We start from the raw sequence: 126,692 nt of genomic DNA on the forward strand, positions 1-126,692 counted from the left end.
ATTATGATCTGCACACAGCTGTTGTCACGAACGTCGCACTCGCTTACGTCACTGTCATGAGACGTTCTCGGAAAAAATCACTGTTTTAGTAACGCAGTAACGCAGCGTTCCTACGTGAAAGTAACGGTAATCTAATTACCGTTTTTGCAATAGTAATCCCTTACATTACTCGTTACTTGAAAAAAGTAATCAGATTACAGTAACGCGTTACAAGTAACGCGTTACTGCCCATCTCTGAACACGAGGGAAGGTAGTCAGAACTGAGGGGATCGAACTACCAGAAGGCAACATTGCAGACACTGAGGACAGCTACAACTACTTGGGGATCCCACAGGCAAATGGGAACCATGAAGAGGCCGCTAGGAAAGCTGCAACCACCAAGTACCTGCAAGAGGGTCAGGCAAGTCCTGAAGAATCAGCTGAACAGTAAGAACAAGATCCGGACTATCAATATTTACAGTCTGCCTGTGATCAGATAGCCTGTTGTGATAATAAGTTGGCCAAAGGAGGAGATAGAAGCCACTGACATCAAGACAAGGAAGATCCTGACCATGCATGGAGGGTTTCACCCCAAGTCCAGCACCCTGAGGCTGTACTCTAAGTGGAAGGGAGGAGGCCAGGGACTGGTGAGTGTCAGCACCACAGTCCAGGATGAGGCAAAAAACATCCACGAATACATCCGGAAGATGGCCCCAACTGACAGCGTGCTCAGTGAATACCTCAGGCAGCAGAAACCCAAGAAAGAGGAGGAAGGCGAGGAACCATCATGGAAGGACAGACTCCTACACGGTATGTACCACCGACAGATAGCAGATAGCAGGTTGTGTAAAGATGCCCCTGAGACAATCCAGCAACTAACAGCAGGGTGCAAGATGCTATCAGGCAGGGCATACATGGAATACATATATTGCTTCTTTTCTGTACATTGCATACATAACCGAGTGACCGACATAGTATACAGAAACACCTGTGCTGAATATGCCCTGGAAGTCCCAATGTCAAATGGGAGACGACACAGAACCCTCCCAGGCCTCTGGTAGAGGCCTGGGAGACGACACAGAACCCTCCCAGGCCTCTGGTAGAGGACCCGAGCTTGAAGGGAATATATATATATATATATGTATATACATGCGACTAATATAAAACCATTATACTTATTACAGAAGACCGCGCTACGAATTATGCATAATGTTAAATATAGTAAACAAACTAATAGTTTGTTTATAAAATTGACCACACAAAGGCAATTGTGTCAAACACTTACTGGTATAAGAATGTGGAATTCTCTCCATGATCATCTTAAGGGTTGCACAAATGTTTTTCAATTTAAAATGTGCTATAAGAATAAAATGATAAACCAATATGAGGAAGATGAAAATAACAAGAGTTAACTGTAGAAAGAATTATCCCTTTAGTTTGATATTTAGTGTATTGCTAATTTTTTAGCATGTTGTGTTTTGCTGTGTGTAGAATAGTGTCAGAGTTTATTTTGGTTGTAAGCGCCTACTTGTACTATTATAGATCGGGGGCAGGTGTTAATAAGAATTCATTCTTCTTCCTGCTCAGATACAGTGTTATTTTAATTGAAAGGAAGGTTTGTGTATAGGAAATGAATTACTGCTGTACTATGTGTGGACTTTTATGTAAGGTCACATTAAAAAAGGTCTTTGAAGTAATCTATGATGTCCTATGAAGTTAAGCATTCAGAGATTTGCACCCTTGTTGATAAAGCGTATATGAACCTGAACCCTTCTTAGTTCTTATGCAATCCCCAGTATATCATGGGAAACTCCCAGCATAGGGAACTTCCCATGATGCACTGAGGGTTTTTTCTTCACTCAGCTCCTTTTATTCTATATGTGGTCGTACACGATTTTGTCTTTTATTCTGGATTCTACTAGTTGCGATGTGTCATGTGCAAATAGCCAATTCCCCACTTTAAAAAACAAAAAAACAAAACAAGGTTTTTTGTGTTGCCACAGTATTAAACTGTCTTCCCACATACATTGCACACAGCATCATTTCCATGCTGAAGGTAAACACAGTTATGAACTGTGAACAAAGTCAATATTGCGTGTTTTGTGGTCTAATGTTTTGTGTATCGGGTTTCTCATTGGCTCACACTCTCACGGAGCCGTAGCACGCACATGAATGAGGGGAAGGCGATTGTAATTTATCCTGCAACATGAACCCTTGTATTGTTGCTATTGATATTTCAGGATCGCTCCACACATCACTACCACTAAGTCAGTGAGTGAGACAGTAGGCCGTGGTGAGGAGGAGAGTGAGAGTGCAAAAACACATAAATATGACTGACACCCATGAATGAAGCAGTAGCTGGCTGCAGTTTAAAGAAGCAGCGGATACTAACTAAGAGGAGAAACCACATCAGCCCATCCAAGTTGAGGCATCTGATTTTTCTGAATGTAAACAAGCACTGAGACCGTAATGTTTAGCAACTGTGTTTGGTTCGGTTTCTGTTCTTTAGATTTGTTTGCAGTGTTTTGTTTTTCTGTTAAATTAGAAGGTTGAATGCCTGCTTTTGTAATAGAACAAACACACAAAATTAGGCAAATATAAGGCTTCTCATAAAAACACTAAATGCAAAAGGGTTTATCAACAAAGCAATCATATTTGCCAAGTAAGGCTAAAATATGAGGCTACACATGATAATAAATTAAGAGCCATTTGGGAGCCAAAAGAGCCAGCTGTTTGAAAAGAGCCAAACTTCCCATCACTATTTAGTAGAGATGAACGTCCGATACTGACCGGATACTTACTGGATCGGATATATTCGAGAAAAATAAAAAATGTAATCTGATCCATTAAATATCACAAAAGCACCTCACAAAACTAGCGACATGGCGTAACTCAGCTCATAACCGTAGCACGTCGGAGCATTATGCGTCACGTGATAGAGCAGCTATGGCGTGCGAGACCTGTCGGCGGTCTGGTTGAGCATTTGGAGCCTCGCTACCAAACCAGCACTTCATCTCTGAGAAAGTTATCCCAGAGAGAAGTAAAGCAAGTCTGTAAGTTCATCTCTGAATGTTTGTAAAGCGTTCCCACGTTAAGGTTAACAATCGATATATGGAGCGACTGCCTCTTCTCTCTCTTTTATTGATTAAAAAAATACACTGTATCGCATTCATATCAGTATCGGCAGATATCCAAATTTATGATATCGGTATCGGACATAAAAAAGTGGTATTGTGCCATCTCTACTATTTAGTAGCAGTTTGTTCCAGTGGTGGTTCTAGGGGTGGGGCCACAGGGTCACTAGCCCCCAGCTGAAATTTCATTGGCCCTTACAGATGAAGATTTGAACAATCCTGCAGGGAAAGTTACGTCATTTTGCAAAATGTTGGTAAACAAACACAACAGAGTCTCATCAGTGCAAAACCTCAGTTAATCAGACTCAGAATACTTTACTGATCCCTAGGGCAAATTATTTTGGTTACAGTGCTCCAATACAAACAGTAACAAGACAGACAATACACTAAGTATGAAATAGCACAATATATACAATAGATACACACACACACACACACACACACACACACATATTAGGGTTGCAACAATACATGTATCGATATTGAACTGTTCGATACAGTGCTTTCGGTTCGGTACGCATATGTATCGAACAATACAAAATTTTTAATTTATTTCATCAACTTTTCTTCTGACGATGCTGTCTGTGTTGAGAGGTCAGTGGATCTGCGTTCGACTACTCCGCCTGGGCTGCACTGTTGAGCGCAGATCCACTGAGTGCAGCGCAAGCTAGCGAGACAGAAGTTAAGCTCGTTGCAACATGGCAACTGCCTCAATGCTACCAGAAATTGAACCTCCCCCACCCTCATTCAGATCTGGCGTTTTCATGTGAAGTATGACAGTGATGGTAAGCGCGTCATGGACAAAAGTAAAACAGTATGTCGGATGTGCCATGCAATGCTCAATTACATTGGTGGGAACTAGTGTGTTAGCGCAGTTAGCTTGTTAACGGAGATTTGCCGCGTTGTGGCGTTAATGTCATTTTAACGAGATTAATGCTGACAGCACTAGTGGGAACACAACGAATATGACTGCACATTTACGTCGACATCATCCTAGTGCAAAGACAAGTGGAAGCAGACAAAAACAACAAGCACGCATGCTACAAACTTTACCCGAGTCATTTAGACAGCCGTTAGCACATGATTCATTGATAAATAGCTGAATAAGAAAGAAGAGCATGTATAGGTGTAGCTATTGCAGTATACAGTGTGTTAAGTGGATGAGTTGTAATCATCCACTTAACAAAGCATCACTCAAAAGCTGAGATCCCACAGATTCCAAAACTGCAAATTTCATCCCACTCCGACCAAAATTCACCGAACCAGCCATAAAAGTAAACCACAAATATGCATAGCGTTCGATGAAATATAACTTAAAATTGAACTTAGCGTGTCCGTATTTTTCAATGCACATCCATTTGGGAAGTTCAATCCTTTCTGCTGTTCAGTACCTTAAAAATATTTTAAATCTGACAGACGATGGCAAAATGTGGCAAACTGCAAAACACTTGTCTATCTATTTGTTAAAAGTGCTGTAAACTTTCACTGTTTTACTTCAGAAGGTAAGTCGTTTGCTTAGATCAGGGGTCGGCAACCCGCGGCTCTTTAGTCCTTATACTGCGGCTCCGCGTGGTTTGGGCAAATAAATTAGAAGTATTTAGCTGAAGTGTATTTTATTTATGTTAGTTCTTTTTAACTCGTAGCTCTAAATTGGAAGATTATTGTGATATTGAAATATAAAAATAAAATTATATTCTATTATTTTTTCATCGCTCAAAATAAGCGTCACACTCGCGGAAGCCGGTATACCCGCCGAAACGCCGTGCATTTATCGAGACTTTCAACCCCAGGTAGGCCAATTATGGATCTTCGGATCCACATTATGTCAGCAGCTGTTCTCCACCGTGAACTATGTTAAAGACAAACACCGTTCACGCCTGACAGATGACAGCTTACAGTCCTGCGTAAACTGACTTCTATAGCCCCGATTTGCGGACTCTGTGCGCCGAGGTTCAGGAGAAGAAGTCCCATTGTAAACAAATCACGGCAGACCCGACGATGTTTCCATGAGCATGCTTTTGAGAATCTCTTTATTGAGATTCTCATGGTTGCTGTACACATACAGCCGGCTGTAGCTTTTCAGCTCACAGCCCGACAACACAACAGCAGAGAGAGCACAGACTTTAAGGGGGCGAGGTGCGATTGCGGGTGCCGCTCAGTTGCGTCCGACTCCCCTGCAGCGGCGCTGCAAACCACGCCCCGCCGCACGCACTAACCAGGTAAAATACATATTTAGGCAGAATTTTGCAAAGATCTATTTTTCATCTTTTAGCAGCATAGTGCTTTTTTCCAATTATTTTTTGAGAGTCAGGTCAAGGCTCCAACAGCCCAAAGGCGATATAAGGGTGGCGGCTCACAACAGTTTTTGTTTGCTGGATCATTTTAGTTCAGCTGGGTGTCTTTCCTTTTGTTATATTTCTTTAAGAGTTCAAAATGTGTTGATTACATAAATATAATTTAATTTTCTCTGTAGCACTTCATGGATTTCATAAGCAGTACACCTTAGTTGTAGTAGTTCACACAAAGCATAAAGATAAAAAACAATATATACAGTGTTATCTTCATTTTAGATGTCAAAAAGTATTTGTGGCTCCCAGTGTTTTCTTTTGCGTGGAAACCGGGTCCAAATGGCTCTTTGGGTGTAAAAGGTTGCAGACCCCTGGTCTATACAGTGTGGGTTGTTCTTCCGCTGTTAATTGTGAATGACAAAAAAAGAAACAAAAAACAAGCGGTTGGTGTTTCTCTGTAACAAATAAAATGACCACAGAGCTTCTGAAAGTGGCTGAAAGTCTATATACTGACTGAACTTTTACATAAATGCTGTCATGTTCTCTCTGTTTGTTTTATTGTAACACATTGTGTACAATCTACACATCAGTGAGAAGAGACAGCATGAGTTTTAAACAATCAGACTAAACAGGCGCTTTATTCAAAGGAAATTAAGTCTACTTCTTACTTCTAAGTGAAAAGAGACATTATTAGTTATTAACAAACAGATGAGACAAGTCTTTTAATGTATTGTTATGATTCAGTGTTATGGATATTTTTTGTACTGTGTTTTTTTTGGTCTGCCACACCAGAGGGTGGCATAGTTTGTGTCCTGTGTTATTGCTGCTATGTGAGTTCCAGGTGGAGGCTGACCATTGGTGGAGGACTGGGAGAGGCCGGCTATAAATGAGGACCCTTCTCAACTGACACGCCCCCGCCTACTTCCTGTTCCCAACGAACTGTGCATGTGGCTGCGTGTGAATTTGTATTCTGGAAGCTTTTTCCGTGTTGTAAATAGTGTTGTATATAGATGTAAATAGTTGTCAATATTTAATTTTACTCGGTAGCTGTAGGGGTGAGAAGCCATTTTTCTTTGGGAACCTTTTCTCCTGTTTTTGGTTAGGGAGGCAGGTAAGACACCTGTAATTTTCTTTTGGGGTTTTCGGTGAAGGTAAGCCAGCTGCATTTCATTTCTAGAGTTTTTTTGGTTTGTTGTTTTGGCCATGCTCACCCTGATGCCTGCAACCTTTTGGGCCTTAATAAACTGACTGGCTGTTGTGAAATCCGTGGCAGTTGTTTTTTTGGTTCGTCTTCCTTGAGAGCAGGGAGTGTGGGGGCAGTTCTCCTTATTCTTATTTTCCTTATGTTGCACGCCGGGTTTCCCTGGGCTGGGGTGTAACATAATTGGGGGCTCGTCCGTCTTTTTTTTTTCGTCGGGTTGGCTTGGGGTGTGGGCTCTTTTGTACTTTGTTCTTTGTTCGTTGCTGTTGTCGCAGGTCGGTTGCCTGTGTTCTTGGTTAGCTCTACTTTTCTGGTTGGCAGTTTTTCTTGTGTGGGAGGGTGTGTGTTAGTATGGAATTTAAATTGGAGGATTTCACTTTAGGCCCAACTGAAGAAAAGTTGGACAGATGTAAAAAGGATGACCTCATTCTTATCGCCAATTTCTTTGATGTGACAGTGCCATTGAATGCAAAGAAAAAAGAGCTTAAAGAGCTCCTGTGTATTAAACTGCATGAAAGGGGGTTGTTTGGTGAGCCAGGTCCTGCAGAGGGCGTTGAGCTGGGTGCTGTTGCTGGTATTCCTGCCTCACTGAAAAATCTCCCTCCTCAACCTGGCCTTTCTGCGGAAGAGCTGCAGTTAACGCTGCGCATAAAGGAGGTGGAGTTAAAAAAGCAGCAGTTGGAGGTGGATGCCATGCACTTAAGGGTGAGGGCTCTGGAGATCGAGAGGGGAGCCTCTGTATCTGCCAGTCCTCCTACACCTCAGTCAGCTCCGCAGTCACCATCCCCGCAGTCACCATCCCCAAAGCAAGAAGACAGCTTTGATGTAAGTAGGCACATCAAATTAGTCCCCGCATTTAGAGAAACTGAGGTAGACTCTTATTTCACAGTGTTTGAGCGCATTGCAGGTGCACTACACTGGCCAAAGAATGTATGGTCTCTTTTACTTCAGTGCAAATTGGTGGGGAAAGCTCAAGAGGTATGCACAGCTCTTTCCCTTGAGGACAGTTTGGACTATGACATTGTGAAAGCTGCTGTCCTGCGTGCATACGAGCTTGTGCCAGAGGCTTATAGGCAAAGATTTAGGAACGTGAAAAAATCTGCCACCCAGACTTATGTGGAGTTTGCCAGAGAAAAGAAAACTCTGTTTGATAAATGGTGTCATGGTGTCATGGCTGACTTGGATGTCTATTTAGCACATCTGTCTGATCCCGCCAAATCTGATGTCCGTGAGCTCATTAAAAATTACCCAACTCTGTTTGGTGATATCCCCACTCAAACGCATGTACTAAGTCACGATATTGATGTGGGTGATCACAAGCCCATAAAGCAACATGCATACAGAGTAAATCCCACTAAGCGTGCCATAATGCAGCAAGAAGTCCAGTATCTTCTTGACCATGGTTTTGCTCTTCCCAGTAATAGCTCTTGGAGCTCACCATCACTTCTCGTCCCAAAACCCGATCAAACCTCCTGTTTCTGTAATGACTTCCGAAAAGTAAATGCTGTTACAAAACCAGACTCTTTCCCACTCCCACGCATGGATGACTTGGTCGACCGTGTCGGATCAGCAACCTTCGTGACCAAGCTTGACCTCCTAAAGGGATACTAGCAGGTTCCGTTGACTGACCGTGCATCCGAAATCAGTGCCTTTGTTACGCCTGACCATTTTTTGCAGTATACCGTCATGCCGTTCGGATTAAGAAATGCCCCAGCCACCTTCCAGCGACTGATGAACACTGTGTTACATGGAGTCAGAAATTGTGAAGTATATCTGGATGATATAGTGGCCTATTCATCCACTTGGACTGAACACCTCAAAACCCTTAGCGAAATATTTGACCGCCTGCGTGATGCCTCCCTGACACTAAACTTGGCTAAATGTGAGTTTGGAAAAGCTGTGGTAACCTACCTAGGCAAGCAAGTAGGACAGGGTCGAGTCCTCCCTGTTGCCGCAAAAGTGCAGGCAATAGTAGACTTCCCAGCTCCTCAAACGCGTCGCGAGCTGCGTCGTTTTTTAGGCATGGCCGGTTACTACCGCAGTTTCTGCAAAAACTTCTCTGAGGTAGTAGCCCCGTTAACCAGCCTTGCCAGTCCAAAGTCACCATTCGTGTGGTCAGAGACATGTCAGTTTGCCTTTGAAGCTGCCAAGGCTCTCCTCTGCAGTGCTCCTGTACTTGCCGCCCCGGACTTTACACGTCCCTTCAAGCTCGAGGTAGATGCCAGTGCTTTGGGGGCTGGTGCAGTGCTCCTGCAGGAGGATGAACATGGCCTTGACCATCCCGTCTGTTTCTTTTCAAAAAAATTCATAAAACACCAGCTACATTACAGCACGATTGAAAAGGAGGTTTTAGCCTTGCTGCTCGCCTTGCAGCATTTCGAAGTGTACCTTGGGTCCAATCCTCTTCCAACAATGGTATTTTCTGACCACAACCCCCTTGTGTTCTTATCTCGGATGCAGAACAGCAACCAACGCCTCATGCGCTGGTCTTTACTCCTCCAAGACTTTAACATTGAAATCCGTTACAAGAAGGGCTTAGATAATGTCATGGCTGACGCGCTGTGTAGATCATGAATCAAACTTTCTGTTCAGGATGGAAAGTTTGTTCTTGGTTTGGGGGGTATGTTATGATTCAGTGTTATGGATATTTTTTGTACTGTGTTTTTTTTGGTCTGCCACACCAGAGGGTGGCATAGTTTGTGTCCTGTGTTATTGCTGCTATGTGAGTTCCAGGTGGAGGCTGACCATTGGTGGAGGACTGGGAGAGGCCGGCTATAAATGAGGACCCTTCTCAACTGACACGCCCCCGCCTACTTCCTGTTCCCAACGAACTGTGCATGTGGCTGCGTGTGAATTTGTATTCTGGAAGCTTTTTCCGTGTTGTAAATAGTGTTGTATATAGATGTAAATAGTTGTCAATATTTAATTTTACTCGGTAGCTGTAGGGGTGAGAAGCCATTTTTCTTTGGGAACCTTTTCTCCTGTTTTTGGTTAGGGAGGCAGGTAAGACACCTGTAATTTTCTTTTGGGGTTTTCGGTGAAGGTAAGCCAGCTGCATTTCATTTCTAGAGTTTTTTTGGTTTGTTGTTTTGGCCATGCTCACCCTGATGCCCGCTACCTTTTGGGCCTTAATAAACTGACTGGCTGTTGTGAAATCCGTGGCAGTTGTTTTTTTGGTTCGTCTTCCTTGAGAGCAGGGAGTGTGGGGGCAGTTCTCCTTATTCTTATTTTCCTTATGTTGCACGCCGGGTTTCCCTGGGCTGGGGTGTAACAGTATTTTCAATAAGAAATCAATAGATGGTCAAATGATTTGTATATAACAAGAGAATAGAACTCTTTAATGACTCTTTCTCCATTAAATAGACAGTGTCAATGACGTTATTAAAAATCTTCATGAAAATCATTTAGTAAACTTTAAATGGATCACGTGCTTTTTCTGTGTGACACAGTGCTGATGATAGTGTGCATATAGTGTAACAAAGTGTGGGTCTATCTGGTACTTTGCAGTAAAATGTGTTTTCTTCTGGTGTTAATGATGAATCACCAGAAACAACAGGTGGGTGTTTGTCTGAGACAGATGAAGCAACCACAGGGCTTCTGAGACATGTTGGCAGTTTCTAAGAAATCTTTTCATGATCGTCTTCTTTTAACACACATCCTGAATACTGACAGCACTTTTATAAGCTTCACTCTGCACTGATGACCTCTGTATGTGTTTTATTGTGCAGGCTGTGATCCAGCTACGGTCTATTTATCAGTGAAAGCAGACAACATCAGTTGTCGACCAACAGACATCAGACCAAACAGGCCCAGAGGTACAGCTGCTCTTTACTTGGTAAAAAGAAATCAAGCATGTTCTCTTAAAAACAATAATGTGAACAAGAACGAATGTGTAGTCAGAAAAGTACTTGTGTCCTTTATTTAAGTGTAAATGGTTTTACACACAGGACATGTACAATTTGTGAAAATGTTGTTTGTGTTTAAAACAGGCTCACCTATTCTTGATGCAGCCATTCATACTCACCGCACAATTACACAGCATGAACCTGTAGTATTTAATTTTTCAGATCAGGTTTACTGTACTTGTAGCCTAAAACTTTCACCGGTTGTGAATTAGAGATGGACCGATCCGATATTACGTATCGGTATCGGTCCGATACTGACCTGAATTACTGGATCGGATATCGGAGAGAAATAAAAAATGTAATCCGATCCATTAAATATTAAAAAAAAACACCTCACAAAACTTGCGACATGGCGTAACTCGGCTCATAACCGTAGCACGTCGGAGCAGTGTGCGTCATGTGATAGAGCGGCTGTGTGTATTTGTAGCCTCGCTAGCAATCCGGCATTTCATCTCCGAGGAAGTTATCCCAGAGAGAAGTAAAGCAAGTGTGTAAGTTCATCTCTGAATGTTTGTAAAGCGTTCCCATGTTAAGGTTAACAATCGATATATGGACCGTCTGCCTCTTCTCTCTCTTTTATTGATTAAAAAAATACACTGTATCGCATTCATATCGGTATCGGCAGATATCCAAATTTATGATATCGGTATCGGTATCGAACATAAAAAAGTGGTATCGTGCCATCTCTATTGTGAATATGCAGCGATACGTAAATAGTAAAATAACAGTGTTTTCCCTCAGACACACAATTAGTATGTAAAGTTCTTTAAAGTCAACATCAGGTGAACAGTTTAGTTTGAAAGCAGTGAAATGATCTCTGACAATTTTTAAATATGCATACACACATCTCTGCCTCCATAGAAATACATGCATTAGAAGGCCCAGCTCCCCCTGAGCACTATGGAAGCTGCACCAAGGCTTCATTCTAGAAACAAGAAGTCTGTACATGTATTTATCTACATCCTCTTTCATTTAGGGGGCTTTTTTTGAACTCTGAACTCAACCTGAGAGGAACTATTTCCTCCCAGCAAAGTCTAGTTTAGTTTACCAAAGAAAATGAGGATAAAGTCTTTCAGCGAGCTGTAATCACTGAATGTTGAATATTTGTATAGAACAAGAAAACAGAACTATTTAAGACAACATCAGAGAAGTCTTCTAGTCTACTGAAAGCAATTTTATAAGCTTCGCTATCTGCACTGATGATCTCTGTATGTGTTTTATTGTGCAGAGTGCGATCCAGCTACAATCTACTCATCAGTGAGAAGAGACAAGATCACTCATGGACAAAGAGACATCAGACCAAACAGGCGCAGAGGTACAGCTGCTTTTATTCAAAGGAAATCAAGTCTACGTCCATCTTTCCTGTGTTATTTAGCCCAACTATTGCTCTGTGGCTAGCTACCACATTGCTTTACAGGTAAAGTAGATAGACGTACTTCACTGAACCTCCCATTGTTACTAATATTAAATTTATTTAGTTAAGTTAATGAAATACTTCATGTTTTAGTTTTTTCACAAATACTCCAGACAGGGCATCGTTTATAAGCAAACCTGTAACTCAGCTAAACCTCATAAATCATCTATGACATCGATTTCTGGATGTTAAACTTTATCGTAACATGTGGGTGAACAACCACGCTGATCGCTTTATTGATGCTGAAAGAATTTGGATGGTAACTCTAAAGCAGAGGTGGGGAACTCCAGGCCTCGAGGGCCGGTGTCCTGCAGGTTTTAGATCTCACCCTCGGTCATCAAACCTGAATCAAATGATTAGCCATTTAAATCAGCTGTGTTGGATCAAGAAAAGATCTAAAACCTGCAGGACACCGGCCTTTGAGGCCTGGAGTTCCCCACTCCTGCTATAAAGTGTTTTTTTGTTTTGGGAAGGAAAATCTGTACTTTATGGTTTTATCAAGAGTTTTTAAAATGAAATCCAACAAAATCAAACATAATTCATAGTTGGGAAAATAAATTGTTGCCTGAACTCCCGTCACACAGAAATGGTAAATAATGTTTATTATAAATGCTTCTTATTATCTAATAATGACCAAAAAGATGACTAAATGTCTCTCTGTGGGCTGTGGGTTCAAGTATCCAACTGAGAAGCCAAGACATTTGCACTCAAATCCAAATGTATTAGAGAGATGTACGCTACATATTATTTCAACAGTCTTTCTTTTCATTATTGTTCCATTTCATGTGTTAGAAATAAGTTTTTTTTGCTAAAGTTTATTTTTAACATCATCTGCAATGCATGGTCATGATAAAGTTGATACACTCCTCGTTAGAAGGAGGGTATAATACGCTACAAGGAAATAGAGACCTTAAATAGAAATTGAGAAATCACCATTTACTTTTAAGCCACTACTTCTGTAACAACGTTTATATTACTATGCTAGTGGTCACTTTTGGTACTGCAACAAAGACAATTGTCTGCAGCACTGACTGTTGACACTTTCAAACATAAACATTTTCAAGCATTTGTAAAAGGTTAAAAATGTGTGTTTAAGCCAGAAATATGAGTTAAACTAATAGTTAAAAAGTTAAGGGATAAGAAGCAGGAGGTCGCAGCAGATGGCCCCGCCCCTCCCTGAGCCTGGTTCTGCTGGAGGTTTCTTCCTGTTAAAAGGGAGTTTTTCCTTCCCACTGTCGCCAAAGTGCTTGCTCATAGGGGGTCATATGATGGTTGGGTTTTTCACCATATGTATTATTACAGGATATACTGTACAATATAAAGCGCCTTGAGGCGACTGTTGTTGTTACTTGGCGCTATATAAATAAAATTGAATTGAATTGAATAGAAGAGCATTCATAACTTATGGGGATTTAAGTTCAGTTCATGTCTTCAAAAAGGGACACCCAAGTTATATTGTTTGTGCTTATTATGTCTTTAATTGCTGAATCAGTGTTATCCACTACACTTTACATGTTCTATTGCATTACTTAAAGATACCACTAGATGGCGCATAATGCTCAGGAGGAGCATAAACCCCCTTTTGAGGCAAATCTGCAGAATAAATCCTGCAGTTGAAACTGTAAACAAGCTCATGATCTGTGCCTCTTTATTTTAATACACAGCTGCAGGATCTAGGATTGCACACCTCCCAGCCACCTGTCAGACCAGGGGGCACAACACAGTCAACTTATCAATTCTAAATCCACAGAAAATTTACAGTTTTAAGACTTTGTAAGTTTGTTTACCTGTGAGCCTGTAGTACATTGTATTTGTTACAATGCAGCTAAAGAGTCAACTGTCACAGCAAGCTAGCTTTCACTAGATTGTTCTTTAAAACATACAGATGTGGCTCTAATCCATTTGTTGTCAGTTTTTATGACAGGCACAGATTCATCGTCATTGTCTTTATGGAAAGAATGTACAAAAATGCAGTTAAGTTAAGGGGCGATTGTGGCTCAAGAGTTGGCAGTTCGTCTTGTAATTGGAAGGTTGCTGGTCCAAGCCCCGGCTCGGACAGTTTTGGTCATTGTGTCCTTGGGCAAGACACTTCACCCGTTGCCTACTGGTGGCGCCAGTATCCGGCAGCCTCGCCTCTGTCAGTGCGCCCCAGGGCAGCTGTGGCTACAATGTAGCTTGCCATCATGTGTGTGTGAATGGGTGGATGACTGAATGTAGTGTAAAGCGCTTTGGGTTCCTTAGGGACTAGAAAAGCGTTATACAAATACAGGCCATTTACCATTTAAACATTTGTCTAAAGAAGTTATATATATGATAAAAATCTAATTTATATCTATTAAATATATAAAGTATTACCCTGAACAATGAATTTGTTTTGTATTTATCCATGAAATTAAGTCAGTGAAAAAAACACTTTATATTTGAATTTATTAACTTTGCTGCTTCACATGAATTTTGTTAATAATGAGCATTACATTTGTTTTTTAATTTTCATTTAATTACACACAGCAACAGAATGACTCACAATTGTGCAACTTACAGGCAAATATCACAATCAAACACAGCACTTGCAACTGCATCAAAAGCAGGATCTGTTTGAACATTTATCCTCACAATATATGTAATATTTACTTCTTTTTCTTTGATCAAACTGACATAATAGCAATAAACTGAAGAGCCATGTAGGAGCAAAGCAATCAGCCATAGAAGTTTAAAAGAAAATCTATAAGTGTCCAAGAAACCCTGTGTCCACAGACACTGAAAAACACGCTAAGATGAATGTGTGCAGCTGCATAATTCAAAAGATATAATAATATGGAGGCATGCTTAGTTTGAAAAACAACTGAAGTTGATTCAAGGAAATTGAACGGATTCAATTTCCTTGAATTAAAATGTACAAATAGACACACGTACAGTTTGTTCTAAATATATTCTGTGCAGTGTCGACCTTCTGAATGATGTTCATGCTGTTTACAGTCTGGTTAGGTGAACAGAAGTCTGCACTGGTTTGCCACAACGCCTCAAATTTTTGATCAGAAATCTTTGTAAAACCCACAGAACCACACAGGAAGAACAAAAAAAATGAGACCAAAGGTATCTGATTCTGCAGAGAAACCAGATCATTGCTGTGGTGATAAAGACAATTATTATTATTGCTTTTTGTTTTAGTCTTTAGAGTTTACATTTTTAAAGGTTTTTTTTTTTTTTTTTTATAAAAAATCTTTCCGCTGTTGAATTGATTTTCTTGTCTCACAAAAGTTGAGTGACTCTAACTCCATGTAAAGAAAAGAAGATATCTACTAATCTGTTATACAAGTAATTCTCATCTGGGGTGTTGTGTGGACCGATTCGAGACCCTCAGCTGGATTGCAGTGGTTGGACTGGTGGACTAGGGGAGATGGCATCTGGCTCTGATGGAAACTCTGGAAAGACAAACATTATTATGTCAATTTAACAGGTTTACACACAGTTCTTGGTGTTTTCTTTTTTCCTGCTCCATTAATTAAAGAAAATGCATTTTGGACACTCTTTCAATGATGAGGATGTACACATGAAAGCTGGTTTGAGCAGGGAGTCAAGGAGACCATTTACGTGAAAAGGGCCTAAGGGTACATCTTTCGCTATCTTACAATGCTGTGCCATTGCAGCCATTCCCCAACTCTCTGTGAATGGTACTCTAGGCCATTGATCAGTGGGTTTTGATCAGTGGGATTTGATCAGTGGCCATGACAACTGGCATATTAATGATCAACAACCAACTTCACAGCCCATTTTTCATTCAGTGGTGCTAGTTTTAGTCATTACGCAAATGTTTATAAGGTTGTGGAAACCTACAGTCAGCTGAGACTGAAGAAGTCACTTGGATGAGTGACGAAATGTTTCTCCCACTGAAAACGCTACATCTAAATGAACAGAATCAAGTTTATGGAAGGAACAATCAGAAGGTTGGTGGTTTAATCCTTAGCTGAAAATGAAACCAGTCCATTTACAGTAACAGTGTCCTTTTGATACAGACTACAATATCAACATGCTGGAATCTTGTTCTGATTCGGAACAATGACAGAGACAAATGAGAGAAGCCGTACCTGTTGGCTTTGATTTGTTTCTCTTGTCTTTCACGATTTGTAAATAAGTGGTGTTTTTTTCCTCACTGTTGAGTAGAGTGCAGCCCGATTTATCCCTGCAGAACAAAACACACACAGAGGACATCAATGCAAGTTATACAGCCTGAAAGCTACCTCTGCGGCTGATTTGAATAAGATACAAAAATCATTCATGTCCTTTATCTATATCTATGTGTTTTTTTTTAGTATCAGTCAATTTACATCTGTATATAAAAAGCTGGAGAGGCTGAGGACGATGGACTAAATTCTGGAGGCTCATGTCTATTAATTTGAGTGATTTATTTATTCGATTCAGTAAAAGGACTAGATGTTGTAGTCCCTGTGTTCTGCCTTGAATTCAGTGCCCCCTACTGGGCCTTGTAAATTGTTGTTAATGTGACATGCACTTTGATCCAGAACAGGAAGTCAGCCATGTTAGTTGGGGTAAGCAGGTTCACATGTGCTGAAGTGTTCCTGTAGTTATCCGCTGCAATCCTCTTTCTTGTTTATGCCTTCGAAAGCATCGTCTGTAAGTACTTGTTGACTTAAGAGTATAGAGCCATATTTTAGTAACATTTTGGTAGTTTTGTGTTCTAAAGCCTAACTTTGTGTATAATTATATTGCCAAGCTAATCTCATGTCATGCATACATAGGAGGACCTATTACATGGATATTCCTTTGTCTTTTGTTGCTAGCCTTGACTTGCTGTAGAGTACATAAGGGAATTTGTAATATCAGTGTGTTAATCACCTTACTGTTGTATTCTTGTTTTGTTTTAGTTTCACTCTGATTCAATGGTGTATGGCGGTGCAATGTAAAATAAAGCACCTGGAGCTTGGACGCTATATCCTGACTCCCGTATTCTTTTGAATGAAGTTTGGCTGGCTGCTGAATTGTGTACCTACGCACGCATGCACACACGCAAGGAGAGCAGTACACCCTGATAATGCATTGCTTTAAATGGCGAGAATCTTGAGGGATGGCTGCTATGAGGAAAGGCAGCCCAGAGACATCGTTGTGTGCCTCAACTTTCGGTCTTTTATCCAGGCTAATCTGCCATTTTTAGGAGGATTAGAGATCAGATCTAGATATCATATTAAGATTTGGGACACATCGTCAGTAGTCGACCTTGGATTCATCGGGTGTTTTGGCCATTATCATTAGACACCCTCATCAAGGAGGCCCTGCCAGGGTTGATCAGACCCTGGAGTCACTGGTTTATGTTAAATTGTTATTTCTCTTCTTCTTTCTTCTGTTTAGTTTTCTACAGTTTATTTTCTATCTATTCACTGCAACTGAGAAATAATGCTTACCTCTTTAGCATTTATGAAGCCCTACTTCTTTAAAGGGATAGAATACTGATAGAGAGAAGTAAGACAAAAGGGACGAGATAGGAGAGAGCAGAGAGGAGAGCCGGAAGGGGGGCGCCTGATCTGGCTTCCCACACCTCCCCGCTGGATCGGGCTGTACGCTCTACCTCCCCACTGCCTCCCAGAAAAGGGAAGAAGAGCAGATATTCATATTTATTCATTTATTTGTTCATTAGTAGAAATAAAGAAAATGAACACCACCTCTGCTCTGTCCGATGTCATATAAGACGTTACTGATTGGGTTATCTTCTTTAGCTTCCTGTCGATTGGCTGAAGAAAACCAAAAGGAAAAGCAGTATGACGCTGTGCAAGTTTTGATGACACGTTTAAAGTCATTGATATACTTGTACATAATTCTGAAAAAACAAAACCTGGGTCAAATCCAGAGGTCCAAGTGTCACCTTCAGGTTTTCTAACAACACAAAGTTTAATCAACAGAACTATTAAAGTAAGTAGAGCTGCAACACAGACTGTTAAAATGAATGACAACACAGTGACAACAGGAGGGGAGGGTGATGGATGACAAGAGGTGCAACCAGGAGGAGGTGTGGATGTAGGTGGAGGTGTGGTGGTGTCTTCCCCTAAAATAAAGCAAACACAGTCATTAAGTTGTCGTCACATTGTGAATGTTGAAAGCTGCAGAAACACAGACAGGTGAGTGTGTCACCTGTGACAGTGATCCAGCTGGATGGAGACTCTCCATGACCGCTGATGTCACACTTGTAGAGGCCTTCATCAGACCTGGAAACATGCTGGATGGTCATGTGACCTGTAGGCTGCTTCCTGATGAGGGAGCCATCTTTATAGAAAGCAGCTGGGAGGTTGGAGGGAGTGGTCTTTGTTTTACAGAGCAGAGTGACGTCATCTCCCTCCATCACAGGGAGGACAGGACTCTGCAGGATCACTGATCCACCTCAACACAGAGACAAACTACAGCATTTCATCCATTTACACACAGCTTCATCAACACTAACTCCACACACTCAGCTTACCAGTGACTGTCAGGTTAACCATGTTACTGATGGGACCCTCTCTGGACTCACACCAGTAAACTCCACTGTCCCATGTAAAGAGATGGGTGATGTTACAGGAAGAACTATAATTTTTTCCCCACTCATCTCCACACTGAGTCCTGTTTTCCTTGCTTGTGTTTCTCCTCAGAGTCCATCCAGCAGAGCTGTCGTCCTCCTCACGACAGTGAGGTATGACTGAAACTAGCACCACTGACGAACAATGGACTGTGAAGTCAGTTCAGTGATCATTAATATGCAAATTGTCACGACCACTGATCAATCACAATATTGATCAAGTTCGTCCTCAAGATGTTCTTAAGATGAATTCAGTCTGACGTAAATATTTTGTACCTTCTCCATAATAACTCATCAACAGCAGATGGTTAAAGTACAGAAATGCAAACAGAGAGAATCTACTCACAGAGATAAAGCAGAAATGTTTCCTCCATTGTTGCTCTTAGTAATCTGCTGTTTCTCATCAGCAGTGACAACATATAGTGACCTGGTCCTTCCTCTTCATATATGTCTGTTTCCATATATAAAAGCATGTGTCATAGTCCCTGTTGGGTTATTTTAGGGCTCACAGTTCTGTCAGATTGTTGACACCTGTGGTCGTAATCAGGATGTTAAATCAACTGTTTGCTCGCTCTTCACCGTGCTTAGTTTTCTCTCTCTTTCTCCTTCCTTCTACCAAGCAAGAGCTCGAAATCAAGTTCAGATTTCTCTGGCATTAAATTATTGTTTTTCAGAGAAAGAGAAAAAACTAAACTAACTTATGTTTGGGAGCTTGGGGGTTCCTGCTGCTATATCAATCAATTGAACCCCCAAATACACAGACACACCAGAAATTGGTTTGGTTCCACCCATAAAAAGCTCATTTCCTTTGAGACAGTACATGTTTATGCTAGTGCGTGTCCTAACCTCACAACAAATGTACAAACCTTAGGAACTTTGCACTTTTGCTGTAACAAAACAAATTTCCCACCTGTGGGACTAATAAAGGCCATCTTATCTTATCTTAAATCACAGAAAAGTGTTTCCTGTAGTTGAAAAAGGCTGCAAATTGTCATATGTGCCACCAGCTACAGGTTGAGACATCAGCCATCTTGTATTCTTCTAATACATAATTATCCCCCCTTTTCTTTTCTTTTTCGACTTCGGTTACGTGTTTGGAAGAAACAGCAACAGGCAATCATCACAGCCTGAACACCATCACACACTGAATCGTGATGCGAGCCAATACAAGCCCAGAAACCCCAAGTGGCTGCAGCCTAGAGTGAAGCCCAAGCCACAATGGAAACCATGTGTGTTGGACCAGAAACACTCAGAAAGGCGTCCCGTCAACACCCAGTGAAGGCCAAATAGCCCGCCCATGTAGCACAGATGACCAGGAAGAGGAGCCCAAACTAATCTCCCTTTTTTAGTAAAGTAACTAGTGTATATGTAGTGATAAGCTGGGTTAGCTGCTGCTGATTTTCAGAGGGTTTCCTGAGTTCCTGCAGTGACCTGTAAGTCTGTGTTTATTGCAGTCCTGCCTGAGGGCTTCAACACCTTCAGCATTCAGAGTCTGCAGCCTGGTCCTTTGTGCACTGGGATTTCTCTGGATTCTCTGAAGATGAATGGGTTAACTTAAAACCTGCCTGAGGTACTTTTTATGTCCAGTAGAGGGAGATGTTGGTTCTGCATGAATGTGAGCAGAAGCTACTCTTCCAAAGTGTCCTGCAAACTCAAGTTTTTAAAGATAATGTTAGTGGTGGCAAATGTTAACTGGGTGTCAGTTTTATATTGTTGGATTGTCATTTATGCTTAGAAATATATATTTATATATATTTAGAAATTTATAATCATTTAGAAGTATATAATCATTTGTAGATTGAAAGAATGTCTCATCCTAGGGGGTCTGTAACAAGTCTGTGTAGTGTGAAGAGGGGAGTGCGTTCACTCCTCTTCAGAGTGTTCTGGCTTGGATCACACACCTCTTAGGATCGTGAGAGAGGTCGTATCTTCTCTTGCTGATATATGGTATATCAACCCACACACACACACACACACACACACACACACACACACACACATACCTACACTATGCACAGACTGATACTCTTTGGTCACATGTATATCTATGTAAGACATCATATGTTAATGAACTCATGCATATTCATGTAACCTCAATAAAAGAGCAGTGTTACGAGGGAGCAGACGAGAGCAACTGGGGTCAAGCGAAGGATTGGCGCTCATCCAGTTCTCTCCCTCGTGCGCGAGTAACACAAGAACTTTGCCTACTTGTTTCTTGCTTTGCTGTGTAGTAGAATTATCTTGAACGTTCCAGCAAATAGGTTTATGCTAGACAAACCCATCACTGGGTATAAGGATAAGCTATAGTTGTGGCTGGGAATTTATACAACTACAGAGACATGTGTTGGGAATATGGAGTACAGACCTCTATAAAACTAAAAACTATAAATGTGCACAGGAGGTGAAATGCCATGAAGTGGTTTTGAGTGGAGCTAAGTATAGAAGCCTGTACTATTAAAGAATCACTGTAAGTACTGTACAGGAGTTTATTGCGGTCAGGGCTCTGTGTGCGGTCAGGCGGAGATGAGGATCCAAACACAGGACCCGGAGACTGAATCGCAACTCAATACCTCAAGTTTATTGCTGGTGACGAAACAAAACATGAACTGATAAAGAACACAGTGAAAAGAAACACACAGACAAATCTGAGGGTACAACGCAACCCTGACACAAAGAAACAGGGCTTAAATACACTGAGGAAGTCAGGAATGAGAAACATGAGGGAGACACAGCTGGGAGACATCAGGGCTAAAAGCTAGACCCACTGACATGAGACAAACCTTCACAATAAAACAGGAGACAAGAAACAGAGACACACACTGAACTAAACCTATACTAAACACCAGAGACAACCTAAGTACTAATCTCTCACCAAGAATACCTGAAACATAGATTAATAATAATAATCAACAAAACACCAGAGAATCAGAAAATAATCCACAATGCGAAAATAAACCAAAACATAAGAAACTCAAAATGCTTGGTCAAAATCACCCAGAACCGTGACAATTGTAAAAGCATGTATGTGGATGGAGGTTCCAGGTAATCTCTAGTGAATATGGCCCTTTGGAGTGGTTCTGACTCACACTCACCTAACCTCTAATTATGTGATTCATTAAGCGTGCTCTGTCTGCAGATTGGAATATTTTTTGTGCTTTTCTACAAAAGCCGTAAAGGAAAACTTGTGTCCTGTTGATGGGATTAACCACCAGTAAAAAAAAAAGAAGAAGAAGAAGAAAGAAACACAGAATACAAGAATAAAATAAAAAAAACAGTAGATGGTTTTAACTTTTGAACTTTAATAATGTAACAGATTTTTTCAGCTTTGCTCAGTCTGTGGTTTAGGTTATCATTATTCTAATAGAAGTGTTTCTAAATTGCATGCAGGGAACAGGAACAGGAAATGCAATGAGAAAGACAGAGGGGAAGGAAGCCTACACTGAATCAATAAACTCCTGCTGCAGAGCTGGCCCTCCCTAATAGTGAGAGTTCATTCTTAAATGGAAAAAAAAAATAAACAAAGGCTTCATTTTATTATCAGAAAAAAAATGTTGTGTAATGGCTCTCAGAGCCCTGGAAGAGGAGGCGGTGTAGTTTTATTGGCACGATTTTCTTCACTGTAAGAAACACACAGGCAGAGCTGCCACACTGAGACCTGATAACCAACAGCAGCAGCTTTCACACTGGCACAAGTCATTTCGCTCTCAGTGCCTGGATTTTTGTTTTCTTACATGGATTCAATACAGCAGGATCAGGATTGTCTCCTAGCAACACACCACTGAACAGTCATGTGTTAAAATGACTGTAAAATTATATGTGAGTATAATATAAAGGTTTTAAAAGAACATAACAGAATACTGTAAGTAGTGTAGTTCTGCCATCAGTGTTTTATTAGTTTATTAATTTATTGACTCAACACAGCCTTTCACCCACACCCACTGCATCGCTCCCACTTAACTCCTCCCACTTCTTCTTACAGTCAGAAATTCTAGCTTTCACAGCAGTTTTTATTTTAACGCTAAAAGATCATAGTGTAAACATCTGGAATTTATTGGAGGGTGAGAATGGTTGTGTTTCTCGGCTGGACTCTGCTCTCTGTGTGCCTGCTGGTTTCTGCCTCGCAAGGTGAGCTGTGGTCTCTACCAATTTTAAAAGATCTGGCCATTTGGGTTTAATGAGTAAATAGGATTATAACTTTTTTTTTTCTTTTTTTTAAAAGAAAATTTGTTTCTATTATCTAAGATGTACAATTAGAATTAAATGCAACCTAAACCTGCAATGGGTGCCTTCTAATTAAAAGTTATGAAAATCAAGTTAAGAAATATCAAATATTGAGGGGGAATTTGGGATGTGGATTTTTAACCCTTAGTTGGTGTTCATGTTTACTTCAAATGTGTTTAAAGATGTTTTCCATTAAGACTTTAGGAGTTACAGAGATTTTTATTCACAGTCCCTCATTTTCAGATGGGGGATTGTCTGTACATGTAGTTTTATGGGCAGGTGAGGTCTGGTTCTCTGATATTTCATGACAAATGAAGTAGACATAATACCTGAGTTTGATTCATAGTGTTGAATATGGACTTCATAGTGAGCTCAGCAGCACTAAAAGGGAGAAGAGAGAGAAAGGAGGAGTATTATTCTCAAAGTCTATAACAGAGCTATGCCTTTAATAATGTTAGTGCAGTCTATGGGGCCATACTTGGCTGAGTTTCGGCCAAATGCTCTGAAACCAATAGAAATGATTTTTTTAAACTATCCAACATAAGAGTTTCTCACGGTGAAGAAGATGAAGAAATGGGACAGTCATCAGCAGCAAAATTAGTCATCTAATTTCTGCCCCACAGGGCAGCTTTTCAGGTGAATACAGACAGACACACAAACAAGCAGCAGCTGAATGTGGTCGTTATGATAGAATTAGAATAGAATAGAATAGAATTCAACTTTATTGTCATTGCACATGTCACAGGTACAGGGCAACGAAATGCAGTTTGCATCCATCCAGAAGTGCTTTAGCCGCGATATAGATATATTACAATATATATTAGCAATAGTATAGATGTGTAAGTATATTACAGAAATGGGTCTATTATGGTATGTTATAATGTACACGGTGTGAAGTATGTTATGAATATTCTATAACTATAAGTATGTACAGGCTGTAGTGAGTACAAGCTATGTACAGGCTATGAACAGGATATAAATATGAAATAAAAACTATACAGAAATCTGAGATATACAGTTATACAGAAATGTGAACTATGTAAGTTATAAACAGTTGTAGGATTGAAAAATTATCATATGTACAGAATGATATTCACACAGAACTATACAGTAGTGCAGTTAGGATAATGATAATGATCTCCAGGTCTTGGAACCAGGGTTTTTACCTTTAGGTTGTTTAGGGTTTGTCTGCGTTTATAGTTTTAAATTAAATTCAGTAAAGCTGTGTCTTGCTCTCAGATGGATTTCTCATACACTCGAAATGTGAGGGCTAGGTTGCTGGTTCTTTTGGGTAAGCCATCATAGATAATTTAGCTCTCAGAAGATAAATTAATTGTTGACTAATTTGTTAATTAATCTAACGTGTGTCAAATCAGTGAAATAAAGTTCAGTGCATAGTTGATATAAATTGTCATGTTCATGTTAACGCCTTGATAAATAATGCTCAAAAAAAATATATATATATATTGTGCTGTGATATTATGTCACAGGAGTGTAAATCTGTAAACCCTCAGAGTCACATGATCATTAACACATGTGAATGGCAGCCACACATGATTCCCACTTTTCTGTTTTAAATTAAACCCTGTTTAAAATTCATGATGGTACACGTGCATCGTAGCTTCTGACAACGACACTTTACGATTACTTATTTTCAAAAGTAATTAGTTATATAGTTACTTTTTAAAAACATGATTTACAACCTGAATAGGTGAGAAAGCGATAGATCTTTCAACCCCTAATCCATCATATAAAATGTAATCAAATGGAAAAAGTCTCTTTTAAAAAATTGTTTTATTAGTTTTAATCTTTTAACTTTATGCATCAAGCAAAAATTTAATTATATGCAACATTCTCTGACTGGAAGAAATTTGTTTGACATTTAAACCTATTTTCTGCACATTCCAGCACATAAAATAAAATATTTTTTGTGTTTACACTCAGTCTTTCAAATAGATGCAAGTAAAACACAGCAGAAAATAAATAAAATCAAAGACTAGCGGCCCTGTTGCTCTATTTTCACCTGTAAAGCAGGACTGGGGTAGGCGGAGGTTTACCGTGGTGCAGGTGTGCTGCAGCGGTCAGTGGAAGAATCCGCGAGTTTCTCTGTGAATTTCACATTCCATGGTAACGCACTCGGTGCTTGCTTGGAAGTTTAGGGGGTTTTGTTCGTTGTAAAAAGAAGTTTTCTTCCCACGCACAACAGACACTAATGTTTTTGTCACTTTTTATGGAATCAAACTCAAAGTAAGGTCAGTACTTCCACGCTTTAAACGCTGCATGCTCATACTCTCTCCCGCACTCCATATATTATCCATTATTGATCTGCACACAGCTGTTGCCACGAATGTCGCACTCAGTTACATCAATCTAAATGAGCTTCTCCATCTTAAGAAACTCTTCACAGTTCCTCGGCATAGGAGAAAGTATTTAAGGGCATTGGAAAAAAATTCCACCAGTTAAACTAGTAAACTTTAGCAGAATTCACCTTTGAAGTTAAATGGAAATTCTCAGCAGAAGAGTTCTGGTGTCTGCTGTAGAAGTGAACACTTGTTCTTTGACCTTTAACCTCTCTGCTCTCTGGTTTTTCTTATTTCAGCCCAGAACATCACAGCTGAGTCTGGACAGAACGTCACGCTGACATGTCGAGCTCCAAACAACATCCAGACTATGGAGTGGAGCAGAGCTGACCTGGGGAGAGAATATGTTTTTTTGTATCGGGATGGGAGGGAAACTACAGTGAACCAGCATCGCTCTTTTAAAGGCCGGGTGGCTCTACAGGACAAACAGATGAAGGATGGAAACATGTCAGTGATTCTGAAGAATGTGATGATTAGTGACCGTGGAACATACGAGTGTCGTGTGAAGGCAAACAAAAAAAAACGCAGGAAGAGAGCTAATCTGAAGACCGACCCCATCTGTAGCATCTACCTGAGTGTTGTTGATCCTCCAGGTGAGTGAGTAGAGTTGAGTGTGTGTGTGTGTGATCAGAGGTGAAGCTGCTTCCTGGTTGTTGATGTTTGTTTCTAAAGATGTTGTTGATGAGACTTTGTAGAAAGCAGCTGGTCTGAGTGATGTGATCAGAGTGCAGTAGATAATGTCTGACAGCAGTTTGAAGAGGAAATGGATTCTGTTCTGTTCTTCACTCATCACCTACCTGACAGCTGACACCTCACACCTGTTTCTCACCTGCAGGTCCAACAGGAGGACCAGAGAAGGATGGACATGTTGGACTGAAAGTTGGTCTGTTAGTTTCTGGCGTCCTCATTGTTGCTGCTTTTGCTGGGTTTGTGATCTACAGAAAGCATAAAGGAGAAAAGAGTCAGGGTTCACACTAACCTCCTGATGATCTGCAGCACATTTAAGTATCTCAGACCTCTGAACAGCTAAACTTTGAGTCTCCTGCTGCTGTCTCAACTTCCAAGTGATATCAGTGAACAGGAGGACAGACATCAGGGACCTCACAAAGAAATTAATTGTGAAGTGTCACCATAAAATGTTATTCTGTCTTATCTCTGTGTATGGAGATGATGGAAAGTCTTTGTGAGGAATGCAGAGTAAAGAAAATCTAAGAGAAAACAGAGAATTCTGCTGATTCAACAGTTATTGTCTAATTTTGCTGCATCCAGCTTACACAGTAAAATTAGACTTGCCGTTGTTCATAAGTTCCAATTTTAACAAAAACATGGTGCTTCTGTTTATTACTAATGTTATGGCTGCAGATTAGTGTCTCAAACTTTAACTTAGCACTTTATCAGGCTTTAACACAGCCTGATAAAGGATACGTGGAAATTGCTTTAGTCTGTCAGTAGATCAAGTGTGAAGTGAAATTAATTTGACTGATTCAACGGTCATTCTTGGAGGTTGTTCAGCAGCTTAAATGTGACCTAAAAGGAGACCAGAATAAATTGTAAAAACATTTATACATACATGCACATATACATGCACACTCCTGTGATAATGTGATGCTCAGTTTTCACTGCTGTAACCTTCGAGCTGGGCTCGATTTATGCTTGCACATGTGAAATGTATTCCCACATGAATCTATGTTGGCCTTCAGCAAATGTTACCATGTTGAGTAAGGTAAAATCAGAGCTGCTTTCCTGATACTTTAAACTGTGACTGTAAGCTTGACACAACTTGCTAAGTCATTAATCCCACTTTTGAACTTTATTCATTGCCATTGTACAGTTGCCTGCACAGAGGAATTAGCTAGCAAGACCACAAAGGTGCAAAACCCCCAATGTCCAAACATAATATAATAAATAAGGGATGATAATGGTAAAACAAGAGATTGAGGAAGTTTCAGTGGAAACAAATCCAGGAAGTTTGAAACAGGTGTTGGGATGAAATTCATGTAATCACATATTTGCCATGTGTGGTTTGGCACTGCCAGGAGCTCTGTCATCTAAAAACACTGCATTTACTTTTACACAAGTATGAATAAACTCATGAGGAACAAAATACTGTCACAAGTGCAACCTGATTAAGAACTGATGAACAACTGCTGCAGTGTAATCCTGTAACCTGTCTGTCATTGTTTCTATTAACATGTGAGAATGATCAGTGAAAATGCTTGTTTGCAACTTACATGTGAAAATCATCATCACAGCGTTTCTGGTTTTCAGCTTTTTTTTTTCTTAAGAGGATCTTTGTGTATTTATCTTTTGTTTATATTTTGTGTATTTTTTTGAATGTCAAGCAGTCGTTTCATCGTAACACTTCTATTTATCTCTGCTATAAAAATTTGATCAGGCTTCATGTCCGTTTTCACACAGAATAAAGTCCGGAAGTATTTCTGTTGTTTGCCAGGCTTTTTCTTTCAGGCTGACTTTAACTCATCACCCTGTGACTCATCCAGCATCTGTGTGGCAGGGTGACAAATCAGGTCCAACACAGACTGCCAGCTCTGTCTGCAGTTAGTCAAATCCCAGTCATAAACTGCACACAGTCCAAAAAATCTTTTCTTTAAATTTGGCTCAATGTAAAGAGGTGGAAATACAATCCTTTTAAATTCAGAATACATTTTGCTTAACAATGGGAGGAAGAAAGCTCTCCTGGGCCTTTCTGGATGGAGTTTGCATGATCTTCCTGTGTAGGCTCTCAGCTGTCGTTAGTGTGGTTAGGTGAACTGGTGATCTAAATTGCCCACAGGTGTGAACATGAGTGTGAATGTTTGTCTCTGTCAAGCTGGTGATCTCTCTAGACTGTATCCTGACTCTCGCTCTGTGGCAGCTGGGTTAAGATGGCAGCTGGGTTAAGGTATATCCGCCGTAATGGTCGCTTTGCTCACCGCCACAACCAGTCTGACAGTCACTGATATTTATACCTGCAGGAGGCAGGCAGGAAGGAAGGAAGATGGATGGATGTAAGATGACTCATCTGGGTCAGAGGACATTAGCGCTTACATGACATTAAAAGAATTAGAGGAAACATCATAAAGTCATGGATGAACAGATTTCAGTGTGTTGCTTCCTTTGGAGGAGGAATGTATGTGAGAACCAACCAAATCAGTCTGGATATCAGGAGCAAGGAATTCATTAATTCTTGATGGTAATTAATATTTTGCCCAGATTTGGCCCAAATCTCTGAAATCTTTGGACTTGACTGACCACATTAACTGAGGGTTGGCATTAGGCTAACTGCCTCAACTCTGCCTCATATTCCCAAGTGACATTTAAACAAAGTCAGTTTAGCTTAGTTAAATAGTGTCAAATGACAACAAGAATTACCTTAAGGTACTTTATATTTTAAAGTAGAGACTACTATAAAAGAAAGAAAACTCAGCAATCAAATGATCCCCATTCTGTATGAGCAATCACTTTGATGACATTGAGAAAGAAAAACTCTCTTTTATGCAAAAACCCTATAAAACCACCAGGATGAGGGAGGGGTGGCCATCTGCCAGTCAGAGATCTGCCTGGACACGTCGTGCTTAGCAGAGGAAATGGTGTAGATGAGATCCAGCTGTGTCTGTTCCTTGGAATTTTACTCTAAAAAAAGAAATCGCTGGAAATTTTTCCAAAACTCCAGAGAGCAAATTGGAATCAGGCTTCATAGCATGTATCTGTGAACAGGAGAGGGAGCTCTGCTTTAAAAGAGACCGTGATGGATGAATGGACAAGCTTCATATCAGTAAATCAGTGTTGACATATAAAATAGGAAATAAAATATTCTGTGTCTGTCTGCATCGGCCAGAAGACAAAAGACAGAACGTTTTAATGTGATCCCTTTAGAGCCTGAACCATGACTGAGATAGCGTCCATGTGGACAGGCATTCACTGTCACCTCCAGCTCTGACTGACTCACATGCTATTGTTATATTATTAGGTTGTATCAGTGGCTTTGACTGCTGCTGCTGGTGATGTAGTGGTGTGTGGGTGATATTTTCTTTTCTCACTTTGAGCCTCTTAGTCCCAAATTCATTTTTAGGTGTTTATTCAACTTTATAACAAGTAAAAACAACAACAAAAAAAGACTTCCAGATATGAGTTTCAAATAGGATCATTTGCGACATCTGCAATTTTTTGAGCCTGTTATTACTCAGTTCATCTTGGACTAGGGGCCCGCGGTCCATTTTAAATTGGCTCGCAAGCAGAGATGGGCAGTAACGCGTTACTTGTAACGCGTTACTGTAATCTGATTACTTTTTCCAAGTAACGAGTAATGTAAGGGATTACTATTGCAAAAACGGTAATTAGATTACCGTTACTTTCACGTAGGAACGCTGCGTTACTGCGTTACTAAAACCGTGATTTTTTGCGAGAACGTCTCATGACAGTGACGTAAGCAGATCAACAATGGATAATATATCGAGTGTGGGAAAGAGTGTAGCATGCAGCGTTTAAAGCGTGGAAGTACTGACCTTATTTTGAGTTTGATTCCATAAAAAGTGACAAAAACATTAGTGTCCGTTGTGCGTGGGAAGAAAACTTCTTTTTACAGCGAAAAAACCCCTAAACTTCCAAGCAAGCACCGAGTGAAATTCACAGAGAAACTCGCGGATTCTTCCACTGACCGCTGCAGCACACCTGCACCACGGTAAACCTCCGCCTACCGCAGTCCTGCTTTACAGGTGAAAATAGAGCAACAGGACCGCTAGTCTTTGATTTTATTTATTTTCTGTTGTGTTTTACTTGCATCTATTTGAAAGAGTGAGTGTAAACACAAAAAATATTTCATTTTATATGCTGGAATGTGCAGAAAATAGGTTTAAATGTTAAACAAATTTCTTCCAGTCAGAGAATGTTGCATATAATTTAATTTTTGCTTGATGCATAAAGTTAAAAGATTAAAACTAATAAAACAAGTTTTAAAAAGAGACTTTTCTATGGGCAGAAATCTGCGCCATCAGAAATTGAATTTGAATAAGTTAAATTTGAATTTGAATTACTCGGATTGAATCTGAATTGTAACTTGAATGAAAGCTTTTGAAAACTGAATTTGAATTAGTCTAATTTGAAATTGAATTTATGGTTTGAAAATGAATTGATTTGCTTTGAAACTGCATTTTATCCTTTAAAAATTACGCTCTCGAATAATTTTAGATTCACTTCTCACCATTCAGTTTCAGTTCTACAATTCAATTTCAGTTCCAAAATTCAGTTTTTTGGGACTTACATCCGGTTCCGGTTCAAGCGCAGATTAATAGAACTACAGACTGATAGCGTTACTGACGGGAATCTATAGCGTCTTGAGCTGAATTAAGACTTCAGAAGTCATTCGTCATGTCGAATGACCAGCGGATAAACTCTCAGGTTGGTAATAAATGTATTACATGTATAAGAACAAGCGTCATGTTAACAAATGATAGCCGTACAGTAACCTTTATGCTTATTGTAGCTGCTAGCTAAAAACGCTAATTTAGCGTAGTTTGCCCTGATTTCAGCTTTGACAAACAAATATGATCGACTGTTTCTAGTAGAATTCCAAAGTTGTCATCTTGTACCCTGTCAGAGCCCTGTATGCTTGCAGAGACCCCTACAGTAAGGAAACATGCAAAACGCTGTCCAAACCTTTGTATTTGAGCTTTATTTATGTCTTACACAGCATCCCAACTCTTTAGCGAACTTAATAACTTTAGCTAAAGTGAATAGTTAGTCTAATTCATTAGTGCAGCATTACTGGATCACCTCTGTTTGAAGTGATATAATATGATATACAACTATCACTATGTTTAACTATCATAATAATTCTTAGGGTACTGAGTGCATGCTTAATTAGATTTTTTTTTTTTAAACATACTGCTCCATTGCTATGTTTGACAGGCTGAAGTTGTCGGGTCACCTCCTAAATCGACCATCTTTTACAGGTGTTTTGTGCCAGAAATGGAGTGTCCACTGAAGACTGAAGATACTGAATCTCTACGCCGTGCCATTGATCCCTCCTGTGCCTTCATCTAGACAAGAGACATTAACTTAACCACTCTCACATGCTCTGTACCTACATCACCTTCCCTGACAGTCGTAGCTTGGCTCATCTGAGGGTGAAATTATAAGAATGTGTTATTTTGCAAAGTGCTCTCTAGGGTTCCTAAATAAAATATGGCATTGAGGTCATTTCTTTTGAATTAATCCCTTCTTCTGAAATATAAGATCCTCTCCTGGTTTAAATGGCACTTTCTGTTCCTTACTTCCTGTTCCACTCCCAACCCCAAATAGATGCTGACAAGCTGACACAGTAACATGGAAGAGGGAAAGAAGCTGGAAAGGACTACTACAAATAAACCCAATGCCTAACAATGAAAAATGTAAAAGAAGAAAAATAATAATAAAGATAAAAGATGAAGTAACAAGTTTTTTGTTTTTTTGTTTATTCCAAATGATCATCCAGATGTCTGTGACATGTGATGACAAACACCATAATGGAAGGCCTTTGTCATCACATGCTTAAACTCATCATATATTTTTGCATATGCTGAACAGGCAGTCAGACATGCTGTAACTGTGGGGTAGAAAACTGCATGAACACCATACGGCAGGGGTCTCAAACTCCAGTCCTCGAGGGCATGGAAAAGTTGCATGAAACCGGCCCTCGAGGACTGGAGTTTGAGACCCCTGTCATATGAAATATGACAGGTGTGATTGAACTTCATGAAGACTCTGAAGTTTCTCTTCTCTTCTGGCAGGACAGGAATGTCGCCTTGTCCTGTGAGCCACAGTAAGGATGTACTTAGAGTAGAACTGGAGTGTCACCAGCCTCAGGCTCTTCACCTTTTCAAAGACAAAGCAGTCATTTAGATAAAATATTAGATATTGTTTACCTGTAAATGCACAAAGAGAATTTAGAAATGTAATTATTGTCAAGAGTGAACAAGCACTGATAGTGTAATCTACAGCTGTGGCCAAACGTTTAGAGAATGAGAAGTGTTGTTTGTCTTATCTTATCTTATCTTATTTACAAAGTTTGCTGTTTCAGTGATAGTTGTATATCATATTATATCACTTCAAACAGAGGTGATCCAGTAACGCTGCACTAATGAATAAGACTAACTATTCACTTTAGCTAAAGTTATTAAGTTCGCTAAAGAGCTGGGATGCTGTGTAAGACATAAATAAAGCTCAAATACAAAGGTTTGGACAGCGTTTTGCATGTTTCCTTACTGTAGGGGTCTCTGCAAGCATACAGGGCTCTGACAGGGTACAAGATGACAACTTTGGAATTCTACTAGAAACAGTCGATCATATTTGTTTGTCAAAGCTGAAATCAGGGCAAACTACGCTAAATTAGCGTTTTTAGCTAGCAGCTACAATAAGCATAAAGGTTACTGTACGGCTATCATTTGTTAACATGACGCTTGTTCTTATACATGTAATACATTTATTACCAACCTGAGAGTTTATCCGCTGGTCATTCGACATGACGAATGACTTCTGAAGTCTTAATTCAGCTCAAGACGCTGTAGATTCCGTCAGTAACGCTATCAGTCCGTAGTTCTATTAATCTGCGCTTGAACCGGAACCGGATGTAAGTCCCAAAAAACTGAATTTTGGAACTGAAATTGAATTGTAGAACTGAAACTGAATGGTGAGAAGTGAATCTAAAATTATTCGAGAGCGTAATTTTTAAAGGATAAAATGCAGTTTCAAAGCAAATCAATTCATTTTCAAACCATAAATTCAATTTCAAATTAGACTAATTCAAATTCAGTTTTCAAAAGCTTTCATTCAAGTTACAATTCAGATTCAATCCGAGTAATTCAAATTCAAATTTAACTTATTCAAATTCAGTTTCTGATGGCACAAATTTCTGCCCATACTTTTCCATTTGATTACATTTTGTATGATGAATTATGTAGAAAAAGTAGAATTGGGCTGAAAGATCTATCACTTTATCACCTATTCAGGTTGTAAATCGTGTTTTTAAAAAGTAACTAAGTAATTAATTACTTTTGAAAATAAGTAATCAGTAAAGTAACGGGATTACTTTTTGGGGGAAGTAATCAGTAATTAGTAACTGATTACTTTTTTCAAGTAACTTGACCAACACTGCTCGCAAGTAATTTTATAAATATAAAATATGGCCCGCACTTCAACTTTTGCTGGAGTGTATTGCACTTCTTAGTTTTAACACCAAGGGGAGCTACTGTTGCTCATGTACAGTTCCACCAGGTGTATATACAAGTTGCGCAGGGGAAGTGTTATATATAGAGTGGTGATAGGGAAAAGGCTCCGGGGAATTCAGGGAGGGGAAAAAACCACTTGCTCTTTTTCAGGCACTCTCCACTCATGATCAGTGTCTCTCCAAACACTCACAAAACAGGAATGCCCCTCAGGGAACACAAGAAGAAGGAATGTGCTGACATGCCTGATTAGACTTGCTCAGAAGTGGGCTGGAGTGATGCGAGTAACAGTAATGAGGCCCAGGTGGGCCCAGGTCGTGAACCCGCCGTGAGAGAGAGAGAGAGTGAGAGAAAACTACTGATCAGTGACCTGCTGATCCTCTGGGCCGTGACATATTTATAGGTTTGAAGCTTTAAAAATACACAGGAAGAACAAATACTGCACTGCCTTGGGAATTTCACCCAGCAAATATATCAAAATGGTACTAATTACCAAGAAGGTCCATTGAACCTAAGAGATGTTGTTCAGGTCATACAAATGGTTTCCTGACAATGATTGCAAGCGTTAGATTGCATCGTGAGCCACACACAGCCAGCTTTAATGACTGCCAAACAAGGGAAGTTCCTTTTTTCTGTTACTGTACAGAAGTTTCACTGCACTTTTAAACCTAATATGAGAAGAAAAGAAGTTAAAACTTAAGTTTGACACCTCTGTTTTAGAGCTGTCGTGGTCCTGGGTCGCTGGCCAAGAGTTTTGAGTTTGTTGTTATTATTTTTTTCCATTTTGTATTAGTTCTTAGGGTTCAAGTCTTGTGTTTAGTCTTTCTAGTATCCCTACCTGTGTCCTCTCCCGGTGTTCTGTTCGTTTCCCCGCGTTTGTGTCATTTGTGTCGTTTGTGTTTTCTGTTTGACTTTGAAGGTTTGTGTCTCGTCTTGTGACTGATGACACAAAGTTTAAAACTTTCTGGGTCGCCAGAGATTGAAGTCAGTTATGTCTGAGAGGAAAGTATTCATTGTAATTGATATACTTTCTACTTAAGATGTGACTCAGCAAGTTGCATTTTAAAGGTCAAAGTCAGCAACAGAAAAAGGAAAACAAAGACAAAAAGGCAAAGCAGCAACACCTTTGTAGTGTGGCCCAGAGAAGCAGTAGTAGTGGTGCAGTAGAGCTGTGAGCAACGCACCAAGGCCCAAACGTTTGATAAAAAATCATTAGTTGATTCGGAGAAGAGTCAGGAAACACGGGGCTGTGTCATAACAGTGAAGTATTTCTCATTTTTCCTCTTGAGGCCTTTTAAGAAGTGAAACATCCTCTTTTAGCGCTGCAAAGAGCAGCAGACAATGGAAACAAATGGGCACGTTCTTCATTTTGGGGGAAAAAAACTAACAAAAACTTGCAGTGACACACATGTTACAGGTTGCTCCAGTGGTGTGATTTTGACCCTGGCTGAACCATACTGAGCAAGTTCCAGGATGACTCTGTTACTCCATTGACAACATGCAGCATGCAGCCACTTTTGCAGTGGCGTGTCCAGCGGGGTGGCCTGGGGGGCACAGGCCACCCCCCAACCAGACTGGCCACCCCAGGTGCCACCCCGAAGCTAAAACAATAAAATTCAATGAAACAGCAAATGTACGATTATGTTTTCACAGTGAAACTCAGATATCCGAGTGTAAGTGAATGCAGCATGGGCTTCTGCGCTATGAGCGTCATGTTAGCAAAAGTAGGAGAGCCATGCACGAAAGACGGCACCACAGAAAACAATTTTCGGCGAAGATTAACAGGTTAACATAGCTGGACTGGCCATCGGGCATACCGGGCATTTGCTCGGTGGGCTGATGACTTTTTTTTTTTTTGTTACGGCATGAACAATGAAAGGTGGTGGATAGGCCAGATGCTGGCCGGTGTGTAAAAATAACTCAGTTGTTTGGTGGTGGCTATGGTGTAGCTTCCACGGAGGCCAGCAGGTGGATGAGGGAAGGGGAGGCAGGAGGAGCAGAGAGGCGGCCAAGGCGGCCGCCGGTCCGAGTGTCAGGTGAACTGAACTTCAAGTAAGAAGTTATGACCTGCAGTCTATCTGGGTCAGATATAAACCAAGTTTAGGTGGAGTTTATTTTCGTTGTGCTGACTTTTTACAGTCAGTTACAATAACTCGTACTGCGTGCTAGCTAGCATGACGGAGTTTCTATACAGCTGGGTGGGTGCTGTGATGTTACTGATAGTGAACTTTATTTTATTCATAAGGTTAGTTAGTAGAGTTGCCAACAGCTCCTTAAAAAATGGAATGGTCCCTCATTCAGAGAAAATATTACGCATTTCGTGTTGAGCTGAGAAGAGACACAGTTTGTCCCGGACTTCAGCTAGAATGAAAAAAAAGACACAAAGCTGGATTTATTCTGTCTTTATGCTGCACAGCTGCCTCCTCTCCTCTCATTCTCTCCCCTCCCTCTCCTGTTGCTACTTCAATCATGAAACTGATCAATGATCAGCTGATCGGCTTTTCTCTCTTGTTTATTTATCGCCCACTTTGTGCCAGAAAGAGGAAACCAGCAGATGTCGCGCTAAACAACAGCAACACGTTTAAGCTTGATCAGCTGTTGTTAGAATTTATTTAATATTAATTTCTAATATCAGCTGATGTTTGCTGGAGCCACAGCTGTAAAAGCTGCTGGTCATGATGTCTGTTTGGATATATGGTGAGAGGGAAACATGCAGATGAAACCAGGAGATGTCCTTACTGAATCATCAGAGCTGAACAGGTGATGGAGAAACAGGTTTACCTTTTAGGTGACATGAATGAGTTGAAGGGAAGGTATGAACTGTTTCTGAGAGACAAATAACACCAGGATCCTTTTCTATGTAGCTGACAGCTGGTAACTGTGCAGGGGCGGGTCTAGCAAAGTGTTGCCAGGGGTCGAGGTAGGGCATTAACAGGGAAAGGGGGGCACAAAGAAATACTTTCTTATTCTCATTTAAAATGTCTCGCTTTTAAAAAAAATAACTATCTGAATCTTGCGAACAAAGTTTTTATCTGACGTAAAATTGATAGAAATCATACATATACCAACAAGACAGTGTACATCACTGTCACAACAGCGTTTGTTTTCATTCAAAGGCTTTATGGCTTTAATACCTGGTGGGCCGGTCTGTAGTCAAAATGCTGAATTTTTTGTCCCAGTCCAGCCCTGCAGGTTAATACTGGCAGTGTCACCATGCCAGCTGACTGTATTTCATCATCAGCCAGTGTTGTTCTTTATACATCAGTATTACCAAAGTTTACCATAAGGCAGCATAGAAAGTATTTACTTGCTTTCAGGTTTTATTCAGATGTTAGTCTTTTCATTTGTTTCCCCACTTTTTTCCTGTTTCAAAATCAAACACCAGTTTGTGAGAAGATTATCTTCTTTTCTTTAATAGACAGATAAAGTTTTCCATTGGCTAATTTGGCAGTTGTATGTTAAAAATGTTCGTATTTTAATATTCAAAAATGTTTTTGCCCAAAACATATGTGCACTATATGTCAGTAAAAATACTATGCAAATATTGCTGTCCTTGAATGCTGACTAAACACTGACAAAGCACTGATTGTATCTCTTGTACTTTATCAACGCAGTATCTAAAAACTTTGCACCGTAGTGGTTAAAACCTCATTCTAATAAGAGTTAAAAGCACATTCGGTTATTAGGTTTATAGGGTTATTGAATTATGGTTAACGGTTGGTAGAATTTTTTTTTTAACATTATCTGCCAATTACATCTGCCACCCTTCTCCAAATCTGTGCCCCTACCTGGCCCCCCCACCAACTCAGATCTGAGTTGTAATAAGCAGAGAGGAATTTGGTCCTTCGCTGGATAATTTATTATGGTAGTCCTGGCGTTTCATATCGCAGTTGCAGTGCTTAGACTCTAGAATAACGCGATATTGGTAACTCAGAATCTATCCAGTCTTTCAAATTCTGTCTTAAAACTCACTTTTTTATGTTAGCTTTAATCTGAGTTCAGTTTGAGATCTGGTTTGTTTTATGTTTGTTTTTATGTTAAATACATTGTATTTGCGTCATCTCACGTCTTGTTTTCTGTGTTTGTTTTCTCTTGTTCATTAACTAACAGTTTGGTGAAGTTTGTTGCTTTTAAATGTGCTATAGAAATAAAATTGACGTTGACTGATACAATACTGGTCTGCACAGCTATTGGTTGGTAAAGTTATTTATGCAGTGTTCTCTTTGCCCGACTCTCCCCCAGTTTAGTCCATGGTAACTGGACTGTGAACTCACAGAATTTAGGCTGCATGAACCATATTTTACTCTCACCTAACACTCAAAGCACTTTGCACTCCAAGCTGTAACAGCAGACACATTTTAACATCTAGGTTATATGATAGACGGCCCTGCTTTAAAATTATTCAGAAAAAACAAAGAAAAACAAAAACTTCTAAATAATCTTGGTGTAAAGTCGACTTTCACATGGTTGATTGCACATGGCTGGAAAACAAAGGCCTCCAAAAAGCAACTCTTGTTTACTTAATCCCAAAGAAGAAAAGAAATGGCATTCTGTCCTTGCTTATAGCCATATGTTTTCCATCTTATTTTCTGGTTCTTGTTTGTGCTGTGATTTTTTTCATGATCATCTACTAAACTAAAACACATACTTTTGGAGAGAAATGATTGTGAAATTTTCCATCTGTTCCCTCTCTCAGAGAAACATTCTTTTACAGTGTTTTCCCTCCTGTAACTAAAGGTCAAAGGTCAAGTGAAGGCCTGCATGTGCTGTGCAAATAGAAGCTCCTCTGCTGCCACCTCCTGGCCGTTATTAAGCAGTGAACGATGTCTGTTCATAGTGCTTACACTCACCGGCCACTTTATTATGTACATTTGATACTACTAAGCTGGACCCCTTTTACTTTAGGAGCTGCCTTTTTTCTTTGTAGTATACAGACAACAAGCTGGTGGAAATAATACAAAAGCATCACACAGAAGATTTATTGGCTGCACATCTGTGATGTAAATCTCGTTCCACGACGATCCCAAAGGTGCTCTGCTGGATTGAGGAAACCATTTTGACATGATTTGTGCTTTGTGACATGGTGTGTTGTGATAAAAAGTCATATAAAAATTTGTCTCGCAACACTACACCACCACCACCAGCCCGAACTGATGATGGAAGGCAGGGTGAAGCCATGACCTCCCATCCAAATGTTGCAGAAAAATGGAGACTCGTGAGACCAGGCAACATTTTTCCAATCTTCTAATGTCCTTTTTTAGTGAGCCCATGTGAACTATAGCCTCAGTTTCTTCACAGCAGTGACTTCTACTTCCTCTTCTTGCCTGGAAGTTGAGGATCACAGTTATTTAGGCGATAACCTGGCTGATTGTGGCTCAAGAGTTGGCAGTTCGTCTTGTAATCAGAAGGTTGCTGGTTCAAGCCCCGGCTCCGACAGTCTCGGTTGTTGTGTCTTTGGGCAAGACAATTCACCTGTTGCCTACTGGTGCTGGTCAGAGGGCCCGGTGGCGCCAGTGTCTGGCAGCCTCGCCTCAGTCAGTGCGCCCCAGGGCAGCTGTGGCTACAATGTAGCTTGCCATCACCAGTGTGTGTGTGAATGGGTGGATGACTGAATGTAGTGTAAAGCGCTTTGGAGTCCATAGGGACTAAGTAAAGCACTATACAAATACAGGCAATTATCATTTAATCAACCTCAATAACCCTGTGGAAAGGATGAGACACTGGAGGTCTCCAAATTTTCTCAGATTAGATGATGACAGATGCTGAAGATATCCTCAATATGGAGAGATCCTCAGATTAAACCTTATTTGTTTCATTGGTTTCATTTTGATTCAGAATAATTTGACCTATCAGAGACCAGCAGCTTGATTCTGGTGGTTGGATATAATAATGTCTAAATAAAATCTCACAAACGTATGTTTTTAGACACTAAACAGACAAAATTGGGACCCGGTAACAGATACGATGATGTTTGAAACTTATCTGAAACATTTCCATATTTAAAATCTTCCAGGCCTTTTTACTGCAAGACAATTGATCATAAGAGCAGCTTCAGCTGTTCCACTGGAACAATGTCTAACTGGCATCTGTGAAGCCCCACACTTACTTCAGTCCTTACTCTGTACTTCTAAATATCAGCTTTAAACTGAATTCATCATGTGAATTGTTGCATCATTTAACCCCATCTGTGATTCTTTTACCTCACCTTTTATTGAATATGAGATGTAATTAGTAATTACAGTATTTTAGTAACAAATAAATAAAATTTGCCAGATCTGTGTCATGGTTGACCCAGGGAGCAAACTGAGACAGCACATACTGAATTTAAGAACTTTATTTTACAAAAGCAAAATTGTAAGTCATCATTTTCCTTACTAAGTACTGGAGCTACATCGTGACATTAAGGGGACATCAGGGAAACATCAGACATGATGGGCTTGGAGTATTGAGTGTAGGGAGACAAAGGAGTGATGGCTCAAAATGACACCTCCTGGCAGTTCTAAGTGATTAGCTCTAATGTTTGTAAGGACTTTCAGTGAGTACGGTGTGATCAAAAAACATCTGCAGGTGCATTCAGTGTTGATATCTGACACATTAGAACCACAAGGTACAAAATAAACTGATTAATAAATTGTGTGGAGTCGCAAATTTTGAAGCCAGCATGATAACCTTATCCAACCGGTGATGTGGAGATCCAGCTTATTTAGATCCAATTAACATCAATTCACTAAAAAAAAAATCCCCTAAAAAGATTAGAATTGTTGAGACAGAGTTTAATACACTGAATCATCTGAACAGCAAGAAAGTACATACACAGAACAGCAAGACAACACATAGCAAAGCAAGCAACGGAAACTTGAGGGTGTAGAGTTTTAAGCACAAACAGCAAAGCCACACAGACACGGACAGAAGGACAACAGCCCTGGTGGATCCTCTCTCTATAGTGGCCGTTAACTGCCCCTGCTGTTGGGTAACTTTCCACTTGTCCTCCAGTCAGAAACAGCAGGTGCAGGGTCAGGTACAGGCCAAGGTCCTGCCAGGGGCTGGTCAGGACTCTCACTAATGGCCATCTGCAGAGGGGCAACCTTTGAATAACCCTTTGCTTAGCCTTATAGGTCACAACGCGGTCAAACATGGCACATTAATGAAAATTATTAAATCTTACAACAAGCAGTATGCATCAACAGGTGCTCATACAGGAAGTAGCATAATCGTATGATATACGTGTGAATAATGCTTAACTGAACTACATCTTTTAACTAAGTTACATGCCATCTAAATTTATTGGGTAAATGTTTAACATGCTGATCCTGATACAGTCGCCCCTCGTTTATCGTGGGAGTTATGTTCTAAAAATAAAAATAGGTGAAATCTGCAAAGTAGTCAGCTGTCTGTTCACACCGAACGTGATAGAGGCGGCCAGAGTATGGCCGTTTTTTTCGGTGTTTTGAATAATTAAACGGCGTTTTTTACGCCATTTCTTAACCAAACGGGTTGGAAAAGTGGTGAATTTGGGCACTAATGGCTTGCCATATCAGTGTACCGCGTCTGGCGCGTTTGACTCGCGAAAAAAACCACGCCCGTGAGTTTATGTGTTGCATTTTGTGCATACGCGTGTTTCGCCTCTATCGCTCGAGTTGGAAAAATCTGAACTCCAGCGTCAAATCGCGCCGCGACAACCAATCAGGAGCCTGGTGACGTGGCTGTAACCAAGTCAAAGGGGCAGATCCAGCCAAAGCCCTTCATTCTTCAATGGACGGAAGGCTAATCAACGCCGTAGCAAACAACCCGGAGCTGTACGACACCAGCTGCTTTCTGTACCGAGACAGGAATATAAAGGACCGAGCTTGGAGGAAGAAATGTGAAGAGATCTGGCAACCTGGTAAGTTCATTCATTTCTCCTTTTACATTTTTCACTGACCCGGGGAAGCCGCACAAAAGCTAGCAAGCCACCGCTATTTTCCCACTGATGTACAAATACCGTTCTGCTTTTATGCATGTTGTCTTATCCGGTTGTTCAGTGATGACGTGACGAATCCTACTTCCGGGCCTAAAGTAGTCTGCGTTTAATATGGCTTTTGTGTTGTTAACATGTTTAATGTTTTGTATTTTCTTCTATTTAATCTCAAAAAGCTCCTAAAACAGTCAGTGATCACTGTTGACCTCCCTCGGCTTTTATTACTGCTAATCATTTATTTAAGCTCAGTTTTTAAAACCTTACGATGTAACTACAGCACAGCCCATGCAGCAGTATATGAATGACTAACCTCGTATTGTGGATGGATTATCTCACTTGTTCTCCTCGCTGAAGTTTAGTCCTTTTACAGCATCCCGCTATGCGATTACATTTGTTCCTGACCACCGAGAACACTCACGTTAACTTTTATCGAGTGGGAAAAAAAGTTAGCTTGTTTATGTTATGCTAACATAGCTGTGTCGCTAGCGGTCACGTAGCACATCATTATATACCAGCTAGCCAAACTTCAGTAACCCTACAAACGTCACTGCTGTTTAGTTTTCTATCTTCATTTATGTTCGAAGTTATAGCAGAGCTGTACGTTTGAATTTTTTTCCAAAACCCCGCAGTCAGGACATGCTATATTGTATTTGGATAGAAGCTAGCGAGCTAACTTCCTGCTAACTTCTAACGCCGTTAAATGTCATAAATTCCATTTTCATGGATGACTGGATGTTAAACTCAATTGTTACACCTGGTAGAGCAGAACACTGATCATTTTATTAAAGATGAAAGACTTTAGACAGTTTTTCAACTCTCAGTAATGCCACAGTGATCGTTTGATATATGGACCTGCAGCGGAGTTTAGGCCCAGACACGGCCAGTGACGTCAGACTGAACAACCGGATAGGAATATATTTTGTTTATTAATAAACGGCACACAGTGGTCCCGCTCATCCGTCACTGCCTCGCTTTTTCGCTGATTTTTTTTTTTTTGCACAGTACAGCATTGCATTCTGCAGCCTGATTGACAAATCTCCTCCGTGCTGTGTCTCCTGCGCTTGTCAAATTTATCATGTTTTGTTTTTATAACCATCACGTCCAATAGATAAAACAGCAGGGTTTCTGCTGCCTGAGGTATTCACTGAGCACACGGTCAGTTCAATTCAATTCAATTCAATTCAATTCAATTTTATTTATATAGCGCCAAATCACAACAAAAGTCGCCTCAAGGCGCTTTATATTGTACAGTAGATAGCACAATAATAAATACAGAGAAAAACCCAACAATCATATGACCCCCTATGAGCAAGCACTTTGGCGACAGTGGGAAGGAAAAACTCCCTTTTAACAGGAAGAAACCTCCGGCAGAACCAGGCTCAGGGAGGGGCGGCCATCTGCTGCGACCGGTTGGGGTGAAAGAAGGAAAACAGGATGAAAGACATGCTGTGGAAGAGAGACAGAGATTAATAACAGATATGATTCGATGCAGAGAGGTCTATTAGCACATAGTGAGTGAGATCTTCCTGATGTATTCGTGGATGTTTTTTTGCCTCATCCTGGACTGTGGTGCTGACACTCACCAGTCCCTGGCCTCCTCCCTTCCACTTAGAGTACAGCCTCAGGGTGCTGGACTTGGGGTGAAACCCTCCATGCATGGCCAGGATCTTCCTTGTCTTGATGTCAGTGGCTTCTATCTCCTCCTTTGGCCAACTTATTATCACAACAGGGTATCTGATCACAGGCAGACTGTAAATATTGATAGTCCGGATCTTGTTCTTACTGTTCAGCTGATTCTTCAGGACTTGCCTGACCCTCTTGCAGGTACTTGGTGGTTGCAGCTTTCCTAACGGCCTCTTCATGGTTCCCATTTGCCTGTGGGATCCCCAAGTAGTTGTAGCTGTCCTCAGTGTCTGCAATGTTGCCTTCTGGTAGTTCGATCCCCTCAGTTCTGACTACCTTCCCTCGTGTTATCATCCGACTACATTTCTCCAATCCGAACAACATTACAATGTCATTGCTGCATATCCTGGTGGTGTGGATCAGTTAATTTAATGTCTCGTTCACTCTTGGCATCCATGTACAGGAGGTGACCGACAATTGGTCAATTCAGTACTCAATGATCTCACTGAGGGGGTTCAGGCCTATGCAGAACAGCAGAGGGGACAGAGCATCTTGTTGGTAGGTCTCACACTTGATGGTGACTTGTGCTATGGGCTTGATGTTGGCCTCTAGTGTTGTTCGCCACATTCCCATTGAATTCCTGATGCAGGCTCTAAGGGCCCTTTTGATCTTGTATAGTTCCAGGCATTCTAGGATCCAGGTGTGGGGCATTGAGTCATAGGCCTTCTTGTAATCAATCCAGGCAGTGCACAGGCTGGTCAGCCTAGTCTTGCAGTCTTGGCTGACTGCTCGGTCTACCAGTAGCTGGTGTTTTGCACCTGTGGTATTCTTGTCAGTCCACTTCTGTGCCCCACTCATGTATTGACCCATGTGCCTCTTCATCTTAGCTGCTATGATGCCTGAGAGGAGCTTCCATGTGGTACTGAGGCAGGTTATTTGTCTGTAGTTGGGTATGGAAAATTCAGTACCCGCTTCCATCAGGGTTGCTTGCATAGTAGCATTCCAACAATTCCCTAACCTCCACTGAGATTACTTGTATCATAGCAAACTAAAAATGTCTGCTGACTTTTTTGTGTAAAAGCACTGCATGTAATCAAAATTGTTTGTTTGCATGAAAAATCTTTAATCTTAAACAAAGTCTTAGCCTTAAAACAGTCATTTTAATACTTTTTTAAATTCACATACAGTAGCTTGCAAAAGTATTTGGCCCCCTTGAACTTTTCCACATTTTGTCACATTACAGCCACAAACATGAATCAATTTTATTGGAATTCCACGTGAAAGACCAATACAAAGTGGTGTACATGTGAGAACTGAAATAAAAATCATAATTTTAATAATTCCGAGTGTCACCTTCAGGTTTCCTCCGAAAATGTTGTCTAAGAACCAGTATCACCAGCAGAACCAAAACACAGACTGCTCCAACAGGAAATAACACACAGAGAAGGAACGAGGAATAAGCAGGAGTGTTTGTAGTAATAGAGGCTGATGTAGGTGGAGGTGTGGTGGTGTGTTTGTCTAAAATAAAGCAAATACAGTTATTAAATTGTCGTCACATTGTCAATGTTGAAAGCTGCAGAAACACAGACAGGTGAGTGTGTCACCTGTGACAGTGATCCAGCTGGATGGAGACTCTCCATGACCGCTGATGTCACACTTGTAGAGGCCTTCATCAGACCTGGAAACATGCTGGATGGTCATGTGACCTGTAGGCTCTTTTCCGATGAAGACGCCATCTTTGAAGAAAGCAGCTGGGAGGTTGGAGGGAGTGGTCTTTGTTTTACAGAGCAGAGTGACGTCATCTCCCTCCATCACAGGGAGGACAGGACTCTGCAGGATCACTGATCCACCTCAACACAGAGACAAACTACAGCATTTCATCCATTTACACACAGCTTCATCAACACTAACTCCACACACTCAGCTTACCAGTGACTGTCAGGTTAACCATGTTACTGATGGGACCCTCTCTGGACTCACACCAGTAAACTCCACTGTCCCATGTAAAGAGATCAGTGATGTTACAGGAAGAGCTATGCTTTTATCCCCCAGTCGACTCCACACTGAGTCCTCTGTTTTTTACTTGTGTTTCTCCTCAGAGTCCATCCAGCAGAGCTGTCGTCCTCCTCACAGATCACAGACACAAAGTCTCCTTCAAAGAGCTGAGAGCTGCTGGGACTCAGTCAGACGAGCTGTGAGGGTTACAATAAAAATTATGTTGATCTTTTTAAAAATAATGCCACAAAATTATTTCTACTTTCAGTAGTTTTACATTAGTGACCACCACTGAAAGAAGCAGTAACAGACTTGATCATTTAACATAATTGGAATAAATAAATAAAAAAGGTTACTGACCTTGATTTGCTGCACAGCTCAGCAGTAAGATCAGAACTGAGGAGAAATAAAACAGTTCACTGAATCACTGGGAGGAAAACAATTTAGTTTTCTAAAGGTAACCAAGGAACAAACTCTGGTGGCTCCTTTTATTTTGTGGCAACCAGATATTAAAAGGAGCCACTAGATGGAAGAAAAAGAAGATAGAGATGGATAAGATGCACTGTAGAATCCAGCCAACAACATCACCAGACAAGCGAGGAGAAACAGGAGTACACAGTAAAGAGACGTCCAAAAGTACAGCGAGAAGTTTGGATACACCTGCAATGAGATCAAGATGCAGAGATCCATGCCATTCATATATAGTTTCTTTTTCTTTTTTAATGTGCAGGGCAAAGAGGGCATATCATAAAAAAATACAGACAAGGAAAAGATGTTAAAGAAGGGTATGTTGCATCTGGGTTATAAAGTATTGAACCTGGGATAGCATTTTATAGGGCAGACACCTCCAAGAACTACAAAGTAATGTCTTGATTTTTTTTTCTTTTTCTTGCACAGTAGCAGCATAAAAACTCTGCAGTCCTAAAAATGAAACCTGAGCAGTTAAAGTGTTTTCATCAGAAACAGGAAGCTAGATCACCACACAGCTGCTAGTTTCCTGTTAATCACAGACTGAAAAAATAGATGCTCCACACAGAGCAATGCTCCATCTTAGTGTTAAACACAAACGCAGAACAACTGCGTTTGTGTTTAACACTCATAGTACTACCTGCTCTACTTCCTGAGATAAGGCTTTTAGTTTTATTCACTAAAGCTGAAAGTGACTTTCATGCTTTACTTGTATTGAGAATGACTTAATAATCTTGAATTAGAATACTGATTGCTAATTTAAGCTGGCAGCTGTTTAACAGACAGTCTGAGCCACAGCTTGCCTCATTGGTGAGACTGGTCTAACCCATTTACTGCAACCTCAGAGGAAAGGACACCACACTGCTGCTGCATTACCAAACAAGTTGTCTGCAGGCACTGGTGACATCATACTGCTCAATTCACTCACTGAGACCACAGCATCACTTCAGGTTTGACAGCATTTCTAGCAGGTAACGGCAGACGAATTGAATGTGAATTGAGGCTGCAGTTTGGGGAAAGTCTCAGAGGGGACTGGCGGCCGGGGTGGGTATATCCACATATACTATTATATGTGGATAAAGAAACAGTGGTCTCCATAAATGATCTCCAATTCTAAATGGATACTTTATATAACATTTTTGCTAGTACTGGTTTCAACCATCTTTTGCCTTCTTCATGGCATAAATTTATTTTCTTCAGAGAATTTGGTCTATATTGACAAGATATCATCACACAGTTGCTGAAGATTTGTCAGCTACTTATCCACAATGCGAATGCGATTGTGGATGCAATTTCACCAAATCCAAAAGGTTTTCTAATGCAGGTGAATTGTTGCCTTAGTTTCCTGTTCCTAGCTGACAGGAGTAGCAGCTGGTCTCTTCATGTGGTGCTGTGGCACATCAGCTTTAACTTTCCACATGTTGGGTTGTCAGAAATGTTCTTCTGCACAACTTGGATGTAATAGGTGGTCAATCATTCTGAGTTACAGCAATATGATTGGCCACTTGTTGTCGATTCAGTTTTGTTTATATAGCACCAATTTACAACGACATTCGCCTCAAGGTTTACCTCATATGGTTGTGTAGCAAGATAGTATACATCAACACTGGCAACACCTCATTCTTCATTCATTTAGCCTACTTTTTATTTTATTGCTTATTTATTACTGTATATCTCAAAAATCTCAAAAAGTTGATTCTGTTCATCTCGATGTAGTGTTTTCAGTGGGAGAAACGTTTTGTCACTCATCCAAGTGACTTCTTCAGTCTCAGCTGACTGCAGGTTTCCCCAATCTTATAAGGTATGACTGAAACTAGCACCACTGACGAACAATGGACTGTGAAGTCAGTTCAATGATCATTAATATGTAAATGGTCATGACCACTGATCACTCAAAATATTGATCAAGTTTGTTCTTAAGATGAATTCAGTCTGACGTAAATATTTTGTGCCTTCTCCATAATAACTCATCAACAGCAGATGGTTAAAGTACAGAAATGCAAACAGAGAGAATCTACTCACAGAGATAAAGCAGAAATGTTTCCTCCATTGTTGCTCTTAGTAATCTGCTGTTTCTCATCAGCAGTGACAACATATAGTGACCTGGTCCTTCCTCTTCATATATGTCTGTTTCCATATATAAAAGCATGTGTCATAGTCCCTGTTGGGTTATTTTAGGGCTCACCATTCTGGTCAGATTGTTGACACCTGTGGTCGTAATCAGGATGTTAAATCAACTGTTTGCTCACTCTTCACCGTGCTTAGTTTTCTCTCTCTTTCTCCTTCCTTCTACCAAGCAAGAGCTCGAAATCACGTTCAGATTTCTCTGGCATTAAATTATTGATTTTCAGAGAGAGAAAAAACTAAACTAACTTATGTTTGGGAGCTTGGGGGTCCCTGCTGCTATATCAATCAATAGATCCCCCAAATACACAGACACACCAGAAATTGGTTTGGTTCCACCCATAAAAAGCTCATTTCCTTCGAGACAGTACATGTTTATGCTAGTGCGTGTCCTAACCTCACAACAACTGTACAAACCTTAGGAAATCACAGAAAAGTGTTTCCTGTAGTTGAAAAGGCTGCAAATTGTCATATGTGACATCATCCATCTTGTAATCTTCTAATACATAATTATCCCCCCCTTCTTCTTCTTTTTTGACTCTCCCTGGGTTGTTTGGAAGAAACAACAACAGGCAATCATCAGAGCCTGAAAACCATCACACACTTAGGGTGATAGGAACTAATAGAAGTCCAGAAACCCCAAGTGGCTGCAGCCTAGAGTGAAGCCCAAGCCACAATAGAAACCATGTGTGTTGGACCAGAAACACCCAGAAAGGCGTCTTGATGCATTCTCAATCATCCAGGAAAGTAAATCTCCAATAGTTGAATCTGTTCATCTGGACGTAGCGTTTTGTGGGAGAAACGTTTCGTCACTCATCCAAGTGACTTCTTCAGTCTCAGCTGACTGCAGGTTTCCCCAAATCTTATAAACAGTACATTTGCATAATGACTGAAACCAGCCCACTGAAGGAACAATTGGCTGTGAGGTCAGTTCCTTAATCATAATTATGCAAATTCCCATGACCATTGATCAACAATCACTGACCCAAACCCACTGATCAAAGAACATATCATGTCATACCAGATGTTATATTCTGTAAACCTAAAATAAACCCCTGAAATTAGAGTTTAATGTTTTAAGTCTTCTATTAAAAAACATGAGTCAACACTTCTTTCTCCCGGCAGCATTGCTGAAGTAACACTTTAACGACGCTTAAATTCACAGTCGTTGTGATGATAAAACCTATTCTCTCATTAACAAATGTCTGCACTGTCACTTGTCATGAAAATCTCCAGAGCCTGGGTTCAAGCGTTCTCTTCAATCACCACTGATCATTATTAGAGCCCACAAAAGATTTTTCACATTATCCCCATAAACAACATGCTTTTATAGAAATCATTGTGACAGAAAGATTTAGATTCTTGTTTCACAATGTGCATGAACTTAAAATCTTTAGTTTCATACTTTTAAAGTATAGAAAAGAATACAGTTATTCCAATGTATGAAATACACTTCTTGTAAAACAAAAAAAGTTGATTCGAAATGCATTTTTAAAAAAAAAGCTCCTGGCATCACCTTTCTCCTGCACACACACACACACACACACACACACACACACACACACACACACACACACACACACACACACACATGCACACAGAGAGAGAGAGAGAGAGAGAAAGATCATTAATACAAAAGATTGCAGCAGCTTTTGGATTTTCACTCTTTAATATGAACATAAAATTCATTCCAATTTTTTTTGCCTTTGCTTCAATGAAGATGTGTCTTTAAATCTATGATACCTTTCCTGTTCAGAAAGTTTGCTGACATAGTAAAGAAGTAGCTAGGGAACTCAGTAAGTATGAACAACAATAGCTTAGGGACACTTTCTCAAATAAAGAGGATTTCATCATCTGCAGTTCGTGAAAAAAAAAAAAAGTGCCACATTAAAAACAAATCAGCAGATCCACAAATTATGGATACAGACTCTTTTCAGCTATAGAGGTAATTAAAGGCATGCATTAAAGTGCATAGGTGGACACTTGGGCATATTTTATTTAACATGGTTATACCATTGTGAATTTTGCTATATAAATACGCTCAAGAGTCAAGAGTGTGAGAGCTCAAGAGTGTGACATCCAGCTAAAAATCGAAAATATATATTTTTAAATCAGTAACTTTGCAAATTTAGAGGAAATGTTTTGGACAACAAATGAGTCGCCTTTTAAACAGGGTTTGAATAATTAGCGCTGACAGACAGACATACCGTGTGAAAGGACCGCGGATGTCTTGGAGCAGAGAAGCACGCTGTATTGTTGCTTTTCTCTTATGCATAAGCAACGCCAGCATGTCAGAAACGCTCTGTGTGGGCAAAGCTGGTTCCAACGCACGTCGAGGCATCAACTGGCCTTTCTGCCGGCTGGCTGGACCCTCAGCTTTCATGCTGGGATCTGCAGCACAACTTCGCACTGGCCACTGGGGCAAAACGGATTCAAAACTTTGAAGTACTAGTTTGGTTCTTCACTGCTCGCAGAGAATTAACAATTAAAGAAAGCAATCCAACACGAAACTCAATTCAAACAGCACAGTCGGAATTGTCCACAACCGCGCTCAGTTTCACAAATAAACAAAAAGCTTGCACCAGCCATAGACACAGGAGGGAAAACTGAAAACTTCCCAGAAACTGACATTGTAATAAATTAATCACGCTAAAGTCGCCTCTACGCTTTTTTGGAAAGGTCCAGAGCCTTTATACACAGCATATGCCAAGCAGACTTAGTGCGAGATAAATAATATGTAGCCTTAAAATTTAACATCTAGAGTTTAAAGAGACACACAGGTCAGCACCTTCGCTATTGTCTCTAAACATTAAGATCATTAAAAAAAACAAACAAAAAAACCCAATCAGTTTTATCAACAGAGGACCCATGAAACGAGCAAAGCTGACAGTTCTTGAGAGCACGGTGCATGCTCTCATTTCACAAGTTGACCTACATTTTCCAGAAAGACAGAAAGACCACGCAGTTAAAACCTGTAAAAATACTGAATTAAGAGTTTCGCACTATGTTTCACCAAGTTAAAAAACAAATCCAGCAAAGCTGCTTCTACCAAAACATTTATCTTTCAGATCAGTGTCTAAAAAGCACCATTAAAAAATGTGATCCTGCATTTACAAAAGTAACTCATTCACGGTGAAAACCAAAACGCACACAGCATTTGATAAACAATATTAAAATGATGTATTGCACATCTATGTTTTAAAAATGGCATCAAAATTCAATGTGTATTTTCTCTAAAAATAACTTGCGGGTGTCAGGCTCAAGGAAATTGTGTTCGCTGGCTTTTATCAACCTTTATGCCTCTTCCCCCTCCCCAAAGTGCAGTCGTTAAAAACACACACACACACACACACACACACACACACACACACACACACACACACACAATTTGCAGTTTCAGCTCGAGTGTGTAAAAAGCACTATTACGAAAGTTGCTCCTGTTTGTATATATTCACACTGAAAAAACACTGAAAAAACTAAAACGCGCACCGTGGTTGATAAACACAATTAAATAATGCGTTGCACATCTGTGTTTTAAAGGTCTGGGAAAGCCCTCGCATACTTTTGTTATAATCAGAGATGGGCATGTATGTAATGCATGTATGTAATGTTCTCAGAATTCTGACTTAATTCTGACTTTAATCTCAGAATTCTGACTTTAATCTCAGAATTTTGAGGTGGGCACCTGCAGGCATCCATCTTCAGTGACAGGGATGTGTCCAGGTGTGCAGGTGGAGACCTAATTCACTAAACATGGTGGATATAAGTGATTTTCTGCGTGGCCGAGGGGTCCCCGAAGAGGCTATTTTATTAATGGAAGAGCAGAAGGTGAGTAAAAAAAGAGAGATACTTTGGTGTCTCTTATTTTTACAGGAAAACAGTTACGGTACAGTTACGGTTAGCTGTTAGCATGCTTGTTAGCTTATAATGTTATATAGGAATGAACGTGTTTCACGATGTTACAGTATACTAGGTGAATTGACGTTTTAACTGTTTGTGATCGCACGATGATCCCAGATGGGTTCGTTGCATTTTATTTTATTGTTCTACTATGTCATAGTTTTTCAAGGCAGTTAAGCGGAGCTGTGTTACAGATGCTAGCCGCCTGCCAATAACACTGATATATTTGATGTGTACAAGTAAGTTACACTTAGTACAGCGGAGGAGAGAAACTGTAATGAATGTTTATGCGGATATTTCACTCAGAAAAATGGGTGGCGTTCATACACAGCCACCGACACAGCCCCGGTTGTTGTTCTGACGGTGGCCGACTGACGATCCCCTCACAACATGTTAGCTAACACAAACTAATGTTGTGCATCATGTAACTGTGTATACGTTAGTGGTACAGTGTCGGAAGAAATGAGCAAACTGTTAACTGTTTATAATGTCAGAATGACGTCATCGTTCTCCTGCACTGTGTAATGTATGTCAGCTCAAGAAGGAAATCATATCTAATACTCTGAGCTTAACGCCTGCGTGTGGAAATGGTAGGCTGCACTACAGTTCACTACCGGTAAAAAATAAACTTAATGCAGTATTTGATTTTTTTTTTTTTTTTTTTTATAGAACAATAAAATAAAAAGTGCTGGCTGAGGAGCACTGCCGCGTTGAACTTTGACCTCGGAGTGACGTGACGTTTGTTTGAACAACCAATAGAAGTGCAGAAAGTCGCAAATCAGGCATATTGTTCGCATAAACACAAAAATAAATAAATAACGAAATGATCCCGATGTTGTGCCAAAGAGTGATTTGCAATGTTACTTTGTGTTCTATGTGTAATACCTTTGCTTAAATGACTAAATGGACTGTATATTTATGACACTGTGTTATAGTCCTACATACATAAGTAACATCCATATGTACAGATAAAAATGTACAGAGATATGTACACAAGCGTGTACACAAAAGTCTACTGCTGATCGAGCTGCTCAGTGTTCGTACAGTCTCATGCAGAGAGCGTGGAGGTGTTGTCCATGGTGGATGTTAGCTTAGACAACATCCTCTCCTCCCCAGTCTGCTCAGTGGATTTTAGCGGACCGCTAAAGCTGGCCCTCCCGAGCAGTTTGTTAAGTTTCCCCCTGTCCCTCTCTGCCATTCCACCACTCCAGCAGACCACAACATAAAAGACAGCAGATGCCACCACAGTGTCGTAGAACATCCTTAGAAGACGTACTACCTACATCATAACCAATCAAGTCCTGCTTTTTTTTTTAAATACAGAAGAGGATTTACTATTTACTGAAAGGCTATGCATTAGTTTGCTTCTTTCATTATTGTGTTTCGCCCTGCATAAAATAGATAGCTTTCCTCATAACTACAGTCAGTACTCTCCTACTGGCATTAGCGGTGACCTAAGAGGCTTAACCGTAATATTGCTTTGCAGTGTAAATGTTGCAGAAAATGACTGTCTTTTCTTTCTTCTTGTGTGCAGATTGACTGTGACGTCATAGCACTGATGGATGACGCAACTTTGGCAAACTACATTCCCTCATACGGAGACCGAATTGCCCTCTTCAATTTCTGCAAAAGCAAGCAACCACTGTCAAAAAGAAAACTAGCACTTCTGCAAAAACTTCGTGAGAAAATGAAAACCAGAAAAGAAAGTCCAAAGGAGAACACTTCACATACAGATGCAGGAATAAGACAGACAAAGAAGCAAAAAGCAACACGAAATGTTGAGATAGGATGGATACATAGTGATGGAAAAATAGCCAAACAGGTGAGAGCGAAGCAGGGAGGTGGCACTAGAAAAATTCAAATGGCCACTGATGCTGGATTAAAAGATATTCTTCAAGAAGGAAAGAAACTTTTTTTTCCTGATGGCATATCTCCTAAGGGATGTGAAACAGATCCCTTAGGGATTGAGGTTTGGGACTTTAAACAAAACCACCTTACTGATGATACCTGCCAGTCTATTGGCAATATGTATGAGGCAGCGAGACTGACAATGTTACGCTTCTACATTGCAACAAAACCAAAAGATCCTGAAGAAGATGCCAGCGAGACATCTGAAGTGGTGTTTGTCTCAGAAAGCAGTGGCAGTGATATTAATCCATTGCAAGTAGGCGAAGTCAGGGGTAATTGTGATGAAGTCATCACTGGTTCAGAAATTTCAGATGATCCAGAAATAAATTTTGGTCCAATTTTTGATGCTGAAGAAGATACAGAAGACACATTAGTCTATGAGGGTTTTCTTGTACCCCTCAGTCCACCTAATTCAGAGAACGTAATAACAATCACCATACGTCATACTGACACTTTACGTGACATGATTACTGCTTTCTCTGATGCAGAGATTTTGAGAAAAACACTGAATGTGAAGCGCATACTTCCAGACAACACAGAAGAACCAGGCACTGGATCAGGAATACTAAGAGATGTACTCACATGCTTCTGGCATGAACTTTATGAGCGATGCACCCTAGGTGCAACAGTTAAAGTGCCATTCATTCGCCATGATTTTCCTGCTGAAAAATGGAAGGCAGTTGGGCGAATACTCTTGAAAGGTTACCAAGAATGTCAGTATTTTCCAAATAAACTTGCAATCCCTTTTCTGGAGCAAGTGCTTTTCAATGGTGTTTACAGTGATCTTAAAACACACTTTCTACAGTTTGTCAGCAGCCAAGAATGTGATGTTTTGATGGAAGCAGTAAAAAATTTCTCTGCAATTGACTTGGCTGATCTTGTGGAAGTTCTTGACAGCTATGGCTGTAGAAAAAGAATCACTGCTGAGACTCTTCCTACAATCCTTGATGAAATAGCACACAAAGAACTTGTCCAAAAACCAATGTTTGTTATTGACTGCTGGAGGGAGATCATCTACCCCCATATCTCCCTCAGTCCGGAGGGACTGACCAAGTTATTCTCTGAACTGCAACCAACTTCAAAAAAAGTGTGCCAGCTGCTGAAATTTGCTGTGGATTTGACTCCACAACAAAAAGAAGTGAAAAATCATCTCAAAAGATTCATCAGAGAGCTGGATAACATTAAACTTCAGAAATTTATGCGTTTCTGCACAGGATCTGACCTCATAGTAACAAACAGTATTTATGTGGAATTTCAAGATATGACAGAGTTTACAAGAAGACCAGTCGGACACACGTGTGGGAATGTTCTGCAGCTAAGAAACAGCTATGAAAACTTCCCAGATTTTCGTTCTGAATTTAATGCAGTTCTTGAAAGTAATGTCTGGGTGATGGACATTGTTTAGACTCTCACAGCAATGCGCTACATTTGAACTGCTCATGCACACTAGAGCATAACTGTAAAGAGATGTAAGGAATATGTATTTTTATGTATTTTGAACTTATACAGTATACTTTTTTTAATTAGAGAGAAGTTTCCCATCTCTGTTAGAAGTCCAGTTTTGGCTAATATTTCAGTTTCTTTTATCATTTTGAGTTTTATATGATACAGTCACAAAACAAAACGAACAGGTACACTGTTTACTACCATATCCAGAGCTGTCTTCACCAAATCCAAGCTTTCCAGCTGTAGGACAGAAACCTTCAGCAAAAGCATGAAGAAAGAATACTAAAAATCTATAAACTATAATTAAACTGCTCTTAAACTTTCTTTAATGCACCATGTGTGGTCTGAGAGTTCAGCACAGTCAAATACTTTTGTAAGTAATTAGTAGTAAGAGTAATTCATTCAGATGGTATTTTCTTATTAGGTCAGGGCTAAATCCGAACATAGTTATAACGTAAAAGTAATGCTGTTATTCAACACTGTATTTTAAAAGGAATAAGTACAATTTTATACGTTAGCATTTGTCATGTCTTAAAATATTTTGCTTGACAGTATATGCAATTTTTAGTTAAGGTAGGTTAAGGTATCAAAGTTTGGCATTTGTTGTTGATTACAAAGGTCCCATTTAAAGTTGGTGAAAATATTTTTTAAAATTCCAGAATTTTCTTAATGTCATATTGTTTCTAAGCATACCTGTTATTCATCCATCAAATTGATTCAAGCTGCTTAAAGGATTCAGTCTGTTTTGAAGACGGTTATTGATTACTGAGATCATAAATAAACACTGTACAGTTCAGTGCAGTGGTCAAGTGCTGTGATTATTCAGGCATCCTTTTGTAATGCCAAATTTTCATGTTCTCAGATATAGTATTAATCTTAACACCTGAAAAAATGTCTTGTTACTGCCAGAAATTATGCATTTTTATTTGTATGCATGTATGTTCTCAACCATTCACACTTGTTTTTATTTCTATACCATAGATGATACTGAAGGAATATGTGATACCACAATAGCCAGTGTTCATGATCTTTACAGTAAGTCACTGATGTATACTGATGCATAACAAGACTGTATGAGATCTATAAGTTTGTTTTAAAAGTTGAGTCATTCTTGTTACAGGGCAGCTTATACGGTTATGAGTTTTAGCCATGTTATTGGCATTGGCAAGAACAGGTTTCTTGTAAACTTTTTCCAATAAAATGTTACTGTACACAGTACATTTGTATTGTTGTTTTGAATATGTTCATCAAGCTCCTTATCTATTTGAACATGCCGGAATTCAAGAGACTGCCACACATGAGCTCAGTAACATGGAAGAATACCATTTATTTTTAATTTCAAACATTTCATGAAGATACACAAATATAAATGTAAAACATGTTGCACTTAGTGGGACAATAACTTGGTTCCACTTGCAGGAACTGTTTTGTTGCATTGTTGCTGGGATACTACAAATAAAAGTCAAAATATTTTTGTTATGTTTCTTATAATTTTAGGATTCATATCATAAAGGAGTTCGAATACTTATAATTGTCTGATGACTATGTGCTAAAATTGAAAGTATTTCTTTGTTACTGAAGGAAAGTCTGAAATACAGTCTTATTAAGTCATCCAAATGTGACATGTCAGCCACTGTTTATCTCACTTTGAGAGACTTTTTGCAGAAGTGCTAGTTTTCTTTTTGACAGTGGTTGCTTGCTTTTGCAGAAATTGAAGAGGGCAATTCGGTCTCCGTATGAGGGAATGTAGTTTGCCAAAGTTGCGTCATCCATCAGTGCTATGACGTCACAGTCAATCTGCACACAAGAAGAAAGAAAAGACAGTCATTTTCTGCAACATTTACACTGCAAAGCAATATTACGGTTAAGCCTCTTAGGTCACCGCTAATGCCAGTAGGAGAGTACTGACTGTAGTTATGAGGAAAGCTATCTATTTTATGCAGGGCGAAACACAATAATGAAAGAAGCAAACTAATGCATAGCCTTTCAGTAAATAGTAAATCCTCTTCTGTATTTAAAAAAAAAAGCAGGACTTGATTGGTTATGATGTAGGTAGTACGTCTTCTAAGGATGTTCTACGACACTGTGGTGGCGTCTGCTGTCTTTTATGTTGTGGTCTGCTGGAGTGGTGGAATGGCAATGTCAATTCACCTAGTATACTGTAACATCGTGAAACACGTTCATTCCTATATAACATTATAAGCTAACAAGCATGCTAACAGCTAACCGTAACTGTACCGTAACTGTTTTCCTGTAAAAATAAGAGACACCAAAGTATCTCTCTTTTTTTACTCACCTTCTGCTCTTCCATTAATAAAATAGCCTCTTCGGGGACCCCTCGGCCACGCAGAAAATCACTTATATCCACCATGTTTAGTGAATTAGGTCTCCACCTGCACACCTGGACACATCCCTGTCACTGAAGATGGATGCCTGCAGGTGCCCACCTCAAAATTCTGAGATTAAAGTCAGAATTCTGAGATTAAAGTCAGAATTCTGACTTTAATCTCAGAATTCTGAGAATAAAGTCAGAATTCTTTTTTTTTTCTTTCCAGTGGCCCTAATCCTCTTCCGTAGATTAACCACCAGTAAAAAAAAAAAAGAAAAAAGAAAAGAAACACAGAAGATAAGAATAAAATAAAAAACAGTAGGTGGTTTTAACTATTGAACTTTAATAATGTAACACATTTTTTCAGCTTTCCTCAGTCTGTGGTTTAGGTTATCATTATTCTAATAGAAGTGTTTCTAAATTGCATGCAGGGAACAGGAAAAGGAAATGCAATGAGAAAGACAGAGGGGAAGGAAGCCTCCACTGAATGAATACACTGCAGAGCTGGCCCTCCCTAATAGTGAGAGTTCATTCTTAAATGGAAAAAAATAAAAATAAAATAAAGGCTTCATTTTATTAACAGAAAAATGCTGTGTAATGGCTCTCAGAGCCCTGGAAGAGGGGGTGGTGTAGTTTTATTGGCATGTTTTTCCTCACTGTAAGAAACACACAGGCAGAGCTGCCACACTGAGACCTGATAACCAACGGCAGCAGCTTTCACACTGGCACAAGTCATTTCGCTCTCAGTGCCTGGATTTTTGTTTTCTTTCATGGATTTAATACAGCAGGATCAGGATTGTCTCTTAGCAACACACCACTGAACAGTCATGTATTAAAATGACTGTAAAATTATATATGAGTATAATTTAAAGGTTTTAAAATGACATAACAGAATACTGTAAGTAGTGTAGTTCTGCCATCAGTGTTTTATTAGTCTATTCATTTATTGACTCAACACAGCCTTTCACCCACACCCACTGCATCGTTCCCACTTAACTCCTCCCACTCCTTCTCACAGTCAGAATTTTTAGCTTTCACAGCACTTTAGTTTTCATTCATCATTTTACTTATTGGAGGGTGAGAATGGTTGTGTTTCTCGGCTGGACTCTGCTCTCTGTGTGCCTGCTGGTTTCTGCCTCGCAAGGTGAGCTGTGGTCTCTACCAATTTTAAAACATTTGGGTTTAATGAGTAAATAGGATTTACAACTTGTTTCATTTTTTTAAGAAAACTTGTTTCTATTATCTAAGATGTACAATTAGAATTAAATGCAACCTAAACCTGCAATGGGTGCCTTCTAATTAAAAGTTATGAAAATCAAGTTAAGAAATATCAAATATTGAGGGGGAATTTGGGATGTGGATTTTTAACCCTTAGTTGGTGTTCATGTTTACTTCAAATGTGTTTAAAGATGTTTTCCATTAAGACTTTAGGAGTTACAGAGATTTTTATTCACAGTCCCTCATTTTCAGATGGGGGATTGTCTGTACATGTAGTTTTATGGGCAGGTGAGGTCTGGTTCCCTGTTATTTCATGACAAATGAAGTAGACATAATAGCTGAGGTTGATTCATGCTGTTGAATATGGACTTCATAGTGAGCTCAGCAGAACTAAAAGGGAGAAGAGAGAGAAAGGAGGAGTATTATTCTCAAAGTCTATAACAGAGCTATGCCTTTAATAATGTTAGTGCAGTCTACGGGGCCATACTTGGCTGAGTTTCGGCCAAATGCTCTGAAACAAATGATTTTTTAAAACTATTTTTTAAACTATGCAACGTAAGCGTTTCTCACGGTGAAGAAGATGAAGAAATGGGACAGTCATCAGCAGCAAAATTAGTCATCTAATTTCTGCCCCACAGGGAAGCTTTTCAGGTGAATACAGACAGACACACAAACAAGCAGCAGCTGAATGTGGTCGTCATGATCTCCAGGTCTTGGAACCAGGGTTTTTAACTTTAGGTTGTTTAGGGTTTGTCTGCGTTTATAGTTTTAAATTAAATTCAGTAAAGTTGTGTCTTGCTCTCAGATGGATTTAATATCTGATATTTAGCTTTCAGTGTGGCGTGTATTCCCATACACTCGAAATGTGAGGGCTAGGTTGCTGGGTCTTTTGGGTAAGCCATCATAGATAATTTAGCTCTCAGAAGATAATTTGTTGACTAATTTGTTAATTAATCTAACGTGTGGCAAATCACTGAAATAAAGTTCAGTGCATAGTTGATATAAATTGTCATGTTCATGTTAACGCCTTGATAAATAATGCTAAAAAATATAAATTTGTTGTGCTGTGATATTATGTCACAGGAGTGCAAATCTGTAAACCCTCAGAGTCACATGATCAGTAACACATGTGAATGGCAGCCACACATGATTCCCACTTTTCTGTTTTAAATTAAACCCTGTTTTAAATTAATGATGGTACACGTGCATCGTAGCCTCTGACAACGACACTTTACTTTAGTTTACAATTACTTATTTTCAAAAGTAATTAGTTTCTTAGTTACTTTTTAAAAACAAGATTTACAACCTGAATAGGTGAGAAAGCGATAGATCTTCTACTCTTCTACTTTCTGCCTAATCCATCATATAAAATGTGATCAAATGGAAAAGTTTCCTTTTAACATTTCCTTTATTACTTTTAATCTTTTAACTTTATGCATCAAGCAAAAATTAAATTATATGCAACATTCTCTGACTGGAAGAATTTTGTTTAACATTTAAACCTATTTTCTGCACATTCCAGCACATAAAATAAAATATTCACTCTTTCAAATAGATGCAAGTAAAACACAGCAGAAAATAAATAAAATCAAAGACTAGTGGTCCTGTTGCTCTATTTTCACCTGTAAAGCAGGAGTGGGGTAGGCGGAGGTTTACCCTGGTGCAGGTGGAGCCGCAGCGGTCAGTTGAAGAATCCGCGAGTTTGTCTGTGAATTTCCCATTACGTAGCAGCGCACTCGGTGCTTGCTCTGAAGTTAAGGGGTTTTTGCTGTAAAAAGAAGTTTTCTTCCCACGCAGTGAACAGCAGACACTAATGTTTTTGTCACTTTTTATGGAATCAAACTCAAAGTAAGGTCAGTACTTCCACGCTTTAAACGCTGCACGCTCATACTCTCTCCCGCACTCCATATATTACCCATTGTTGATCTGCACACAGCTGTTGTCACGAACGTCGCACTCGCTTACGTCACTGTCATGAGACACTCTCGCAAAAAATCACGGTTTTAGTAACGCAGTAACGCAGCGTTCCTACGGGAAAGTAACGGTAATCTAATTACCGTTTTTGCAATAGTAATCCTTTACATTACTCGTTACTTGAAAAAGTAATTGGATTACAGTAACACGTTATTTGTCTATGAATAACTTTTGTGAGTCTCTACGATCTGAAATTTAAATGAGCTTCTCTGCCTTAAGAAACTATTCACACTCTTTCTCAGCATAGAAGAAATTTTTAAGGTCTATGGAAAAGAGAATTCACCAGTTAAACTAGTAAACTTTTGCGGAATTCACCTTTGAAATTCAAGGGAAATTCTCAGCAGAAGAGTTCTGGTGTCTGCTGTAGAAGTGAAGATTTGTACTTTGACCTTTAACCTCTCTGCTCTCCGGCTTTTCTTATTTCAGACCAGAAAAACATCCCAGCTGAGTCTGGACAGAACGTCACTCTGACATGTCGAGCTCCAAACAACATCAGGACTGTGGAGTGGAGCAGAGCTGACCTGGGAGAGAAATATGTTTTTTTGTATCGGGATGGGAGGAAAACAACAGTGAACCAGCATCTATCTTTTAAGGACCGGGTGGATCTACAGGACAAACAGATGAAGGATGGAGACGTGTCTGTGATTCTGAAGGATGTGACGATTAATGACAGTGGAACATACAAGTGTCGTGTCGTTGAGACAGGAACACTTGGTTTGAAGCCCATCAGCATCATCAGCCTGAGTGTTGTTGATCCTCCAGGTGAGTGAGTAGAGTTGAGTGTGTGTGTGATCAGAGGTGAAGCTGCTTCCTGGTTGTTGATGTCTGTTTCTGTTAAGAGATTTTACTGTTTCATTATACCTTTTTATAAAGTCTATGTTTTACGTCTTTAGCATACATACTGCTGCAGTGGAAAATAACCACTTTTGTGTAACCGTTTGTGAAACCTGTTTCAACTACTTTTAGAGAAAAACAGGAAACGCCTAAGGAACTTGAAACGAGAAGATTATGCCATATGCATGAGGACGAAGACGTGCAGTAGAGTTGTCAAAAGGGGAAGCACGCCTTTACCCTTAACAGAGTTATGAAACTATACATTGTGTAAACTATACATTGAGTGTATAAATAAAGAAGGCGGACTACAGTTGGGTGTGAGTCTCACTCAGAGCTCTCACCGATGTACATGTCTTAACAAGCTTGTCGTCTCTTTCCTTACTTACTGAAACGAAATGCTCATGACAGTTTCTAAAGATGTTGTTGATGAGACTTTGTAGAAAGCAGCTGGTCTGAGTGATGTGATCAGAGTGCAGTAGATAATGTCTGACAGCAGTTTGAAGAGGAAATGGATTCTGTTCTGTTCTTCACTCATCACCTACCTGACAGCTGACACCTCACACCTGTTTCTCACCTGCAGGTCCAACAGGAGGACCAGAGAAGGATGGACATGTTGGACTGAAAGTTGGTCTGTTAGTTTCTGGCGTCCTCATTGTTGCTGCTTTTGCTGGGTTTGTGATCTACAGAAAGCATAAAGGAGAAAAGAGTCAGGGTTCATACTAACCTCCTGATGATCTGCAGCACATTTAAGTATCTCAGACCTCTGAACAGCTAAACTTTGAGTCTCCTGCTGCTGTCTCAACTTCCAAGTGATGTCAGTGAACAGGGGGACAGACACCAGGGACCTCACAAAGAAATTAATTATGAAGTGTCACCATAAAATGTTATTCTGTCTTATCTCTGTGTATGGAGATGATGGAAAGTCTTTGTGAGGAATGCAGAGTAAAGAAAATCTAAGAGAAAACAGAGAATTCTGCTGATTCAACAGTTATTGTCTAATTTTGCTGCATCCAGCTTACACGGTAAAATTAGACTTGTTCATAAGTTCCAATTTTAACAAAATCGTAGTGCTTCTATCAGGCTTTAACACAGCCTGATAAAGGATACGTGGAAATTGCTTTAGTTTGTCAGTAGATCAAGTGTGAAGTGAAATTAATTTGACTGATTCAACGCTCATTCTTGGAGGTTGTTCAGCAGCGTAAATGTGACCTAAAAGGAGACCAGAATAAATTGTAAAAACATTTATACATACATGCACATATACATGCACACTCCTGTGATAATGTGATGCTCAGTTTTCACTGCTGTAACCTTCGAGCTGGGCTCGATTTATGCTTGCACATGTGAAATGTATTCCCACATGAATCTATGTTGGCCTTCAGCAAATGTTACCATGTTGAGTAAGGTAAAATCAGAGCTGCTTTCCTGATACTTTAAACTGTGACTGTAAGCTTGACACAACTTGCTAAGTCATTAATCCCACTTTTGAACTTTATTCATTGCCATTGTACAGTTGCCTGCACAGAGGAATTAGCTAGCAAGACCACAAAGGTGCAAAACCCCCAATGTCCAAACATAATATAATAAATAAGGGATGATAATGGTAAAACAAGAGATTGAGGAAGTTTCAGTGGAAACAAATCCAGGAAGTTTGAAACAGGTGTTGGGATGAAATTCATGTAATCACATATTTGCCATGTGTGGTTTGGCACTGCCAGGAGCTCTGTCATCTAAAAACACTGCATTTACTTTTACACAAGTATGAATAAACTCATGAGGAACAAAATACTGTCACAAGTGCAACCTGATTAAGAACTGATGAACAACTGCTGCAGTGTAATCCTGTAACCTGTCTGTCATTGTTTCTATTAACATGTGAGAATGATCAGTGAAAATGCTTGTTTGCAACTTACATGTGAAAATCATCATCACAGCGTTTCTGGTTTTCAGCTTTTTTTTTTCTTAAGAGGATCTTTGTGTATTTATCTTTTGTTTATATTTTGTGTATTTTTTTGAATGTCAAGCAGTCGTTTCATCGTAACACTTCTATTTATCTCTGCTATAAAAATTTGATCAGGCTTCATGTCCGTTTTCACACAGAATAAAGTCCGGAAGTATTTCTGTTGTTTGCCAGGCTTTTTCTTTCAGGCTGACTTTAACTCATCACCCTGTGACTCATCCAGCATCTGTGTGGCAGGGTGACAAATCAGGTCCAACACAGACTGCCAGCTCTGTCTGCAGTTAGTCAAATCCCAGTCATAAACTGCACACAGTCCAAAAAATCTTTTCTTTAAATTTGGCTCAATGTAAAGAGGTGGAAATACAATCCTTTTAAATTCAGAATACATTTTGCTTAACAATGGGAGGAAGAAAGCTCTCCTGGGCCTTTCTGGATGGAGTTTGCATGATCTTCCTGTGTAGGCTCTCAGCTGTCGTTAGTGTGGTTAGGTGAACTGGTGATCTAAATTGCCCACAGGTGTGAACATGAGTGTGAATGTTTGTCTCTGTCAAGCTGGTGATCTCTCTAGACTGTATCCTGACTCTCGCTCTGTGGCAGCTGGGTTAAGATGGCAGCTGGGTTAAGGTATATCCGCCGTAATGGTCGCTTTGCTCACCGCCACAACCAGTCTGACAGTCACTGATATTTATACCTGCAGGAGGCAGGCAGGAAGGAAGGAAGATGGATGGATGTAAGATGACTCATCTGGGTCAGAGGACATTAGCGCTTACATGACATTAAAAGAATTAGAGGAAACATCATAAAGTCATGGATGAACAGATTTCAGTGTGTTGCTTCCTTTGGAGGAGGAATGTATGTGAGAACCAACCAAATCAGTCTGGATATCAGGAGCAAGGAATTCATTAATTCTTGATGGTAATTAATATTTTGCCCAGATTTGGCCCAAATCTCTGAAATCTTTGGACTTGACTGACCACATTAACTGAGGGTTGGCATTAGGCTAACTGCCTCAACTCTGCCTCATATTCCCAAGTGACATTTAAACAAAGTCAGTTTAGCTTAGTTAAATAGTGTCAAATGACAACAAGAATTACCTTAAGGTACTTTATATTTTAAAGTAGAGACTACTATAAAAGAAAGAAAACTCAGCAATCAAATGATCCCCATTCTGTATGAGCAATCACTTTGATGACATTGAGAAAGAAAAACTCTCTTTTATGCAAAACCCTATAAAACCACCAGGATGAGGGAGGGGTGGCCATCTGCCAGTCAGAGATCTGCCTGGACACGTCGTGCTTAGCAGAGGAAATGGTGTAGATGAGATCCAGCTGTGTCTGTTCCTTGGAATTTTACTCTAAAAAAAGAAATCGCTGGAAATTTTTCCAAAACTCCAGAGAGCAAATTGGAATCAGGCTTCATAGCATGTATCTGTGAACAGGAGAGGGAGCTCTGCTTTAAAAGTGTCATGGTGCTGGGTCGTTGACCCAGCGTTTTGTGTTTAATATGATTATTTTCTTCTGTTCTAGTTATTCTGATTTTGGTATTCTGTGTCCTCCCCTTGTGCCCTGTTCGTGTTCTGGATTTCCTGTTTTATTCTGAAGGTCTGTGTCTGTTGTCATTGTGTTCAGCTTGTATCCTTGTATCCAGGTCGTCTTGTGTATTAGAATCAGCTGTGCTCCCACCTGTATGTCATTACCTGGTCTCCTTGTTTTTTTTTGTGTGTGTGTGTGTGTGTGTATATAGTGGGTGTCGTCGGCTCGTCTGTGTTCCACGGTGTCCTGTTCCTTGTCTGCGTCTCTCTCTGCCCCTCACCCCGTTTGGTATCATCTCAGGTTTGTTATTTAGTTTTCCCAGTTTAGGTTTCTTTAGTTACTTGTCATCCCTCACTGCCTGTTTGCCGCTTCACCACCTTGTAAATAAACGTCACTCGAATCATCAGTCATCGCCTGCATTTTGGGTTCTCCCTTCCTCCAACACCACACGGCTCGCCTCGGTAGCCGTGACAAAAAGAGACCGTGATGGATGGATGGACAAGCTTCATATCAGTAAATCAGTCTTGACATATAAAATAGGAAATAAAATATTCTGTGTCTGTCTGCGTCGGCCAGAAGAGCAATTAATTCATTGATTACTAGTGTGGTGAGTTTAATCATACACACCAACTGCTCCAAAATAAATAAAGCAATATATTAAAAGCACATTAACAGCTTTCTATACATACCACAAACATACAGCTTAAACACTGATTTCGAACAAAAAAGGCTTGAAAACCTGACTGATGACACAAAGTTTAAAACTTTCTGGGTCGCCAGAGATTGAAGTCAGTCATGTCTGAGACGAAAGTATTCAGTTTAATTTCTAAAACAGATATACTTTGTACTTAAGATGTGACTCAGCAAGTTACATTTTAAAGGTCAAAGTCAGCAACAGAAAAAGGAAAACAAAGACAAAAAGGCAAAGCAGCAACACCTTTGTAGTGTGGCCCAGAGAAGCAGTAGTAGTGGTGCAGTAGAGCTGTGAGCAACGCACCGAGGCCCAAACATTTGATTAAAAAATCATTAGTTGATTCGGAGAAGAGTCAGGAAACACGGGGCTGTGTCTTAACAGTAAAGTATTTCTCATTTTTCCTCTTGAGGCCTTTTAAGAAGTGAAACATCCTCTTTTAGCGCTGCAAAGAGCAGCAGACAATGGAAACAAATGGGCACGTTCATCATTTTGGGGGAAAAAAACTAACAAAAACTTGCAGTGACACACATGTTACAGGTTGCTCCAGTGGTGTGATGTTGACCCTGGCTGATCCATACTGAGCAAGTTCCAGGATGACTCTGTGGGCGTTTCTCAATATGCGTACTTGTGCGTACTTGCGTTCTCGTGTACTCGTGATACGTCATCAGTCGGAGACCAAGTACTGTTCCAATTCGAAGTACGCATTAAGCCGAGAACGCGAAAAAGTCCCGGATGTGTTCTCGATCCGCCCGTTTTATCGAGCATGCATCGGTGTGGACTTGGGACAGCTATATATCCCAGAATGCATTTCGTCCAAAACTCAACAGCAGACTCCCGGACTCAATGTGATTAGAGGATCACCAGTGGGTCCTTTGTCCCTCCTTGGGGGGAAACTCCCACTGGGTTTAAATCTGGGACTCTCGGCCATTTGACCTTAGAACTGAAGAAGCTTCTCGGATGAGAGGTGAAACGTCTTCAAGCAACTTAAAGAAGTCCAGACGCTTTTCTTTGCAAACTCCTTTGACCATGGTAACTGGACTGTGAACTCACAGAATGCAGGCTGCATAAACCATATTTTACTCTCACCTAACACTCAAAGCACTTTGCACTCCAAGCTGTAACAGCAGACACATTTTAACATCTAGGTTATATGATACACAGCCCTGCTTTAAAATTATTCAGAAAAAACAAAGAAAAACAAAAACTTCTAAATAATCTTGGTGTAAAGTCGACTTCCACATGGTCGATTGCGCATGGCTGGAAAACAAAGGCCTCCAAAAAGCAACTCTTGTTTACTTAATCCCAAAGAAGAAAAGAATAGCATTCTGTCCTTGCTTATAGCCATATGTTTTCCATCTTATTTTCTGGTTCTTGTTTGTGCTGTGATTTCTTTCATGATCATCTACTAAACTAAAACACATACTTTTTACTTTGATTTGTAGTGAGCCTGTGATAGACTGATGAAACACATCTGAATTACACTGGAGAGAAATGATTGTGAAATTTTCCATCTGTTCCCTCTCTCAGAGAAACATTATCTCTTACAGTGTTTTCCCTCCTGTAACTAAAGGTCAAAGGTCAAGTGAAGGCCTGCATGGGCTGTGCAAATAGAAGCTCCTCTGCTGCCACCTCCTGGCCGTTATTAAGCAGTGAACGATGTCTGTTCATAGCGCTTACACTCACCGGCCACTTTATTATGTACATTTGATACTACTAAGCTGGACCCCTTTTACTTTAGGAGCTGCCTTTTTTCTTTGTAGTATACAGACAACAAGCTGGTGGAAATAATACAAAAGCATCACACAGAAGATTTATTGGCTGCACATCTGTGATGTAAATCTCGTTCCACGACGATCCCAAAGGTGCTCTGCTGGATTGAGGAAACCATTTTGACATGATTTGAGCTTTGTGACATGGTGTGTTGTGATAAAAAGTCATATAAATTTTTTTTTATTTTTATATGACTTTTTATCACAACAACACAAAAAAAAAAAGAAAAAAAAAGTCATATAAAAATTTGTCTCACAACACTACACCACCACCACCAGCCCGAACTGATGATGGAAGGCAGGGTGAAGCCATGACCTCCCATCCAAATGTTGCAGAAAAACGGAGACTCGTGAGACCAGGCAACATTTTTCCAATCTTCTAATGTCTTTTTTAGTGAGCTCATGTGAACTATAGCCTCAGTTTCTTCACAGCAGTGACTTCTACTTCCTCTTCTTGCCTGGAAGTTGAGGATCACAGTTATTTAGGCGATAACCTGGCTGATTGTGGCTCAAGAGTTGGCAGTTCGTCTTGTAACCAGAAGGTTGCTGGTTTGAGCCCTGGCTCCGACAGTCTTGGTCGTTGAGTCCTTGGGCAAGACAATTCACCCATTACCTACTGGTGGTGGTCAGAGGGCCCGGTGGCGCCAGTGTCTGGCAGCCTCGCCTCTGTCAGTGTGCCCCAGGGCAGCTGTGGCTACAATGTAGCTTGCCATCACCAGTGTGTGTGTGAATGGGTGGATGACTGAATGTAGTGTAAAGTGCTTTGGGGTCCTTAGGGACTAAGTAAAGCACTATAAAAATACAGGCAATTATCATTTAATCAACCTCAATAACCCTGTGGAAAGGATGAGACGCTGGAGGTCTCCAAATTTTCTCAGATTAGATGAGGACAGATGCTGTAGATATCCTCAATATGGAGAGATCCTCAGATTAAACCTTATTTGTTTTATTGGTTTCATTTTGATTCAGAATAATTTGACCTATCAGAGACCAGCAGCTTGATTCTGGTGGTTGGATATAATAATGTCTAAAAAAAATCTCACAAACTTGTGTTTTTGGACACTAAATGGGGACCCGGTAACAGATACGATAATGTTTGGAACTTATCCGAAACATTTCCATATCTAAAATCTTCCAGGCCTTTTTACAATTGATCATAAGAGCAGCTTCAGCTGTTCCACTGGAACAATGTCTAACTGGCATCTGTGAAGCCCCACACTTACTTCAGTCCTTACTCTGTACTTCTAAATATCAGCTTTAAACTGAATGTATCATGTGAATTGTTGCATCATTTAACCCCATCTGTGATTCTTTTACCTCACCTTCTTCTGAATATCAGATTTTCTCCTGAGTAATTACAGTATTTTAGTAATAAATAAATAAAATTTGCCAGATCTGTGTCATGGTTGACTCAGGGAGCAAACTGAGACAGCACATACTGAATTTAAGAACTTTATTTTACAAAAGCAAAATTGTAAGTCATCATTATCCTTACTAAGTACTGGAGCTACATCGTGACATTAAGGGGACATCAGGGAAACATCAGACATGATGGGCTTGGAGTATTGAGTGTAGGGAGACAAAGGAGTGATGGCTCAAAATGACTCCTGGCAGTTCTAAGTGATTAGCTCTAATGTTTGTAAGAACTTTCAATGAGTACGATGTGATCAAAAACATCTGCAGGTACATTCAGTGTTGATATTTGACACATTTGAACCACAAGGTACAAAATCAACTGATGTGTGTGGACTCGCAAATTTTGAAGCCAGCATGATAACCTTATCCAACCGGTGATGTGGAGATCCAGCTTATTTAGATCTGATTAACATCAGTTCACTAAGAAAAAAGATCCCCTGAAAAGATTAGAATTGTTGAGACAGAGTTTAATACACTGAATCATCTGAACAGCAAGACAACACATACACAGAACAGCAAGACAACATATAGCAAAGCAAGCAAAGTAGAGTTTTACGCACAAACAGCAAAGCCACACAGACATGGAGAGAAGGACAACAGCCCTGGTGGATCCTCTCTCTATGGTGGCCGTTAACTGCCCCTGCTGCTGGGTAACTTTCCACTTGTCCTCCAGCCAGAAACAGCAGGTGCAGGGTCAGGTACAGGCCAAGGTCCTGCCAGGGGCTGGTCAGGACTCTCACTAAGGGCCATCTGCAGAGGGGCGACCTTTGAATAACCCTTAGCTTAGCCTTATAGGTCACAACGCGGTCAAACATGGCACATTAATCAAATTTATTAAATCTTATAACAAGCAGTATGCATCAACAGGTTCTCATACAGGAAGTAGCATAATTGTATGATATACGTGTGAATAATACTTAGTTTAAAAGATGTAGTTCAGTTAAGTTACATGCAATTTAAATTTATTGGGTAAATGTTTAACATGCTGATTCTGATACAGTGGCTTCTCGTTTATCGTGGGAGTTCTACCTACCTTTAGCATGCCCAGAAGTCCAACTTTTTGTGCGATGGTTCACATCTTCCTCTGCCCTGTGGGTGCTACCACAGGTGCCTTTGACGGTGCAAAATGTTTTGTCGACATTATTGTGTTTGTTGGGGAGAAAACTTACAAACACACAGTACAGCACTTCAGAGTCACACTGCTAGCGATCGAAGATTCATGGAAATTTGAAAAGCTGAACGCATTCTGTGCTGTACAGGAGACACGGATGAGATTGATTGACAATGGTCTACAGCCAATCAGGACGCAGAACACAATGCGCTGTAAAAAAAAAAATCAAAACAGCATGCAAAATTGCACTAGAAACAGCAAGGTCGTGAAAGGTGAACTGCGTTATAGCGAGGGACCACTGTATATAAAAGCATTCCAGTGTAGTGTGTTTATAGTGTAGGTGTACAGAATGGTGCACATATGTTTAATGCTGGGTTGAGCTGTAATAGTTATCCTCGGTCAAAGAAGAGGCTGACATCCAGGGAGTAGATTGTAACAGGTGGAGTTTACTTGCACTCAGATTGATGCTACAGGGAGATATGGCATAGTGTAGGAGGATGTGGAGGGGTGATGTGGGCTGGTTCCTGTGATCAAGAAGAGGAAATAATTAGAACATGAATACAGATTAAAGGGTCATAAAGCTGGCAACAAATTCCTCCACAACAACTCTACTAAGGCAGTGCATCAATCTGATACCACTTCTTAAGAGGGTTCACATTTATTAAAGCACTACTCAAATTGGGCCACAAGATGGAACTCCAACACAGGGGACGAATATTTATATCGAGGTAAGCAGTCAGCCCTCTAGTTAGCCACCATGTAATACAATAATATTACAACATGCAAGTAACAGAGTAAAGCATTGTAAACATGGAATATTAACTCAAGTTTATGTGACGCACACCATTCACAACAAACACAGGATGAGCTATTCACTTTCCTTCCCAGCTGCTCTCTCCTCTGTTATATTAGTGACCAGTTCAATGGTTCATGCAGCGCCCTCTGGTGGTTGTGCATTGTGTGTGTTGGGGGGTTGCAGCCTGGCAATAAAGGAAGGGAGTCACCACGTTAAGACAGAGCTGTGCTTATCTAATTAATATTGCCACTATTATAAACCCCAGATCTAGCAAAACATCCTCCTCTCTCATCAAGTCAGGCTATAACTCCCCCCCCCCAAAAAAAAGAGAAGAAGGGACACTACAGATGAGCAGTCAGGTTACATCCTCTGTTTCAACCTGTTTTTTTTCTTAAATTATTTATACATTTGTATAGATGACCTCCTTGACTTACTGATGTCACAACCCGGCTCAAGGACATGAGAAGCAAGTGGGAGACCACACACAAGCTTTTAAAGGCTGTAAGATATTTTTAATGAAAATAAGGTGAAGCAACTAAACACAATTTAAAGGACATAACAGCCATAACTGAAGCCTCAAATGAACATGATGGGTACCAGACAGAGAGAGACAGAGAGAGAGCCCGAAGGTTCAATCAAGGTGTCTTTATATGCTGGGACTGGGAGTATGCTGGGACCCCCCCCCCCCCATAGAACAAAACACAATCATTTACATTATGAATTTGCATCTAGAAGAACATGTATATATTAAATCCATAACATATATACACACACATATGCAACCTCATTTTCAACACCTTTTGAATGCTCAAAAGTCCTTCCATCTTTAGCTCATCTCCAACTTCAGCAACCTTGGTACCTAGGAGCAATTTAAGAAGAAGGAAAACTCTACTGGAGAGGACATACTTCAAAGCATATGAGGAGTGTAGCTGCTGGTTACAGGAGCACGGGACAAGGCATCTGCCAAGACATTATCTTTGCCCTTAATGTGCTGAATGTCCAAAGTGTAAGGCTGCAAAAAGAAAGCCCACTGCATGAGCCTCTGATTCGGGTTCTGCAACAAATTCAAGAAGGTGAGAGGGTTATGGTCAGAAAATACATCAATTGGTCGAGAAGAATCCAAATATACTCTAAAATGCTGCAAGGCCAAAACTACTGCCAAAGCTTTTTTTTCAATGACTGTATAATTCAGCTGATGGGAGTTGAACTTCTTGGAAAAGAAACTAACTGGATGTTCAATACCTTGCTTGTCAGCTTGGACTAGAACAGCACCTGCACCAATGTGGCTTGCGTCCACATACAGCCCACATACAGCTTGAAGGGCTGATCCAGACGGGGTGCTAAGAGCACAGGTTTAGAACACAATAAAGCTTTTACAACCAACAAACGAGGGGAAGCCCAGCTTTATGATGACGGCACTGCAATGTTGTTTTCCAACATGTACTGAACTTCCTGCTCAATTATTTTCCTCTTTTCCTCAGAGACGCTGTAGAACCTCTGGCGGATTAGTTTTGCATAACCCACATCAATATCATGCTCTATCAAAGTTGTTTTAGAAGGTGTGTCTCTAAACAAAATTGGATACTTTTTAATTAATGCAGATGTAACCCATATCGACTACGCACTGTCATATGACCCACGTCAGTTGATTTGAGGTCCCTCTCCTGATTTGCTCCTTCCACGTCGCGGCAAGTATGAAAACCGGCTGTGGAGGGACACTTCCGGGTTCGACTCCTGTTGTGGCTGTAAGCTTATGGCGTTTAGAACGGCGTTGGAAAACAAAGCGTTTTCTCCACTCACTTCGTCTATAAAATCTTATCACCTCAGCGGTAAGTGTCTTTAACGTCTACGAAAAACAACCTTTTAATTGTCAGTAACGAGTCGATCATTTCCGCGTTTAAAAATGACTTTGTTCGGCTGCGTTCCCACCGCGAGCAGAACTCCGCTTCGAAAACTGCTTTTTTTAAACACTTTTATTTATTTAAGCACTTAAATGGGCTTTCTTTTAAACGAAGTGCAATTTACTGATTATTGTTGTGTGTTGCCTTGAATTCAGCTATGCTGTCTGTTAGACAGTTGTTTTTCTTTGTCATTTTTGCATTTGTTTGTAGTAAATGCTACTGGAATGTATAGATTATGCTACGTAGCCAAAATGATTAATAATTTAACTATTGTACCTTTTGAAATATGCTGATGATGCTGCATGATTTACATTGTTGATTAGAATTGCAGAAATTTTTTTTTTTTTTTTTTTACCGGTAAACTGAATTGAACTTGATGTGCTAATGGACATTTGTCTGGCCTACAGGTCAGGTTTTTCTTCCACACTGAATTGATCTTCTTCATATTGAAGTGGTGAGCCGGTAGGACCGTTCTTTTTCCCTCTTTTCATCCATCTTTGCCATCTTTGGATTACGGACATATTTTCCTCCTTACATGAAGCTGGACCCCAAGGAGGAATTCCTTAAAACTGAACTTTAAAAAAAGAATCTTTAAAAAGGACCAAAAGGACTCTTAACAAAAGGCCTCTTGCACAGAGAATCACAGGATTAACTTATTAATTAATTAATTAATTAATTGTGGGCATTTATTTATGTTGTGTTTTGTATTAATTATATTGTTACATTTCCCCTTTCCCCCATTTATTCAGTATATTTTTGGTTTTTCCTAAACAAGAATTTGCAGTCTCTGGTCTCGTCATTCACACCATCTAGGCTCCATAAAGAACTATTTCTTCTTGCGCGTCAGTCAGTAAACTCACCCATTGAAATAAAACTAGCCCTTAATAACTTTGCGTTACACAGACAGTTCTGCACGTTTGTCAGCAGGCAAATGGCCCAACAGAACATCCAAGTTCTGAAGAGTTTCTGAATTCTTCAGATGACCATCAGGTGCTGCCCCCCCTCCCACACACACACACACACACACACACACAACCTGACTGCGCCATTGTACAAGCAGTCAACGCTGGACTCGATGCGGAAGGCGAAACGAGAGAGCCTGATAGACCAACAGATAAAGGACGAACATGATATGGTTTTAACAAATTAACATGGCAAAGTGTATCCCCCCCCCCCCGGCGATCTGGGTTAGCAATCAGGTAATTCTGTTCAGACAGTTTCTGTACCACGGTGTAAGGCCCGCGCCTGGAACGGTGACCCTGCAATCGGCAGCAAAGCCAAAACCTGGTCGCCCTCACTAAACTGCTGCTTTTCAGAACGCCGGTCATGAAAATATTTCATCCTGACCTGAGCCTTTTCAAGGTTCAGTTTTGCCAACTGACCTGCCATATACAGACTGTGCCGAAAACCATTAACGTAATCTATCAAGTTCACTGGTGGTTCACCTGATAGCCACTTATCACACAGCACTTTCAAGGGTCCCTAAACCTTGTGTCCAAAGACCAAGTCATTTGGGCTAAACCCTGTACTCTCCTGGCAAACTTCTCGCGCTGCCAACAGAAGCCACGGTAAACCTTCCTCCCAGTCACTCCTCATTTCTGTGCAATAGGTACGTAACAAGGACTTCAGCGTTTGATGGAAGTGCTCTAAAGCACCTTGGCTCTGTGAATGATAAGGAGAGGCTTTATTATGTGTGATGTTCAACAGCTTGAGAACTTGGGCAAATAGATTAGATGAAAAGTTTGATCCCTGGTCACTCTGAATAATCTTCGGTATGCCTAATATAGAAATAAACTGTGTCAAAGCCTTCACCACAGACTTGGCTGTGATGGTACGCAGCGGATATGCAGCAGGATAACGCGTAACCTGGCACATTAGTCAATGATCAAATGTTCAAATGGGTTACTCACAGCAGGGATGGGACAAAGTGGAGCAGGTTTAATAGACTAATTTGGCTTACCTACAATTGGGCAAGTATGGCAGGTTAGAGCAGGGCGACATGACCAAAAATATTTATCACGATATACATTTGAAAATTTGCGATAACGATATAATTGACACAAGACAAAATACTTAACTCCACAACTTGATTAATGCAAAAAACCCCATCAATATATTTTCACTTAAACAAGAAGCTGTTTTTATGTGCATTAAAGCTATATAAAAATTTAACAGTGCAAATGTAAATTCCTTTCTGACAGTTTAACCAAAAGGCATTTCCAGTGGAAATTGGCCGACATATCCTCAGCGTAACCATGTATAATATCCACAACTTAAAGAGGTTATACACACACAATACGGTAATATTACGTTGAAGCACAGTACGTATCATTCCACGAGGCGCCTGCCTACGATAGCTGTAATGCTCCACAATCCATCAAGCGGTGCAGGTTCGTAGCTTAGCAAAGTTGTACTAAAACATTTGACAGATTTTCGAGGGCCGTGTACCACATAAAATCGTTTCGATGTCAGTAAACACAACCAGAATTCATACATAAGGCACACGGGATTATAAGGGGCACTGTCGATTTTCAGAAAAATCAAAGGATTGATTTTAAGTGTGCCGTATTTTCCAAAAAACCGTGTTTTTTGGAAAATACCGTATAGCATGCTCTACCAAAAACAGTGCTTTGTTGTGTATCTGACAGACGAAAGTTAAACCAGTTCCACACCACTGCAGTTGCAGCATTTTTACAAAACAATTCTGGTTCATCCGTTTCATTCAGCGATCCGCTTTCGCCCTTGTCATTCTCCGTCGCCGCCATGCTTTTTCTGCCATGTGCATGGAAAACAAAGGCACTGCACATGCATGTTTTACCCATATTCTATCGTGATATTTCATTTCTTATCATTGCTCAACATTATACTGGTATTACCGTGAACGGTATGATATGGCCCAGCCCTATGGCAGGTCTTAATGTAAGCTGAAACATCACGCTTAAGACGTGGCCAAAAGAAGTAGCGTAAGATGTAATTCTAAGTCTTTGTCACTCCCAGATGCCCGCACTTATCATGAGAACACTTTAACACAGGTGTCCAAACTTTTTTCACTGAGGGCCACATGCATAAAAATATAGGAGGGGCTGGGCCACTTACTAGAAATTAGATATGTGACCTTAACTTTAGTGTATTAAAGTTAGAAAAATCACTTAAAAGTGGTCAAATATGTTATATTGTTGAATATAATTAAAGACAAAACTGCCTTCATCACAACTTTCCATAAATGGATCTTTATTGATTTATTCAGAAAAAGCTTTGGTAGCTCATTCTCAGAACAGCAGCAGATTTCTTCTTAGACAGAAGATTTACAGCACAGAGAAAAAACATTAAAGGGGAAAATGGGACGGGTACATTTCAAGCTTGTTATTAGGCTTAGCAACACACCTATTAACATTCGTTTGAAACTGTTATCAACATTAACAGACTGAACTGGACTTAATAACAGGAGTGCATATAATTTTAGTAAATTATTCTGGTGAGTATCAGCTGCGCTGGGTATGTAAATCGGGCCATCCAGCTGCGGTGCTGATCCACTTGTGCCAAAAATCTGGACAAATGTCACTTGATCAAGGAGCAGGTCTGCATCAGATGAGATCAGCTGACTTTGCGTGTGTGTGTGTGTGTGTTTGTGTGTGTGTGTGTGTGTGTGTGTTAATAAGAGAAACGCATAAGAAAGTGGTGCACAAAAGCAGGGTAGTGACAGAATTGATGCGCATTATTGATATTTGAAGCATGTGTACCTGCACATGCATGCTTATTAACACACAGTACTGTAGGATAGCTAACATTTACTTTAATTTCTGCTCTGGCTCAGCACCAGTGTAGGATGCACAGGCCTGATGTTTGGTTTCATAATGACGTCGTACATTATACTCTTTCATAACTGCCACAGTTTCAGTGCAGATCAAACAGACACACTTCCCCTTGAATTCTTTGAAAAAATATTCACTCTCCCACAGTGTCTGAAATTTTCTGCACTCACTTTCACCTTTTGCTTCTTTGGTTCTGCCATGTTTAGTAACTTGGGGTAAATTTCTTCTGTGATTGTCCTTTTTGGTGGAGCAACTGATTGACAGCAGCTCCCCCTGGTGTTAAAACTAAGAAGTGCAATACACAAGCAAAAGTTGAAGTGCGGGCCCTATTCTATTTATAAAATTACTTGGCTAATTTAAAAATGGACATGGGCCGTAGTTTGGACACCCCTGCTTTAACACCTCGTCACAGAATTTAGTTGGAATCTGGACAACTGGACTTCTAACAGAGTCCAACCCTTGCAGACTCCACTTTCAGACTAGTACATCCTTCTGCAGAAAATAACCTGAGGCCGCATTTCTAGCGTCATCACTAGGTTGCACTTTGTGAAGCAGCTCAGTCAGTGAAGCATCAGCATGCTGCTTGAATTAACTCTTGCTGGGAAACTGACAAATGTTCAGGAACAATCAAATCTGGTTCAACCTGACACTCTTCTGCTTGAGTTACAGGCTCTCCAACCCTTTTAGCTGCAGCCCTTGTAACAGCACAAACTGCAAAGTCAGAAAAAACCTGTTGACACCCATGAGTCATTCAGAACTCCAGATTTAACAGACAAAGAACTGTCAGCCCAGACTCTATTTCCAGCCAAATCATTCCCCAAAATCACATGTACGCCCTCAAGTGGCAAAGCAGGACGAACACGAATGCAGATATCATCATCATCATCATCATCATCATCATCATCATCATCATCATCATCATCATCAAAACTGCATAACAGCCTGACTTTACACAACGGGGTGCAGAGTGGTTAAACCCATGCCTTGAACAAGTACACACTCGCCAGCAGAGATGGGCAGTAACGTAATCCGATTACTTTTTTCAAGTAACGAGTAATGTAAGGGATTACTATTGCAAAAACGGTAATTAGATTACCGTTACTTTCACGTAGGAATGCTGCGTTACTAAAACCAGGCGAAGCGATCAAAAGTCTGGCTGTACTTCGCAGCAAAAGATGCAAACTCAGCAGCCTGCAACAAGTGCTTTAAGCTGATACTGTGATACTGTCAAAGGAGGTAACACCTCAAATCTGATGAAACACCTGGCGACGCATAGCATTTTTTTTTTTTTTTTTTTTTTAAAGCCGAGAAATGCGCCGTGTTTGACAGCTTGCTGCGAGACCTCACACCGTGCACATCTACTGCGGGTGTGGTGCCTGTTATCGGACCCGGAGTTAGCAACATCCCCCAAGAACCCGAAGAGTAGAGTCCTGGCCCCTAGCCCTGCCAGTGTAGCAGAAATGATGACGGATGATGATGGCAGCAGCAGCCGTTCTTCTCTGCGTGAGTAGCTTAATGTTGTTCGTGTGTAATTTACGTTGAGTACGCTAACCACATTATTACATTAATGCATGTAAGGTGAACTAGCAAACACCGTCGTAGTTACATGCGGCTGTCTTCTTGTTTGATGGCAGATACTCCCTTCACCCTGGCCAAAAAGGCTAAAATGACCAAAGAAAAAGTGGAAAACAGCTAAACATGACAGGTTTTTGGACAAAGTTTGTGTTTTGTCTTTTTTTTCCTCCATTGATTAAGCACTGCTTGCAGCCAAGAGTGATACCATATATGCCCTATAGCTGCAGAAAAGGCTAACATTGTTATCTTTTTACAAAAAAACCCAGCTGAACATGAGAGGTTTTTGGACCAATTTTGTGTTCTCCACTCTTTAAGCACCGGTTTGAGCACCGTTTAAGCACCGGCACCGTTTCAAAAGTACCAGTTTGGCACCGGTATCGGATAAAAACCTAAACGATACCCATCCCTAGTCAGGAGTCACTTAAAGGCCATAGATATATGATGTGTATGGGTAAACATTAGTGTGTGCATGTAAATGTGTGTGGGTGTTGGTATCTTGCAGAGAGCTTTATAAAGGGAGATGTAAGGTACCAGGATGCAACGGTGCTCCAAAAATCAGACGACAGGAATAAAAACACAAATGAATCTGATTCATGAACCTCCACATAAAACAGACTGTCAGTCACCTCCTGAGCCACATCCGCTTTGTGGTTCATGGTTCAATCGCTGGCCGCTCCAGTTTAGATACCAGAGTATCTTTTTGCAAGATACTGGAGGACATCAAGTAGCTCTGCTGTGTTCATCAGGGCATGAAGGAGTGGGTGTGAGAATGAACAGGTGAAACGATCCAACAAGAACAGTGAGTACTTAAATAAGCCAAATGGCTGTGACACAGGCTTTTATATATAGAAGGAGAAAAATACAGAGAGGAAGCGGACGTGCTTTATTTGCTGTCACTGATAACAGATGAGAAAGGGCAGATTACTGAGAGGAACAAACAAGAAAATGTTTCTGCTTCAACTGTTCTGTGTAAATTCTCTCTGGTTGTTTGAGTGTCCATATTTTAGTCGGGTTATTATTGGAGAAGACAAGAGAAATTTAGATCAGACTGAATTTATTAATGAAGGTAATTCTTGTGTCCATATTTTGGCAAATCCAACACTGAACCAGTTTCACGAAACTTAGCAAGGAGTTTGCTGACTGTAGCATGGGAGATGGGTGTTCTCGTAGGGCAGTGGTTCCCAAACTTTTTTTGCCAGGCCCCCCTTTTTTACAAGAAAAATGTTCGTGCCCCCCCCACCACCTAACCCCCCCCCGGCACAAACACATCCTCCAAACAGACACACCCATATTTTGTTTACAAACTCCATTGCGGTTTATTTCACACCTCAAACATTTAGTAAACAATTAAGCAAATACAAGTAAACGGCAATAAATTACAGGTAGTAATAAAATATACTACTAACTCGTTTACGCTACGTCCACACCTACACGGGTATTTTTGAAAACTCAGCTGTTTCTATGCGTTTGGGCTTTTCGTCCACACGTAAACGGCGTTGCGATTCACCGAAAACAGATTTTTTTTTAAAACTCCTTTTTTGCGTTTACGTGTGGACGAGGATTACAGAGTTCGTCACGCAACATCAAAGGTATGTGCCTCTTTTCACGTCACGCTGTGCGCCACGTTATTGTTTACATGAGATGAATTGCAGAATGGCAGACAGAGACAAAAATACTGTTACTGTTAATCTGACTATCTGCAGGTTTTACACGCTTACATACACACACGCAGTTACTGTCCCTGCATTTAGAAAGGCAGAGGCGTCACGGTGTGATTATTTTACATGTAGTTGTTTTTTTTTTCCCTGTGTAATAATATTCAACATTGCTGTCAATATATTTTTCAAAAAAATGCCTCTCTGTGCAAAATGGGTTTAAACACATAAACAGCTGTGGTTTACTGTTTGTCCGTGATTTGAACAGGGGGAACAAATTACGGCAGGATCAGCCTGATATTATTTGTATCCCACTGTAACTTTACTGCATAAAGAGAGATGTGTATGCATGTTTAAAAATTGTCAGAGATCATTTCACTGCTTTTAAAGTGAACAGTTCACCTGATGTTGACTTTAAAGGACTTTAGATACTAGTTGTGTGTCTGAGGGAAAACACTAGTATTTTACTATTTATGTATCACTGCATATTCACAACCGGTGAAAGTTTTAAGCTACAAGTACAGTAAACCTGATCTGAAAAATTAAATACTACAGGTTCATGCTGTGTAATTGTGTGTTGAGTATGAATAGCTGCATCAAGAATAGGTGAGCCTCTTTTAAACACAAACAGCATTTGCACAAATTGTACATGTCCTGTGTGTAAAACCATTTACACTTAAATAAAGGACACAAGTGCTTTTCTGACTACACATTCGTTCTTGTTCACATTACTGTTTTTAAGGGAACATGCTTGATTTCTTTTTACTAAGTAAAGAGCAGCTGTACCTCTGGACCTGTTTGGTCTGATGTCTGTTTCTCGACGATTGATGTTGTCTGCTCTCACTGATAAATAGACCGTAGCTGGATCACACCCTGCACAATAAAACAGAGGTCATCAGTGCAGAGTGAAGCTTATAAAAGTGCTGTCAGTATTCAGGATGTGTGTTAAAAGAAGACGATCATGAAAAGATTTCTTAGAAACTGCCAACATGTCTCAGAAGCCCTGTGGTTGCTTCATCTGTCTCAGACAAACACCCACCTGTTGTTTCTGGTGATTCATCTTTAACACCAGAAGAAAACACATTTTACTGCAAAGTACCACATAGACCCACACTTTGTTACACTATATACACACTATCATCAGCACTCTGTCATACAGAAAAAGCACGTGATCCATTTAAAGTTTACTAAATGATTTTCATGCAGATTTTCAAGAACGTCATTGATACTGTGTCTATTTAATGGAGAAAGAGTCATTAAAGACTTCTATTCTCTTGTTATATACAAAACATTTGACCATCTATTGATTTCTTATTGAAAGTGCATTAAAAGACTTGTCTCAACTGTTTGTTAATAACTAATAATGTCTCTTTTCACTTCTGAGTACGTTGTTTGGTCCTCATCAGTACTGTGGTGTCTTTTCACCATCACACATCAGTTCAGTGGAAACAACAAGCTGCTGCGGGTTTCACGTTGGACAGTTTGACAGCCGGCCAACACATAAGGTCCATTTACTTTAACGATGATTTTATGCAAACTGCTAATGTCATCGATGCAACTTCCATTTTCTTGTTTTGTATAATTGTCTACCATCCCTCATGGAGCTTGCTCATTTCTTATGTTACCTAACTACACATCTAAAGAAGTAGACTTAATTTCCTTTGAAAAAAGCGCCTGTTTGGTCTGATGTCTGTTTGTTTAAAACTCATGCTGTCTCTTCTCACTGATGTGTAGATTGTAGCTGGGCCACACATACAATAAAACACAGAGAGAGACCATGACAGCATTTATGTAAAAGTTCAGTCAGTATATAGACTTTGTGTTTAAAAAAAGAAACACTATTATTTCCCGTGTATCATTATAAGAAGATTCAGCAGCTTTCAGAAGCTCTGTGGTCATTTAGTTTGTTACAGAGAAACACCAACCGCTTGTTTTTTGTTTCTTTTTTTGTCATTCACAATTAACAGCGGAAGAACAACCTACACTGTATAGACTATACAGACACTATCATCAACACTGTGAAGATTATCTACAGACGTGTTCAGAGGAAACAACAGGAGGAAGTAGTTGCTGAGGTTTTACATGCACAATTTAAAACACACAACACCATTAATATTGTGAAATTTGTTAAATGCTGGTTCTCACTTGGCTTTAGGTTTGAATGTAAACTTGTCTCGGTGTGTTAAAGACTGATTTCTGTCTTACATTCACCAAATGTTGAGAGTAAGAAGAATTTTGACATGCTTTAAATTAATGTTATGCACCTTTTTGCAATGGTTTAATGAAGACCTTCAACTATGCAGCAACATGTGAACAAACCAGTAGTGGATCTAGGATTTTTCTGAGTATGGGGACATCAAGGGGCGACAGTATTCAAAGAGGGGCCAAGTATTAGTCCAACATCATCCAACAGCATGTGCAGTGTTCATTCTAAGTTGTATTTCCTTTTTATTTCTTTGTGTACATGTCTCTGCTCAGCTTGGGTCGGCAGGGATGCTAGCATAGAGAGGAGGTAAGATGAAATAATCAGACATTTCTAATAGAAATAAAATAAACTGATTAAAAAAAAAAATCATAGAGGAGACTCGGAGTGTTACCTTTGGCTCTGCGTCGATATAAAGACACCATGAGGAGAGTGGAGATGAAGTATGGACAGAACACCAGCAGGTGACAGACAACTCTGAACACAAGGTTGAGGGAGGGGGGGAGGGGGAGGGGGAGGGGGGGGTCGGGAGGTGGTGCTGAGGATGGGTGTAGGATTGTGTTTGCTGGCCTACCTGCAGAGAGCAAGGTTATTATCGTTAACGAAATAATGAAAACAAGAAGTGAAAAAACATTTTCGTTAACGGAAATAAAAATAAAAACAAAAAAAGGAAAACTAACTAAAACTGTAATGAGTGTTCACAAAACTAACTAAAATTAACTGAATTTATAGCAAAAATGCGTTTAGTTTTCGTTGATGTTTGCGTGTCATACAATAGTCAAGGGTGAAAATGAAGTTTAGTTTCCAGGTTTTTTTCTTGCTGTGTCTCATTATGCCAGCAGGTGGCAGTACGTTAGTCTGTGTCGCTGCTCCGTCCACGCGCAGAATCATGTCAGGAAAAGTCTGGAGAAAGCGCCAGAGTCCAATTTGGGATTACTTTGAATGTGACTGTGTTTTGGATAAAGCAAGTGTCTTGTGGTGGAAAGAGACAAATTATGAGGGACATTTCTAAAAGGAAAAAAATCCCACAAACCTTAAAGTGCACTTGAAAAGCTCACACAAGAAGGCTAACCTAGCTTACCTTGAGAAGGTAAGGGAGCACGCCCAACCCTCATCCCCAGAAACAGACGCTAACCCCAGGCAAGGCAGCGTGATGCATCCCGAGACAACAGGACTGGGATATCTACATAACTGTGTGAGTCAATTGCCTTAACACCCAGTGCTGCAAGAGTTAACAGTCTCATTGGGGCCAAGATATACATTTTATAGTTGCCTGGTATAAGTGGTTGTTCATCTGTTTAAAGAAACCATAGGTGGGAATGTGAGTTGTCTGTCTCTGCGTGTTAACCCTGCGACAGACAGGCGACCTGTCCAGGGTGCAGGGTATGGTAGCTGGAATAGCAACATACCCAAGGATAAGCAGAAGAGCATGGCTGATATGATGAAACTGGGATTTTGTTACACTTAATTATTGCAAACACAACTAAAACTATAACTGAAACTAATCAAAACTAAACTGAAACTAAGGATTTTCAAAAAAATAAAAACTAAACTAAACTAGCAAACAATTGGTAAAAACTAATTAAAACTAATATAAAATTGAAAATCTGAAGTCAAAACGAAATAAAAATAAAAACTAATGAAAATTGCAAAACTATTAAAACCCTGGCAGAGAGAATCCCACCTGTTCAGGTGAATTTGTAGGTGAAATGATGGAAATGGTAAAATGTGAGTGAAGCTCCTCACCTGTGACAGTGATCCAGCTGGATGGAGACTCTCCATGACCGCTGATGTCACACTTGTAGAGGCCTTCATCAGACCTGGAAACATGCTGGATGGTCATGTGACCTGTAGGCTGCTTCCTGATGAGGGAGCCATCTTTATAGAAAGCAGCTGTGATGTTGGAGGGAGTGGTCTTTGTTTTACAGAGCAGAGTGACGTCATCTCCCTCCATCACAGGGAGGACAGGACTCTGCAGGATCACTGATCCACCTCAACACAGAGACAAACTACAGCATTTCATCCATTTACACACAGCTTCATCAACACTAACTCCACACACTCAGCTTACCAGTGACTGTCAGGTTAACCATGTTACTGATGGGACCCTCTCTGGACTCACACCAGTAAACTCCACTATCCATTGGGTCGATGTAGCTGATGTTACAGGAATAACCAGCTGGTTTTTCCCACCCATCTCCACACGGAGCCGTCTGTTGTGTCTTTGGGTTTCTCCTCAGAGTCCATCCAGCAGAGCTGTCGTCCTCCTCACAGCTCAGAGACACAAACTCTCCCCCAAACATCTGAGAGCTGCTGGGACTCACAGTCAGAAGAGCTGTGACGAAAATCTGTATTAGTATATTTATATTATATTTTTCATAACACTTAGGGCTGAAATAACATCCCTGGTGATCATTATTAACTATGTCAAACAACAGCACCTTCATCGTGATCAAACTTTAACAGAACTTTTGGGTTGACAATATTCATTCATATTCACGAGAGTCAATATATTTTAATCTTTAAAATGTGTCGTTTATTTCAGGTTTAAAACAGGACAGAAGAAGGTTACTGACCTTGGTTTGTGGTGTAGCTCAGCAGTGAGATCAGAACTAAAGAGAAATGAAACACAGGTTGGTTTAGAGGTTTTACACAGTTTGTTAGAGCTACAGACTCATGCAGAATAAGCAGAATAAGCAGGAAGTGGTTCTGTCCGTGTTGTCTTCTACACAAACATGATGTTTGTGATGGAGAAACAAAAGAAGTGGCATCTTTAGGCCTTTTCAAAGATGAAACATTACAGTGTACTTACAAAGCAGAAGAAATGATTTCTCCATTCTGTCTTTTGTTGATACTGACTTAACTCTTCTTTTACCAGTTCACTCACATAAACCTAGAACCTCCTCCTCCTTCCTCTGTTACAGGGCGTTAGTTTATGTGGTTTCCCCCCTCATCATTATTATGAGAAAAGATTCTTTGGTTGCAATAATGAGAAAATACACTTTTAATACGAGGCAGTGATCAAAAAGATGAAAAAAGGAGAGAAAAATACACAGAAATGTTCAACAAAGCAAACCTTTGTGGAGAGAAAGACCTCTGCTCCAAATTTTACAACCAATGACACTTTAGAAAGCACTGCAGCACTCAAGATGCAGGCTTGTGGGTGACAGAAACAAGGAATGAACACGCAGGCAGCAGAAGCAGATTTAAGATGAAAAATGAATTTGGTGCTGACGTTCGAGCAGCTGTTAATATTACATATACAGTTTGGAATTCTTCAGCCATGGACGAGTGCAGAAAGGTGAAAGTCCAGAATGCACCAATATGAAAGAAGCTGCCAGCATGCCCAGAATAACAAAGCACAAAGTGTTGCTCTGTGTTTTCTGTTGTGGTTCGTTGTCATGTTGTAACCGGTTGTGGAGGTATTTTACAGCTCTAAATGAAAAAAACTGCAAATAGTGATGTGCGTCATTGGATCCTCCAAGTAAAACCTGAATGCAAGAATGCAAGCAGGTTAATATTTTTCACCCTGTCACAGTCCAGGTGAACTGCTGGAAAAGTCCACTGGAAAAGTTCTCCTCTGCCTGCCCCAGGGCGGAGCTGTCTTCACCTTACCTGGAGCTAATCTGGAGCAATTTGCTACAGATATTTAAAACCAGTGTTGCCGTCTCGTCACTGCCAGTTCATCAACTAACCCACTAACCCTCAGTCTCAAATCTATCTATCTACCTTGTTCTCTTGTGCTTCAATTCTCTTGTCACGGCTCCACTCTTTGGCTCTGCTTGCTACTCCGACACCTTCTCTCCTCAAATCACCACTGACTCCACCTGCAACGTAGGCCTTACCCCTCAGTTAAATCCATGTACACCTGGAGGAGTTCAGTAATACACAAACTCCCTTTGTTCTTTCTCCTCAGTGCAACCACTCTCGTTGCCTAACACGCCCTGTCCCTGCCTTAGACCTCCACACTAGTTTTCCTAGACACGAACCTCATGCCAAGCATGATTTCATTCTGTGTTCATTCTAAACATTTGCCACACTCCCCAAAAAAGGATTGTGTAAATCTAACTCAACCATCTCTTCACTTGGTCCAGCACTTGAGCCCAGTTTTAGTACAGGCCTCTGGTCCTTTGTGACACTCACAGGCTAAGGACTAGGAAGCACTGACTGAAAGGATAAAACAATCTGGAATAGACTGAACCGCAACCTTTTCCTTATGAAGTGGTCCCATCCAGAGATGGGCAGTAACGCGTTACTTGTAACGCGTTACTGTAATCTGATTACTTTTTTTCAAGTAACGAGTAATGTAAGGGATTACCATTGCAAAAACGGTAATTAGATTACCGTTACTTTCCCGTAGGAACGCTGCGTTACTGCGTTACTAAAACAGTGATTTTTTGCGAGAATGTCTCATGACAGTGACGTAAGCGAGTGCGACGTTCGTGACAACAGCTGTTCACAGATCAACAATGGATAATATATCGAGTGTGGGAGAGAGTATGAGCGTGCAGCGTTTAAAGCGTGGAAGTACTGACCTTATTTTGAGTTTGATTCCATAAAAAGTGACAAAAACATTACTGTCCATTGTGCGTGGGAAGAAAACTTCTTTTTACAGCGAAAAAAACCCCTAAACTTCCAAGCAAGCAGCGAGTGCGCTACGACTGTAACGGGAAATTCACAGAAAAACTCGCGGATTCTTCCACTGACCGCCGCGGCACACCTGCACCAGGGTAAACCTCCGCCTACACCACTCCTGCTTTACAGGTGAAAATAGAGCAACAGGACCGCTAGTCTTTGATTTTATTTATTTTCTGCTGTGTTTTACTTGCTTCTATTTGAAAGAGTGAGTGTAAACACAAAAACATATTTTATTTTATGTGCTGGAATGTGCAGAAAATAGGTTTAAATGTTAAACAAATTTCTTCCAGTCAGAGAATGTTGCATATAATTAAGTTTTTGCTTGATGCATAATGTTAAAAGATTTAACGTTTTAAAAAGAGACGTTTCCATTTGATTACATTTTGTATGATGGATTATGCAGAAAAAGCAGAATTGGGCTAAAAGATCTATTATCACCTATTCAGGTTGTAAATTGTGTTTTTAAAAAGTAACTAAGTAACTAAGTAATTAATTACTTTTGAAAATAAGTAATCAGTAAAGTAACGGGATTACTTTTGGGGGGAGGTAATCAGTAATTAGTAACTGATTACTTTTTTCAAGTAACTTGACCAACACTGGTCCCATCAAACACAGAAGGAGCGATAGAAGCCTTAAGCTAGAAAAATGGCAGGTCAACACAATGGGGGACCATGACAATTTCATCTTATATACATATACATCTCCATTTGTCACATGGACATATTTAATTCAATTAAATTTTATTTATACAGCACTAAATCACAACATCAGTCGCCTCAAGGCGCTTTATATTTTAAGGTAGACCCTACAATAAAACATACAGAGAAAAACCCAACAATCATATGACCCCCTTTGAGCAAGCACTTTGGCGACAGTGGGAAGGAAAAACTCCCTTTTAACAGGAAGAAACCTCCGGCAGAACCAGGCTCAGGGAGGGGCGGGGCCATCTGCTGCGACCACTTGGAGTGAGAGAAGGAAAACAGGATAAAGACATGCTGTGGAAGAGACAGAGATTAATATGCACCCATGCATGTGTACACACACACACACACATACACAGTCACCTTGGGTTCCCTGGCAACCGTTACGGGAACTTAAGAACTTAACCCCACCTGAGAATCAAGTTAGGCTTTCAGCTGAAAATGTCATCCTGGATGACCATGGGATCTTCAAAATGTGCTGCATCCTGGATTGATGACATCAAATCCTACTTTCAACAATTCTTGAGTCCATCAAAACCAAAGTGTTAAACTTGACCGATTTCGAGGGGACACAGACTTACAAAGATGATTGGAAAGAGGTAACCCAGAAAAGACACCAAAGCATACATGAGTCTTTGGAGGTTGAGTGCTGAGTACACATCCAGAAATGAATTTAAGAGCAGTTTATGGGATGCAGATTCTAGTCAGACAATTTTTCAATGCACAATGTCACTCAAGAAATTTTGCTTCTTGTTACAGGTGACTCCCTTTTTTGAACCATGATACAAGACCAGTCTGCTGTCAACAAGACAAGTGTGTGGAGTGCCAGCAACTCCTCTACATCCTCCAAACGTCACCGTAGATGAGCATCTGGTGACTTTTAGAGGAGACTGCCCTTTCAAACAGTATATAACAAGCAAGCAATCTAAATATGACATAAAGATATGGGCAGCATGTGATGCTATCATATGACAAGCTTGGAAAATACATGTTTTTACCTGCAGACAGAGGTCCTGAAAATAACCAAGTGATGTTTGTGGTTCTGGAGATGATTGCAGACGTCAGGGGACATGAGATAATAATTTCTTCATCTCCTCAGGTTAGGAGCTGTGTCAAAACTAGAAGTCTTAATGTTCACAAAATCGTTTAACACAAAATGAACACAACATGGGGGTTAATAACATTCAAAGGCAGCAAAATGGAAAAAAATGCATTTGTTGACTTTATGTACTCAGTGCATTCAGTTAGCATATACTAATGTAGAAGGCACAACATCATGATCCAACATCTTTCAAACCGAATGGAAGAAACACAATAAGCTTAAACTTTAAATATATATTTTTTTTATTCAAGTGAAAAACCACCCAATAAGTGTCATGTAGCTCAGTTTCAAACGACACTGCAGTTTTCATGCTTCATGGTTCTTTAAATATCAGATAAAACAAACAAGTACACAAAAAACTGAGACTTGCTCCTAGGCCAGTGTTTCCTCTACTGACTGGATCCTCCTTCCCTCCATCCTCTGTGTCTCCTCCTGGTGGATCTGCAGGTGAGAAACAGGTGTGAGGTGTCAGCTGTCAGGTAGGTGATGAGTGAAGAACAGAACAGAATCCATTTCCTCTTCAAACTGCTGTCACACACTTGCTATGTCCCAATTCAGAGGCTGCATTTGAATCCCGATTACGTCACAGCCAGGCGACGAAGGCTGTCCCAATTCAAAGACTCCTCCAAATGCGTCCTTCATTTCCGCAGATTTGAAGGATGGGTCAGGTGTGTCCTTCGTGGCCCAGTTTCCAGCAGTGGTGGCAGCTACTTAGTTGTAATATTACTCTTATTACTCTTTCCAATACTTTATTAGTTAAGTTATTATTTATAATATTTTATAATAATATAAAAATACTTTTCAATTGTGGCAATGGGGGAGGAGTAAGCTGGCGAGTTTGAAATATTACTCTTTCTGGGTCACAAAATAAACTTTTAACATATTTTCAGGTGAGAATGTAGCTGTGTAAACTTCAAATATCTGCTCGGTTTATCAAGACAGCCGGCGAGAACAGCGAGTTCCCGGCACATCGTATTCAACCCCCCCCACGGTCTTTCGAAACCCAGGTTAAACATGACACATAAGTCACTTAGATAACTTGAAAAATGTTATTATTAGGCTTTTTCTGTGTTTTATTTGTTCCTGACTAAATCGGTTTGACTGAGATTAAAGTTATAGTTTTCACACAGCTGATTAAAAAGAAGTGTGAGATGGTTGAGAATTTACTCCAGTGTCCTGTTATATTTTAGATAGCAAGGAGCAGACGGCTGAGTTTATTAAAGTCCAACAAGACAGCGGTGACACAAATGTGAAGGCTTGACCGTCCAGACCGGGCACACGTAGACCGGACGCGCCCCTGAATTGAGACACAGACATTATCTACTGCACTCTGATCACATCACTCAGACCAGCTGCTTTCTACAAAGTCTCATCAACAACATCTTTAGAAACAAACATCAACAACCAGGAAGCAGCTTCATCTCTGATCACACACACACTCAACTCTACTCACTCACCTGGAGGATCAACAACACTCAGGTTGATGATGTTGAGCTCCCACGAGTGTATTTCTCCCATTAAGACTCGACACTCATATGTTCCATTATCAGCAGTCGTCACATTCTTCAGAATCAGAGACACGTCTCCATCCTTCATCTGTCTGTCCTGCAGATCCACCCGGCTCTTAAAAGATTGATGCTGGTTGTCTGGAGCAAACTGCCCATCCCGGTACACAACAACATGCTGTGTCCCCAGATCAGCTCTGCTCCACTCAAGAATTATGATGTTGTTGTTTGAAGCTCGACAGGGCAGAGTGACGTTCTGTCCAGACTCGGCTGTGATGATGTTTGGGTCTGAAGGAGAAACTAAAAGAGCAGCGAGGTTAAAGGAATCAAATTACAGTTTTGCATTAGTAATGGTATAACCTAATAATAGCAGCCTATACTGTTTTCTTTGGTTAACTATAATTTTTATCTATAATGGTGAAGAACAGTTAAAACTGTCCTTCTGTCTGGACGTTTCTTTTCTACACGTGTTGCTGCCTGCCGATGAAGCCTGTGTAAGCCATAAAGACCTGCTCACTGTCCCTGCTGTTCGAGACTGTTGAGTCTCTGCGTCCCAAGGAACATGCATATGTAGCAAAGAAATTATTATATTTACCAAAAAGAACAAGTAGCATGGACGGAGAAATGTTTTAAAAATAGTAAAGGCACAGTGGTGGTTTTATCATTGTGAATAAGAGTCTATAACAAATTAACTGAATGAAATCATGTCAGGTAATATAGCAAAGACGAGCCATGTGACGCCGTCTGATCATTTTAAATACACTTCAGTCTACAAGTGGGGCAGAGCTAGCTCAGCAGGTGGAGTGTTCCCCCATGATCACAAGGTTGGGAGTTCAAATCCACCAAACAGCTACCCTGAGGTATCCCTGAGAAAGGTACCGCCTCTACACACTGCTCCCGGACTAATTTCCTACGGGATTAATAAAGTATGCATATTTACGCAAGTGGTGGAACCGAGTTACATAAATACTCTTCCTCTCTTGAGGAAGAGTATCAGAAGGAAACAGTTTAGTTTCTAATAGCTAAATCTCACCTCCAGAGACAAACACGACGAGGCCGACAAACAGCAAAGCCGAGCAGAGCAATGACATTTCCATGTTATCAACTCCTGCTTATCTTTCGGATGTTATTTTTCATAAATAACAGAGCCTGAGTTCAAAAAAGTGTACATTATTTTATTTAAACTTTTATTTAAAGTTTAAATGAACCCATCAGGTCATCAACAATTACAAAGACGTGGAGAGCCGGTGTCGCGTTAGAGTGACGTTTGGTGGGATGGGTTATGCATGCAAAATAAATGAAGCGTCATCGAAAGCAGGTCTGAAAGCTTAGCAGGTTCTATTCTTAAAAGATCTCCAGAGAAAAACACAACATAATCTCACCTATCGACAATCAGCCACAAACTAAAGACCGCCAAAGTACTTCAAAATTATGTCACTATATAAAAATGTATATTCCACTATGGAGGAGACAGCATTTAGCTCTAGCCTCCAGAAAACCTCAGCTATTCTGGAGAACTTTGTAAACCTTTGCTTTATAGAGAGAGACAAAGAAGAAGGAGAAACAACTACTCAACATGTTAAAGATTAGCAACCACAAATGGTTTGCAGGGGAGAGAACACGTGTCTCCTGATGCAGCTACATCAGCCATTTCCGTGTTTCTGTCTGCTAATGTGACACTCAGATTGTTCTAAATGTCTGAGGATATTTGGTATTTTAAGTAAACAACAGAACCCAAATTTAAACCTGTATACATGAGATTAAATTTAATGTTTAACAAAGCTGAAAGTCACTGAGAGAACAGATCTCGGCCTTCAGCATTTTGCTGTAAAGCAACCCTTTAGTCTCAAGGGGAAGTACCTCAGACTGATCAAAAGTAAGGGCACAAGACAAAAAGATGTGATATATAAAGCAGGCCAAAGTTTTTAACAGGCTATTTTCTTAAATAATCAAACAAATGATATTTAAAGTAACTTAAATCAATTTCTGTCATCCTGTATGGACTTTTAAAATGCATTTATTTATTTTTTTAAAGACTATTAAAATGGGGCTGCCATGAGTCTTATGGAGATAAATTTTGCAGGACTTATGGGCCAAGTTTACTCCTCTGCTCCACTGACATATGCAAACCTTAATGTCGAGGTTGACACATGTATGTCTACATAGTGAGAATGATTGATGATTTTCTTTATTTTTTGTTTGTTTAAACTTACCCAAACACCACCACTCTATAACTTTGATTGTCCAACCAGCCAACAGACCAACACAGAGTGTTTAGCATTGGTGGATGTTTAGAGGTTGTATAAAACTGAATATAACACAACCTTCACCGCAAAGTCTGAAAGTGACTTTAGGAAAAGCAGAAGGCCATTTGGAAACACCTACCGTTGTTCTGAAGGATGTCTTAATTCCTCTAAAACTATTCGAAACATGAAGAAAAGGTTATTTCCACTGTTCTTCTTTTCCAACCAGAAAAAGGATAGAAGCCAGCTCCAGCACCACTCAGCATAGACTGCTACAGCCTGCACTTTTGCAGGAGAGTGCAGGCTGTTCTGATCAAACTGATATGTACATGTTTATCTATAAAGGTTTTGTGTCAGCTTTGTGTGGTGAGTCTCTCTGACTGGTTGAAAATAACTGATAACATCAGTATAACTGTTGGACTTCCTGCATCAGTTTATAGCTTAGTAAGCTGGTGCTCATGATGCTGCCTTTCAGTTTCAACAATTTTGGTACTGTCTGCCATTCTGAGTCACATTCATGTGACTGTAAAGTTTGCTCAAATGCAAATTGTATTTGAGCTGGAATTGGTCTAAACAAAAAAACAAAACAAACAAACAAACAAACACTGAGCTAGTGTGCATTAACCTCCTACACATAGAACCCTTCCATCTTATCTGAAAGACCTCAAAGTCAGTCACCCTATTAGAGCACTTCGCTCTTGCACTGCAGGCCTACTTGTTGTTCCTAGAGTATTTAAAAGTAGAATGGGAGGCAGAGCCTTCAGTTTTCAGGTCCCTCTTCTGTGGAACCAGCTTCCAGTTTGGATTCGGGAGACAAACACTATCTCTACTTTCAAGATTAGGCTTAAAACTTTCCTTTTTGATAAAGCATATAGTTAGGGCTGGACCAGGTGACCTCTTTTAGTTGCGATAGGTGTAGGCTGCTGGGGGATTTCCATGATGCACTTCTTTACTCAACGTTTTTCAGCCACTGTGTGTTTATACACCTCTCTGGATTAATTATTATTAATCTCTGGCTCTCTCCTACAACATGTCATTTGTCCTGTCTTCCTCTCCCCACCCCCACTGTTCACAGCAGATAGCCGCTCCTCTCTGAGCCTGGTTTTGCTGGAAGTTTCTTCATGCCAAAAAGGGAGGGTTATTTTCCCTTCTCCTTTTTATTCTCACCAAATTCTTGGTCATAGAGTGTAATCTTATTGTTGGGGTTTTTCAGTATCAGGACCCTTGAGGCAACTGTTGAACTGGTGCTGTTTAAATAAAATAAAATTGAACCAAATTGAATAAAACTGACAATACAAGAGCTTTAAAGAGAGAGAAAAGTGCCACCATGAGGTCAAACTGGAACACTCCCCTCCATAACTTAAAAACTTCATTTATTGCTTTAATCACATATTACTTATTCCACATAATGTCTGAACCAAAAGTTACAAAACAGAAGATTTAATCATTTTTGACATTTTGACTAATAAACACTGTTACAGAGAAAAAGTCTGAGGAGCAACAGAGAGATGAGAAGAAGAAGAATTGAATGAATGTATGAATACATTCATTCAGACAGACAAACAAAAGCAGACAAATGTACCTTTCATTTGAGATCATGTTGCTAAGGTACAGGTATGGTAAATAAGATAAGTAAAAACATTAAATAAGTTCTGCCGCCCACCTTTGTTGAACTGATGATGACATGAGCTGTGCACTGCCACAGCTCATATGAGGGGTATGAACTAGTTAAGACAATATCTGCTCCTTATAGTTAGGATGCATGTAGTGAACCGTGGAACAGTGCTGAACATTCCCAGAAGTGGCCGGCTGACCAAAATTACTCCAAGAGCACAGCGATGACTTATCCAAGAAGCAACAAAAGACCCCAGAACAACATCTAAAGACCTGCACGCCTCACTTGCCTCAGTTAAAGTCTCTGTTTATGACTCCACCATAAGAAAAAGACTGGGTAAATATGGCCTGCATGGCAGGGCTCCAGCTTCAAAGATGAGTGGGCCAAAATTCCTTCACAGCCCCATAAAAAACTGATTGCCAGTTATCACAAACACTTAATTGCAGTTGTTGCTGCTGAGGGTGGCCCAATCAGTTATCAGGTTTAGGGGGCAATCACTTGTTCACACAAGGCCTTGTAGGTTGGGATTTTTTTTCTCCCCTTAATAATGAACACCTTTGTTTAGAAACTGCATTTTGTGTTTACATGGGTTATCTTTTTCTAATATTATATTTTTTGGATGATCTGAAACAAAAGAACAATCCCAAATATTTCATTGATAACGACCATGAAGAATACAATATGGATGTTGTGGCAAACAGTCTAAAGGAATTCTTTGTAACTACTGGCCCAAATTTAGCAAGAACAATCACTGATCCTGGGAAAGCACTGGAAAAACTGGATACACTGATAGACAGAAATCCATATGCTACGTTTCCCACAGCAGTTGATGAAAATGAAGTTTTTGAAATTGTCAAAAACATGTAAAAATCAGAAATCTTTGGATTGTAATGATATTGTTATCATAGTGGTTAAAAGACTGAATGAGGCTATTATAAAACCATTTACAAACATCTGTAATTTATCATTTCAAACTTTCCAGACAGAATGAAAGTAGCAAAAGTTATATCTCTATACAAATCTGGCAACAAACACCATTTCACAAACTACAGACCTGTCTCTTTACTACCTCAATTCTCAAAAAAAAAACTAAACTGTTTAATAACCCAGAAATGCAAAGAATCAAATAAATGGTGTTGATATCTAAAAAAAACAAACATTTGTGTGTAATAATAGATGAAAAACTTAACTGGAGTGTCATGGTTGGCTGTGTGGCAGGCAGGCAGGAGTGGTGGACCCAAAATGCAGGACTCTTGGAGACAAGACTTAAACTGAAAACGCAGCTTTATTGCTGGGGAAAAAAAAACAAAAAAACTCCATTATTATTATTATTATTATTATTATTATTATTTGCGTTTTTCATTTTGAAAAATTGTATCCACTTAATTAACCGATAATTCAATTCAATTTGAATTTATTTCTACAGCGCCAAATAAAAACAACAGTTGCCTCAATGTGCTTTACAGGGAGTGCAGAATTATTAGGCAAGTTGTACTTTTGAGGAATAATTTTATTACTGAACAACAACCATGTTCTCAATGAACCCAAAAAACTCATTAATATCAAAGCTGAATGTTTTTGGAAGTAGTTTTTAGTTTGTTTTTAGTTTTAGCTATTTTAGGGGGATATCTGTGTGTGCAGGTGACTATTACTGTGCATAATTATTAGGCAACTTAACAAAAAACAAATATATACCCATTTCAATTATTTATTTTTACCAGTGAAACCAATATAACATCTCCACATTCACAAATATACATTTCTGACATTCAAAAACAAAACCAAAGCAAATCAGCGACCAATATAGCCACCTTTCTTTGCAAGGACACTCAAAAGCCTGCCATCCATGGATTCTGTCAGTGTTTTGATCTGTTCACCATCAACATTGCGTGCAGCAGCAACCACAGCCTCCCAGACACTGTTCAGAGAGGTGTACTGTTTTCCCTCCTTGTAAATCTCACATTTGATGATGGACCACAGGTTCTCAATGGGGTTCAGATCAGGTGAACAAGGAGGCCATGTCATTAGTTTTTCTTCTTTTATACCCTTTCTTGCCAGCCACGCTGTGGAGTACTTGGACGCGTGTGATGGAGCATTGTCCTGCATGAAAATCATGTTTTTCTTGAAGGATGCAGACTTCTTCCTGTACCACTGCTTGAAGAAGGTGTCTTCCAGAAACTGGCAGTAGGACTGGGAGTTGAGCTTGATTCCATCCTCAACCCGAAAAGGCCCCACAAGCTCATCTTTGATGACACCAGCCCAAACCAGTACTCCACCTCCACCTTGCTGGCGTCTGAGTGGGACTGGAGCTCTCTGCCCTTTACCAATCCAGCCACGGGCCCATCCATCTGGCCCATCAAGACTCACTCTCATTTCATCAGTCCATAAAACCTTAGAAAAATCAGTCTTGAGATATTTCTTGGCCCAGTCTTGACGTTTCAGCTTGTGTGTCTTGTTCAGTGCTGGTCGTCTTTCAGCCTTTCTTACCTTGGCCGTGTCTCTGAGTATTGCACACCTTGTGCTTTTGGGCACTCCAGTGATGTTGCAGCTCTGAAATATGGCCAAACTGGTGGCAAGTGGCATCTTGGCAGCTGCATGCTTGACTTTTCTCAGTTCATGGGCAGTTATTTTGCGCCTTGCGACCCTGTTGACTATTTTGAATGAAATGCTTGATTGTTCGATGATCACGCTTCAGAAGCTTTGCAATTTTAAGACTGCTGCATCCCTCTGCAAGATATCTCACTATTTTTGACTTTTCTGAGCCTGTCAAGTCCTTCTTTTGACCCATTTTGCCAAAGGAAAGGAAGTTGCCTAATAATTATGCACACCTGATATAGGGTGTTGATGTCATTAGACCACACCCCTTCTCATTACAGAGATGCACATCACCTAATATGCTTAATTGGTAGTAGGCTTTCGAGCCTATACAGCTTGGAGTAAGACAACATGCATGAAGAGGATGATGTGGACAAAATACTCATTTGCCTAATAATTCTGCACTCCCTGTATATTGTCAGGTAGATCCTACAATAGTTTCCGTTTTGGTATTATTGAACATAATCACAATTATCACTAGATTACATTAATAAAGAAGAATAGGCAGATTCTCAAGTACTATTGCTGTCTGTTGTTACTTTGCGTATCAAAGTAATCCACTGATAGTTGTCAGTACACCTAGAATAAAATAAATAGATTTTTAAATTATTTGATTTCTAGAATAAAAATGAATCAAAGTTCATTTCATGAGCTGGAAAAACAGGTCTGAAAACATCCATGGAGGCAACTCAGTTTTGAAATGTAGATGTTGTCTTAAAACCATCTTTGTACAAATCACCTGTGAGTGATTTTTGTTTTTCTTTGCTTTTACAAGGCTCACAGTCTCAAATGTCTTGATGCATGCTCAATCATCCAGGTAAGAAAATCCCCAAAAGTTGATCTGTTCATCTGGAGGTAATGTTTTCAGTGGGAGAAATATTTCATCACCCCATACAAGTGCCTTCTTCTTCTCCTATAGTAATAATTAACCGAGGATGCCTACTCATTTTATGAATCATAAACCACCAGGCAGTTAAACCGGGCAGACAGACGAATCAACATATGAGGTAAAAGTACATAAAAAAAAGCTGAGTTAAAACGAAGTGTTAAGAAAGGTGAAGCACTAGAGCGACATGAGGAAAAAGCTCTCGATTATGATCAATCTTCTCTCTTTGGGGAGTCTGCTGACCACTCTTATCTGGTACACGTTCGAGGACAGGTGAGTGATTAATTACCTTTGTATTTTACAGATAAAGGCAAGAGGTCACTAGTCAAAGTATTCTGGTCAAAAGTAGCTTATGACACTGTGAAACTACAAAAAAGTAAAAATAGTAATCATAATTCTGAAATAGTTGGGAAGATGTAAATTGCAAATGCAAGCCAGCAGTTGCAGAAATACACACACACTTATTTTAAGCAGAAGTACACATGTGTTGAAGTACTGAATCAACTACTTTGCTCAAGTAAACAAAGTGAAGAAATGCAGGCTCATAAATGTGATGAAAGTATAACAGTAAAAGTCGCTCTGTAAAGGACATTTGTACCAGCTCTCTTTGTGCCAGACAAACTTTATCATCTATGTGAAAGAGATTATGTTTTTGTCAGTGTTTGTGCCTATGTGTCATTCACTCATCATGGACCATCACGATCATGTCATATGTATGCAGATTTATACAGACATTAGTGTGTGAGTAAATCTAAACACGATCATCAGCTGATGACCAAAGTGGCCCCTGGTATCATTAATGAAACCTAAATATGACTCTTAAGACTACAGCTGTTTGGCACCAGTCCAACATCAACAACAGCACTACTGTAAACCTCAACACAATGGTGTAGATTAATCAGTTTAGCCTGCACCAAACCATCAAAGTTTTATAGCTGTCACGATCCTGGGTCTTTTGACCCAGCGTTTTGAGTTGTACCTTATTTTGATGCTTATGGTTTATGTTTAAGTCCTTTAGGTTTTCTCAGTTCATTCTTCTGTGCCTAAGTTGCCGTTATAGTTTATTGTTTTTTAGATTTCCCTTGTGTCTTCTACCCGTGTGTTTAAGTTTCCTGCACCCTTTATGTTCTACATATCTGTGTGTCTTATGTTGTCAAGTTCATGTTGTCATGTCTGCATTCCATGCTGTTTCCTGTTTTACTGTAAAAGTCCCTTTCCTGCGTGCAGTGTGTCTAGTTTTGCTTCCCCCTGTCTTGTTAGGTCTGATTTGTCCCAGCTGTGTTCTCACCTGTTCCCCCTCCTCTAATTATCTTTCTGTGTACTTAAGTCCTCTGTCCTCCTCTGTTCAGTGTCAGGTTGTCTGTTGTTCCTCGTCATGTTTCCATGACTCCATTTTGTCAGGATTTTCCATGTTTAGGGTTTTTAAAAAAAATCATGTTCAAGGTTTTGTTCTTTTCTTTTGTGTTCAGCATTTAGTTTTCCCAGTTCAGTTCTACTTAGTATCTCCCCAGTGTGCATCTGCCTTATTAAACGGCTCGCTTTTTGTTAATATCAATTTTGTTCCTTCGTGTCTGCATTTTGGGTCCACTCTTCACGGTTCATACAGTCTGATAGGTTTATAGCTTAACCCTATTTGCTGGAACGTTGAAGGCAATGTAATCACACAGCAAGCAAGACACGAGTAGGCAACATTCTTTATGTTTCTCGTGCACGGGAGAGAACTGGACAGGCGCCGTTCCTTCGCTAGACCCCAGTTGCTCTCGTCCGCTCCCCCGTAACACTGCTCTTTTATTGTGGTTACATGAATATGCATAGGTTCATTAACATATGACATCTTACATAGGTATACATGTGAACAAAGAATACCGTGTATGTGTGTGTGTGTGTGTGTGTGTGCGTGTGTGCGTGTGTATGTGTGTATGTGTGTATCTGTGTGTGGGGGTCAAACTGTGACCCCAGGAAGACTCCCCAGAGCCGTCCATCTAAACAAAAGGCACTTAGCCTAAAACAGTTTATCCTACCATAAAACAATAAGACAAGGTATGACCTCTCGAATGCTCCTAAAATGTGGGTGTGAAAGTCAGAGAGCTCTGGAATGCACACAAAGCTTGCAGACTATTAAGGATCAAACCTCTACCAATCTACACCTAATTATAAAACTCTAAGAATATATGAGTAGATATTTCTAAGCATAAATGACAATCACAATACAAATCTAACACAGTCTGCTTCAGCACACTGTGACAATAGCAACCTTTGAATACAACAGAGTTGGTATACTTGAGTTTGTTTTTAAAAACATTTGAGAAAAAATGTGTCATATATTGTGTGTAAATCGATTATCTGATTTAAAAACAAAATCTCTGAAATGAATTAAAGACATTACATGTAAGCTTTAAATTTCCAACCACTCATATATCCTTCTAATATTATATTAAATATGTAAGACTGGAATTTTTGTCCTTCAGGTAGCATAAGAATAGGGATCAGGCATAATAAATGCGTTAATATCACAAATTACTTCCCAACAGATGTAAACAAAAGCGAGGAAATTGAGAAAAAAAATGGGTTCAAGAAAGGGTAAGTATTTTATCTGCACTAATCTGTCTCTTTTATTTGTCACAGTTATGTGGAATTTCACCGACCGTCTCCTCAAAGAGATGCCCCAAAGCCCTCTGACCTTTGTAAAGGCTGCAAGTAAGAGCAAAAACTGACATAACTTTTTTCTTAAGAAACTAAGCTGTTTATGCCAAGATTAAATCATGTCAGCCCTGAATGGGTGATACTTCTAAATGTGTACCTGAATGCTTGTGCATTACAGGGAAGCAATCGATAAAGTAAAAAAGCTCTACAATCAAACATGGAAAAAGCATGAAGAGAATTGCCACAGATTCAGGTAAGATCAGACCCTTAAAGCCTTCTAATATTCTGATATAATTATTTTTATTTTCATGTGAATTTCTGGAAAAAAAGAAAATTAAAAATGTTTGTGAAGGAAACACCTGGACACTAAAACATTGTTTCAACAAAAATTATTATTGTGATTATTATTATTATCATTTGATAAAACTATTCTGCATGAATGATACTCACTTAAACCTTTTCAGTTCCTGAAAAACTGAAGTGAAGAAAGTCACTTGGATGGGTAACAAAACATTTCTCCCCCTGAAAACAAAACAGAATTGGCTTTCTGGGAGTTCCTTACATGGATGATTGAGCATGTGTTGTGTCTGCTCTAGCAGTCCTTGCTGGTTCAGAGACTTACCACCGTGAACAAAGCAAGACAAACAGCTTAACCCTTTTTTTAACTTGCGGTACAAGAGAAGCCGGGTCGGAACCTCAGAGCAGAACCTCTGCACTTGACCTCAGATGACTCTGACTCCCAGCCTCCCCTTGCCGCCTTTTATTCAGTGACAAACAGTTTCAAAAACACCCATTGTAAAAAAAAAAATACACCCTGTGGTGCATCATAAAATTAAGTGTAAGTGTGTGTGTGTGTGTGTGTGTGTGTGTGTGTGTGTGTGTGTGTGTGAGAGAGAGAGAGGGACTTCCTGTTGGTCATAAAAAGGGTCATCTCCCCTCACCCTGTATATGGCTTAATTCCTTTAACGCTCCACCATATACAAACACAGGTGAGGTCATAAATGGCAAGACGTAAACATCCTTACTAAATAAGAAAACAGAACCTTCACATAGGATGTCTGCAGTTAAACACTATAGCTAAATGCCTCCCCCACATCCTAGATGTGTAGGGGAGGAACAGAAAAAGACAAGGTTTACAAATTTAAGTACAACGATGGCAACTATTATCAGAATCAACCTAACAGCATGCATCAATACATTTTAACTCACTTGGGCACGGACTGCCTAAAGCTAGTATGTGAGTACAATTAAACACCACATAAGATGGTAAACCAGGGGTAGGCAACCTTTCTGATGACGAGTGCCATCTAAAATTTCCTCAGAAGTCAGTGTGCCATATGATTGCATTAACAATAAATTTAATAACGCTGTATATCAACAGTTACACACTAAATAGAACCACTTTATAGAATTATATTTGTTCGCAGATGTTGGCAGCTATCAGCGAATAGTTATCAGCTATTTTGAAACAAAAAACAGACACTTTTTATCCGTAACAGCAAATGAACTGTACAACAGAAAATGCAAATGTTATTTATGGTCTCCTCACAACAATGATAAGAAAAGTAAACTGGGCCAATATGGCATGTTTGTTAATACAGAGATACACATGTCAATGTGATCTCTGGTCTCCCACTCAGAGACACAGGTCTCCGAGTGTCCAGCATTCAGACGGCTACCTGAGGACACTCTTCATGTGAGAGAAAATCTGCTCACACAGATATGTAGAGCCAAATACTGTCAATAAGGCCTCTGCAATGTTCTGAAGACAGTTAAACTTGTCAGGTAGTGATGTCCAGCAGGTGAAAATGCAAGCTCCATGAACACGCACAGCTGTAGATTCCAGCTGCTTCGATGTCGCATTAACTGGCATTAACTCAGCCAGTTAATGTGAGACAAATCTGGCTGCTCATTAAAGATTTCTGGTTTGATCAAAAAATAAAACATTGGTCCATACAGCTGAAAGTCCCAAAAACGCATTGTGTCTGGAGTCTATGGATGTATCCGTGTATTTCCGTGGTGCTGATGCTGTGCTGAGCGGACAGCTCCTGAAGCTTTTGAAGTGTTGGAATGTGGAAAGCTAACAATGTCCCTCTCACCAGTAGGCTAAGTTATTTTTAGCCATTTACAAGTTGAATCTGGTAGTTGGGGTTGTTAGCTAAGATACCATCATTAAGAAGTGGCACACCTAATGTGTCTATGCGAGCTAATTTGTGATGTGCACCGCTGGCGCGGTGATTTATTTTCACCTTCTCAGATTAATTCACTGTGTCGCGCCCAGGGCTGGACTGGGACAAAATATCGGCCCGGGCATTTTGACTAGAGACCGGCCCACCAGGTATTAAAGCCATAAAGCCTTTGAATGAAAACAAACGCTGTTGTGACAGTGATGTACGCTGTCTTGTTGGGATATGTATGATTTCTATACATTTTATATCAGATAAAAACTTAGGTTGTAAGCTTCAGATAATTATTTAATAAAAGCTAGACATTTTAAATGAGAATAAGAAAGAAAAGTATTTCTTTGGCCCCCCCTTTCCCTGTTACCTGGCCCCCTGACAAAACTTTGCTAGACCCGCCCCTGCACAGTTAGCTGTCAGCTACATAGAAAAGGATCCTGGTGTTATTTGTCTCTCAGAAACAGTTCATAACTTCCCTTCAACTCATTCATGTCACCTAAAGGTAAACCTGTTTCTCCATCACCTGTTCAGCTCTGATGATTCAGTAAGGACATCTCCTGGTTTCATCTTCATGTTTCCCTCTCACCAGATAACCAAACTGATATCATGACCAGCAGCTTTACAGCTGTGGCTCCAGCAAACATCAGCTGATACTAGAAATTAATATTAAATAAATTCTAACAACAGCTGATCAAGCTTAAACGTGCTGCTGTTGTTTAGCGCAACATCCGCTGGTTTCCTCTTTCTGGCGCAAAGTGGGCGATAAACAAACAAGAGAGAAAAGCCGATCAGCTGATCATTGATCAGTTTCATGATTGAAGTAGCAACAGGAGAGAATGAGAGAAGAAGAGGCAGCTGTGCAGCGTAACGACAGAATAACTCCAGCTTTGTGTCTTTTTCATTGTAGCTGAAGTACAGGACAAACTGTGTTCCTTTTCAGCTCAATATGAAACGCGTAATATTTTCTTTGAATACGAGACAATTCCATCTTTTTACAGGACGGTTGGCAACTCTAATAACTACACTGTAAAAAAAAAAAGTTGTAGAATTTACGGTGAATTACTGGCAGCTGTGGTTGCCAGAATTTCACTGTGAAAAATAAACTGTAAATGTAGAACACAAAATGGTATACTATTTTGGTAACCATAAATGTCACAGTAAATTTTCTTTTTTTTTTTTTAAAGGTAAATGAGTATGAATTTAAAAATAAATTGTAAAATTGTTTATGGGTAATTCATGTGAAAACAACAGACATTCTGTTAACCTGATTACAGTCTTACTTTGTTAAATATAGTGAAACTATATAAAATAATACGGTATCATAGTAAAAAGTTGAATATTTTGGTAAATTACTGGCAGCTGTGGTTGCCAGAATTTCACCGTGGAAAATACAGTGATAATGTAGAATATATAACGGTATGCTATGTTGATAAGTGTAAAATTCACAATAAAGAATCATAAACCTGTTCATGGTAATTCATGTAAAAACAACAAACATTCCATTAACCTGATTACAGTTTTGCATTGTAAAATACAGTGAAACTTTATAAAATAAATATTAAAAAGTTCAATATTACGGTAAAATTCTGGCAGCTGTGGTTGCCAGAATTTCACTGTGGAAAATATAGTGATAATGCAGAATACATAACGGTATACTTTGTTGAGAAATGTAAAATTCACAGTGAACTTTGGTTTTTGCACAATAATTACATTGAAATAAAAAACTAATATAATGTAAACCTGTTAAAATACAATTTTAATAAGCTTGATTACCGTCTCCTATTGACAAAGAAGAGAGACAGAAGAGCTGTATAATACAAAACATGTTTTTTTATTCAAAAGTTCATATTTACAGTAAATTGTTGGCAGCAGTTTTAGCCAGAATGTCGTCTAAAAAATTAAGCTTCAACAAATGAGGCAATAAACATAATAGGGCTGATTGGCATAAAATTTACATTCTATGACTTTTTGTTATAATTTGCTAGAAACATTAATGAAAAACCAGTAGAGACAATGATTAAATTAAACAGTTAATATTAAATAATCAAATTAATGACTAAAAAGGCACTGATCTAATTAATATCAAACTTAATACAACCAAAAACAAATAAGTAGGGATGGGTACCGGTGTCGGTTCTGACATAAACGGTAGTAACCAGACCGAAAAGCAGCGCACATTTCAGTGCTTTATTTTGGTGCTTTTTTTTCCCTGAGCCAATTCTAGCCAATCATTTTACGTTTCCGAGGATAGTAGGCGGGGCCAGGTACGTACGTTCTTTTAGAGCAGAGCTACAGATTAAAAATGCCCAAGGCGAAGCGATCAAAGTCTGGCTGTACTTCACAGCAAAAGATGCAAACTCAGCAGCCTGCAACAAGTGCTTTAAGCTGATACTGTCATACTGTCAAAGGAGGTAACACCTCAAATCCGATGAAACACCTGGCGACGCATAGCGGGTTTTTTTAAAGCCGAGAAATGCGCCGTGTTTGATAGCTTGCTGCGAGACCTCACACCGTGCACATCTACTACGGGTGTGGTGCCTGTTATCGGACCCGGAGTTAGCAACATCCCCTAAAAACCCGAAGAGGAGAGTCCTGGCCCCTAGCCCTGTCAGCGTAGCAGAAATGATGACGGATGATGATGGCAGCAGCAGCCGTTCTTCTCTGCGTGAGTAGCTTCATGTTGTTCGTGTGTAATTAACGTTGAGTACGCTAACCACATTATTACATTAATGCATGTAAGGTGAACTAGCAAACACCGTCGTAGTTACATGCGGCTGTCTTCTTGTTTGATGGCAGATACTCCCTTCACCCTGGCCAAAAAGGCTAAAATGACCAAAGAAAAAGTGGAAAACAGTTAAACATGAGAGGTTTTTGGACAAAGTTTGTGTTTTTCCCATTGTTTAAGCACTGCTTCCAGCCAAGAGTGATACCATATATGCCCTATACCTGCAGAAAAGGCTAACATTGTTATCTTTTTACAAAAAAAACAGCTAAACATGAGAGGTTTTTGGACAAAGTTTGTGTTTTTCCCATTGTTTAAGCACTGCTTCCAGCCAAGAGTGATACCATATATGCCCTATACCTGCAGAAAAGGCTAACATTGTTATCTTTTACAAAAAAACAGCTAAACATGAGAGGTTTTTGGACAAAGTTTGTGTTTTTTCCATTGTTTAAGCACTGCTTCCAGCCAAGAGTGATACCATATATGCCCTATACCTGCAGAAAAGGCTAACATTGTTATCTTTTCACAAAAAAAAACAGCTAAACATGAGAGGTTTTTGGACAAAGTTTGTGTTTTTTCCATTGTTTAAGCACTGCTTCCAGCCAAGAGTGATACCATATATGCCCTATAGCTGCAGAAAAGGCTAACATTGTTATCTTTTTACAAAAAAACAGCTGAACATGAGAGGTTTTTGGACCAATTTTGTGTTCTCCATTGTTTAAGCACCAGTTCGAACACCGTTTAAGCACCGGCACCGTTTCAAAAGTACCGGTTTGGCACCGGTATCGGATAAAACCTAAACGATACCCATCCTTACAAATAAGTACATAATAAACAGTCAAATAAAATTTAAAACACTTGATACTTGCAGTGGATGGCAAATTTTCTTTTTATCCAGACTTGATAGTAGAGGGCTTTAAAAACAGTCTCTGATATTGTCTGAGGAACTGGAACAGGTTTTGGATCCAATGTGTTTGAGGACTTGCATGTTGTTCTTCAGATGCTCAGTGTAGATTAGCATTCTTTCCTTGCCGTCTGAAAGCAAAAACAAAGCACAATAAAGCAAACTGCCCATTTCAAAAAGAAATAGACATGTATCAAGCAAATATACAATCTTACATCTGATAGAGCTGACACAATTAATCGTATAATGATTTACAATTGTGATGCATTGCAATGCAGTCATAAAGCATTTTTAATCCATTCAGAAGAAACTAATCGATTATTAAATACAGTCCCGATCAAAAGTTTAAGACCACTTGAAAAATGGCAAAAAATCATGTTTTGCATGGTTGGATCTTAACAAGGTTCCAACAACATGCAACAAGCAGAAATGGGAGGTAGACAACATTTAACTTACATTTAACAAACTTAAACTGAGACAGGCTGTTTTACAGCTGATCAAATGTTTAGGACCACATGCCTTTAAAAGGCCAAATCTGTGCAAATATGTGGATTCATTGTCATTTTCTGTCAGGTAGTCACACTGTCATGACGTTCTGATGGCAAAAGCAAAAAAACGTTCCTTTCTGAACGTGGTCGAACTGCATAAGCACGGTCTCTCACAGCATGCCATCACTGCTGAGGTGGGACGCAGTAAGACAGTCATTTGGAATTTCTTAAATGATCCTGGGGGTTATGGAACAAAAAAGTCAAGTGGAAGACCCAAAAAAATCCTCAACCCAAATTAAGGCCATTAGTGGTGCTGACTGCAGCAAACGGCATCTGAGACTGAAGGGCTTCAAAAACAAATTCTCTGATGAGAAAAAATGTAAACTTGATGGTCCCCGATGGCTTCCAACGTTACTGGCGTGACAAGCAGATCCCTATGGGCTCAAATTGTGGTCATAAATATTTCGTAGTTGTAAATCAGTTTTGTACTTGTAAATCAGGATTTGTATGTGTAAAAAGAATTTGTGTGTGCGTAAAAAAGATTTGTGTGTGGACTTAGCCAAAAGAACCCGTTTGAAACTCTGCAAGTTACAAGTACGAATTTTGACCCTATTTGTCTTCCTTTCATCTGATTGGCCAATGTCATGTCAATCACAAATGTAACAATCCAATCAGAGAACAGATGGGTTTGGCTGTCGGAGGGGCACTTCTTTTAACTGCAGGTCCTTGAAGGGAATAAATGCCCTTTTACATGCCAACCCAGCGTTTTCCTTCATCACCACGAAGGAAAACAGTCTGTGGTCGGCCGAGTTCGGTGATTTTTGTGTCACAGGTCTACGTGCTTAATACAGGGACTTCCACAGCCTTTTCAACAGCGCTGCGGACCGCGGGGGGGGCAGTGTTTTGGAAATGACAGTCTTCACTACAAAGCTTTCTTCGTTATGATTTAACATTTGAAGAACTAGCAAAAAAAACAGAAACCCATCTGTTCTCTGATTGGATTGCTACATTTGTGATTGACATGACATTGACCAATCAGATGAAAGGAAGAAAAATAGGGTCAAAATTCGTACTTGTAACTTGCAGAGTTTCAAACGGGTTTTTTTGGCCACACACAAATCTTTTGTACCCACACACAAATTCTTTTTACACATACAAATCCTGATTTACAAGCACAAAACTGATTTACAAGTACAAAATATTTATGACCACAATTTGAGCCCATAGATCCCACCTGAAATGTTTCTACGCTCCACAGTGGAGGGGGCGCCATAATGGTCTGGGGTGCTTTTTCCTTCAGTGGAACAATGGAGCTTCAGGAGGTGCAAGGGCGTCAAACGGCTGCTGGCTATGTCCAGATGATGCAGAGAGCATCCCTCATGACTGAGGCCCCTCGTCTGTGTGGTAACGACTGGGTTTTTCAACAGGACAATGCTACAGTACACAATGCCCACAGGACAAAGGACTTCTTCCAGGAGAATAACATCACTCTTTTGGACCATCCTGCGTCTTTCCCTGATCTAAATCCAACTGAGAATGGACAACAGTTCCAGACAGTAGACACCCTTCGTGTGGCCCTCTTCACCACTTGGAGAAATGTTCCCACTCACCTCATGGAAATGCTTGCATGAAGTGATCAACAAGAACAGCGGACCAATTAATTACTGAGTTCAAGTTTGGAACTTTCTGTTTTGGGGGTTTACCCATGTTTTTTGGAGGTGTAGTCCTAAACTTTTGATCAGCTGTAAAACAGCCTGTTTCAGTTTAAGCTTTCTTTTTAATAAATTACATGCTCAAAAAAATGTTTTGCCTCACTCCCATTTTTTTCTTGTTGCATGTTGAAGCTCTACTTGGAACTTTGTTAAGATCCAACCATGCAAAATATGATTTTTTGCCATTTTTCAAATGGTCTAAAACTTTTGATCAGGACTGTACAACCTAAAAATAACAGCAATTTGTTTTCTTCAGCCACATCACAGTGAACCAACAAGTGAACTGTGTTCAGACAAGTTTTGAGCAATAAAAAAAGTAGCTTATATGTAACCTCCTTTATTTGTTGATGAAAAGAAACAAACTGAAATGAAGTTAGCGTGATGCATTGGGATATTGAATTGTATTGTTGACATGAAAATTGCAATTGAATTGAAATGCAAGTAGGGCTGGGTAGTAAAACACAATAGCTTTTTAGTACTGACTGAAAACATTGAGTAGGTATTGATACAGAAAAAAATAATATTTTTCGGCGCAAAATGTCTGTACTTTTCTAATTAAATCTCTGTTACTGAGCCTCACAGGTCCTTTTCTTCTGCTGCTGCGCATAACATGCCAGATGTGGCTTCGCACATGCGCGATTCATTTGCAGTCTGGATGCAGTGGGGTAAAAATCATCTGTTCCATCTTCCACTCTGTCACCACTTATGAGAGGCAACAGCCTTAAAAAGTTCCAGTTTTGTATTAACTGTCCTGAGAGTTTGTTTGAGGACTGACCTCACACTGCTTTGAAGAGGTATCAGAGTCAGAGTATTTAAACTGTTTAATGCTCCAATTCAGAATGGAGAGGTTGAACCATTCTTTTTTTTCCCCAAAATTTAAGAAACAGCGCATCATCATATGACGAAATGCCCTAAAAATGTTGTGTCCTAAACATAATGGCAAACTTGGCTGACAGATGTGAAAATATTTTAAACAGTTGAAAACTGACTCAAACTTTACTCCTTCTATATCTGGTGTACCTTCAGTCTTGAGGTGTTCAACAGGAGAGTTGTACATCTCTATGGTGCATTCTGCTCCACACTGATTTGGATCACCACCCTGAAAAACAGATTGTGTCATTAAACAATATCTACAGAAATGATGTGTACGACTAAAGCAGAAGCCACCAGTGCAATGTGAGCCCAAATTATCTCCAGCATGCAAAACAAGGTTCCTTTAACTACAGTTGTATCTATTTATTTCCATAACCTAAAGGATTAACAACTTCAAAGGCATCTTGGTATAGCAGTAATTTGAAATAAATGGAAAAAAAAAAAAAAGAGTACTACTTTTGAATATCTTACCATCACTAATGTCACACAGTACTAGGGGTGGGTTTTAATAATCGATTCATCGATCAAAATCAATTCTGGCTTGGATAACGTGAAATCGATTCATTAAAATCCTGAATCGATTTTTTAATGTAAATTTATTTTGCCCGAAACGCCAGAATCTCATGTTAAACCTCACAAATTTTTAACAACCACCAAACAGCTAAGACAGTAAATGAGAGCAGGTACACGGATTCTGCACAAGGACATAAACACACAGCGCGGACCGCGGATCAGAATCAGTGAGATGTCGCCTTTCTCACCTGACGGCACGGACCCGGTCGGGGCTGAAAGCCGACAGCTCGCTGATTCTGATCTGTCGGCGGGTCCGCGCTTTGTGTTCACGCCCTTTTTGCGCTGATTCTAAAGCTGTTAGTTTGATCTCTCTCCAAACAATATTGACCGAACCAGCAGCAAAAGAAGATCCAAACTAGGCTTCACATAAACATCGTCATGAAATCACTCTGACTTTTACTGTTTTGTGATAGGTTTGTAGCTTGAACCTATTCGCTGGAACGTTGAAGGCAATGTGATTACACAGCAAGCAAGACACGAGTAGGCAACATTCTTTATGTTTCACGTGCACGGGAGAGAACTGGACAGGCGCCGTTCCTTCGCTTGACCCCAGTTGCTCTCGTCCGTTCCCCCGTAACACTGCTCTTTTATTGTGGTTACATGTATATGCATAGGTTCATTAACATATGACATCTTATAGGTATACATGTGAACAAGGAATACCTTGTGTGTGTGTGAGCTGCTGACCAAAAGGGTCATAAAGCAGGAACAACATCCTAGGTCATAAAGAGGGTAACCTCCCCACACCCAATCTATGGTTCACCCTAGATAACACAGTGAAGCCATACAAAGGGCAGGAAGTTTTACCACATCAGACCTTCACAAGGATGTTTGCCTGTGATAAAACACTACAGCCCCCCACTCAGAACCTCGAGAATCTGGGGAGGGGAGAACAAAAGAATTCCTTTCAACACACAGTTAAAGTACAAATGGTAAGAATAAAAATGACAAACATTTAACAATTCACTCTAACATTTTGCTTCCACCATAAAAATCACACTTCATGCACAGCTCTCTCTCTCTCTCTGTACTTCAAGAACAGTTTCCCATCTAAAAATCTGTTTTCTGCATTATTCGCTTGCTTGTTACGCACAAGTCTACCGTTGTTTACAGCGCTGTCGCCACTGTTTTTTTTTTTCGTTTTACATATTTCCGAAAAGAAAACCTAATTTCTGCCGTTCAATACTGAACAAATTTAAACTTTTTAAAATTATGCAAAATGCAAAAGGCTTAGCCGTGTCTCTAATAACACCGCTGTAACTTCAGAGGTAATGTTCATATGTTGATTAATGGTTTTCTTTCGTTTTTGATGTACTGCAGAATATTTTTATAAAATCCCAGGCCAGGAAAACCACCTTCATGTTTTTCTGTGTTTTATCTTCAGCTACTTTGACACAAAGGCATCTGCTGTGACGCTCACACCTTTGATAAAGTCTTGCGTGTGTCAGCTTCCTTTTCATAGATACAAAAATATGTAAATGTACTGATCTGAATTATAATATTTCTGACTGTCAAAATTTCCCAGATTCAAATCGAATTTAATTGAATCGAATCGAATTGAATCAAATCGAATCGAATCAAATCAAATCGAATTGAATCGAATCGTGGATCGAATCGATTCGGGACCTTGTGAATCGGAAACGAATCGATTCTAGAAATCAGTGACGATACCCAGCCCTACACAGTACATCTGATGAAGATTCAGCTGATTGCTCACCTGTTACACATCCCTCAATACTCTCATCAGATAATGTTGTTTTAGTGTTTAGGAGTTTAGTGAGCTTATTCAGAGTACATGACTGACCCAACTCATATATTTTTTTAAATTTCCTCTACAATGGTCAGGATGGCAGAAGCAGGTTGCAATGAAATACATAACCCTAAATAAATCAAAAAGGAACATTGTCTTTAGCTGCTCCTGGTAAATTAAACAGGTGTTTGTTTCACAGTAAAGCTAGCTAAAATCTTCAACCTGCTGCATTATTATGAACTTTCCAGAAAACTAAACAGGACTGAAGGCAAAGCCTGTAACAGAGGAACGCTTTCAACGCAACAAGAAAACTTACTAAGCGAACTATGGTTACAGTTGATATACGTTTCATGTCTAATGATATACTTACATTGAAGTAGAAGGTTGTTGGTTCAGTGCAGGGTGCTACTGGCACTCCCTTGCTGAGCTGAGTCAGTCTGGACCACTGACTGTATAAAAGATGGACGACGCGACACCGCCTCCTCCCATTGTGCAAAAATGAAGCCAAAATACCCCGCTTGTGGAGGCTGCCATCTTGCAAATTTGGAGCCAGAGTCTGCGCAGTAGTGACTTGAGGTGGAGTGACTGTGTAACGCTCCCGTCCACACACCCGCTGGACATGACCGCAAACACGGCCCTCTACACTTTTTACGTAGCCCGGCTGCTCGAGTTTTTTTGCTGGTTTACCGCGACTGACGACTCGCTTAATTAAGATAAATACAACCATGTCACTGTTATAAAAAAAGTCACACAGTGTTGGAGGCTTGTTGCTAGCTAGGTAGCGATGCTACACACCTAATACTCTTAATAGTCTGTGTTATTGAAGGATTCAGCACTTTTTATGGTTTTTTTTTTTTTATCCATTTTTAGACAGCGATGAGATCATCTGCACACTCTACAGAAGCCCAGAGTTACTATTAATATTAAAAATATAATGCTGTCCTTTGAGATTTTAACATTTAAGACTGTGAGTGTAATGGATCTAAAACTGTTTAAATCTTCAGAGCCCTCTACAGCCTGGTAACATGGAAACTTTAAAAACAGCAGCAGAAGGTTTCTGTAGTGTAGTCTAATCTGTTCTTTTCATTTAATAATAGAGTCCATATTATATCAACAGCTACATTCACCCTGGGGAGAAACTAGTGAGGGAGACCATCAGGACCAAGCTGGGTTTCCTGGGTCCAGAGGTTTGGAGAAACTTCTTCCCTTTCTTCATCACAGCTGTTCTGTTGACCCACTGAGAGAGGCATCATTTAAGAAACACCAGGAAGACTGAAGCTCATCGCATTGATCAAGCAGGACTCATGATCTTCACCAGCAGCTCCCTCACAGGGAAATCTTCAGCACTCCTCTGTAGGCCCGATCCAGGAGATGGATAAACCCAGCATTTCATGAACACTGTGATGGAGACCTTTGGTTTGTGTAATGTTATAAATACTCGGATACTCCCCAGAGGCTCCAGACTTTTACATAAAGATATTATATTCAGTCGTGTAGAAAGTTATATATTTAAAAATATATGATCCTCTCTGGTTACTCTGGTATGAATAACTCTGAATCACTTTATGGTAAATAACACTATCTGCAAAAAACTGTGAAAGAATTCCAGATGACAAGTTTGTAGTTCAACATACAAGTGACGACCTTTGACCTTCATCAGGTTTTATTTAATTGTGTCAGAGAAAATCAAATGTGCTCTTCATGCAGCTGAGTACATCAAGTGTTTAAAACGGAAGCTGTGCAGGTCTGAGATCAGCAGCTTTGTGAAACACCAAACTGAGGTCCTGTTAATGCTGATATATAGTGACACAGTTACATGAGTGATTAATCCTTTTGTTTTTTTGTCTTTAACTTTATCAATAAAGCTGCAGCTTTCACTACAGCACGTGTGGTACTTTAACCTTTGCACTGTTTTCGTCAGTTCATTTTGCAGTTAACATGTTGGATGATCTGTCTCACTGGGTGGTGCTGAGGTCTGAATCTGAGGGCAGCCCCTGTAATCACAAAGAGAACAGAACCATCAAACTCAGATATAAATTTTATCCCTCAAAATTGAAATAAAGCTGATTCCCCTGTCCTCACACACTCAGGATCTGAAGTTCTTCTCTTACATTTTTTTCAATATTACAGTTCACTACAGCACTTTAATCCATAGTTCCTGATTAATGCTGAGTTACTGAAGTACAAGCTTTTAAAAAAGATGTTACTGTCCTTACAGATGTGGCAAGAGACTGAAAACATGCTGTTGTTTGCACATATTTAATACTCAGCTCTGCACAGGAGCTGCAGCAGGGTGCAGCCTGTTGCTTTTACAGTATAATACTTGTAATAAAAGTACAGTAACAGTAATTAGTGACTGAGCAGCCCGGGGCGTTTCTCTTAATTTCTTTAGTAAATTCATTCACCTGCACAGATTAGTTAAACGAACCCTGACAGCCGAGTGCTCATTTTAGCTAGCTAGGTCTCAGGACCTAAGGACGGTAGTTACGGATTAGTTTACAAACACGTTTATCTTACCGAAAAAGTGCAGCGGGGCCTCGGGTCCTTCTGTCGGGTAGTCCAGTTTACTGAAGAACACCTCAGGCTGTCAGGTTCAAACAGGCGGTCGTGTTTTTGTAGCGTAAACGCTGGCCCTCCTCTCAGAGCCTACGCTCTATCTGCTATTCCCGAACAGAGATACGCAAGTTTCTCCGTGACTGCAGCTGTCAGTCAAAGCTGCTATGATGACGTTTCACCCCAATTTAACATCACCGCGGTAGGAATTAGAATCAAACTTATGGGAAAGGAGACCCCTTGGACATCAATCAGCATGATGAGAACTATTGATAACAAAAGAAAGAATCTTTGGAAAAAAATTATCTGAGGAGAATTAATTTATTTTAGTCTGACCCCAGTCCCATCCGCTAACATGGAGGAGGCGGGGTTTATGACCTATACTGCAGCCAGACACCAGGGGGCGATAGATACGTTTTGGCTTCATTTTTGGGGAGCTGTCGCGTCGTCCATTTGTTCTACAGTCAATAGCTGTGTCCCAAAACATCGGCTGCATCCTTCGGAGGACCCGGCCTTCGCGGTCTACGTGGGCCGGGTCCTTCGAAGACCAAGAAGGCCGGAAGTGCGAGGTTGTGAAATTGGACGGTCTAGCCTTCAGATTTGCGTCACCGCTGTGTCGGTGGAGTTTAATAAACTCGGCCGTCTGCTCCTTGCTATCTAAAATATAACAGGACACTGGCGTAAACTCTCGACCGTCTCACACTTCTGTTTAATCAGTTTTCTGTTTGACGTTTATTCAGCTGTGTGAAAATCCCGGAGGAACCCACCCGATGGATTAATAAAGTTTTATTTAATCTAATAATCTAATAACTTTGATCTCAGCCAACCCGATTTAGCCTCCGGAGGATGCAGCCGACGTTTTGGGACACAGCTAATGATCTGTCTTCTTCTTTGTTGGTTTGGCGGACTACATGCCACCAAGGAGTACTGGTGCCCTCTGCTGTTGCAGTACCTCACAGTCAGACAGCTATCTTTCTGTGACAATAATAGTACCCTCCTCGTCTAAGTTTTTTTTTTTTTAATATAGAGGTAACGGTTTAGACACGTGATGCAATGTCTCCAAAACGTGCATATAAATGAGATATAAATCAGTTTTTAAAGAAACTGATTGTTACAGTATTTATAATGCATTCGTTGACTGCTCTTGACCTTGCAAGCTACACCAATTATTTTATTAACATTATTTCTTTTTTTGGGGGGGTATTTCATTTTTATCAATTAATTTTAATTTCAGCAGGTGGTATTACACTCAAACAGATTGAACAGTGGTAAATCCATGATTTATATCTCCTGTTCCACCACATCCCAAAGGTGCCCTTGGTTTGGGATCTGGTGAATGTGGAGATTGATGGAGTTCAGTGAAGTCATTGTGATGTTTAAGAACCCAGTTTAACATGATCACAGTTTTGTGATATGGTGCATCATCCTTCTGGAAGTAGTCATCAGAAGATGGATACACAGTGGTCATAAACGGATAGACATGCATGGTGGAAGTTCGAGGAGAGGAATAAGCAATTAACTAATAAGAAAAATTATGTTTAATGATCAAACCAAGTTAACTGATGAATCCCTGAGATTCTAAATTTGAATGTATTTTTTTTTTTTTTGCAATGATAAGGAAGATTAAGATTTTAGGGTAATTGGTTCTACAATAGAAAATGGCCTTTTGCCATTAATTATGCCACAACATATTTTTTTCATTGTAAATATCTGTCTTATATACTTGGTGAGACTGTAGAACTTAAAGAAATAAACATTTTTTATTTTTAGTAATTGCTCGTATTTACTGTTAAGATATACTGTTTTATCAAACAGTCTGAGCTTTTTAATATTAAAAGAATTTTCACCGTAATTTTCACAATAATTCTAACAATGTTTTGACATTTTGTTAAAATTAAAAGCACGGTATGTTTTGAGTAATTAATATACAGTTGTAAATTGTAAATTCAAATGAAAAAAGCAGGAAAGATTGTCATTCATACAGAATTATTATGTAAATTGTAGGGTGATTAATTGTAGATAACGTTACAGATTTTTCCTGTTGTTTTCGAAGACAATGTGCCATATTACTGTAAATTAATATATTTTCAACATACTAGCAGTGTAAAAATAAAAGCAAATCACCATTTGTCAATCTACTGGAATTTAATATAGATATTACAATCATTTACTCTTTTTGATTTAATGGTAACCCACCCAGCTGTATAGAAACTCTGACATGCTAGCTAGTACGCAGTACGACTTATTATAACTGACTGTAAAAAGTCAGCACAATGAAAATAAACTCCACCTTTTTTTTTTTTTTTATCCCTTTAAATAAACTCCACCTAAACTTGGTTTATATCTGACCCAGATAGACTGCAGGTCATAACTTCTTACCTGAAGTTCAGTTCACCTGATACTCGGACCGGCGGCCGCCTCGGGTCTCTCCTCTTGCCTCCACCACTTGCTAATGTTACTGAATCTGTGGAAGCTACACCATAGCCACCACCAAACAACTGAGTTATTTTTACACACCGGCCAGCATCTGCCCAATCCACCATCTGCCCAATCCACCATCTTTCATTGTTTATACCGTTACGAAAAAAAAAAAAAATCATCGGCCCACCGAGCCAATTCCCGGTATGTCCGATGGCCAGTCCAGCTATGGTCGTGCCATCAGTTAACCCTTCGCGTGGCAGCAGTGGCACGCGTGCCTAGGGTTGCCAACCCCTTTGGTAGACTATTGGAACCACCTGAGATTAAGCCTCAGATGCAGACAAAGCAGGATTACTTCTAAAGGTCTTTAAATGGGATCTTGTGCTAACTTTCTAAAGTCTAACCTGTTGCTGGTGTCAGATGACAGGTTTTTTGTATTTTTTCAATATCTATAACTCTATTAACTCCTGAACTATTTGTTCAAATGAAAGAACTCCAGCTGTTCCTGACTTTTTCAGTGAAATATTTTCAGTGACATTAGGGTCGTTACAGTAATCCCACACAGCAACAGCCCAAAGAAGATGAAGGATGGTTGAAAGAAGAGAGAGTAATGAGTTTGATGGTGCTCTACAGAAAACAGAATATTTATCAGGCATTTCGATTTTTTTTATTGTTTTGTTTTTAGTAATTTCTGTGTTATTTGCCAATATTTGGCAGCACGGTGGCATGGTGGTTAGCACTGTTGCCGCACAGCAAGAAGGTCCTGAGTTCAATTCCACCATCAGGCCGGGGTCTTTCTGTGTGGAGTTTGCATGTTCTCCCCGTGTTTGTGTGGGTTCCCTCCGGGTACTCCGGCTTCCTCCCACCATCCAAAGACATGCAACTTGTGGGGATAGGTTAATTGGATAATCCAAATTGCCACTAGGTGTGAATGTGTGAGTGAATGTGAGTGCGAATGGTTGTCTGTCCCTGTGTGTTGGCCCTGTGACAGACTGGCGACCTGTCCAGGGTGTACCCCGCCTCTCGCCCTATGACAGCTGGGATAGGCTCCAGCGCCCCCCGCGACCCTGAAAAGGATAAGCGGAAGCGAATGGATGGATGGATGGATTTGCCCTGTCTGTAATTAGCATAATGACCCTACTATCACTGAAAAAAGCAAAGAGTTCAAGGAGTATATAATTATTATTAGGCCCAGAGATGAATAAATGATTGGCAGTGATTTTCATGCATTTTTATGTTTTATACAATGTCAGATTTTTTTATTTTATTTTGTTTTACAAAATGTCATATTTGAGGTCCTTACATTTTAAAAAAAATGCCACCTTCCCACAAACAGCAGTAAAATTATTAAATAGTTGTTTTTTACCTTTAAATGACACGGTTTTGTAAACGGACTCGGGCGCAGACCAGGAGACCTTTGCAGAAACTGATAGTGCGTTTATTTACAGTGGTGTCACCGGGTGAATATATATACAAGGTGCTCGGGAAAGGGGTCCGGGGCTCCAGGGGGGAAGGGGAAGGGTCCAAAACCACACTCTGCTCTTTCAGCCAACAATCCCACTCCTTTTCCACCAGTCGCTCCTCTCGCTCACTCGGGGGTACAGGGACGGGTCTCAGGCGTAGGCAGGGATCCCTCCGGTGTGGACACCGGAGATGAGCTAGCCGCCGCAGCTGGGACCGAGGAGTCCCGAGAGGCTGGATTAGCCGGTTCTGACAAACCATCCTACTTTGGCAAACCGTCCTACCGTAAGTAGTTTATGCACATTTCTGCTGTCACAGAGTAAGTCCAGCACCAATTTAAGTAGGTATGACGGTTTGCCACTGAACTTTGCCCATCAGAGTATGCTTGTAGCTCATATTCATACAGCCAGGATGGTTTGCCACTTCATTTTATCCATTAAAGTATGCTTGTAGGTAACATTCACAAAGGTAGCATGGTTTGGCAGTTAATTTTACCCGTCAGAGTATGTGTCTAGCTGTTATTAAGAAAGGTAGGATGATTTGCCACTGAATTTTAGCTGTTAAAGTATGCTTCTAGCTCAGATTAACAAAAGTAGGACGATTTGCCACTAAATTTTAGCTGTTTAAGTATGCTTGTAGGTGACATTCACAAAGGTAGGATGGTTTGGCACTTAATTTTAGCGATGAGAGTATTTTTCTAGGTAATATTCACAAAGGGTAAGACAGTTACCCTACCCTGTCTTTCAGACAGACGCAACAACATTGTCATCCCCTATGTAGCCGGTGTATCAGAGAAACTCAGGAGAGTTTTCTCCAAGCACGACATCCCAGTGTACTTCAGACCAAGCAACACACTCAGACACAAACTGGTTCACCCGAAAGACAAAACTCCAAAACACAGACTGAACAACGTGGTGTATGCGGTACAGTGCAGCGAGGAATGCCCGGACCTCTACATTGGAGAGACCAAACAGCCACTTCACAAGCGTATGGCACAACATAGAAGAGCCACCTCCACAGGACAAGACTCAGCAGTCCATCTGCATCTTAAGGATAAAGCTCACTCTTTCGAGGATGCCAATGTTCACATTTTGGACAGGGAGGACAGATGGTTTGAAAGAGGAGTGAAAGAGATGTCCACTGTGAGCGACCATCTTTGAACAGAGGCGGTGGTTTACGACACCAACTGTCTGCCATCTATAATCCAGTTTTGAGTTCCCTCCCCAGACGCCTTAACGCCCACTCACATCCCGGGCCATCTGACCTCAGGAATTCACATGACAAGGTGGGGCCAGGTTTCACAATGGGCTCACCCGAAACCCTGGCTGATTAGGTCCCACACCCGCTTTCACACCTTGGCGCATGTGATTAGAGGATCACCAGGGGGTCCTTTGTCCCTCCTTGGGGGGATACTCCCACTGGGTTTAAATCTGGGACTCTCGGCCATTTGACCTTAAAACTGAAGAAGCTTCTCGGATGAGAGGTGAAACGTCTTCAAGCAACTTAAAGAAGTCCAGACGCCTTTCTTTGCAAACTCCTTTGACTTTGAGTTAGCTTCTGAAATTAGTACTTTTTAATTTTTCATGAATTCAGCAGGGTGTGAAACTGGTTGTCAATCAAATGTTAAATTATTTTTGATCAACTGAACAACTGATTGTGTGTATATATTGTTTCGAAGATTTGAGTCAATATTAGTCAAAAGAAAAAAAGAAGCATAAAAAACACTAACTGTAAATATAATGTCCAACAATAGACAAGTTAATATAAAATATAAAGACAAAAGAAAGGTTGTTGTCTGTCATACATGTAAATGTGTGGTGTATCAGTACCAGTATTGGCAACACTTCCGGCGCCGCTCCAATCTGACTGAGTCCTTTTTTCTCTTTAATATACGTTTCTCTGTTGTTTTTGTGTTTATTGTTTTTGTTTTTCTATTGTGGACTGCTGTCCCCCACAATGGAGCTCAGAAATCTATGGGCAATGGTGTTCTTTATTACATTTTTTACGGCGTCTTTGTCCGGAGAGCGCGTGGAGGTCCGACCTCCCATTGTTTACAGCAGGGATCAGCTGTTAGCCCTCGGAGCCTCCGCTGCCCTGCCTACCGCCAAGCAAGCTAACATCCCCCGCGAGGTCAGGAGGAAGAGACGCGGTACTCAGGCCGGGACCGGGCGTCGCAGTAAAGTTAGGAGGTACCGGCCAGCGATTCGATCTATTATTATGGGGAATGTGAGATCTCTCCCCAATAAAATAGACAAACTGGCGGCCCTTAAGCTGGGCAGACACTGTGCGATTTTTTCAGTCGCGCGATTCAGCTCCTGCTCAAACTGTACGATTGACTCGCAGGGGTTACAAGTTCATAGGTCACGATGCAGGGTCTCACACTATACGGCCCGATGCTCTGATGTGATGTGAGTGCTCACACTGTGCGTCCATAAAAATTAAGGTTATAACAGAAAATCTGTCGCTCGCTCTGCCTCTCTGTCTCTCACTCACACAGACACACACACCACCACCATCAACTTTGCTAAATTGCTAATGAAAAACATTGATCAGGCAGCTGTGATTGAGCAGCAGTGTAAATCCAACTATTTTCACGGTTGTTGTGGTCGTGATAATTTTGTGAGGCCACATCGAAAAGGCTCGGATGAGCTTTCCAAAGTCCTACAAGTGCCTCCATCGCTTGTGTCCAGATCACACGCTGCACAGCCGTGCTGCTCCGTCTTTTCACCGACGTTTATGTGTTTGCGCGTGCCCAGTGTGAGCGGCTGCGTTGACACCCTCACGACGGTCGGGAGGATTTCAAACCTGTTTGAAATCCTCCCGACCAAGCGATTGATGATCGGGAGCTGGTCGTGAGGTGTTAATCGCTTCTCGTTACCCCATGTATACTACACGATGAACGACGCACAATGAACGCCAAACTCGGGCCGATCACCAAAACGGTCGCAAGACTCAAAAATCGGCTCAAAATGGGCCAAAAATCGCACAGTGTAAGCCCAGCATTACCCGACATCAGAGGAGCTACAGGGAGTGCAGCCTGATGTGCTTCACAGAGTCGTGGCTAACTGCGTTAACTCCGGACTCACACGTAAACATGGATGGTTTTCATCTGATCCGGGCTGGCAGAACAACGGAGAGTGGTAAGAAGAGAGGAGGGGGTCTGGCTGTGTTTGTGAATGATAGATGGTGTAACTCTTGGCATTTATCGATCAAAGAGACGGTATGCTGTAAGGACATTGAGCTGCTAGCAGTTAGCATGAGACCGTACTATCTACCGCGAGAGTTTACACACGTGATTATGATAGCTGTGTATGTCCCGCCCTCTGCTAATGCTGCAGCAGCCTGTGAGGTCCTGCACACTGTAACCAGCAGACTCCAAACACAGCACCCTCAGGCCCTTTTCCTGATCTCTGGGGACTTTAATCACATCTCCCTGTCCTCCACTCTCCCCACCTTCACCCAGTATGTTACCTGCCACACCAGAGACAATAAAACATTGGACTTATTGTATGCCAACACCAAGGAGGCATACAGCTCATCACCTCTCCCTCCCTTGGGGGGCTCAGATCACAACCTGGTTCATCTCCAGCCTGTGTATAAACCTCTAGTACACAGAGAACCAGTTGTGAAACGCACAGTAAGGAAATGGTCAGCAGAGACTGAAGAGGCCCTGAGGGACTGTTTCCGTTCTACTGTGTGGGACAACCTCTGCAGCCCTCTGGAGGATGACCTCAACAGCATCACAGACTGCATTACGGATTACATGAACTTCTGTGTGGACAACACCATACCCATCAAAAAGGTACGGTGTTTTTCTAACAACAAGCCATGGATAAATCCTGAAATTAAGGCTCTCCTCAAGGAGAAGATAAGAGTGTTTAGATCTGGAGACAAACAGGAGCTGAGAGTTGTTCAGAAGAAGCTGAAATGGAAGATAAGGCAAGGAAAGGAAAACTACAGGAGGAAGATGGAAGAGCAGCTGCAACAGGACAACATCAGAGGGGTTTGGAACAGCCTGAAGACAATCTCAGGACAAAAACCAACCCCCCAGGCTGCAGGAGACTTGGGGTGGGTGAATGACCTAAATAAATATTTTAATAGGTTTGATCAACCACCCACCCCTCCCACAGCATCGTCCCCCCTCCTGCAACCTCCTTCATCTTCAGGGACTGCCTGTCCTTCATCTCAGGACTTCACACCTCTCAGCTTCACACCTCCCAGCTCCCAGTCATTACACCCACCCCCGGCTTCTGTGGACTCCAACATACACCCCCCTCCCCCAAAATCCACTCTTTCTATCTCAGCACTTCAAGTGAGGAACAAGCTTCGCAAGATCAAGGTGCGGAAGGCTGCAGGTCCAGATGGCGTCAGCTCCAGGCTCCTGAGATGCTGCGCAGATGAACTGTGTGGCATCCTAGGTTATCTGTTCAACCTGAGCCTGTCACTGGGGAAAGTACCACAGCTGTGGAAGACCTCCTGTGTGGTACTGGTACCAAAGACCTCCTATCCCAAGGACCTCAGCAGCTACAGGCCGGTAGCCCTGACATCGCATCTGATGAAGACCCTCGAGAGGTTGGTTCTAAACCATCTGCGCCCCCTGGTGAGGTCTTCATTGGATCCGCTGCAGTTTGCTTACCAGCCTGGCATTGGGGTGGAGGACGCCATCATCTACCTCCTGCACCGAGCTCTGACTCACCTGGAGAAGCCTGGAAGCACTGTGAGGATCATGTTCTTTGATTTCTCCAGTGCTTTTAACACCATCCAGCCACAACTTCTGAGAGACAAGCTGGAGCTATCGGGAGTGGACCACCACATAGAATAGAATAGAATTCAACTTTATTGTCATTGCACATGCACAGGTACAGGGCAACGAAATGCAGTTTGCATCCATCCAGAAGTGCTTTAGTGATATAGATATATTACAATATATATTAGCAATAATATAGATATGCAAGTATATTACAGAAATGGGTCTATTGTGGTATGTTATAATGTACACGGTATGAAGTATGTTGTGAATATTCTATAACTATAGGTATGTACAGGCTGTAGTGAGTACAAGCTATGTACAGGATATGAACAGGATATAAATATGAAAAACTATACAGAATATGAAATAAATAACTTTACAGAAATATGAGATATACAGTTATACAGAAATGGGAACTATGCAAGTTGTAAACAGTTGTAAGGTTAAAAATTATTGTATGTACAGAATGACTATTTACACAGAGCTATACAGTAGTGCAGTTAAGATAAGTGAGGGTGTGGATAATTTCTACAGAGGCTGTCAGATGTCAGGAGGCAGAGTTCAGGAGTCTGACAGCTGTGGGGAAGAAGCTGTTCCGGTACCTGGTGGTCTTAGTCCGGAGGCTCCTGTAGCGCCTCCCAGAGGGCAGGAGGGTGAAGAGTCCATGTGATGGGTGACTGGGGTCTCTGATGATTTTCCCAGCCCTTTTCAGACACCGCTTCCTGTAGATGTCTTTTATGGCAGGAAGTGGTGCTCCGGCGATGCGCTGGGCAGTTTTCACGACCCTCTGCAACGCCTTCCGGTCCGAGGCAGAGCAGTTCCCGTACCAGACTGTTATACAGTTGGTCAGGATGCTCTCGATGGTGCAGCGATAGAAGTTCACCAGGATGTCTGAGGAAAGGTGGTTCTTCCTCAGAGTCCTCAAGAAGAAGAGGCGCTGGTGAGCCTTCTTGACCAGCTTGGAGCAGTTGGTCGTCCAGGTGAGATCCTCGGAGATGTGGACTCCCAGGAACTTGAAGCTGCTCACACGCTCCACAGCCGTCCCCTTAATGTGGATGGGTGGATGTGGGTCAGCATTCCTCCTGTAGTCCACGATGAGCTCCTTGGTCTTCTCGGTGTTAAGCAGCAGGTTGTTTGTGTCGCACCACTCAGCCAGACGATCCACCTCCTCCCTGTAGGCGGCCTCATCGTTGTCACTGATGAGGCCAATCACCGTGGTGTCATCTGCAAACTTAATGATGGTGTTGGAACCATCAGCAGGTCTGCAGTCGTGGGTGAAGAGGGAGTAGAGGAAAGGGCTCATCACACAGCCTTGTGGTACACCGGTGTTCATTGTGATGGTAGATAAGCAGTGGTTATCCAGCCGGACATGTTGGGGGCGGTTGGTCAGGAAGTCCAGTAACCATTTGCAGATGAGGGAACTGATGCCCAGGTCGGTCAGTTTCCTGATTCAATTCAATTCAATTCAATTTTATTTATATAGCGCCAAATCACAACAAAAGTCGCCTCAAGGCGCTTTATATTGTACAGTAGATAGCACAATAATAAATACAGAGAAAAGCCCAACAATCATATGACCCCCTATGAGCAAGCACTTTGGCGACAGTGGGAAGGAAAAACTCCCTTTTAACAGGAAGAAACCTCCGGCAGAACCAGGCTCAGGGAGGGGCGGCCATCTGCTGCGACCGGTTGGGGTGAAGAACTGATGAGTTGTGAGGGGTGGATTGTATTGAACGCTGAACTGAAGTCTATAAACAGCATTCTGGCGTAGGTGTTGTTGTTGTCCAGGTGTGAGAGGACAGAGTGCAGTGCGATGGAGACTGCATCCTCTGTGCTCCTGTTCTGGCGGTATGCGAATTGGTGGGGGTCCAGGGTGGGGGGAAGACAGGATTTGAAGTGTGCTAGGACCAGCTGCTCTAAGCACTTAGTGATGATGGGGGTGAGTGCTACTGGGCGGTAGTCATTGAGGCAAGATGGGTTGGAGTTTTTGGGTATGGGGACGATGGAGGTGGATTTGAAGCAGGCCGGTACCACAGCGTGGGCCAAGGACAGATTGAATATGTCTGTCAGCACTCCTGCAAGCTCCCCAGAACACGCTCTGAGAACACGACCGGGGATGCCATCAGGACCTGCAGCCTTGTTGATCCTGCTCAGCACCGCTCCTACATCGGTGGGGGAGAGAGTCAGAGGTTGGTGGTCTGGCGTCATGTCTGTTATGGTTGTGGTTGTGGGGTTCCCTCGCTCAAAACGAGCGTAAAAGTTGTTGAGCTCGTTGAGGAAGGAGACATCAGAGGATGCGGGGGAGGGTTTGGTGGTCCTGTAGTCTGTGATGGTCTGGAGTCCTTGCCACATGCGTCGGGGGTTGGAGTTGGAGAAGTGTTCTTCTACCTTCTTTTTGTAATGGTGTTTGGCTTTTTTGATGCCCTTCTTTACATGTCCCAGTGGATACTGGACTACCTCACAGAACGTCCACTGTATGTGAGGTCACAGGGCTGTGTCTCTGATACGCTGGTCTGCAGTACGGGGGCCCCACAGGGAACTGTGCTGGCACCGTTCCTCTTCACCCTCTACACTGCAGACTTCTCCATCAACTCCCCACGCTGCCACCTACAGAAGTTCTCTGACGACTCTGCCATAGTCGGTCTCATCACAGGTGAGGATGACTCAGAGTACAGGCAGTGGACTCTGGACTTTGTAGACTGGTGTCAGCAGAACCACCTGCTGATCAACGCCGGGAAAACGAAGGAGTTGGTGGTGGACTTCCGGAGACGCAGACCCACCACACTGACACCGGTGAACATCCAGGGAGTGGACATTGAGATAGTGGACTCTTATAGGTACCTGGGTGTTCACCTGAATAATAAACTGGACTGGAGCCACAACACTGATGCTCTTTACAGGAAGGGTCAGAGCAGACTCTACCTGCTGAGGCGGCTGAAGTCATCTGGAGTCCAGGGAGCGCTTTTAAAGACCTTCTATGACTCTGTGGTGGCATCTGTCATTTTTTACACTGTTGTATGTTGGAGCAGCAGTTTATTGGCAGCTGACAGGAAGAGGTTGGATAAACTCATCAGGAAGGCCAGCTCTGTTCTGGGATGCACCCTGGACCCAGTGCAGGTGGTGGGAGACAGAAGGACTCTGGCCAAAATAACATCTCTGATGGACAGAGTCTCCCACCCCATGCATGGAAATGTTGCTGAACTGCAGTCTGACAGACTGCTGCATCCTAGATGCATGAAGGAGCGTTTCCGCAGGTCCTTCCTCCCTGCAGCTGTCAGACTGTACAATCAGAACTGCTCCCAACAAACATAGATGTTTACATCTGTGCTGTAACTGCAATAAGTTAATCAACCGATTCGCACTACAACCTGGTTTGCCTCTTATCTGTAGTTATTTATATTTTATTTAATAACTGTACAATACTCTGTATATAGTAACCATTGTCCTTAATGTAAATATGTAAGAAAAATTGTGTATGTTTCTGTTCTGTGTGCTGTGTACTGTTTGTCTGTATATGTGTCTTTTTGGCTGCTGTTACAACCAAATTTCCCCTTGTGGGACAATTAAAGGATTATTCTATTCTATTCTATTCTACCTCCCTGAGGTTGAATGGCTTTTATTTTCAGTTTCCTAAAACAAAATAACTGTTTTGGCTAAAACCACTGAAGCCTATTCGAATACTACATTATTAAAATTTTTGTTCCCCAAAATGTTTTACTCTTACGGTAAGCCTCATTTACATTTCTAACAAACGTCTTTGGAAATTGATATGAAACTGTAATGATTATAGTGCTTTAAATAAAATAAAAGCTTTTTATACAGAATCAGCAGAAATGACAATGACAAAACAGATAGACTCTATTTAACTTTAAAAATTGCAAAACTTTCCACTTAACACTAAAACTAACTTTATTTATTTATATTTTTGTCTTTTTTTTCCCCCAAGATTACAGCTGAGGATTAATTGCAATGGATCCAACAATGCCATTGTCACTCAGGAAAACACTCCGGTGGGATCCAAGATTGTTTGTGACAGGGACAGAACGGTCATCCCTGTGACTCCAGAGCTTTTCAATATCTTAATAAAAGTATGTTTTTCTTAAACACGGGAACAGATCTTGAAATTTGTTGTTTATGAATGAACTAGTATGAACTAAAACAACATTTGATGTGTATTTCAGGTCTTCTATATTCATCAAATGATCTAACATGATAACCCTATGTTTTGACATTACATGTTTAGTCACATGTTAAACCTTTGATAAACAGGGACCTTTATCCTTAATGGATTAAATCAAATATAATTCTTTAGTGTCTTCTGAAAGTAGCTGCCTAGGATACTTGTTCAGCAATTCATCTATATTATAAATTTGTGGATGCTCCTTGTTATATCCTGAGTTCTGCCTCTTACACTCACTAGCTAATTTATAGAGCAGGCAACAGCTTAATTTTGAAATTTAGTCATCAGGCTGTGCGAAATGTAAAACTGCTATAGCTTTAGAGCATATTTAATTGTAATACATTTTAATATTTGTCAGTATATTAAAAAAATCCAACAAGGTCTTCAAGTCTACCTTAAGGATTTATTGGTTGCAATTGATAGAAAGAAAAAAAACCCATTTAACTTAGAAACAATGAATCCTATAAGTGTGGTTTATATTGTCAACATATAGAGTACCATAAAAATATTCTAAAAGTCATGTCACATTTGACCTCTGACCTCTCCTTGAAGGTCAATTGTTTAATCGGAAGCTCAAAGTGATAATAATGCTCCATACAGTTGTTTCTAATTGCCACTATTTGTACTGAAATTATACATACATGTAGGGAATGATATGGGGGTTTCACTAAGTTTCACATTAGTTTGGACCTTTGACTCCTTCTACAAGGTCAAATAAGGTCAAAGTTATATAAA

General features: G+C 40.4%; 3 protein-coding genes, 4 long non-coding RNA genes and 1 other non-coding gene across 12 annotated transcripts; 3 read left to right on the forward strand and 5 right to left on the reverse strand.

Annotated features, from left to right (window-relative positions):
• Nucleotides 1-14,396: 14,396 nt before the first annotated feature.
• On the reverse strand, nucleotides 14,397-18,122 carry LOC106097561 (uncharacterized). 2 transcript variants are annotated; one of them, XR_002059623.2, is made up of 5 exons: nucleotides 18,063-18,122; nucleotides 17,767-17,976; nucleotides 17,597-17,665; nucleotides 16,007-16,101; nucleotides 14,397-15,343 (listed from the first exon to the last, which is right to left on the reverse strand). It is a non-coding gene; the product is annotated as an uncharacterized LOC106097561 (long non-coding RNA). The 2 variants fall into 2 exon arrangements; XR_003216938.1 differs by having other exon boundaries at nucleotides 17,597-17,976.
• A 4,245-nt stretch (nucleotides 18,123-22,367) lies between these two features.
• LOC102076864 (butyrophilin subfamily 2 member A2) lies at nucleotides 22,368-27,501 on the forward strand. The gene is made up of 3 exons (XM_005466342.4): nucleotides 22,368-22,608; nucleotides 25,304-25,657; nucleotides 25,900-27,501. The coding sequence occupies exons 1-3, from the start codon at nucleotides 22,548-22,550 to the stop codon at nucleotides 26,040-26,042; spliced, it is 558 nt and encodes a 185-aa protein (XP_005466399.2). The 5' UTR covers nucleotides 22,368-22,547; the 3' UTR covers nucleotides 26,043-27,501.
• A 13,464-nt stretch (nucleotides 27,502-40,965) lies between these two features.
• LOC109199133 (T-cell surface glycoprotein CD4-like) lies at nucleotides 40,966-63,160 on the forward strand. 3 transcript variants are annotated; one of them, XM_025903749.1, is made up of 3 exons: nucleotides 40,966-41,147; nucleotides 60,634-60,969; nucleotides 61,174-61,555. In XM_025903749.1, the coding sequence occupies exons 1-3, from the start codon at nucleotides 41,018-41,020 to the stop codon at nucleotides 61,293-61,295; spliced, it is 588 nt and encodes a 195-aa protein (XP_025759534.1). In that variant the 5' UTR covers nucleotides 40,966-41,017; the 3' UTR covers nucleotides 61,296-61,555. The 3 variants fall into 3 exon arrangements, with proteins under 3 accessions (XP_025759534.1, XP_025759529.1, XP_019210006.1); XM_025903744.1 differs by lacking the exon at nucleotides 61,174-61,555 and adding an exon at nucleotides 61,622-63,160 and having other exon boundaries at nucleotides 40,967-41,147; XM_019354461.2 differs by lacking the exons at nucleotides 40,966-41,147; nucleotides 61,174-61,555 and adding exons at nucleotides 58,070-58,159; nucleotides 61,622-63,160.
• On the forward strand, nucleotides 51,087-55,904 carry LOC109194356 (uncharacterized). Its single transcript, XM_019354465.1, has 2 exons — nucleotides 51,087-51,260; nucleotides 52,867-55,904. Exons 1-2 carry the CDS (start codon nucleotides 51,186-51,188, stop codon nucleotides 54,643-54,645), a joined length of 1,854 nt encoding a protein of 617 aa, XP_019210010.1. The 5' UTR covers nucleotides 51,087-51,185; the 3' UTR covers nucleotides 54,646-55,904.
• On the reverse strand, nucleotides 56,392-57,158 carry LOC109199136 (uncharacterized). The gene is made up of 2 exons (XR_002059604.1): nucleotides 56,983-57,158; nucleotides 56,392-56,483 (listed from the first exon to the last, which is right to left on the reverse strand). It is a non-coding gene; the product is annotated as an uncharacterized LOC109199136 (long non-coding RNA).
• A 5,275-nt stretch (nucleotides 63,161-68,435) lies between the features above and the next one.
• On the reverse strand, nucleotides 68,436-69,582 carry LOC112844330 (uncharacterized). The gene is made up of 2 exons (XR_003217057.1): nucleotides 69,446-69,582; nucleotides 68,436-69,162 (listed from the first exon to the last, which is right to left on the reverse strand). It is a non-coding gene; the product is annotated as an uncharacterized LOC112844330 (long non-coding RNA).
• A 13,816-nt stretch (nucleotides 69,583-83,398) lies between these two features.
• LOC112844226 (uncharacterized) lies at nucleotides 83,399-85,681 on the reverse strand. The gene is made up of 3 exons (XR_003216964.1): nucleotides 84,042-85,681; nucleotides 83,537-83,800; nucleotides 83,399-83,457 (listed from the first exon to the last, which is right to left on the reverse strand). It is a non-coding gene; the product is annotated as an uncharacterized LOC112844226 (long non-coding RNA).
• Nucleotides 85,682-88,179: 2,498 nt separating this feature from the next.
• On the reverse strand, nucleotides 88,180-92,005 carry LOC102075742 (uncharacterized). 2 transcript variants are annotated; one of them, XR_002059614.2, is made up of 3 exons: nucleotides 91,797-92,005; nucleotides 89,364-89,711; nucleotides 88,180-88,347 (listed from the first exon to the last, which is right to left on the reverse strand). It is a non-coding gene; the product is annotated as an uncharacterized LOC102075742 (transcript). The 2 variants fall into 2 exon arrangements; XR_002059615.2 differs by having other exon boundaries at nucleotides 88,182-88,347; nucleotides 89,364-89,699.
• Nucleotides 92,006-126,692: the final 34,687 nt, after the last annotated feature.

The sequence above is a fragment of the Oreochromis niloticus genome, linkage group LG3 (assembly GCF_001858045.2).
Source record: "Oreochromis niloticus isolate F11D_XX linkage group LG3, O_niloticus_UMD_NMBU, whole genome shotgun sequence".
Lineage (NCBI taxonomy): Eukaryota > Metazoa > Chordata > Actinopteri > Cichliformes > Cichlidae > Oreochromis > Oreochromis niloticus.

Bases quoted from the DNA above. Each gene is read 5' to 3' on its own strand.
- LOC102076864 (XM_005466342.4), top strand. From the start codon at position 22,548: ATGGTTGTGTTTCTCGGCTGGACTCTGCTCTCTGTGTGCCTGCTGGTT. The intron at 22,609-25,303 runs GTGAGCTGTGGT...TTCTTATTTCAG, and splicing joins GCTGGTTTCTGCCTCGCAAG to CCCAGAACATCACAGCTGAG. The intron at 25,658-25,899 runs GTGAGTGAGTAG...TCTCACCTGCAG, and splicing joins GAGTGTTGTTGATCCTCCAG to GTCCAACAGGAGGACCAGAG.
- LOC109199133 (XM_025903744.1), top strand. From the start codon at position 41,018: ATGGACGGAAGGCTAATCAACGCCGTAGCAAACAACCCGGAGCTGTAC. The intron at 41,148-60,633 runs GTAAGTTCATTC...TTCTTATTTCAG, and splicing joins TGAAGAGATCTGGCAACCTG to ACCAGAAAAACATCCCAGCT. The intron at 60,970-61,621 runs GTGAGTGAGTAG...TCTCACCTGCAG, and splicing joins GAGTGTTGTTGATCCTCCAG to GTCCAACAGGAGGACCAGAG.
- LOC109194356 (XM_019354465.1), top strand. From the start codon at position 51,186: ATGGTGGATATAAGTGATTTTCTGCGTGGCCGAGGGGTCCCCGAAGAG. The intron at 51,261-52,866 runs GTGAGTAAAAAA...TCTTGTGTGCAG, and splicing joins TATTAATGGAAGAGCAGAAG to ATTGACTGTGACGTCATAGC.